We start from the raw sequence: 144,179 nt of genomic DNA on the forward strand, positions 1-144,179 counted from the left end.
AACTGTATGGATATTTCCAAAAAGACTAAAAGTAGAACTTCCATTTTAATCAGCAGTCCCACTACTTTGTGTCTACCCAAAGGAAAATAATTTATTACACAAAGAAAATACCCACACTCACGTTTATTGCAGCACTATTCACAATAACCAATATATGAAATCAATTTAAATTTATCAATCAATAATCGAATAAAGCGTGCTATACGTTTATACCATGGAATGCTACTCAGCCATGAAGAAGAATAACGTCACGTCTTTTGCAACAACATGAATAAAACCAGAGGCCATTATTGTAAGTGAAAAACCTCAGAAACAGAAAATCAAATTCTGTATTTTCTCACTTGTAAGGGTGAACCCAATTATGCATACACTTGGATATAGAGACTGGAAAAATAGACACTGCAGACTCAGAAAGATGGGAGGTTGGCAGAGGGTTTAGGAATGAGAAAATAACTAATTGGGACAATAAACATCATTCAGTGATGTTGTCACACCAAAAGCCCATACTTCATCATTATGCAACATGCTTCTGTGAGGGAGCTGCATTTGTACTATCTAACGTATTAATATAGAGAAAAAAAGGCCTGGAGCAGTGGCTCAAGCTTATAATCCCAGCGCTTTGGGAGGCTGATGCGGGCGGTTCACTTGGTCAGGAGTTCAAGACCAGCCTGGCCAATATAGTGAAACCCCATCTCTACTAAAAATACAAAAATTAGCCTGGCATGGTGGAGCAGAGTAGTCCCAGCTACTCGGGAGGTTGAGGCAGGAGAATCACTTGAACTCAGGAAGTGGAGGTTGTGGTGATCCGAGATTGTGTCACTGCACTCCAGCCAGGGGAACAGAGGGAGACTCTGTCTCAAAAAAAAAAAGAGAGAAGAAAAAACTTTGGCTTTTATCAAGAGGACAAACTGAGTAGACCTCATAATTTTCATAAATAATAAGATTAGGCAAAAAAAGTTTTAATAAAAATAAATAAAAAATATTCTATTTTAAGAATGGTATAGAAAGGCAATTTGACTCATTAGATTGGTTGGTACTTAGCACATACAATATGTTAGGCAAGGTTCTAAGCCCCTTAGACATTTATGGACAGAATATGTAACAGTAAAATAAATAACACAAAGGTTCATCGGCAATGACAAATTGACATATTTTCAATCGTGTTAGATGATAGCAAAACCATTAACAAATTTACTGTTTTGTTTCATAATAAAAAACAAGTTTAAAAAGTTTGACTAATCAGGCATATGGATAAATGGGCAGCATTATGACCAGTAGACAGAGGATATACATTTTCAAAGATCAGACAAAATTATTTATTTATTTTTTGGGGGAGAGAACAGTTTTATTAACTGAGGATACAGTGGAGTCTTCTCCCTGGGAGGTGAGGTCTTCCACTGGTTACCCCCGCCAGGGCTCCAGGGGGTGCCATGCGATTCAGTGTTGGGCTCCGCTGGGGGCCGGGCCTTGGAGAAGGCAAACTGGGCAGGGAAGCAGCAGCTCTGGGGTCCTTACCTCCCGCTCCGCCCAGCTGCACCGGGTCTCCTGGTGTACCTCAGGCTCCTGCCGAGTCTGCGTCTCTGGAGGGCAGCGAACCATCCTGCCCAGAACCTTATTCTGAAAGCCCAGTTTGACGCAGGTCAGCCATTTCTGCTTCCTCCCCTCGGTCTGGACTTTGCACTTGGGTTTCTTCCAATCCTTTTTGCATCAACGTTTATCAAGGATATTGGTCTAAAATTCTTTCTTGGTTGTGTCTCTGCCAGGCTTTGGTATCAGGATGATGCTGGCCTCATAAAATGAGTTAGGGAGGATTCCCTCTGTTACTATTGATTGGAAAAGTTTCAGAAGGAATGGTAAAATTTGGCTGTGAATCCTTCTGGTCCTGGACTTTTTTTGGTTGGTAAGCTATTGATTATTGCCACAATTTTAGAGCCTGTTATTGGTCTATTCAGAGATTCAACTTCCTCCTGGTTTAGTCTTGGGAGGGTGTATGTGTCCAGGAATTTATCCATTTCTTCTAGATTTTCTAGTTTATTTGCATAGAGGTGTTTTTGGTATTCTCTGATGGTAGTTTGTATTTCTGTGGGATCCGTGGTGATATCACCTTTATCATTTTTTATTGCGTCAATTTGATTCTTCTCCCTTTTCTTCTTTATTTGTCTTGCTAGTGGTCTATCAATTTTGTTGATCTTTTCAAAAAAGCAGCTCCTGGATTCATTAATTTTTTGAGGGTTTTTTTGTGTGTCTATTTCCTTCGGTTCTGTTCTGATTTTAGTAATTTCTTGCCTTGTGCTAGCTTTTGAATGTGTTTGCTCTTGCTTCTCTACTTCATTTAATTGTGATGTTAGGGTATCAATTTTGGATCTTTCCTGCTTTCTTTTGTGGGCATTTAGTGCTATAAATTTCCCTCTACACACTGCTTTGAATGTGTACCAGAGATTCTGGTATGTTGTGTCTTTGTTCTCATTGGTTTCAAAGAATATCTTTATTTCTGCCTTCATTTTGTTTTGTACCTAGTAGTCATTCAGGAGCAGGTTGTTCAGTTTCCATGTAGTTGAGCAGTTTTGAGTGAGTTTCTTAATCCTGAGTTCTAATTGGATTACACTGTGGTCTGAGAGACAGTTTGTTATAATTTCTGTTCTTTTACATTTGCTGGAGTGCTTTACTTCCAACTGTGTGGTCAATACAAAAATTAATTCAAGATGGATTAAAGACTTACATGTTAGACCTAAAACCATAAAAACCCTTGAAGAAAACCTAGGCAATACCATTCAGGACATAGGCATGGGCAAGGACTTCATGTCTAAAACACAAAAAGCAATGGCAACAAAAGCCAAAATTAACAAATGAGATCCAGTTAAACTAAAGAGCTTCTGCACAGCAAAATAAACTACCATCAGAGTGAACAGGCAACCTACAAAATGGGAGAAAATTTTCACAACCTACTTATCTGACAAAGGGCTAATACCCAGAATCTACAATGAACTCAAACAAATTTACAAGAAAAAAACAAACAACCCCATCAAAAAGTGGGTGAAGGATATGAACAGACACTTCTCAAAAGAAGACATTTATGCAGCCAAAAAAAACACATGAAAAAATGCTCATCATCACTGACCATCAGGGAAATGAAAATCAAAACCACAATGAGATACCATCTCACACCAGTTAGAACGGCGATCATTAAAAAGTCGGGAAACAACAGGTGCTGGAGAGGATGTGGAGAAATAGGAACACTTTTACACTGTTGGTGGGACTGTAAACTAGTTCAACCATTGTGGAAGTCAGTGTGGCGATTCCTCAGGGATCTAGAACTAGAAATACCATTTGACCCTGCCATCCCATTACTGGGTATATACCCAAAGGATAATAAATCATGCTGCTATAAAGACACATGCACAAGTATGTTTATTGTGGCACTATTCACAATAGCAAAGACTTGGAACCAACCCAAATGTCCAACGACGATAGACTGGATTAAGAAAATGTGGCACATAAACACCGGGGTATACTATGCAGCCACAAAAAAAAGATGAGTTCATGTCCTTTGTAGGGACGTGGATGAAACTGGAAACCATCATTCTCAGCAAAGTTTCACAAGGAGAAAAAACCAAACACTGCATTTTCTCACTCATAGGAGGGAATTGAACACTGAGAACACATGGACATAGGAAGGGGGACATCACACTCCGGGGTCTGTTGTGGGGTGGGGAGAGGGGGAGGGATAGCATTAGGAGATACACCTAATGCTAAATGACGAGTTAATGGGTGCAGCACACCAACATGGCACATGTATACATATGTAACAAACCTGCACATTGTTCACATGTACCCTAAAACTTAAAGTATAATAATAATAAAATTAAAAAAAAATAATTCAGGAAAAAAAAAAACAACACTCTTGGCCACTGTTTCCAGCTCAACTTGAGAACAGCCAGAGCGCTTCTGGCCCCTGGACGTCGACGCTCCTCCCCCGGCCCCAGTGGCTGGCGAGGTACAATCTTTCCCAGGATTCCAGGCCGCGCAGTTTGGGCAGGGCCATCGCAGTCCCCTTGCTCGTTGCCTCAGCCCTGTTAGGCTTCGCGTTACCTGGTGTCCAGGCCGGGGAGGCTGCCTATGGCTGCCTGTGCGTCCCCGTGGCCTGTGGCTCCTCAATCCTCCACTTCGGCCCCGCGCAGCCCCCTTCGAGGCCGCAGCCGTCTTGCGCCCGAACTCGGGGCCCCGGGCCCGTCCCCGCCGCCAGCGCCTTCGCTTTGGCCGCCCTTTCCTCTCCCCGAACCCCAGCGGGCCCCCTGAGAAGGAGGGCGGAGAAGCTGGAACGCGACTGCGGAGCTGCCGGCGGCAGGTGCGGGAACTGGAGAAGCTGGCCTTGCACAGAAAGGCTGCTCAGAGCGACACGGACAACCGCCAGGAGCTCGGCACGCAGCTGGAAGAACTCAGTAACGTACTCCGCTGTGGGAGAAATGGAGATAATAAAAGTGTGATGTAGAAGTACTCACAGAGAACCATGGTCCTTGGTCAATCTCAGATTATTATTATCAGACCTACTCTAATGATGTTAGTCTCCCAAATAAAGTGAGTGACTGAACTGTCAGATCAGCAAGATGAGGATATTGAAACTCCTGCTTTGAATTCTAAAGACCAGTTACAAATAGAAAACGATGCTCACCCTGGTACTGACAGGACAGCAAATGTTAAATGTAGACAAGAGGGTCATTTGCCTCAAATTCACAGGAGCCAGCATCTGCATTAGCCGCACAAGATACGTCCTTAGAAGGTTCGTCATTAGCTGGAAGTTTGAGAGCTGCAGCAGAAGCGGCTTTATCACAGACTGGATTTAGTTATGATGAAAATACTGGACTGTATTTTGACCACAGCACTGGTTTCTATTAAGATTCTGAGAATCAAATCTCAGATTATTATCAGACCTACTCTAATGATGTTAGTCTTCCAAATAAAGTGAGTGACTGAACTGTCAGATCAGCAAGATCATCATATTAAAACTCCTTATCTTATCACATTCACCCTGGCAGTAATAGCTGTGTTGGATGTGAACCAGGGTAGGTTAGAGCTCACTTTTTCCTTGATAAGAAAGGTGAATCATTTGTTGGTCCAACATTAACTAAGAAGGAAACGAGTTGGAAAGAAGACAAGGATTTTTAAAATATACGAGTAAAACATGGTTTACAGAACACAGACTATGAAGATGATAAGATACTAGAGAATGTAAACTATAAGGATAGATCTGGAAAACATAGGAAGCAGATGGGAAGCGAAGGAAATTTCCAAAGAGATGATGCTCCTGCATCTGTTCATTCTGAAATTACTGATAGCGACAAAAGTCAGAAAATGTTGAAAAAGATGTGTTGAAAACAGGAGAAGGCCTGGGGAACGATGGTGGGAGAATAAAAACTCTGATACAGCTTCAGCTTCGGCAAACACATGCAGGATTGGAGACAGGCAAACCATTCTCAATTAAATAGACTCACCTTCTCCAAAACAAGAACAACAACAACAACAAAAACTAGGACAAAGCAAAGGAGAGGTTTGCTGAAAACTTTCCGGAAACTAAGCTTCCAAAAGATTACCTAGGAACCATTCCTTGGGTAAAAGAGACTGAGGAGTGAAGGTTAATCACAGAAGAAAACTCAAGCTTTTTTATAAATAGAGTTTGGAAACTCTTATTGCAGAATGTCTCTCCTCAAAAAAGTCAGTGGCACAAGAAAGCTGTGTCACGGTTTACCCCTTCCTGATTCAGAAATGTGTAATAAAATGTGGTTTGCAGCTTTTAAAAAACACTTTTTAAACTAATTATTAGTGGCTGAATTAATTTATACAGTAAGTGAACTAAAGTTCACAGGGCATAGATAAGTTTATCAAACTTTACTATTTTATCTTGTCATTTACAACATCCATATAAGCAATTAGCCATATAAGCAAAATTCTTATAACCACTTAAATGCTCATTTGTCCTTGTCTCCATATATTCATAGTAGTATGCACAGAAAATACAGCAAAAGAAACATCTAAATTCTCCAAAAATAAATCTGGCAATATACATTCTTGTTTATGCCCTTCAGGACGTAGATAAAAAAATATTGAGACAACATGAATAGTGATGCATACATTTTCTTATATTTGGAATAGTCTAAATCACATTGAAGAACTAATGAACAGGTGACATGTCACAGAAAATTTGTCTTTTATTCTTTTCTTCGGTGAAGAATCTGAATTCGTTGATATATACTATAAATTCAGCATTTGTATTTGGTTTGTTTCATAGCTAATGAAATGTTTATACATGAACAAATGAGTACAGTATTGAAATAGTCCATGTGCTGGCATTCATACTTTTTATAAATACCATTGCAGGCAATGAAGTTGTGCCAGAAAAATCTGATTTTGAGTGCAAAAGGAATACTTAGCCAGGGCCTCAAGCTCAATAATTTATTGAAAATGTCCTAAATTGCCATAAAACTTTATAATGTTAAGTTGTTCATTTCAATAAATTATGAATTAAACAAAAAATACAAATGATGCCTTTTATGGATCAGAGAAGTGCTAATGAGACAGAATGGCCATTGAAGCCAAAATATCTGAATTCAGGTAGATAATTTTACTCATATTAGTTTTATGTTAGAGAAAACAATGCTTCTGAACATATACTATTTATTGCATTGGAGTATTTCAAAAATATCTACATAATATATAATTAATTTTCTAATGGTATAAAAGTAATCATATTCTACAAATTATTACAATATGGCCTATTGATGAGAGGGCTGTTTCAAATGAAAAAACTTGGAATTTCTCATGGTGCTAGATGCCATAGAAAATCTATGTAAAATATTTCACTCATGTATGCAACTATGGATATTTCTGCTTTTCGGAAAAATAATATACTTTAAAAACCTAACGCAGACAATTAAAATCACCAAGAAGTTACAAGAATTCCCAGAATGTGTAATATAGTTGAAAGGAAATTAAGAAAACTTCCCAGGACTGGAAGTAAATAAAGGTAATGATCTAGAGAAGTAATCAACCTAAGAGGCCAGGGCTCCACTCAGATGCATCTGATTACAAGAACGTCAAGTCCATGTGGGTTGTTCCCTTCTGACAAGGCAAATGGAATAAACAAAGAGAGACTGCCTGCAGGCATTGGAATGCGGTGTCTCCCATATGTGAGGATTAAATTATAAATTATGTTGCACACAAGGAGATGAGCTACTGGGGTGAAGCATCAGAAGAAATTATATGGCACATAAATCTCAGATATTGAATTTATATTTAAATGTTTAAGTCAATATAATGAAAAAACAGGAAACCAAAATAATGTGGAAAGAAACTTCGAGCTTGTCAAGCTATCTTTGGAAAAGAGGCAAATGAAAAGTAAAGTATTGAAAGTGTTGTAAAACAATTTAATGTACAACATACAAATTACATATTAAAATAGGCTGAGCCAAAAACAGGACTAGTAAAGTGAAATGCTGATCACAATTAATGTAGTCATATATATTATAGAAGGCAAATTAATAGAAAATATTAATGTATTTGTATATGAAGATTAGATTGAGAAGAAATAAAAAGCATTTAATTGTTTTACCAGACTCTCTAAATAGGAAGGCAGCAGTCAAAGAATCAGTGACTCATAAGTTTCAGAAATTGCCTTTAAAAGTTTAAGGTGTAATATATGAAAAAAAGGTAAATTAAGAAATATTTAGAAGAAATAATGGTTTGGGTTATTGTGAATATTGCTTAATAAACATGAGAATGCAGTTATATTTTTTGACATGCTTATATTTTTCCTTTTGATATAAACCCAGCAATGAGATTGCCGGATCATATGGTAGTTCTATTTATAATATATTGAAAAACCTCCATACAGTTCTCCCTAGAGAAATGGGAAATGATTGTACTAATTAACATTCCTACCAACAGTGTATAAGTGCCCATCTACAGAATAAATAAAGAAAATGTTAAACACACACACACACACACACGCACACACACACAGGAATAATGTTCAGTCATAAAACAGAATGAAGTTCTGTCATTTGTGTCAACATGGATGAGCCTAGAGTACATTATGTTAAGTGGAATAAGCCAGGCACAGAAAGAAAAAGACCATGTGCTCTCACTCACGTGAAATCTGAAGAAGTCGATCTCATAGAAGTAGACAGTAGAATGGTGGTTACCAGAGATTAGTGATGGCAGAAGTATGAGGGAGTGGGGAGAGCTTTGTCACTGGGTTACAAAGTTACAGTTAGGAAGAATAAATCCTGGTGTTCTATTACACAGCACGATGACTATAGCTAATAATAATGTACGTTTATTCTATACTAGCTTGATGCGAGGATTTTGAACTTTATTAGCGCAAGGAAATAAATGTTTAAAGAAGTGTTAAATATGCTAATTACTCTGGTTGTATCACTGTACAGTGTATATGGTACAATGTGATGCAGTGAAACATCATATAATTAACATAATTTTAAATGTTTGTGGAGTACAGTGTGATGCATCACACTGTACCGTGTAGTATGATGCAGTGAAACATCATGTAATTAACACATGATAGTTATATGTGTTTACGGAGTACAGTGTTATGTTTCACCTGCATCTCACTGTACCGTATAGTATGATGCAGTGGAACATCATATAATTAACATATAATAATTATACATGTTTACAGAGTACAATGTGATGTTTCACTGCATCACACTGTACCATGTATTATGATGCAGTGAAACATCACACTGTACCCCATAAATATTACTGGTTCAGCAGGGAACTGTGAGACATAGAGCAGCTCCAGGTTAGCCATGACCAGCAGCTTCACCTGTGTGGGGTACCGAGAGGGGAAGGGCCCTGTGCTCAGCTGAGAGTTGACCCCTGACCACATCCACTTTGACTGCTAGGTGCCAGCAGAGGTCAGGGACACCTAACTTCAGGCAGAGGCAGGAAGCAATGTCATTACCTGTTTTTTTTTTTTTTTTGTTTTTTTGTTTTTTTTTTTTTTTTTGAGAGAGTCTCACTCTATCGCCCAGGCTGGAGTGCAGTGGTGTGATCTCGGCTCACTGCAATGTACATAGAGGTGTACGTCAGAATCACACCTGCAGGAAGGTCCCTTGATGAGATTAACAATCCCACATAAATGCCGGTTCTGGGTATGAGAGTCAAGGCCTCCTGTATGTTGCATCTATGTGCATAAGTCACAATCTCAATGGTGGAATGGATTTTTCCATGAGAGCCTTAATGCCTTTTGAAAATTGAATTATCTTAGTGGAGTCACAGCCTCACAAGTGTTTTGGATCTTGGTCAGGGAGTGGACAACATCCACTTATGAGAGCCAAATTTCCAACTTTTGACTGCCTCTGGGTTTGAGATTCACAACCTCTATTATGGGCTGTGTCCATGTGGGAGAATGACAATTTTTACTGATGGCTGGGCTCAGGCAGGAGCCTTTCATCCTGCAGGCTTTGAGATAAGTGATACATCATAATACCCAAAATATGCTGGGTGCAGGCAAAAGAGGAAAGTCATATTAGCTGGTTCCTAGGTCCAGTTATATGTCACCACCTCCGTTTTTGGCAGGGCTAAGGCAGAAGAGGAGAGTCAGAGCTAAAGAAATGTCACAATGTTCCTGTGGGTAGGGCCTATGCATAAGAATTGCATCACCTAGTCATTGAACCCAGCTATATATTACAATACACAATGTATACAGGGCCCAGGCAAGAAAGGAGAGTATATCACATAGGTACTGGGTCGAGCAATGTGTCACAATACCACCTGAGGGGAGACTCCAGGCAACAGGGTAACATTACCTAAGTGAAGTGCCCAGAGAGATGTTTCAATGCCCCTGGTGGGTAGGATTTTGAAAAAGGAGAAGTTACATAACCTAGGGGCCAGGCCTAGCTGTGTGTCACATTCATCTCCAAGACAGAGCCCAGACATGAGAGAAAAGTCACATCATGTAGGTACTGGGCAAAGTAATATGTCACAATCCTTATGTGAGCAGGCCCTAGGAAGAAGTAGAGAGTCACATAGTCTAGATGATGGGCCCAGAGGTATTTGACAATGACTCCTGTAGGTAGGGACCAGGCAGAAGAATCACTTCACCTGTGTGCTGTGCCCAGTTATAAGTCACACTTCCCTCTGTGGGCATGACCGAGGCAGGGAGAAGAGTCACATCATCCTGGTGCTTCGCCCAAAGATATGTCACAATCTCCCTTGTGGGCAATGTTCAGGTGAGAGAGGAGAGTCACATCAAATAGGTAGTGGACACAGAGGTATGTCACAAGGCCTTCTGTGAACTTGATACAGGCAGAAGATTCACATCAACTTGGTGCTAAGCCCAGCAACCTGTCACAATCCCTTCTGTGTGAAGGGACCAGACAGGAAAAGAGAATCACATTACCTGGCCAGTGAGCACAGAGATCTGTCACAGTGCCCCTTGTAGGCAGGGCCCAGGCAGAGGAGTTACATCACATGGTTAGTGGACCCAGCAATATACCACTGTGTCCCATATGGGCACAAGCCGGAGAGTCACATAACCTGGGCGCCAGGCCAAGCTATATAGAACAACGCTTCCTGTGGGCAGCGCCAAGACAGAAGAGAACACTCACATCACCTGGGTGCAAGGTCTAGCGATATGTCAAAATGCTCACTGTGGGCAGTGCCAAGGAAGGAGAATAGAGTTACACCCTCAAGGTGCTGGATCCAGCAATATGTTAATATCCCATCTGTGGGCTGGGTCCATGCAAGAGCGTCAAGTCACTCAGGTGCTAGGCACTGGGAAATTTCATCATGAAACCTGCAGAATGGTCCTGGAATGAGATTAATAATCCCACAACTGTCACAGTTGTAGGCATGACCTTCAACACCTCTTGTATGTTGGGTCTAAGCCCACGAGTAACCATCTCAACACCAGACTGGATTTGTGCATGACAGCCTCAGTTCCTCTGCAAACTGAAGTCACAGCCTCACAGTTATGCTGAATCTTGGTCTGAGAGTCACCTACTCATGAGTATCCATATATAAGTCAATTTTTCCCACCTTTGACTGACTACAGGTATGAGATTCAGAACCTCAACAGTGACCTGTGTTCCTGTGAGAGGATGAGAATATTTACTGTTGGCTGGGTGTACATATGAGTGCCACAGTCTCACCTGTGTGCTCGGCCCAGTTAGCAATCTCTGTGTACCACCCAATGGTGCTATACAGTATGAATGAGAGTTGCAATCAATTTTGAGACCTTCCTGCTGGTAGGGACCCATGATCATGTCTGTGGCATTAAACCCGGGTATGAGAGTCAACATCATTACAATTAACTATGTCAGGATAGGAGAGTCCTCCTTGTCTATAAGCTGGGCTTAGAAATGAGCAACCATTTCAACTCTGGTTGAATATTTATATGTGAACATGGGCCTAGCACCAAGGTGATGTGAGTCTTTGGCCTAGCAGGAGGCAACGTGACATATCTCTCTGCCTAACAACTATTTGATGCGAACTGCTTTTTCACCTGAGCTTTTCCCATAAAAGAGACGTGACATATGTCTAGACCCAGCACCTAGGTGATGTGGCTCTCCTTTTTTGACTAAGCCCTGTGTATTTTGGGTATTCTGACATATCCCTGGTCCTAACATCTGGAAGATAAGAAGATCCAGTATGGGCCCTGTCTAAAGTTTCTTGTGACATATTTCTATGTTAATCACCTTGGAGATGTGACTCTCCTCTCTTACCTGGGCTTTGCCCATAAGAGAGATTGTTAAGTACCTTTGCAGGAAGCACCTAAATGCCGTGACTCTTCTTTCTTGCCTAGGTCATGCCCACAGATGAAAGGGTGGCTTATTGCTGCATCCAGCACACTGGTTATGTGATTATTCTGCCTGATCTCTGCTCACAGGAGCCATTGTGACATATCTCTGGGCCCAGAAACTATTTAATATGACTCTCCTCTATTACCTTAACTTTGTGCATAGGACAAATTGTGACGTATGTCTGGGTCCAGCACCTAGGTGATGTGACTCCTTTTCTGCATGGACTATGCCCACAGGAAGGAGGCTGATTTATTGCTGTGTTGAGAGCTGATGGGATACCTCGGTCCTTGTCTTCTTAGTTTATAACAATTTAAACAAGAGACACACAGAAAAGAAGTACAGCATAATTTATTGGAAAAGAAAAAAAAATTTTGAAAGTTAAGTGCAGAATACAGTACACTGTGAGAGAGATATTCCAGGGCGGGCTGCTCATAAGAGTGAGACAGCGTGGATTGTCGCTGGAGAAACCCTCTTACGGGAGATTTACATTATTATTAATAAGGAGGGGGGAAGAGGAGCTGCTTGTAAGCCTGTTCTGAGTGGTCTTCTGGGTACACATGTGCAGTAGCTGTACATGCTTACTCATATTTTGCATGTCTCATTAGCATCTTAGACCTCTAGACAGAAGTGTATTTTTGTTTGTTTTCTTGAGACAGAGTCTCACTCTGTTGCCCAGGATGGAGTGTGGTGGTGCAATCTCTGCTCACTGCAACCTCTGCCTCCCGAGTTCAAGCCATTCTCGTGCCTCAGCCTCCTGAGTAGCTGGGATTACAGGCATGCACCACCATAGCTGGCTAATTTTTGTATTTTTAGTTGAGATGGGGTTTCACTATGTTGGCCAGTCTAGTGTTGAGCTTCTGGTTTCAAGCAATCCATTCTTCTCAGCATCCCAAAGTGCTGGGAGTACAGGTGTGAGCCTCTGTGCCCAGCTGAGGTGTGTATTTTTTGCTATTAAAATGAACAAAAGTTAAGTTTGAGGACAGGCAAAATCAAAATGCACATGCTCTCTAGAACAGAAAGTCCTTTATGAAGATAGCTTTGCTTGAATAAGCCCAATTACAATGCGAATGCTAAGGCTCATTGTGTTGACTGTACAGTCACCACAGTTTCAATGAAGGGGTGGCCTACCCCTCCACACCTGTGGGTGTTTCTCATCAGGTGGAATGAGAGACTGAGAAAAGAAAGAGACACAGAGACAAAGTATAGAAAAAGAAAAGTGAGCCCAGGGGACTGGCGCTCAGCATACAGAGGACCCACGCCGGCACTGGTCTCTGAGTTCCCTCAGTATTTATTGATCACTATTTCTACCATCTTGGAGAGGGAGTGTGGCAGGACACTAGGGTAATAGTAGGGAGAGGGTCAGCAGGAAAACATGTGAACAAATGTCTCTGTGTCATAAACAAGGTTAGAAAAGGTGCTGTGCCTGAGGGATGGTCAAGTCTTTACCTTCCCAGGAGGCCATATTTCAGACCATCACATGGGGAGAAACCTTGGACAATACCTGGCTTTCCTAGGCAGAGGTCCCTGTGGCCTTCCACAGTGTATTGTGTTCCTGGATACTTGAGATTAGAGAGTGGTGATGAATTTTAACAAGCATACTGCCTTCAAGCACTTTTTTAACAAAGCACATTCTGCATAGCCCTAAATCCATTAAACCTTGAGTCAACACAGCACAAGTCTCTGTGAGCACAGGGTTGGGGCTAGGGTTACAGATTAACAGCATCTCAAGGCAGAAGAATTTTTCTTAGTACAGAGCAAAATGGAGTCTCTTATGTCTACTTCTTTCTACAGAGACACAGTAACAGTCTGATCTCTCTTTCTTTTCCCCACATTTCTGTAACCCGAGATCATGGAGATGTTGGCAGCCAAATGTTGAAAGTCTTGCAAAACAATCATGCAAACATGGAGTTGCCGTAAGCAAGAGAGCAAGGAATCAGTTAACATTTTAAACAAAATTGGAAGAAAAGTAAAAGCTAAAAGTATAGTAATGACTGTTACTATTAAAGACAGTAAGGCAGGTAATAGACATTGCTTTCATATTCCCATAGAACTTCCTAGAGATTCAATTTTGTCTGCCTGGCTGATGATATTATTAATATTTTCTTGGACTAAACCGGGCTGATTGATCTCAAAAACAGCATTCTTCTTTGAGATATAAACATGTTCCTCTTTGCCCGGCTGGGAGAAGATCCCAGGCTCTTTGCTTTTGTCGATCTACAGTGGCCATGGAGTTCAGACGTTGTTAAAGTCTTTTGAGGCCCTCTGCTTCTTGTTGTGGACCCATTGAGGTTTTCTGAGATAGTTTCTACTGGATTCCCAAAGCTCCACCTTATGGTGACATTTACACTGCAAAAGTATTTTGCATTAAAATGGTGAAAGCAACAAATATTTTAAGTATTTTCTATTTTTTGCTAATAAGCAAAATTTTGTGCAGCTAAGTTGGCAGCAGTCATTCGGTTCATTTATGGATGGTGCAGTTGAATGGTGGTCAAAGTTAGAGCCTGGAAGCCTTCAGTAAATGAGTTGAAGTTGTCTGAGGGCCGTCAGAGTTGTTGCTTATATTGGATTAGATCATTTATTGAGAGTAGAACAAGCACTCTGATGGTCCTCTCTCCATTTGGGACTTTCTTTAAGGGGAGCAATTTCTCTGGCCCTGGATGGTGTGAAGTCCCACTGTGAGTAACTGCAGCTGGACTGGTCTCTATTGTACCTGGCAAAGGCCGATAGAGAGGAGCATAAGGAGGAGGTGAAACAAGCTTAGATTCTACAGAAGACTCTGATAGTGTGGGGATGCTGGGGATTCTAAAGGAGGTGTGGACCCCTGAGGGCCCCTGTCAGGAGCTGGTGTTGTGCTGTGGGATCTGGGGTCCCTTCCCCTTAATAAGAGATGATCTTCCAATTGTTCTGAGGGGCTTTCTGGCTTACTAGGCTTTAGCCCACAGGTGCTGTATAGAGCTGGATTTTGTTGTCAGGCCAGAAGGGCTTGCACATAGGATACTTCAGACCATTTTCCCTGATTACAGAAAAGATCTAGCTGTAGGATGGAGTTAAAGTTCACAGTCTCATTCTCCAGCCATGTTTTGTCAGCTAATCTGTAGGCAGGCCAAATAGTGTTACAAAAGAAGATAAGGTTTTCTTTTTTCTAAGTTTATTTAGCCAAAAGCTGTTCTAATTTTTAGATATACATCCCAGGGGTGTTTCAGTGACAGTAGAGGAAGTGGTTCCCACGGTGCTGAGAGAATCCTGCAACGACAGAACATTTACTGAAGTCCAGGAGGCTGTGGGCATCCCCATGAGCCAAGTGGAACCACCAAGGTGTCCAGAGCATCCCCTCGAAACCCCATTAACTGAAGCTCTAGGAGGTCATAGGCATTTGCCATACACCGTCCTAGCTCCCCCCAGCGGTGGACATCTCCAGCCCTACCGACATGACCCCCACTGCGGGCTGGGGGGCAGATGTCTGTCTGACAAGCCTTGCCCTAATTCACTGGTTTGCCATTTGAGATGCCCAATTATAACACCTGGAATGCTCAGATGCAATCCCTATGACCGGGCATCTGCATGACTGTGCATCTTTTGTTCAGTAAAGAAAGCCTGTTGAAGAACAATTTCAAGGAGCTGGGAAATGCATAAAGCCTCAAGGGACAGGGTTCTCTTAATGTGCCGTTGAAAACAAAACAAAAATTTTTGTAAACAGAAAACCTGACCAGAAAAATACATTACAATGACCACTAGGTGGCAATAGAGTATTGATGAAGGGACAGCAAACAATAAGCTGAGTCCGAACTGTGGCCAGAAAGATGTGAAACTAAGGGGCAAAGCAGCCCAAATATGAAATATTGAGAGCAACCCATGTGGTTAGTGTGTTTAACGATGCCACAGAAGCAGCAGCCAAAAGGAGAGCGGACATATATTCTCTCTCTAAAGAATACAGTTGACTTAAAAACGTTTCCCGCAGAACTTTACTGAAATAGCACTGGAACAAGCAGCGATAGTTAACCAGGGAGTCTGGAACTGCCATAGTATTCACTGCAAAAAAAGGGAAACTGAAATTAATGAAGCAGACAAAACTTTCCCCAGATCATGGTACCAGAAATGTTGATGGCTGATGTAATACCTTGGTTCTTATCTTCTTAGTTTAAAAGAATTTAAATGAGACACACAGCAAAAGAAGTACAGCATAATTTGTTGCAAAAAAAAAGAAAAGAAAATATTTTGAAAATTAAGTGCAGAATAGACGGTACAGTCTGAGAAAGAGATTCCAGGGCAGCCTGCTCATAAAAGTGAGACAGCACTAATTATTGCTGGAGAAACCCTCTTTATGGGAGTTTTGCATGATTATTCATAAGAAGGTGGAAAGAAGTGTTGCAGAAAGCATGTTCTGAGTGGTCTTCTGGGTGCACAGTGCAGTAGCTGTACACATTTGTGCATACATTGCATGTCTCAGTAGCATCTTAAATCTCCACCCAGGAATGTGTTTTTTACTGTTAAAATAAACAGAGTCACGTTGAAGACAGATAAAATAAAAATGCAAATGCTTTTTAGAAGTAAAAGTCCCTACTGATGATAGCGGGTTTCAAATGACCCCAAGTACTCCACATCTTAAAAGTTGCTCCCACAAAGCTGGAACACTATCTGTTCTGAGGTATCAGGTCCCATATGTGGCTCTGAGTCACTAGCAAGCCAGGCCTGACTTGAGATGAGACCATTAATTTCAAGTGTAAAATGCCTAAATAGTCAGCAACTTCAGGTTGCATTTTGGAGCATGTCCACTTAAATGGGTTGATGAAAATGGCTCACAAGACTCACGCCTCGGAGTCTTAGCAGATTTTGTGCAACCCAATAATTAACCTTCTGATGACTAGACTTTCACAGTTGTGAAAAAGGCGACTTTGAGAGTGACATTTCCAGGAAGCTACAGCCCTTGTCACCCCCTGCAGAGCTCTGAAGCTGCTCACAAGCAGTCTAGGTGAAAGATTTCTCTCAAAAATGGTTAAGTTCATTCTCTGGCTAGAGAAAAATGAGGGCTGTGTCACAATGGACAGTGTCTCGGACATCAGGAAAGTTTCCACAGTAGTTTAGGAAAGAAGGCAGCGCCTAGGGCTGCAGAAGATGTAATGCTCTGGAAAGAACGCTGGGTGCAATTGAAAGAGGAACCTGAGAAGGATAGGCTCAATCGGGTGAGGGCAAACCGGTCATTTGGGAAAAGGGAAGGTGTCTTCGTAGGGTAATACCCTCCTCAATGCCCAGCCCAGACCTGCCCTCCAAGTGCACCTCTGTACTCACTCTCCTTGCAAAGAGTCGGCATAGCATAAGAACTCAACAGTGCTTTGGACTCTGGGAAGTCCACACCGCTCTGACCCTCCCTCCAGGGCTATGCACCCTGGATCCTCCTATATGCTGGGAGTATAGTTCTGAAGACTACCGACAAACAGGCTGAGAGTAGTTAACGGACTACAGCTCCCAGCATATTAGGTGGGGCGCATACCACTCTGCCCCTTCTTTCAGGTCTGCGCCTCGCCCTGGAGCCTGGAGCATGCTGGGATTATAGTCCTGTAGCCCTTTGACCAAAGGGTTGAGAGTGTTTATGAGAATACATCTTCCAGCAATCCTAGGGAGGCTCACACAGCCCGGTCTCTTCCTCCAGTGACACGCATTGTCTCTGAGACTAGTGCATGCTAAGATTGAAGTCCTGCAGCTCTTTGAGGAAAGGGCTGGAAGAGTTTATGAGCATATATCTCCCAGCAAACCTAGGGAGACGCACACAGCCCCGCCTCTTTTTCCAGTGACGCACACTGTCCCTGACCCTGGTGAATACTGGGATGGTAGTCTTGTAGCCACGGGACCGGAAAGTCTGGGAGTCTTTATGAAATTACATCTCCCAGCAAGTAGAAGGAGGCACCACTGTCCAGTCTCTTCCACCGGTAATGGGCACTGTCCCCGAGCTGTGTGCGTGCTGGGACTGTAGTCTTGCAGCCCGGTGATGAAAGGGCTGGGAGTGTTTATGAGACTACATCTCCCAGGAAGCCCACCGAGGCGCGAACGGCCCTGCCTCTTCCTCCAGTGACGCGCACTTTCCCTGAGTCCGGTGCATGCTAGGATTGTAGTGCTGCAGCCCTGTGACCAAAGGACTGGGAGCGTTTGTGAGACTGCATCTCCCAGCAAGACTAGCGAGAAGTGGGGAGCCTCGTCCCTTCCTCCAGAGATTAGCGCACTCTCCCTGAGCCTGGTGCATGCTGAGATTGCAGTGCTGCAGCCCTGTGACCAAAGAGCTTTTTTATAGTTATCTGTGAAGTATTCAACAAACTACTTTACTTAATTATTACTGGAAGCCAGAACCTCAGTTGTGATCACTTTTTGGATTTTATATGAGTGAAATTGTGTAATATGTATACTTTTACATCTGCTTTCTTCTATGCAACATTATAGTTATGGTATTAATTCATGATATTGCAGATAGCTATAGTTTGTTTATTTAAAAATTATTTTTTTATTTGTGGTAAAGTGTACATCAAATTAACCATTTCAGCTGTTGTAAATGTGCAGCTCAGAAAAATTAACTACATTCACATTGTTTTGCAACTATCATTCTCATTCATAGGGACCTTCTTTCAACTTGCAGAAACAAAACTCTATACCCATTATATAAGCTCCTTGTTACTCCCCCTCAGGCTCCTAGGAACCACTCTTCTACTTGGATTTCTAGAATTTCTTTACTCTAAGTATCTCATAATTGGAATGATTCAGTATTTGTTCTTTTATGACCGGCTCGTGTCACTTTGCACAATGTCCTTAAGGTTCATGCATAACATACCATGTGTCAGAATTTCCTTATTTTACATAGCTGAATAATATTCCACTGTATGTATAAATCACATTTTATCTATTTATTCATTGATGGTAATTCAAAGAACACTTGAGTAATTCAAACAGGTTTCTGGTGATGTGAGTAATGCTGCTGTGAACCTAGGTGTACGTGTATTATTTTCTGTCTTTGCTTTCCTATCTTTTGCTACATACCCAGATGTGAAATTGCTGGATAGTATGGTGACATTATGTGTAAATTTTTTAGTTACTATGTTGTTATTTTATAGCAGCTGTAGCATTTTACATTTCCACCAGCAGTGTACAAGGGTTCTAATTGCTCCACATCCTCACCAACACTTGTGATTTTGTGTTTTGTTTTCTTTCTTTTGGTAGTAGCTATGCTGATGGGTATTAAGTGATATGTCATTTGGGGTTAGATTTGCATTTCACTAATGATGAGTTTTGTTGAGCATCTTTTCATGTGCTTATTAGCCACTTTACATAATTTTTAGAGAAATGTCTGCTTAAGATTTTGCCAATATTTTAAACCGGTAGTTTGTTTTATTGTTGCTGAATTGTTCTTTGCATATTCTGGATAGATTCCGATTCATCTATTTTTCTTTTGTTTCTTGTGTTTTGGGTGTCCTGTTAAAAAAAAAAAACTGCCAAATCCAGTGTATGACATGTTTCCCCTATATTTTGTTCTAAGAATTTTGTAGTTTTAGCTTACATTTAGGTATATGATCCAGTTAGTTAATTTTTTCTTATGGTATAAGTGAAGGGCCCAGATTCATTATTTTACATGTGAGTACCCAATTTCCCCAGCACCGTTCTGCCTCTGACCATCGGTCCTGTGTGTGTTTACTTGGAGGTGCTTTGCCTTGGAGAAAGGAGGCGGGTGGACGGTGGGGGGGCAATACAGCCCTGATAACACCTTGACTTAAGCCCAGTAAGACACGTGAGCAACACGACCCCTTGCAGAGGGCAAAGTAACGTGGAATCCGAAACCACGCTTCAGTCAGCCTGAGTGTGACTCCTGTGTGGACGGGACTATCCACCTCGCGCTCCTTTGCAGGCTCAACGTGGGACTGTCTCATCTGTGAACCATGTGGATGAAAAATGGACAACCACCCGAGTCTCGGCTCATTGCTCTCTGGACAATTCTCTCATTCCCTGGGAGACGAAATTCGTCTGAATCGCTCCCGGATGAAGTACCCCAGGCTGGTGATCCGGAGGGCCGGTGAGCGCCCCGCAGGCCAACGCAGCTGGGGGCCTAGCACTTAGCCCGCATTGGGCACACAACATTTTTCCGGAGTGCGAGGTCCTGCTGGTCCTGGAGGCAGAAGACCGCATTTCTCTCTGCCTTCCTTTCTCTGTCCCTTGCTCCCTCCCTCCCTCTTTCCCTCCGTCCCTCCCTCAGTTCCTCCCTTCCTCCCTCCCTCCTTCCTTCTCTTCCTCCCTCTATCCCTCCGTCCCTTCCAAGGTCCCTCCGTCCATCCGTTCTTTCCTGCCTCCGTCGCTCCCTCTCTCTCTGTCTCCGTTCCTCTCCTGCTCTCTGCCTGAGTTCCCTCCCGCCTAGAAAGGGCAGCACCCCGTTTTGCGTGGTGTCTTGGGTCTGCATTTAGCTGTCAGGCGCTCCACGGTGATGGCGAGGAAGCTGGCGGGGCATGGGTAGGCGAGTGACGGTGGCGGGGGGAGGCAGAGGTGGCGAGACGGGGAAAGAAGAGCAGGCCTGGCGGCTGCCCGGGCCAGTGTTTCCCGGGATGGAGGTCTCCGCCCACTCTACTGAAGAACGCGGGTGGGTGGGGGGAAAAGGGATGAGAGCTCCGCCTGGGCTAGTTAGAAAACTTAGGCTGCTGCCTGCAAACCCGCGCATGAGCAGTAAACAGTCCACCTCCCTGTACCTGGACGGGCTCTGGGATCCCTGGGATGCTCAGGAAAGAATGACGGCCCTCCACTGTGTGGGGTCTCTCACGGGACCTGGAACTCAGGGATCCTAGGAAAGTCAGTTGGAAGGGAAGACACGCCTCTCCATACGGAGTCAGAGGTTCACCACGAAAGAGAGTCCGCCGCCCCAACCCCGCGTCCTAAAGCTCCTCCAGCAGAGCCCGGTGTTCTTCCTGGCTGAGAAGTGGTTCGAGCGGAGCAGGCTCTTCCACGTCCTTCAGCTCCCCCAAGTGGCGCCGGATCGAGGAAAGGTTGTGCCTTTTGCTGAAACTCTAGTGTTGACAGGAGCTCATCTAATAGGCTAGGGGTGAGTGCATGCGAGCGCCTCGGCTCCTGGAGCGGTTGGGAGGTGCCTGAATTGCTTGCATCTGTGCTTGGCGCGGAGGCTTCCAGGGTCACGAGCTTCGGAGGTGGAGGTGCCCAGTCCTTGGTTTCCCACGCAGCCCTGGCGAGCTAGAGTTCCAGTCCCACTGCAGACTCCGGTGGGACGTGGGTGGCACAAGCACACCTTGGCCCTGTGACTCAGCTTGAGGGGGCCTAAGCTGTCCCACTGAGCACGCTCACAGTAGGCCGCCGTGCTGCCGGTCCTGGTCCTCCTGGCATTTGTTGGGGTGCGGAGGCCACCGAAGAGTCTGAGGGTGGGACAACCCCACTTCTGGAGGAGTCAGGGCAGCGAACACAAAATCCTCGCATGCCGGGGCAGGTTGGGAGATTCCTTCTGCCTGTGCAGCCTGGCTGGGGCACGGCCTGGCTCGTCCAGGGCCAGGCTGGGCCAGGCCTTGCTGCCTGGCTCATGAAAGCCCCGTGTGGGAGAGCCCCAGGCGCGCAGGGTGTGTGGGGTGCAGGAAGCCCTGTTCCTCACGCCCGGGTGTGGGTGAACTCGATTGAGGAGGGAGGAGGGTGTCACCCGCTGGGGGTGTTAATTAGTAACCACAGCGGCCTCAAAGAGCTCAAATGAAAGGAAGAACTGCACGTCTCTTAGTTTAAGTCAAGAGCTAGAAATGATTAAGCTTAGTGAAGAGGTAAAATTTTCATCGCTAGGGAGACGTCAGAGCTTGGCTTCAAAACTTCAAAGGATGGGCTGACTCTCTTTGAGGACCACTGCAATTGGTGACTTTAAGTTACAGCCAATGCTCATTGAGCACTCTGAAAATCTCAAGGCCCTTAAGAATTATGCAAATCTTTTCTTTCTGTGCCCTAGAAATGGAACATCACAGTCTGAGTGAAAACACATCTGTTAAAAGCATGGTTTACTGAATATTTTAATCCCACTATTGAGACCTACTGCTCAGAAGAAACAAACAAACAAACAAAAGATTCCTTTAAAGAGATTGCTGCTTGGCCAGGTGTACTGGCTCACACCTGTAATCCCTGCACTTTGGGAGGCCGAGATGGGTGGATCACGAGGCCAGGAATTTGAGATCAGCCTGGCCAATATGGTGAAACCCCGTCTCTACTAAAAATACAAAAAATTAGCCGGTCATGTTGGTGGTACCTGTAATTTCAGCTACTTGGGAGGCTGAGGCAGAAGAATGGCTTGAACCCTGGAGGCAGAGGTTACAGTGAGCCGAGACCATGCCACTACCCTCCAGCCTGGGCAACAGGAGCGAAACTACATAAAGGAAAAAAAAAAAAAAGGAAAGAAAAGAAAAAAGGAAAAAAGATTGCTGCTTATTGACAGTTCACCTAGCTACCCAAAAGCTTAGATGGAGATGTACTTGGAAATTAATGTTAATTTCATGGCTGCTAATACAATATCTATCCTTCAGCCTGTGGATCAAGGAGTGGTTTTGACTTTCAAGTGTTTTTATTAATTAATAATTGCATTTTGTAAAGGTATAGCTGTCACAGATAGTGATTTTTTTGATGAACCTGGATAAAAAACTGAATTGAAAACCTTTGTAAAGATTCACCATTAATTCTTTCATGATATTTGAACCTCCTCCCGTGAATCACGAATGTCCTTAATAGCAATCCTTAAGTGCCATTAAGGACATTTGTGATTGATGGGAGGAGGTTGAAATATCAACATTAACAGGAGTTTGAAAGAAGTTGATTCCAGGCCTCATGGATGACTTTGAGGGCTTGGGATGTAAGTGGAGGAAGTCCCTACAGATGTGGTAGAAATCGCAATACAACCAGAATTAGAATTAGGGCCTTAAGATGAGATTAAATTGCTTTGAACTCATGATGAAACTTGAACAAATGGGGAGTTGCTTCTTATGGACCAGCAAAGAAAATATTTTCTTGAGGTGGAATCTACTCCAGGTGGAGATGCTATGAACATTGTTGAAATAACAACAAAAGATTTAGAATATTCCATAAACCTAGTTGATAAAGCAGCAGCAGAGTTCGAGAGGGTTTACTCCAATTTTAAAGGAAGTTCTACTGTGGATAAAATGCTATCAAACAGTATCACATGCTACAGGGAAATCTTTTGTGAAAGGAACAAATTTCGTTGTTTTAAGAAACTGACACAGGCATTCCAACCTTCAGAATCCCCCATGCTGATCAGTCAGCAGCCATCAATATAGAGGCAAGATCCTCACCAGCAAAAAGATTATGACTTGGTAAGGCTCAGATATTCATTAGTATCTTTCAGCAATGAGGAATTTTAAGTTAAAGTATGTACATAGGTTTTTAGATGTAATGCGGTTAATAATCAATTTATTAATAATTATTAAATACTCATTAGACTACAACATAGTTTAAGCATAACTTTTATAAGCACTGGGGAACAAAATGTTTATGAGACTAACTTGATTGTAACATTTGCCTTATTGCGGTTGTCTGGAACCAAACCCACGCTATCTCTGAGTATGCTTATAGGTTTTTGTTTGTTGTTTTGAGATGGAGTTTCGCTCCTTTGCCCAGGACAGAGTGCAGTGGCATGATCATAGGTCACTGCAGCCTCAAACTTCTGGGTCAAGTGATTTTTCTACTACAGACTCCTAAGTAGCTGGGATAACAGGCATGCAACACTATTCCTGGTTATTTTTTATTTTTATTTTTTTGAGATGGAGCCTCGCTCTTCCGCCCAGGCCGGAGTGCAATGGCGTGGTCTTGGCTCACTGCAAGCTCCACCTCCTGGGTTCATGCCATTCTTCTGCCTCAGCCTCCCGAGTAGATGGGACTACAGGGGCCCACCAAAAGGCCTGGCTATTTTTTTTTGTATTTTTTAGTAGAGATGGGGTTTCACCATGCCAGGATGGTCTCAATCTCCTGACCCCGTGATCTGCCTGCCTTGGCCTCCCAAAGTGCTGGGATTACAGGTGTTAGCCACCGCGCCCAGCTGGCTATTTTTTTTAATGCTTTTTTTTTTTTTTTTTTTTTTTTTTTTTGCAGAGACAGGGTCTCACTATGTTGCCAAGCTGGTCTTAAACTCCAGGGCTCAAGAAATCCAGCCACTTCAGCCTCCCAAAGTGAAGCCATTACAGGCTTGAGCCACGGCACCCAGCTTGTCTGTAGTTTTCAAAACAAAAACGGCTGGACATGGTGGCTCACGCCTGTAATCCCAGCACTTTGGGAGGCTGAGGCAGGTGGATCACGAGGTCAGGAGTTCTAGAGCAGCCTGGCCAAGATGGTGAACCCTGTCTCTACTAAAATTAAAAAAATTAGCCGGGCGTGGTGGCAGGCACCTCTAGTCCCAGCTACTCGGGAGGCTGAGGCAGGAATCGTTTGAACCCTGGAGGCAGATGTTGCAGTGAGCCGAGATCATGGCACTGCACTCCCGCCTGGCCACAGAGCAGGACTCCGTCAAAAAAAAAAAAAATAATTTAAAAGATTAAAAGTTAAGATAGATTTTTACAAATATATATATCTACCATTATAGTGTCATACAGAATGGTTTTACTGCCGTGAAGATTCTGTGTGCTTTGTGTATCCATCTCTTCCTTCCCCTTGGTCCATGGCAACCACTGATCTTTCTACTGTTCCCATGGTTTCACCATTTCCAGAACGTCATATAATTGGAATCGAACAGTATGTAGACTTTTCGGATTGGCTTCTTCTTTTAGCAATATGCATTTAAGTTTCCTCCATGTATTTTTTTCTGGCTTGTTAGATCATCTCTTGCTAGCGGTGAATAATATCCCATTCACATTATACTTTTTTCAAGACTTACAATGTACAGCGTGAAGAGTAAACGTGAATGTGCCCTCTAAGCTTTGAGTGATAATGAAGGGTCAAGTTAGGTTCCTGGTTGTCACAGGTGTGCTCCTGTGAGGCAGGAAGCTGTAGTGAGGAGGCTGTGTGTGGGGAAAGGGACATATGGGAAGTCTGTACTCTCTGCTCCGTTTAGTTGTGAACCTGCACTTCTCTAAAAAATAAAATTAGTTAAAATTGAAAGCCAAAAATTAGAGAAATTAAAGGATTACAATGTGTCATATAGTTTTCAAATCACAAGATAGAAAAAGACATAATAACAGAAAGTATGGAAAACAAGGATAGGAAGAAAACATCAGTGATAGAAGGCAGAAGACAGAAACTTGCAGCCAAACGTATTATTTAAATGATTATTTATATTCATTTATACTAATTTATATTGATGTAACATCTTAATTTTGACTAAATGGCATTAAAGGAGGTTTGAGTAATTTGTGTGTCACATTCTGGATGAGAGGACTCAATAATATTAACTCTTTAGTTTGCTGTAAATCATTTAAAAATATGCTCAAATTCCAATAAAAATTCCAAGAAAAATATTTTTGAACAGGAAAATGTGATTTTAAATTCGTCTATTGAGCACACACACGAGAGCCAATATTATAAAATTTACTATAAGATATTTAATATTACTATTCAAAGTAAACAAATTTGAAATGGCACAAAAATAAACACATTAATGAAACAGAACTAAAAACACAGAAATTGAGTGTTATTTTATCTAGTAACAGGGTAACATTTTAAATTCACAGAACAACAGCGATTGTTCCATTTATGGTATTAAAATATTGGGTAATGATTTGAGAATATAAAATGATAGAATTGAATAATGGTCCCACACCTTGCATAAAAGTTAATTCCAGTATTAAGTGTTAAAAAAAAAAAAAGAGAGAGAAAAGAAAATTAGATGTATGTGTGTTTTACGTCCTTGAGAATGAATGTCTTCTAAAATCAAAATTTCAAACAGAAACCATATAAAAAAGAATAAACCTAAGGTACTTAAAAGGTAAATTCTTACACATTTCCACACCAGGTAAACAGCACAAAACAAACTGGGAAAATTTTTACAGCAATTATGTTACATGAAAGTTAAAATCCTTATGACATGTACAATGTATAAAACAGTATGATTACTGCTATTATTAATAGCATTATGATTACCTGGTCTTCCCACACACCAGTCGTCTTCTGGTGCCCTGTGGTGAAACGGAACCCTCCCTCTCTGGCCACAGTGAGGGATCCAGCAGGAACCCTGCCTAAACCCACAGAGGGTGTGAGCAAATCCAGGACATCACATTCCCTCCTGCGAAATGACGCAGACACCCACTCACGACAGAAATTTGGTCCCTCTCTGGAAAAGTTGCATAACAATTATTGCAGAAACTTTTTTCTTTTGTTCCCAGACACATGGAGAAAGCTGGTCTGGAAGACTGATGTCCACGTGCTCAGAGAAGCAGTCACTCATAACACACACACTGCGCACACCACACCATGTGCACACGCACACACACCCCACACACAGACACCACACAAACAGCACACATACCATGTGCACATGCACACACACCCCATAGACACCACACACTGCACACACACCATGTGCACATGCACACACACCCCACAGAAACCAAACAGCACACACACCATGTGCACACGCACACACACCCCCACACCCACTGCACACACCCCACACAACACACCCACTGCACACACAGCATGTGCACATGCACACGCCCCATACAGACACCACACAAACTGCACACACCACACCATGTGCACATGCACACACACCTCAGACACCACACACCCCCCACACACAGACATCACACACTGCACACACCACACCATGTGCACACACACGCACCAGACACCACACACTACACACACACCATGTGCACATGTACACACCCCAGAAACCACACACACTGCACACACTACACTATGTGCACATGCACACACACCCCACACACAGAAACCACACAAACAGCACACACACCATATGCACATGCACGAACACAACTCCCTCGCACTGCACACACACCACACACACCACACACTGAACACGCCACACCATGTGCACACGCACACACAACCCACACAGAGACACCACATACACTGCACACACCACACCATATGCACACGCACAAAGACACACCACAAACTGCACACACATCACACACACGAACCTACTACACACACACCACACACATACAGCACCACACACATACAGCACCACACACCAACCACACACATCACACACCCCACACATACTCCCCAAACACTGCACACGTACATATAGCACCACACACAGAGCAAACACACACATCACATACATATGCCACACACACTGTACACACACACACCACACCACACACACCACACACATACACCACACACACATTCTACACACACATCAAACACTACACACACTGCACACACAGCACCATACACACACAAAATGCACACATCACATACACCACACACCGCACACACACGTATCACAAGCACACCGTACCACACATAGTACACATACACACCACACACATACACCACAAACACAGCCCATACACATGATACACCACCCACAGTATTCACACGAAACCCCCAGTACACACCACACACACATATTTGTACCCCATGCACTTAACTACACACACAGACCACACACACACACCATACATATACATCACACACATACATCTGCGCACACCTCACAGAGTACATACAATCCTCACTTTTAGAACTTAATTCAGCTTTTAAGGAGCGTGGATAGTAAAGTATTTTATTGGCGTTTGAATGAGCTAAGAAAATGCATATAAATACACATGCGTAACTATGATTACACAAGAAGCACTTTCGAAATCACTACATTAGATTAAACCGTGTAAGTTTTTTATTGTTTTTGAAAAATCAAGTCTTTATCATTTTACTAGGAACTATTTACAGAATAAACTAATGAGATTCTTCCTGAGGTAAAAATACTTTTTGGAAAAACTTCTCCTTGATGAAATTTCACTTAAAACATCAATTCCATCGTGAAGTATTTCTTTAAGATATTCTTGGTCCCTTCCTTTTATGTGGAATGGTCATTTCAAATTTTAAAGGAGACTTTGAGATGTTTTTCATCTATTATTTTAAAAATGTTTTTTTTTTTTTTTTTTTTTTTTGAGATGGAGTCTCGCTCTGTCGCCCAGGCTGGAGTGCAGTGGCGCGATCTCGGCTCACTGCAAGCTCCGCCTCCCGGGTTCACACCATTCTCCTGCCTCAGCCTCCCGCGTAGCTGGGACTACAGGCGCCCGCCACCACGCCCGGCTAATTTTTTGTATTTTTTAGTGGAGACGGGGTTTCACTGTGTTAGCCAGGATGGTCTCGATCTCCTGACCTCGTGATCCGCCCGCCTCGGCCTCCCAAAGTGCTGGGATTACAGGCGTGAGCCACCGCGCCTGGCCTATTTTAAAAATGTTGAAGGGGTTTTTAATTCTGCCTTCAACAGAGGTGGACACCCCTCTGATTCTATGTAAAACTGAATACGTTACTCTGACAGGCTTTCTCCTCTGCAGCTCAGCTGCCATCATTATTAATAAGGATTGTATGCTTTTACTCCATGCACAATCTGTATTCCCTGCTTTATAAAGAATAGAAATCTAATTCTCACTATGAAGGCAGATAAAAGTAATCCCTTCAAACTACAGATGGCTGAATCATTTACCAAAGCACTCAGACTTTAAATAGCATTTATCCAATGTGTCTATATTTCCACACAGATTCATATGAAGAACATGTAGTTTAAATCATTGCACGATTTATGTTTTTAATGAGTTGTCATGGTCATTAATATTTTTATCACATTTCCCCAAAGGTGGGCTACTTACTATTATTAATTTCAGTTAGAAATATAGATGTATTTTCTATTTTTGATGACTTTGAAACATAATCCTTGGAATATAATATCTGTGTGTAATATCTGTGGAAAGCATGAAAATAATAATTCAAATAGTATGCATTTTTTTCCAGAATCAAAATTTCCTCTACAGTAACACTCATCTTTTTTTTCCTGATGGGCACATAAAAGCCAACATTTGTAACATTGCTGGACATTATTTACATTAAACATGCATCAGCTTCAGGTGTTGCAGAAACTGGGCAAGAGGCCACAAGGTTCACAATACACACACACACAACTTGTATTAATACACTTACCTAAGTGTCTAAAGAGGTGGATAAATATATTAGATTGCTCTAGAGCAATGATGTTTGTGGGGCCTATTGGAAAATATGACTGTAGTTTGAGTGAGATTCCTCTAAGGGATTCAACTTGGCCACTATTTATTGAGTATTCAATTTTAAAAATACTAACAGAAGGCTTATGGGATGAAAATTTCCATCTAAATCTATGAGAAATGTGCTACTAGATGCTGTAGTAAAAAGACTGGTGTGGTAATTGTAAAATATATCTAATATCTAAACCTTTGTTTGTTTGCTTTTTACCTGAAATCCTTATGGGGGTGATTGTGTATATCAATTTGAATCTTCCCATCAACAAGATACATAAATAAATAGCCAGCCTACCTCTATAAGTTAATAATTTAGTTCACCTGCTCTATATTTTGAGGGCAGTGCTTCTCTTCCTTTGACATGCACAAGATTCACCCGCGGATCTTATTAAAATGCAAACTCATAGACCACGCTTTGACTAGCTAAGATAAGGGGTCAGAGCATCGAAATGAGTGTGTAGGTGATTGTGCTAACATTCTCCTGCTCATTTGGGCACTGGGTCACCATACAAACAAAGCTTAGGACCTCTAGTCCTTGCTGGAAAAGAAATACACATACATAGGATGTGACTGTGCATATGGAATATCTGTTGTGTTCTGGACATTGTGTTAGACAACAGAGATAAGAAGTCAAATAATCTCTTGTCTCTATCTGAAAGGAGCTTCATACACAGTGGCTTCTGGATGTCTCTGAAACTGGGTTCACTTTCAGACTTGATTATTATATTTATGATTTGGCATTGGCATTGAACCCCATGATGTGATAAATTTTTCCCGAACCTGCCAGAACAACTGGCTTTGCTCTCAGCATCAGGAAGCCACTGGGGCACATAAATAATTCATTTATGTTTGTATTTCACCAGACAGGAACAACTTGAGCTACTTTTCCAGCCACATTCGTTTAGAGCTTTTTTGTTTGTTTGTTTGTTTGTTTGTTTTTGAGACAGGGTCTCACTCTGTCACCTAGGCTGGAATGCAGTGGCATGATCAGAGCTCACTGCAGCCTCTAGCTTCCGGGCTCAAGCAATCCTCTCACCTCAGCCTCCCGAGAAGCTAGAACCACAGGCTTATACCACCATACCCAGCTAATTAATAAAAATTTTTTTTTTGTAGACACAGGGTTTTTCCATGTTTCCTAGACTTGTCTCCCACTCCTGAGCTCGAGCAATGTGCCTGTCTCAACCTCCTAAAGTGTAGAGCTGTTTTTTAGCTTTGTTTGAGCTGTTTTACAATCCAGTGTTGAATTGATAAGTTTGGATTCACTCTGATATTTGCAGATTTAACATCTTACTTCACAAGATGCTCATAGCCTTGATCCATTACAGCTGCTGCCTCTTCCATCTCTGCTCATATCCTTGATCCAATATAGCAGCCACCTCGTCCATCTCTGCTCATAGCCTAAACTAATAGAAGCCAGAGGGAAGAAAAGGAAGCCAATGTGAGTCCAGAACACACATTTTATAAGGGCATAAGAAATTTAAAAATAGCAAAGTATATAATGAAGTTTGTAATAGATATTCATGGCTGAAATTTATTCTTATATTAATCAATATATTCTATAAGTTGGGAGAAAATACTAAACACATGAAAAGTGAGGAACTTTCATCATTAATATATAATTAATATGACAAGAATGTGGTTCATCTTTTTATCTTTACAAGATTAAGGAAAATTTGGTGGAAGGAGGAAGAATGTATAATCATAGGGAGCGTGTATGATAGTGGAAGGAGCCTTTTGACAAGGGAGAAATGGCATCGTGTGATATGTAGGAACACAGCTACCTATGGTCCCCCCTGTCAAATCCACTGGGCAGTGTTCAATTACCAACACTGAAGTAGAGCTCACTGTCCCAGGTCAGAAGAGAAAATATACACTGCAGTCAGAAGCCACTGAGTAGGAAGCTCCTTTCAGATAGAGGCAAGGGATATTTGACTTTTTATCTCTAGTGTCTAGTACAATGTCCAGAACACAACAGATATTCCATATGCACAGTCACATCTTATGGATCTGTATTTCTTTTCCAGCAGGGACTGGAAGTCCTAAGTTTTGTTGATATGGTGAGCCAGTGCCCACATGAACAGTAGCATCTTAGTACTGTCACCAGGACATCCACTTAAATGCTCTTATCTTAGTTAGTCAAAGGTGGTCTATGAGTTTGCATTTTAATAAGATCCCCGGGTGAATCTTGTGCATGTTACAGAGGAAGCACTGTCCTACATCACATGTGACAGGCTCTCATAGTCAGCATCATCACGGGAATCTTGTGTATGTTACAGGGAAACACTGTCGTACATCATACGTGACAGGCTCTCATAGTCACCATCATCAAGGGAATCTTGCACACGTTACAGGGAAGCGCTGTCCAATATCGTGTGTGACAGGCTCTCATAGAAACCACCATCCTGGGAATCTGCATTTAGAGCATTTAACTATACGGGCTCTGAAATCAGACAACTTAGGTTTTGACTTCCTTCTACTTCTTACTAAGCAGAGAACTCTGGAGTGAAAATTTTACGATGTCGTTTTATCACGTCCAAATTGGAGGCACGGGGAAATTATAACATTTTGCATAGAATATTGTTTTACATATAAAATGAAATAGTACATAGGAAGCTTCTGCCATGCACTAACTGCACAATAAATATTAGTTAATAGTAACTCATTTATTCCTAAGAAGAGGTCTATAAATTTGTACACTATAATTTGTTGTGACTACCCAAATTTTTATAATTAATGTAGATTTAAAGTCAAGGAATGTTTTTACGTGTAGTTGGCAATCAATATGACATGCCAAAATTATATGTAAGTATTTTATTTTTGGTGGGGATATAAGAAATTTGCCATCAAAAGAGGGAAGATAATCTATGTTTGCAGACTCCAGAAAGCTGTCACTCACCTAAGAATTCGCAATTTCTGTCTGGGGGAAAAGAAGAGAAAGCTGACTGTGAAAATAAGCATTACCATAGAGTCTTCTCTATGGCAACATCAAAAATGAAAGCTGATTCTCATCTTCCTAACAATCTGCAAAGACAAGTGAAACACAACCTACTGAGCATCAAGTTAAAGAAGGAGTGAGTATGAGTGGCACAGGAGGAAACCATGTCTTCGCCGCTAGGGAAATAAATATGACCACTGTTCCTCTGCCCTCCTCCGAGGCTAAAGATGGGTTAAATATCAGTGCCTGACCTCAGATAATGGAATGAGCAAAAAAGCTATAAAATGCATGCATTACATAATTAAGAGGGTGGGAAGGGATTTTTTAAAAAGGCAATTCCTAGTTGGGTTCCTTCCTGTTCACGCCATTGGTGAAGAAACTAGTCTTGCCCTAGAATTCTGGGGGTGGCTGCAGACACAACAAACACTGAGCAGACGAAATTCATGGTAATTTATTCATCGCGCATACTCAGCCGAACAGGGGATGACACTGCATCTAGGCAGGTCTACCCGGGGGTTCACTCTGGAGCACAGGGTGCGGGAGGCAGGCTTGGTAGAAATCAGAGCGTGGGGTAACCCCTCATCCCTTGAGGGATGTGCTTGACTAATTCAAAGAGTTTAGCAGTCTATTGGGGGTGTGAAAGCCATTAGGCTGAGGATCTGGTGGGATGCAGCATGAAATTTTAGGTGTCACAGGACAATTGACCCAGATGCTTTAACATCAGATATTTATTTTAATGATGACTAATATTTTGAGAGGCTGAAAGAAGGCTGTTGAGACATTGTAATAAGTGCTTAGGGGCATGAGACATTAGGAAGGCAACAATTATAAGTGATGAAATGCGGAAGCTGATGAGAAGCTACTGCTCCCATTTGTTTAGCAGGAGGCAGGAAAATTGATCTGGGGTCTCTGGCAGCACAAGCGTGTTGGTAAATATTTGGGTGATGTCATGCATTCCCCATACATTGGTTTTCATGTCTCCAGTGAGTTGTTGGGCAAGTCTGATATTACTGATCCACATGCAGCAGGCAGCTTCCTGTATGGAGCTACCTCCACCCCTTGGACAGTTCAGGACTGAAAGGTTGTCAAAAATGTGAACTCCTTGATGTCCAGTAAAGGCAACTGAGGGAACTGTCTAGCATTGGTGTAAAAAGTGCACTTTCCTAAAGAGCATGAACTTAGAGTAATCAAAGCCTGCGGCAACAGTGGAATCCAGCAGGGCATCCACTCGCTTCTTTGTACCTTAAATAGGAATTCTTTGAGGAGCTCAGTGTATCTCTCAACTGAAGCAGCTGCCTGCAGCCTACAGGGGCAGTGGAAGCTCTGTTGGACACCTTCTTCACAAGCCCAGCACTGTGTTTTCTGATGAAATGTTGCTTTGGTGACCATCAGTACTGTCTGGGACTCTGCAGGGGATAAGGAATGTCCCTGTGAGATCCGTACTGTGTCCTTAGTTAAAATAAAGGCATCTGTTACCTTGATTGGTATTCTGAGTATCCATGAGACGAGAAGTTTATTTAATTCAATTGGGAGGGAAGGTGGACAATTGTTAGCAATTTTCAAAAAGTTTGTAAAAATGTACAAATGGGGCTAATTGTTGGCCCAGCATCAGTGCTATGATGACCATCTCAAGTTTGGAGAGTTGTGCTGAGGCTTGGGTGTCATCCTTTATCAGGGACATCCTAACTAAGGGAGGGAAAGCAGCAGCAGCATCCCCCTGAGTTCCATCACGTCCGATCATGGCATCCATTTAGAAGGTGGACGAACTTCACTGCTGGTCACTCAGTCGATCCTAAGGGCCTCGCAGAGGGGTGACATCCAGCACCACAGTCTGAGGATGAAGGAGGCCAGTGTCAGCACTATAGCCTAAGGATGAAGGAGGCCAGTGCTTCCTGCAGATGAGAATTGCAGGGGTACAGATTTGACTCCATTCAGAGGCAAAGAGGTCTCTGCAGCTGTGCCAAAGCTGTGGGGTGCTGCTTCCCAAGGCCTGATGGCCAGATGGGCATGAAGGCTCATGGACATGGATGCAGAGACCTCTGTTTCAAGGGTCCAGTATGTGGCCAGCAATCACTGCCCTGATGCTGTACAGCACAGGGTCAAAAGAGGCAGGTTTGTTTTTTACATCAGAAGCCCATGGACTACTTACGGCCACCACATGCAAACCAGATACTTCAGGAGGCCTGGGAAGAGGTTGCTAAAGCATCTACAGTGTGTTCTCTGATGGAATTCATAGGAGCGCCTGTTAATTTAAATTCGGATGGATTTCAGACTTGTTGGAGGAAGCTTCATTCAAGGTGGGTCAGCTTTCAAGTGACAGCATCAGCGAGATTAAGTAAAACTTCTAAGTAACAAATATGTAGTCACCTGAACCCCAAGGAAAGAATTAAAGGGCTGGGCACAGGGACTCACACCTGTAATCCCAGAACTTTGGGAGTCCGAGGCCAGAGGATCGCTTGAGACCAGGAGTTCGAGACCAGCCTGGATAACATAGCGAGAGCTTTTCTCTACAAAAAAATAAACAAAATTAGCTGAGTCTCGTGGCACACACCTGTAGTCCTAGCTACTTTGAAAGCTGAAATGGGAGAACTGCTTGAGGTCAGGAGGTCGAGGCTGCAGTGAGCTGAGATCATGCCACTTCATACCAGCCTGGGTGACAGAGCAAGACTGTGTCTCCAAAACAGAAAACAGAAATTAAAGAATGTTGGGCTTGTATTAACATTGTGGATGCTGAGAGGATGAATAACTATGTCTTGAAAGTGTCAGGAATAGAGCAGCCCAAGTTTACCAAGGAATTTTCAGGAATTGAAGCAAAGTGGCAGAGCCTTGCACTACTGTGTTGGGGAAAGGTCCATTCCCTTTGTATAAGGCTCTTTGTGTCTGTGTGTCCTTAGTGTGTAAAATGAATTTTCTCTGAGAATGATGTCACCAGTACAATGTCACACCTGTACTCCTGTAGAAAGGTGGTTGCAGTGAGATATTGTCTGTGAAGATTGCATGCAATGACAAGGCTGCCGAGGCACTCCGTGGGTTACCTGGTCCCTTCAGAGATGAAGGCAGGCTATGACTGAGACTCTGTTAAAATAGGCCCAAAAAGAACATGCTAGCCAAATCTACAACAACAAAATATTTACCAGCTGCATTAATATATATAGGTTTATTATGAGCAATTGGCTCATGTGGTTATGGAGGCTAACAAGTCCCAGGACCTGCAGTCAGCAAGCTGGAGACCAAGGACTGCCAATGGTGGAGTTACAGTCCAAGCCTAAAGTCCTGAGAACCAGGAAAGCTGATGGCATAAGTTACAGTCCACGTCTGACTTCAAAGGCGAGAGAAGATCTACGTCTCAGCTCTGAAAGCATCAAAGAGAGTGAATTCTCTCTTCCTCTACCCTTGTGTTTTATTTGGGCTTTAATGGATTGGATGAGGCCCACTCACACTGGGGAGGGCAACTACTTTACTAAGTTTACATATTCAAATGTTCATCTCATCAAGGAACACCCTCACAGACACATCCAGGGTGTTTAACCAAATATCTAGGCAACCCAACTTGGCAAATAAAATTAACCATCATAAGGTGAAAGATGTATACGATCTGAAGAGAAACCAGGGATGCAGGACTGTTAAACATCTGCAAGTCAATAAATGTGATATGCCATATAAAGAGAATTAAAAACAAAAATCACATGATCATCTCAATACATGCAGAAAAAGGATTTGACAAAATCCAGTATCCCTTTATGCCTAAAACCCTCAGCAAAATCGACATATAAAAAGCATTTGACAAAATCCAGAATCCCTTTATGATTAAAACGCTCAGCAAAATCAACATCGAAGGGACATACCTTAAGGTAATAAAAGCTATATATGACAAACACACAGCCAACATTACACTGAATGGGGAAAAGGGGAAAGCATTCCCCCTGAGAACTGGAACAAGACAATGATGCCCACTTTCACCACTTCTATTCAACACAGTACTAGAAGTCCTTGCCAGAACAATCAGATAAGAGAAATAAAGGACATCCAAATCGGTAAAGAGGAACTCGAACTGTCACTCTTTGCTGATGACATGATCGTATACCTAGAAAACCCTAAAGACTCATCCCAAAAGCTACTAGAACTGGTAAATGAATTCAGCAAAGTTTCAGGATACAAAATTAATGTACACAAGTCAGTGGCTATGCTATACTGTAACAGTGAACAAGCTGAGAATCAAATCAAAAACTCACCACCTTTTACAATAGCTGCAATAAAAACCTGAGGAATATTATGATTCCTATAATTATAATGGTATATTCCTATAATTGTCAATTGCATGCAATCTTTGCAGACAAAATCTTAATTATATTCAGGAGACTTAACCAAAGAGACAAAAGACCTCTACAAAGAAAACTACAAAACACTGCTGATAGAAATCATAGATACAAACAAGTGGAAACATATCCCATGCTCACGGATGGGTAAAATCAATATTGTGAAAATACTATACTGCCAAAAGCTATCTACAAACTCAATGCAATCCCCGTTAAAGTACCAACATCAGTCTTCATAGAACTAGAAAATTTCACATGGAACTAAAAAAGACATAGATGGGACATAGCTTAAGGTAATAAAAGCCCAGAACCAAAAAAGAGTCTGTATAGCCAAAACAAGACTAAGCAAAAAGAACAAATCTAGAAGCCGACTTCAAACTATACTAGAAGGCCATAGTCACCAAAACAGCATAGTACTGGTATAAAAATAGCCATATAGATCAATGGAACATAAGAGAGAACCCAGAAATAAAACCAAAGACTTACAGTCATGTAATCTTCAACAACGCAAACAAAAACATAAAGCAGAGAAAGAATACCCTATTCAACAAATGGTGCTGGGATAAATGGCAAGCCACACATAGAAGAATGAAAGTGGATGCTCATTTCTCACCCTATTCAAAAATCAACTCAAGATGGATCAAGGACTTAAATATAATACCTGAAACTATAAAAATTCTAGAAGACGACACTGGAAAAACCCTTCTAGGCATTGGCTTAGGCAAAGACTTCATGACCAATAACCCAAAAAGCAAATGCAACTAAAACAAAGATAAATAGATGAGACTTAATTAAACTAAAAGGCTTCTGAACAGCAAAAGAAATAATCAGCAGAGTAAACAGATAACCTAAAGAGTGGGAGAAAATCTTTGCAATCTGTACTTCTGATTAAATAACTAATAGCCAGAATCTGCAAGGAACTCAAACAAACCAGCAAGAAAAAAAAAATCCCATCAAAAAGTGGGCTAAGGACGTGAACAGATAATTCTCAAAAGAAGATATACAACTGGCCAACAAACACATGAAAAAATTCTCAACATATCTAATTATCAGGGAAATGCAAATCAAAACCACAATACAATACAATAACCCCTTCACTCCTGCAAGAATGGTCATAATCAAAAAATCAAAAACTAATAGATGTTGGCATGGATGTGGTAAAAAGGGAACACTTTTACACTTTTTGGAGGGAATGTAAGCTAGTACAACAGCAATGGAAAACAATGAGGAGATTTCCAAAGAACTAAAAGCAGATCTATCATTTGATCCAGTAATTACACTCCTGGGTATCTACTCATAGGAAAATAAGTCATTATATGAAAAAGATACTTGCACACGGATGTTTATAGCAGCACAATATGCATTTGCAAGAATTTGAAACCAGCCTAAATGCCCATCAATCAGTAAGTGGATAAAGAAAATGTGATATAAATATTTACCACGGAAAACTACTCAGCCATAAGATGGAATGAAGTAATGCATCACAGCAACCTGGGTGAAACTGGACACCATTATTCTAAGTGAAGTAACTTTGGAATGGAAAACCAAACATTGTATGTTCTCATTCATAAATGGGAGCTAAGCTATGAGGATGCAAAGGCATAAGAATGAAACAATGGTCTTCGGGGACCCAGGGAAAGGCTGGGAGTGGTGGGTGGGTGCGGTGAGGGATAAAACACTACACATCGGGTATAGTGTACTCTGCTTGGGTGATGGGTGCACCACAAATCTCAGAAATCGCCACTAAATAACTTATTCATGTAACCAAACACCACCTGTTCCCCAAAAACCTATTGAAATAAAAAAAAACCCAACATATTCCCCCAAAACCTATTGAAATAAAAAAAAAATTAACCACAATAATATTTGGCATTGGGTACGAGGGCCTTAATGGATGGGAGAACTGCAGTCACATTACAGCAATCCACTGTGAAACACCATTTATTCTTTGCAGGTTTAAGAACAGGCCAAATTCTACTGCTAAACATTGAAGCAATGAGGATAATCACCACTTCACTAATTAATTAGGTCTTATATAATAAGTTTTATTTATTTGAAGTCATGTTGTAATTTCTGTTGGACCATATTTGCTAATTGATCAAGATGGGGAGGCTAGGCACCATGGCTTACACCTGTAATCCCAGCACTTTGGGAGGCCGAGACAGAAGGATTGCTTGAGGCCAGAAGTTAGAGACCAGCCTAGGCAACGTAGCAAGACTCCACTTCTATAAATTTTTTTAATTGGCTGTGTTGGTGCATGCCTGTAATCCCAGCAACTTGGAAGGCTAAAATGGGAGGATTGCTTGAGCCCAGGAGTTCAAGGCAGCAGTGAGCTATGATTGTGCCACCACACTTCATTCAGCCTGGGTAATGGAGCAAAACCCCATCTCTAAAAAAATGAAAAATTAAAAATAAATCAAATTAAAAAAAAAACAGGAGAGGGAGTTCTGTAAGGTTACACTTGGTGAAGTCAATGTGTAAGTTCAAATGATTTAATATCAATTTGTTACTCATTAGGTCAGAGAATCCAGGTCCCCTATGGACAAAGGCTTCTATGACTACGGGAAATTTAGTCAAGGTAACAAATGTGAGGCATAACTATGTGTCCTCTATTCTATATGCAGTTACTCCGCTAGGATTAGGGGGTGCAATGCTTAAATTTAGTGAAGTCTCAGGTATAACTAAGTTTGAACTCCAGTATTGATTAAGTTTGTGAAGGTATGCCAATTGGTAGATTTCAGCAGATGTTAAAATTGATTCAGAATATATGCTAGAGAGTTAGAAACACCAATCAGCACCCTTTCATCTTTGGACTGTATAAATTGTTTTAGAAGATAGTACATTTCCAGTTAGGTCGGATGATAGACTTCCGTTTTAATTTAAATTTTGTTTTTGTGCATACCCAAGTTCCTTCCCTTCCTTTCTTCCTTTCTTCCTTCTTTCCCTCTTTCCTTCCTTCCTTCCCTTTCCTTCCTTCCTTTTTTCTTCCCTCCTTCCTTCCCTCTCTCCTTCCTTCCCTCTTTCCTTCCCTCTCTCCTTCCTTCCTTCCCTCCCTCACTCCTTCCCTCTCCTTCCTTCCTCCTTTCCTTCCTTCATTCCTTCCTACCCTCCTTCCCTCTCTCCTTCCTTCATTCCTCCTTTCCCTCTCTCCTTCCTTCCTTCCATTCCTCCCTCCCTACTTCCTTCCTTCCTTCCCTCCCTCCTTCCTTCCCTCTCCCTCATATTTTTGCCACTGGATATGGGGAAGGTTGTTCTCTTTCCCACTCATATTTATAATATTTCAATTTGAAACAGCCCCAAATCAGTATCTTCAGAGTTAAGGTCCTCCTTGTGAGCAGATTGTGTGGTTTAAGAACCCTAGACTTAAGTCAGGTGTGGATTTCTCCTTTCTCTGCCTCAGGGGTACCGCAGGTGTCTTTTCCTATGACTCTGGGAATTAGATCTTTGTCGCGGCAGAACCATAAGTCACAGAGCGATGCAGCACAACCAGCCCACAATTCAGGGGTCAGTGGATTGAAATCGTCTTTTGCTACGGCTCCATCTGGTTCTTCCAGGACTTCCCTCCCTCCTCTTTTTCCCTTTTAGCGTTTTGAAACTTTAGTGGTATATACATTGCCTCATAATCAGTCAAAACTCCCCTTATCCCACAACGTGGATTAAAGAGAACATTGCCAGGAGCCCTTCACTCTTCTAGAAGGACTTTGATAGGTCCTTTTTCCATGGTTTAGAATAAAAGAGGTAATAACTAGAAATGTCTCCCTCATAATAGGCTCTACAGCAAATTCTACTTTAAAGGCTGTTGTTCGTGTCTTCAACTGTGGCTGCCCTTAATGTTTTTGTCATCCACAGACAGTTGTTGTCTCATTTTGGTCCTCTTTAAATGATGGTTTTATAATCAGCTATAAAATTTAACAGATGCCCTTAAATGCAGAATTCTGACTGATAACGTTGGAGATTGTGACATTAGAATAGAGGGAAAACTTTCAAATAGAAGAGTGAATGGTGTTTCGTCTATTTTGGACCGTATTTTTATAAATATGTTATTAGTATGTATTGCAAAATTATTGGAAACTTCTATAGAAATGTAATCCCCAGTGTTGGAAATGGGGCCTTCTGGAAGGTGGCTGGTCCATGGGAGCAGCCTCCAGTGGTTCCCACTGTCGGAGATGGGGCCTGCTGGGAGGTGGCTTGTCCATGTAAGCAGTTTCTAATGGTTAAGCATCATCACCCTAGCACTGCTCTTGTGATAGAGTTCTCATGAGATCTTGTTGCTAAAATGTGTAGGACCTTAGCCCTCTCTCTCTTCCTCCTGCTCTTGCTTTACCTTCCACCATGATTGTTAAGTTTCCTGAGGCCTCCCCAGAAGCTGAGCAGATGTCAGCATCATGCTTGCTGTACAGGCTGTGGAAGTGTGAGCCAATTTTCAGTACTCTTCTGTTTTTATTTATTTTATTTTATTTTATTTATTTTATTTTATTTTATTTTATTATTTTTTTAAATTTTATTTTAAGTTCCAGGATACATGTGCAGGACATGCAGGTTCGTTACATGCATAAACGTGCACTATGATGATTTGCTGTACCTATCAACCCACCGCCTAGGTATTAAGCCCCACATGCGTTAGCTATTTACCTTGATGCTCTCTCTCCCTGTCCCCACCAACAGGCCCCAGTGTGTGTTGTTCCCCTCCCTGTGTCTGTGTGTTCTCATTATTCAGCTCCCTCTCATGAGTGGGAACATGTGGTGTTTGGTCTTCTGTTCCTGTATTAGTTTGCTGAAGATGATGGCTTCCAGATTCATTCATGTCCCTGCAAAAGACATGATCTCATTCCTTTTTATTTCTGCATAGTATTCCATGGTGTGTATGTATCACATTTTCTTTATCCAGTCTATCATTGACTGGCATTTGGATTGAGTCCATGTTTTTGCTATTATGAATAGTGCTGCTATAAACATACGCATGCATATATCTTTATAATAGAATGATTTATAGTCCTTTGGATATATACTCAGTAATGGGTTTTGTGGGTCAAATGGTATTTCTGGTTCTAGATCCTTGCAGAATCGCCAAACTGTCTTCCACAATGATGGAACTAATTCACATTCCGGCCAACAGTGTAAAAGTGTTTATTTCTCCACAGCTTTGCCAGCATCTGTTGTTTCTTGACTTTTTTTTTTTTATTATAAGTTTTAGGGTACGTGGGCACAACCTGCAGGTTTATTACATATGTATACATGTGCAATGTTGGTGTGCTGCACCCATTAACTCGTCATTTAGCATTAGCTATATCTCCTAATGCTATCCCTCTCATGTCCCCCCATCCAACAACAGTCCCCAGTGTGTGATGTTCCCCTTCCTGTGTCCAAGTGTTCTCATTGTTCAATTCCCACCTCTGAGGGAGAACATGCGGTGTTTGGTTTTTTATTCTTGCGATAGTTTGCTGAGAATGATGGTTTCCAGCTTCATCCAGGTCCCTACAAAGGACATGAACTCCTCATTTTTAATGGATGCATAGTATTCCATGGTGTATATGTGTCACATTTTCTTAATCCAGTCTCTCATTGTTGGATATTTGGGTTGGTTCCAAGACTTCACTATTGTAAATAGTGCTGCAATAAACATACGTGTGCATGTGTCTTTATCGCAGCATGATTTATAATCCTTTGGGTATATACCCAGTAATGGGATGGCTGGGTCAAATGGTATTTCTAGTTCTAGATCCCTGAGGAATCACCACACAGACTTCCACAATGCTTGAACTAGTTTACAGTCCCACCAGCAGTGTAAAAGTGTTCCTATTTTTCCACATCCTCTCCAGCACCTGTTGTTTCCTGACTTTTTAATGATCACCATTCTAACTGGTGTGAGATGGTATCTCACCGTGGTTTTTATTTGTATTTCTCTGATGGCCAGTGATGATGAGCATCATGTGTTTTTTGGCTGCATAAATGTTTTCTTTTGAGAAGTGTCTGTTCACATCCTTCACCCACTTTTTGATGGGGTTGTTTTTTTTCTTGTAAATTTGTTTGAGTTCATTGTAGATTCTGGATATTAGCCCTTTGTCAGATGAGTAGGTTGCGAAAATTTTCTCCCATTTTGTACATTGCTTGTTCACTCTGATGGTAGTTTCTTTTGCTGTGCAGAAGCTCTTTAGTTTAATTAGATCCCATTTGTCAATTTTGACTTTTGTTGCCGTTACTTTTGGTGTTTTAGACATGAAGTAGTTGCCCATGCCTATTCCTGAATGGTAATGCCTAGGTTTTCTTCTAGGGTTTTTATGGTTTTAGGTGAAATGTTTAAGTCTTTAATCCATCTTGAATTAATTTTTGTATAAGGTGTAAGGAAGGGATCCAGTTTCAGCTTTCTACATATGGTTAACCAGTTTTCCCAGCACCATTTATTAAATAGGGAATCCTTTCCCCACTTCTTGTTTTTGTCAGGTTTGTCAAAGATCAGATAGTTGTAGATATGTGGCATTATTTTTGAGGGCTCTGTTCTGTTCCATTGACCTATGTCTCTGTTTTGGTACCAGTACCATGCTGTTTTAGTTATTGTAGCCTTGTAATATAGTTTGAAGTCAGGTAGCGTGATGCCTCCAGCTTTGTTCTTTTGGCTTAGGATTGACTTGGCAATGCGGGCTCTCTTTTGGTTCTAAATGAACTTTAAACTAGTTTTTCCAATTCTGTGAGGAAAGTCATTTGTAGCTTGATGGGGATGGCATTGAATAAATAAATTACATTGGGCAGTATGGGTATTTTCACAATATTGATTCTTCCTACCCATGAGCATGGAGTGTTCTTCCATTTATTTGTATCCTCTTTTATTTCATTGAGCAGTGGTTTGTAGTTCTTGAAGAGGTCCTTCACGTCCTTTTTAAGTTGGATTCCTAGTTATTTTATTCTCTTTGAAGCAATTGTGAATGGGAGTTCACTCATGATTTGGCTCTCTGTCTATTATTGGTGTATAAGAATGCTTGTGATCTTTGTACATTGATTTTGTATCCTGAGACTTTGCTGAAGTTGCTTATCAGCTTAAGGAGATTTTGGCTGAGCCCATGGGGTTTTCTAGATATACAATCATGTCATCTGCAAACACGGACAATTTGACTTCCTCTTTTCCTAATTGAATACCCTTTATTTCCTTCTCCTGCCTGATTCACCTGGCCAGAACTTCCAACACTATGTTGAATAGGAGTGGTGAGAGAGGGCATCACTGTCTTGTGCCAGTTTTCAAAGGGAATGCTTCCAGTTTTTGCCCATTCAGTATGATATTGGCTGTGGGTTTGTCATAGATCATTCTTATTATTTTGAGATACATCCCATCAATACCTAATTTATTGAGAGTTTTTAGCATGAAAGTTGTTGAATTTTGTCAAAGGCCTTTTCTGCATCTATTGAGATAATCATGTGATTTTTGTCTTTGGTTCTGTTTCTATGCTGGATTACATTTATTGATTTGCATATACTGAACCAGCCTTGCATCCCAGGGATGAAGCCCACTTGATCATGGTGGATAAGCTTTCTGATGTGCTGCTGGATTCCGTTTGCCAGTATTTTATTGAGGACTTTTGCATCAATGTTCATCAAGGATATTGGTCTAAAATTCTCTTTTTTGTGTGTGTCTCTGCCAGGCTTTGGTATCAAGATGATGCTGGCCTCATAAAAGGAGTTAGGGAGGATTTCCTCTTTTTCTATTGATTGGAATTGTTTCAGAATGAATGGTACCAGTTCCTCCTTGTACCTCTGGTAGAATTCGGCTGTGAATCCATCTGGTCCTGGACTCTTTTTGGTTGGTAAGCTATTGATTATTGCCACAATTTCAGAGCCTGTTATTGGTCTATTCCGAGATTCAACTTCTTCCTGGGTTAGTCTTCGGAGACTGTATGTGTCGAGGAATTTATTCACTTCTTCTAGATTTTCTAATTTATTTGCATAGAGGTGTTTGTAGTATTCTCTGATGGTAGTTTGTATTGCTATGGGATTGGTGGTGATGTCCCCTTTATCATTTTTTATTGTGTCTATTTGATTCTTCTCTCTTTTCTTCTTTATTAGTCTTGCTAGCGGTGTATCCATTTTGTTGATCCTTTCAAAAAACCAGCTCCTGGATTCATTAATTTTTTGAGGGGCTTTTTGTGTCTCTATTTTCTTCAGTTCTGCTCTGATTTTAGTTATTTCTTGCCTTCTGCTAGCTTTTGAATGTGCTTGCTCTTTCTTTTCTAGTTCTTTTAATTGTGATGTTAGGGTGTCAATTTTGGATCTTTCCTGCTTTCTTCTGTGGGCATTTAGTGCTACAAATTTCCCTCTACACACTGCTTTGAATGTGTCCCAGAGATTCTGGTATGTTGTGTCTTTGTTCTCGTTTGTTTCAAAGAACATCTTTATTTCTGCCTTCATTTTGTTATGTACCCCGTAGTCATTCAGGAGCAGGTTGTTCAGTTTCCATGTAGTTGAGCAATTCTTAGTGAGTTTCTTAATCCTGAGTTCTAGTTTGATTACATTGTGGTCTGAGAGACAGTTTGTTATAATTTCTGTTTTTTTTTTACATTTGCTGAGGAGTGCTTTACTTCCAACTATGTGGTCAATTTTGGAATAGGTGTGGTGTGGTGCTGAAAAAATGTATATTCTCTTGATTTGTGGTGGAGAGTTCTGTAGCTGTCTATTAGGTCCACTTGGTTCAGAGCTGAGTTCAATTCTTGGGTTCCCTTGTTAACTTTCTGTCTTGTTGATCTGTCTGATGTTGACAGTGGGGTGTTAAGTCTCCCCTTATTATTGTGTGGGTATCTAAGTCTCTTTGTAGGTCACTCAGGACTTGCTGTATGAATCTGGGTGCTCCTGTATTGGGTCTATATATATTTAGGATACTTAGCTCTTCTTATTGAATTGATCCCTTTACCATTATGTAATGGCCTTCTTTGTGTCTTTTGATCTTTGTTGGTTTAAAGTCTTTTTTATCAGAGTCTAAGATTGCAACCCCTGCCTTTTTTTGTTTTCCATTTGCTTGGTAGATCTTCCTCCATCTCTTTATTTTGAGCCTATGTGTGTCTCTGCACATGAGATAGGTTTCCTGAATACAGCACACTGATGGGTCTTGACTCTTTATCCAATTTGTCATTCTGTGTCTTTTAATTGGAGAATTTAGTCTATCTATATTCAAAGTTAATATAGTTATGTGTGAATTTGGTCCTGTCATTATGATGTTAGCTGATTATTTGCTCGTTAGTTGATGCAGTTTCTTCCTAGACTTGACAGACTTTACAATTTGGGATGATCTTGCAGTGGCTGGTACCGGTTGTTCCTTTCCAGTTTAGTGCTTCCTTCAGGAGCTCTTTTAGGGCAGGCTTGGTAATAAAATCTCTCAGCATTTGCTTGTCGGTAAAGTATTTTATTTCTCCTTCACTTATGAAGCTTAGTTTGGCTGGGAATGGACTTCTGGGTTGAAAATTCTTTTCTTTAAGAACGTTGAATACTGGCCTCCACTCTTTTCTGGCTTGTAGAGTTTCTGCCGAGAGATCCGCTATTAGTCTGATGGGCTTCCATTTGTGGGTAACCTGACCTTTCTCTCTGTCCACCCTGAACATTTTTTCCTTCATTTCAACTTTGGTGATTCTGACAATTATGTGTCTTGTAGCTACTCTTCTCAAGGTGTTCTTTGTGGCATTCTTTGTGGCATTCTCTGTATTTCCTGAATCTGAATGTTGGCCTGCCTTGCTAGATTGGGGAAGTTCTCCTGGATAATATCCTGCAGAATGTTTTCCAACTTGGTTCCATTCTCCCCTTCACTTTCAGGTGCACCAATCAGACGTAGATTTGTTCTTTTCACATAGTCCCATATTTCTTATAGGCTTTTTTCATTAATTTTTCTTCTTTTTTCTCTAAACTTCCCTTCTTACTTCATTTCATTCATTTCATCTTCCATCACTGATACCCTTTCTTCCAGTTGATCGCATTAGCTCCTGAGTCTTCTGCATTCTTCACATAGTTCTCAAGCCTTGGCTTTCAGCTCCATCAACTCCTTTAAGCACTTTCCTATATTGATTATTCTAGTTATACATTCATCTAAATTTTTTTCAAAGTTTTTGATTTTTTTGCCTTCAGTTTGAATTTCCTCCTGTAGCTCAGAATAGTTTGATCGTCTGAAGCCTTCTTCTCTCAACTCGTCAAAGTCATTCTCGGTCCAGCTTTGTTCCACTGCTGGTGAGGAACTGCATTCCTTTGGAAGGAGTGGCACTTTGCTTTTTAGAGTTTCCAGTTTTTCTGCTGTTTTTTCCGCATCTTTGTGGTTTTATCTACTTTTGGTCTTTGATGATGGTGATGTACAGATGGGTTTTTGGTGTGGATGTCCTTTTTGTTAGTTTTCCTTCTAACTGACAGGACCCTCAGCTGCAGGTCTGTTGGAGTTTGCTGGCGGTCCACTTCAGACCCTGTTTGCCTGGGTATCAGCAGTGGAGGCTGCAGAACAGCAGATATTGGTGTACTGCAAATGCTGCTGCCTGATCATTCCTCAGGAAATTTTGTCTCAGAGGAGTACCCAGACGTGTGAGGTGTCAGTCCGCCCTTACTGGGGGGTGCCTTCCAGTTAGGCTATTCAGGAGCCAGGGACCCACTTGAGGATGCAGTCTGCCCATTCTCAGACATCAAGCTGCGTGCTGGAAGAACCACTGCTCTCTTCAAATCTGTGGGACAGCGACATTTAAGTCTGCAGGGGTTATTGCTGTCTTTTGTTTGTCTGTGCCCGGCTCCCCAGAGGTGGAGCCTACAGAGGCAGGCAGGCCTCCTTGAGCTGTGGTGGGCTCCTCCCAGTTTGAGCTTTCCAGACACTTTGTTTACCTACTCAAGCCTGAGCAATGGTGGGCGCCCCTCCCCCAGCCTCATTGCCACCTTGAAGTTTGAACTCAGACTGATGTGCTAGCAATGAGCGAGGATCCTTGGGCATAGGACCCTCCCGGCCATGTGCAGGATATAATCTCCTGGTGTGCCGTTTGTGAAGCCCATTGGAAAAGCGCAGTATTAGGGTGGGAGTGACCTGATTTTCCAGGTGCCGTCTGTCACCCTTTTCTTTGACTAGGAAAGGGAATTCTCTGACCCCATGCACTTCCCAGGTGAGAAGATGCCTTGCCCTGCTTCAGCTCATGCACACAGCACTGCACCCACTGTTCTGCACCCACTGTCCAGCACTCCCCAGTGAGATGAACCTGGTACCTCAGTTGGAAATGCAGAAATCACCCATCTTCTGCGTTGCTCATGCTGGGAGCTGTAGACCGCAGCTGTTCCTATTCAGCCATCTTGGCTCCACCTAGTCTTCTGTTTTCTAGATTTTTCAGTACACTTCTGTTTTCTAGATTAAGACATGCCTATAGAAAATTTTTCTCTCATTCTTTTTTTTTTTTTTAGCACATAAGACATCCTTAAAAAATCCTGTTTTTTTTTTAAGATTTTCTACTTATCTTTGGTTTTTTAGTGATAAGTGGTTTGAAAATGAACTGCATTCATATAGTTTTCTTCACATTTCTTGTGCTTGAGGTTATTTGAGATTCTTAAAACTGTGGGTTTATTGTTTTCATCAATTTTGTATTTTTTCCTACTATTATTTCTTCAATTTTCTGGGGCTTTTTTAGCTCTGGTTTTGTTTTGTTTTGTTTATTCTCCTTTGGGTAATCCAATAACATGTAAGTTATGCTACTAAAAGTTGTTCTACAGCTCACTGATCTTTTTTTTTAATGTGTACTTTCTTTGTGTGATTTATGCTGGTTGGTTTCTACTGTGTTTGCAGGGTTGGCATGGTGTGACTCTGTGGCATTCTTGAGACATTTGAATAGTACCGAATTTTATTTAAAATTTTTAACCAACACACTATGTTTACTCATGTTGAAGGAAAGCTCTTGGCTGTTCCTCTTTTTTCTGCCTCACTCTTACCAATGTAGATGACAGAGCCTTGCAGACTCATCTAAGCCTTGTAAGACTCCATAACACGTTCAAAAAAAATCATAACTGCTTTTTTGGTTACATATTATAGAGTCATTATTTAATTCTGAATCTAGCTTTAAATTTTTAAAGTAGGAAATATTTTTTGTTCCCACTTAATGCTATTGAGTATGTATATTTGTGTTGATGCTTACTTGAGGACTAATAATTATAGTTTGCCATGAAGCAAAAATCACATATTTCTAAATTACCCTTTCAAAAGATTCATTAAGTTTTCTGTAAATCACAATGTAGACCAAAGTATTTTTGCAGTACTTTAGAGACTCTCAATAACGACAACTATCCAGGTTTCTCTCTAGTAGAAAAGAACAGTTGAGTACCAAATAGTTTGCATTTTATTTCAAAAATGAAATTTTAAGCATGAGAATTACACTCAGAGCAGTGAGATGTTCATACTCTGAGAAGCATTTAGGATATGAAAGTGAGAAAACAAGATTTTGAGAATGTAGTCTTGGGATTACTCACTGTGTGTCTTTCAGCCACTTCCCCTCTCCCTTTCCTTTCATCGCTTTCTTCTCCTTGATTTTGAGTTGATTTTTGTATATTTATAATGACATTTCCCAGTGTCATATTGTCTCAACAGCACATTATGAAACAAGTACTTTAAAATTTACATTCAAACACAGAGAAGTAGAGGTTCTTCTTTGAAAGTAGGGGTTCTTCTTTGAATGAACCCTACATTGCCTTTGGGGGGTGGTCATTATGTATAATTTTTAAAAAATGCTAACATCTGAAGATAAAATTCATTTTTTTGTATTAAGTCTAATACATATTTTAACTTAAGTGTAGTTTTTTTTTAAAATGCTCCGTAATGGTTTTATTTATATGATTTTTGTCACTGCAATTTGATTGCTTCATTCATTGCTTTCTTTGTAATACCATTTCTTCCAAATATCATGCTTTCATTGATTTCATGAACAGATTTATACTTTAGAGTGTGAGCAAGGATGTTCTGTTAAATAAATGGGAAAATTAATCCTCCCAAATTTATATTGTCATGTGGAAGTGAAGAGTATGTTTAATTTTGTAGCATTTCATCCAGCTTTGTCTCCATCCTTTGATACATGAACAAATTACATGAGTGAAGAACGCTACTGTGTTTTCTTAAATAACTAACTTTTCAACTTCAGTAAGTCATGCAAGGATCAAATGTGAGAGAAATAGAGAACCTCAGGAGCAACTCAAGTATTTGGAAAAAGTACTGAAAAATGAGGTGGGGTAGTCTCCAAACTGACCTGCTCAGCATCGAAAGGATCTTGTTTCTTAAGGAAGCCATGGAGTTTTATCAGCTTAAAAGTGAGTGGTTTGTAAAATGAATTTTTTTCTTTTAAACTTACTTTTGAAACTTCCATTCTTGTTCGTGGATTGTGGTTTGTTAGAATAGTAATTATTTAGTTTTTATGAGATGTTTCTAGTATCTTTATTTATTTTTTTTAAGGCAGAGTCTTGCTCTGTCACCCAGGCTGGAGTACAGTGGCTCAATCTCAGTTCACTGCAACCGCCACCTCCCAGGTTCAAGCGATTCTCCTGACTCAGCCTCCTGAGTAGTTGGCATTACAGGTGCCTCCCACCACACCCAGCTAATTTTTGTATTTTTAGTAGAGATGAGGTTTCACCATGTTGGCCAGGCTTGTCTCAAACTCCTGACCTCAAGTGATAAACCTGCCTCAGCCTCCCAAAATGTTGGGATTACAGGTGTGAGCCACCGTGCCCGGCCCGTTTCTTGTATTTGATGATGAAAATCTGTTATTGACAGGCACCGGGCTTGTTTCTATTATTTTATCATGAAAATCTATTATTGACAGTAACAGGATGGGGGTTCAGGTTAGCAACAGGGTGTTAGAAAAGCAGCAGTAAAATTTTGGTTCTCAAAACATTTGATGCCTTATTCCTTTTTTTGAATATGGGTTTTGCTAAAAAAGACCAGTCATTTTGAAACTTGATTTTATTTTCATGTTCTCATTTTGAAATTCATCTTATTGTTTGTACGAATTGGCAGCCGTATGTGGGAAATTTCGGTTTTGCATATTTTCAGATTATTTTCATTTTTACATCAGAGATTTTGAACAGATGCTATACAAAAATATTCATTTATTTATTCAACAAAATTTAGTGCTGGTTATATTGCAAGCACTTAGTGAACATCATGCTGTATGTGCCTCAGATACTTTTGTGAATGTAATGGCAACATCAAAAACTTTGACCTTATGCACCTTATAAACCTTTAATTTCAAGGCATGTTGATGAGTGAGCATCTGCTGTAACATACTTTCATGGTCATTTAATTCACCATTATTTGGGTATACATTATGTTAAAGCTGATTACTAAAAACTGGAAAATATTTAACACATCTTTATCTTGCCTTTTTCCTTAACATATGTAGATCAAGGGAGTCACTGAGAATCAATTTTAGGGATAGTTATAAAAATCTTAAGTTTGAAACTATAATTTTTCCTCGATGTAATAACTGGAACAAAGAATTTACATTTCAAAGGCTTTAATCTTTAAACTTTTTTGAAAAGGAGCCTTCCCCGAGATTCTTTAAAACTTCTTGCTCTGTCCTACAGTAGAGCCTTATAGACTCATGGATATGGTCCTCTAATGGATCTGTACCACCTCAGTTCTCTGATTGTCGCCCTCCTGTGGTGAAAATTAAGGCTTATTTTCATTTCATGTCTAGGATGTATGTAGTATGTTCTTGCTGGGAAAAAATGATGATGGTGAGAAATAAGTGCCTTAAGTATCACTGTGTGTCACTTAATAAATATGACTAATATCTACTTTTACCAGTTGCTGCAATTTGATTCTTAAACAGCCATTTTTAAATTATACTTTTTCTTTGGTTAAATAAATTATAACAGACATAAATTATTTTTATATAATTTTCTTATGTGGACTGCCGTTCTTAGAACTAAAACTTTCAGATGTTTATGTTACAAGTGCAATTATTATTAATGTCATCTCTTTTTTTCTGTAGCCAAATGTAATCAACTCTCTTTTACTTCCTTTTTTGAATCAAAATGTTACACTTATACAAGCAAGAGCAACAGTTCTATAATCTGGATCACTGCAGTGCGCAGAAGACACAAAAGCACAATTTATGAATCCAAATTTCCAGGAAGTCTCTGCACACACCTCTAGTACAAAAGATGCTTCAAAGACTAGAGGGTCAGAGGGCAAAAAGAGGAAATATTCAACTCTCAGCTCAGGTCAAAAGGGAAGAAAGCCTGGTGTTGAAAGAAATCCAAGAATGACTGTGTCTGCAACTCACTCCTTTCTGTAAAGTATTCATGGCATTTTAGTTAAAATATTTTCTCTTATGATGGTCAATAATATTAATAGTTATGCTTTGTAAATGAATTTATTCTTTACTTATAATTAATGGATCATTCTAAATTATTATATGTTTAGTTGCTATAGTAAGATGATGTCAAAGATTTGTTGCCTGTTAAATGTTTCTGGAATCTTTGCTTTATTTTTATATTATGATCTGTGCTTCTAAGGTTGAGCTGTAATTTTATTGTTTATACGAATGTAGAATAAAGCTTAATTTTGGGGAGAAAAATAAAAGCTAGAGTTTTCCTTTCAGCTCTATAGAAGTCATTCATTTCTGTAAATATTCTTTATGTAGCTTTCCTAGTTCCACATTTAAAAACATAAATATGGGGATCTACACAGGTCTCAGAAAATAATAGTTCTTGATTAATATTGCATTTATTATAAAACTTGAAGTGTAAAATAGAATTTTGCTCAGCCTACATATCTTTTATGGTCAGGCTGCTATAATTATGTAATACCCAGTTAAGTTTCAATTTCAGATAAACAAGGAATAATTTTTTAGTATAAGCGTGTCCCAAATATTGCATGGGATATACTTACACTGAAAAAAGTATTTGTTTATCTGAAATGTGAAATTAACTGAGCATGCTGTATTTTCTGTGGCAACCTGCTTTATAGAGAACAGAGTAAGTCAGCTAAATTTTAGAATACTTAACCCTAACCTGGTGTTCTAGGTCTTTCATTTTTGTAATTATTATTATTATTTGGAGTCAGGGTCGTGCTCCATCACCCAGGCTGGAGTGCAGTGGCACAATCACAGTGCCCTGCAGCCTTGAGCTTCTGGGCTCAAGTGACTCTGGCACCTCTGCCTTTGCCTCCCAAGTAGCTAGTATCACAGGTACGTGGGCCCAGCTAATTTTTTTTTTTTTTTTTTTTGTAGAGACAGGGTCTCAGGCTGGTCTGGAACTCCTGGGCTCAAGCAATCCTCCCACCTCTGCCTTCAATTCCCAAATAGCTGAGGCCACAGGCACACACCACCACCATACTCAGCTTATTTTTTATCAGGTTGGTGCAATAGTATTTGCTGGTTTTGCCATTGAAAGTAATGGCAAAACCCGCAATTACTTTTTGCACTACCCTAATAACTTTTTGTGGAGACAGGGTCTTGCCCTGTTGTCTAGGCTGGTTTCCAACTCCTGGGCTCGAGTGACCCTCCAGCCTTGGCCTCCAAAAGTGCTGGGATTACAGATGGGAGCCACTGAACCAAGCTACTTTGTATAATTTTTAACATAAACACAAATATTTTGAGAAATAGAAATGTTAAAACCCTTGGAGGAAAATGTATTGTAAAGTATACAACAGAAAAAAAAAATAAAAAATAATACAACATATACAACAAAAAATTACCAAAATTTTCAGAGGAACAAAACAAAATCTAGTTTTACAATCTTCAGAATTCAATCCCATTATATCAAACATATAAAGAAACATATTCAAAGAAAAAGGCATTCAATAGAGACTGACCTCGAGATGACCCAGATGTTGGAATTATTAGTGTGGATTTTCAAAATCGTTAATTCTCACTAAAATCAAAACCTCAAAAACCCTTAAAATAAATGGATAGGAAATCACAGCAGAGAAGAAGAAACTACAATAATAACAAAGGCTCAAATGGAAATTCTAGAAGTGAAAAAGTTTTCAAAATTAAAAAATAATAATTAGTTGTGTTCAGGAGCAGCTTGGAGGTACTAAAGAGTCAATGAACCTTAAAATACAATTGAAATGATTCAACTTGAAAAATGTGAGCAGTCATAGGTTGAGGTGAGGGAGCTTTTCCTTTGGTTAGTGCTTTTAGGTAATCTTGGTTTTGATAAGATTACTAGACTGATCCGTCAGGGGCATGCTAAGCCAGAGTTTATCTTGGTTTCAGTAGTGCTTTAAACAAAACTCATGATATCCTTGAGTACAAGATGGAAGAAGAGTGGACCAGATGACAATATTTAGATGCAGTCATTCTTAACCTCTGTTGCTCTCCCAGTGGTCTAGCTGGGGTTTGTATAAAGTGGAATGGGAGGAATAGGGAAGGAGCCCCCACCTACCCTCTCCCCTTGTCCACTTGTCCTCCTTCACTAGTGGATAAAGTCCACGGGAACAGGCAAGTTATTTTAAATCTGTATCTTCTGTTGTCAAGATCTGTAATCAGTTCTGCTCGCTGGACTGGGGACAGGAACCAAGGGAACGTGACGGTGAATGGGTTGACATGGAGTCCAGGAACACACTGTGCCTACATGCAGAATGTTTGTGCCAGGAAAGCCAGTCAGCAGGCATATGGTCTCAGATACCAAGCTAGTGTTGGGAAGCAAGATTCAGTCTCTTGAAGGAGGTGTTCCTCATTCTGTGGTTTGTATCACTTGTTTCAGAATGACCTGGAGTACTGTTAAAATGCAAATTTTGAGCCACTCCTAGACCTCCTCAGCCTGCATCTCTACAGATGGGTCTCAGTAGTCGATATTGGAAACGTGCAAGTCCCTAGGAGATGCTTATGCATATAGATTTGAACTGTTGTGTTTAAGGGTTAAGGAGCTGGCAAAACCAAGGAATAGACCAAGCCCTTGTGTGGGAAGGCTCCATAACCTTGGCACTGTTAGCATTCTGGGCGGAACAGGATTCTGCCACATGCTTCGCAGCATCCCTAGCCTCTACTCTCTAACACCGTATTCCAGTTGTGAAAACCAAAAATGTCCCCTGGGAGGCAAAATAGTCACCAGTTGGGAACAGGAACCACGGCTTTGTGGGATCACAGTGGTTACTTTGTTCCCAATCCAAGGATCAGAACACACGATGAGAGAAAGTCCAGCTACTGGAACTGGAGTGCCAAGTTGAAGCTAGACCTACAACAAAAGCTCCAAAGGCTCCTTTATAGGGCTGATCCCATGCCTCAGCTACTTAGCTTATACAGATGTCATGTAACTCCAGATTTGGTGACAGAAGGAATTTAAAGGCTAGAACTAGATAGGGTCTTTCAGGTTAGGCCAGGACACAACGTGGACTTTTGATATCATCCAGATGCTTGAACCAACCACAGTCCTGAGGCAGAATTTCCCATGGCATCTGATACACAGCCTGGACTTGGAGCACTCACTGGGATTAGATGCCCCGGGAATATTCTGTTTAGGAACCCTGAAAGAGACATGCTTCAACAAAGCAGACCGAAGCAACACATATCTTCTGAACTTCATCAGCTTCCATTCGAGCCCATGAGGACAAAAATATCACATACATATCCACTGTGGCAAACCTGTCCTCAGTAGGGAGTTTCCCCAGTACTACTGTCCCCTCTGTTCTGAGCCTACTTGCTCCTTTGTAATGTTTCCACTTTCTGTCCCACTCCCTAATAGATGATTTGTCCTCTCTGCCCAGCCCCCTAGTTCTGATATTCAGATTGTCTGTGATCTGGGTAGTACTTAGAAGGTAGAATCAAAGCCTTGTTGATTGGATTGGGAGTCTCTAACTTCCTATTAAAGGCACTGATTAAGCAACTATTGTATAAAATCTGGCACTTAATTGATTTATATTTTACACTCACAGCTAAACATCTCTACCTGTTTTTCTATGTTGTAAATCTAGGACGTTCCTTATCTACATAGGAAGAGTAATAAATATTAATAATGTGCTATAATAAACATCCTGCACTCTTCCAAATCTTACAATAAAACTGCTTCAATTTCACTTGTTTAGCTTTTATTCTTAGTTTTTTAGTTGATCTATGCTTATTTTAAGGAACCTGAACCACTCTAATAGAATCCACATAATTTTTATATTAGTCAAACTGCTTCTTTCTAAATCTGGTTCTAATAGTTATAAAAAGATAATGATAAATTTATGAAGTAGATATAGTCAAACCTGAATTTCTTAAAGTATATACTTAGAATCGGTTATAATTTTTAGATAGTCTTTCTTGACAGTCTTTTCCCAAACTCATGATGTCCTCTCTAGGTTATATTGCCACACTCATAAATCAGAAATAAAGACAAAAATGTGAAAACTACAGTAATTTAAGAGAATATAGGTTTTCTACATGACATTTCTATTGGCTACTGAAAATAGTGGAAATAAGTAAATAAATAGCTACTGTCCAGAAGGGTTTCATGCAAAAATCCATCTTTATGAGCCTTTTTAAGAATTTTACTGTCTTCTTTACTTATTTTAAGTTTGTATTCTTGGAAGCTCTGAAATTTCTTTCTGCAAAGAAAATGTCTTCATTAAAAAATAACTCAAACTCTGATTATACATATTTACTGTTAAATGTATAAATATTGTTAATTTCTTTTTCACTTATTAAAAAAGTCTAATTGTAGGCCAGGTGCAGTGGCTCATGCCTGCAATCCCAGCACTTTGGGAGGCCAAGGGAGGTGGATCACTCAAGGTCAGGAGTTCGAGAAGAGCCTGGCCAACATGGTGAAACCCCGTCTCTACTGAAAATACAAAAATTAGCCGAGCGTAGTGGCGTGTGCCTGTAATCCCAGCTACTCGGGAGGCTGAGGCAGGAGAATCACATGAACCTGGGAGGCAGAGGTTGCGATGAGCCGAGATCATGGCACTGCACTCCAGTCTGGGGGACAGAGTGAGACTCTGTCTTGGGGGAGAAAAAAAAGTGTAATTGTAATTTTTTTTAATAAGCTGGAGCTTTTGAACAACAAAGATGACCTTCCTGACCTCTCAAGAGGAGGGCCACTCATTGACTGGGTAGCACAAGGCCCCATTTCTGTTAGGGCATGCTGGCTGGAGTCCCCTGTGTCCTGGCCATACCACAGCCTTTGACTGGCATCACTCCCATTGTATGAATGAATAGAGAGATTGACTAACCCGACTGACTAGTTTTGGGAGCTGGTAGGATGATTAGGAAAACTGAACCCTCAAGAAAAGAAAAGCATTTAGCTCAATGCTCTGTCCCAGAGGCTACATTGTGTGGCCTCTTCTTGTCCATCAGTTTTCATTTTTTCAGACGGGGTCCTGCTCTGTCACCCAGGCTGGAATGCAGTGGTGATCAGAGCTCACTGCAGCCTTGAACTCCTGGGCTCAAACAATCCTCCTGTCTCAGCCTCCCGAGTAGCTGGGCCTACATGCATGCACCACCATCCCCAGCTAATTAGGTAATTTATTTTGAAAGCACTTTGAGAAGCACTTCACTGTCAAATCTGTAGGTCTAAAAGGAAAAGCATACATACACATAATTGATTTCACATTATTTTAGATTGCCTTTGCCTTCTTGTGGAATGTCATCTTTTTTATTCGTTTCTCTTTCAGCACAGGATCTAATCTAGCTATTGGAAAAGAGAATCCAATGGGTTATATGTTTATCTTCCACCTTCCCCACTTTACGTATCACATAAGAACATTTGAGATGATTTCTTATGCAGAAGAAAAAATTAACTGAGCAACTATATTCAGAAAAAGACAGGTTCTGGCTATGTGTTTTTACTTCATATATATAATCTATATGAGTAAGTGCTATCACATGCTTCCTCCGCAGCCCTTGTGTCAGAAATGCTACAGACAAAATTATCTCAGGAACATTTTACTCATCAGATCCTGCTAGGCAATAAAGCAATCATTAACTAATTTAATTTTGTCCTCCAAGTGAAAACACTAGGATCAAATTATCCCTAGTAGACAAGTGTTCATTTGATCAGATTGAAAGCTTAATAGTTATTTTACATTGCACAGACTATTACCAAAGTGTTAAAACTTTTAACATTATACAACTCATTTTTAATTAATTGAAACACACCTCTTTTACTAGCTTTTTATATACTCCTAAGTTTGGATAGATGTTTACTGTCACATGTCGTAAGTTAATTGATCTGCATTCAACAATTAGGATTGCCCACACAAGAGGCAATTGGCAATGGTAAGGACTCATGTCTCCTAAGGGATCGCTGTGGCCAGAGTCCAGTTCCAGGGCTGCTTAGAAAGTGATGACAAATAACGTGTTTGTGCCAATGATATATTTGTGACAGTTTTGATTAGAGGGGTCCCAGACCTGAAAACATTCCCTGCTAGGGCGTGTAACACAATGCTAGCTTTAGTAAGAGAGATCTGTGTTCTGGTAGATAAGGCAAGGTCCTAAAGGTGAAGGGCTGACAGACATTAGGAGAGCCTACAATTAAATGGTATGACAAGAGTCCTAAATAATCTCTGTTCAGAGCTTCCAAGTACTTGACTAATCAGAGACCCCGAAAACTTTGCATTTCATCAAAAATTGCTTTAAATAGTGAAAAACAAAGATAACTTGTGTAAGTATCTTTGTATCATTGTATAAGTGCAAAGCACTGCATATATGATATCCAGATGAAAAATAATTTAAACATGATACAATAAAATACAAATAAATAAAATTAAATGTAAGTCACAATCCCATCTGCATTTCCCCAATGACCTGTTTCCTGACAAGCAATGTTCTATAAAATACTGAGAGTGCCCTCTGGAGTCAGCTGGGCCTGGATACACATCCTGTCTTACCACACCTTGAAATCACTGTGATTTCCATGAACTGACTGACAAAAACCACGAGGATGTAAGGAGGGTCAGAGGCTGTCTTCCTGTCTGTAAGGCTGAGCTCACATCCACCTCACAGGAGCATTATGGAAATTCAAGACTACAGCTCATGTGCCGGATGCATGCAACAAAAAAATATAACATTTCACTTCTCTAACTGTAAGAAAATACCCACATTTTAGATCGAAATTGTTTGAGCTTTAGATTTGAAATTATCTGAAATCAAGACTATTATAAAAAGAAAATCAAACATATGACCGGAAATCTAACATGAAACATGTACACAGATTTGATAGATGCTTTTAAATTACACTGGTAGTAGAGAAAAATGCAACATAAATTTTTATGCTTTAGTTATAAGAACAAAGGGCATTTTAGAAATGGCATTTGCCTGGGAGGAGCCAAGATGGCCGAATAGGAACAGCTCCGGTCTACAGTTCCCAGCGTGAGCGACGCAGAAGACCGGTGATTTCTGCATTTCCATCTGAGGTACTGGGTTCATCTCACTAGGGAGTGCCAGACAGTGGGCGCAGGCCAGTGGGTGCGCGCACCGTGCGCGAGCCGAAGCAGGGCGAGGCATTGCCTCACTTGGGAAGCGCAAGGGGTCAGGGAGTTCCCTTTCTGAGTCAAAGAAAGGGGTGACGGACGCACCTGGAAAATCGGGTCACTCCCACCCGAATATTGCGCTTTTCAGACCGGCTTAAAAAACGGCGCACCACGAGACTATATCCCACACCTGGCTCGGAGGGTCCTACGCCCATGGAGTCTCGCTGATTGCTAGCACAGCAGTCTGAGATCAAACTGCAAGGTGGCAGCCAGGCTGGGGGAGGGGCGCCCGCCATTGCCCAGGCTTGATTAGGTAAACAAAGCAGCCAGAAAGCTCGAACTGGGTGGAGCCCACCACAGCTCAAGGAGGCTTGCCTGCCTCTATAGGCTCCACCTCTGGGGGCAGGGCACAGACAAACAAAAAGACAGCAGTAACCTCTGCAGACTTAAATGTCCCTGTCTGACAGCTTTGAAGAGAGCAGTGGTTCTCCCAGCACGCAGCTGGAGATCTGAGAACGAACGGGCAGACTGCCTCCTCAAGTGGGTCCCTGACCCCTGACCCCCGAGCAGCCTAACTCGGAGGCACCACCCAGCAGGGACACACTGACACCTCACACGGCAGGGTATTCCAACAGACCTGCAGCTGAGGGTCCTGTCTGTTAGAAGGAAAACTAACAAACAGAAAGGACATCCACACCGAAAACCCATCTGTACATCACCATCATCAAAGACCAAAAGTAGATAAAACCACAAAGATGGGGAAAAAACAGAACAGAAAAACTGGAAACTCTAAAACGCAGAGCACCTCTCCTCCTCCAAAGGAACGCAGTTCCTCACCAGCAACGGAACAAAGCTGGATGGAGAATGATTTTGACGAGCTGAGAGAAGAAGGCTTCAGACGATCAAATTACTCTGAGCTACGGGAGGACATTCAAACCAAAGGCAAAGAAGTTGAAAACTTTGAAAAAAATTTAGAAAAATGTATAACTAGAATAACCAATACAGAGAAGTGCTTAAAGGAGCTGATGGAGCTGAAAACCAAGGCTCGAGAACTATGTGAAGAATGCAGAAGCCTCAGGAGCCGATGCGATCAACTGGAAGAAAGGGTATCAGCAATGGAAGATGAAATGAATGAAATGAAGCGAGAAGGGAAGTCTAGAGAAAAAAGAATAAAAAGAAATGAGCAAAGCCTCCAAGAAATATGGGACTATGTGAAAAGACCAAATCTACGTCTCATTGGTGTACCTGAAAGTGATGCGGAGAATGGAACCAAGTTGGAAAACACTCTGCAGCATATTATCCAGGGGAACTTCCCCAATCTAGCAAGGCAGGCCAACATTCAGATTCAGGAAATACAGAGAATGCCACAAAGATACTCCTCGAGAAGAGCAACTCCAAGACACATAATTGTCAGATTTACCAAAGTTGAAATGAAGGAAAAAATGTTAAGGGCAGCCAGAGAGAAAGGTCGGGTTACCCTCAAAGGGAAGCCCATCAGACTAACAGCGGATTTCTCGGCAGAAACCCTACAAGCCAGAAGAGAGTGGGGGCCAATATTCAACATTCTTAAAGAAAAGAATTTTCAACCCAGAATTTCATATCCAGCCAAACTAAGCTTCATAAGTGAAGGAGGAATAAAATACTTTACAGACAAGCAAATGCTGAGAGATTTTGTCACCACCAGGCCTGCCCTAAAAGAGCTCCTGAAGGAAGCACTAAACATGGAAAGGAACAACCGGTACCAGCCGCTGCAAAATCATGCCAAAATGTAAAGACCATCGAGACTAGGAAGAAACTGCATCAACTAATGAGCAAAATCACCAGCTAACACCATAATGACAGGATCAAATTCACACATAACAATATTGACTTTAAATGTAAATGGACTAAATTCTCCAATTAAAAGACACAGACTGGCAAGTTGGATAAAGAGTCAAGACCCATCAGTGTGCTGTATTCAGGAAACCCATCTCACGTGCAGAGACACACATAGGCTCAAAATAAAAGGATGGAGGAAGATCTACCAAGCAAATGGAAAACAAAAAAAGGCAGGGGTTGCAATCCTAGTCTCTGATAAACAGACTTTAAACCAACAAAGATCAAAAGAGACAAAGAAGGCCATTACATAATGGTAAAGGGATCAATTCAACAAGAGGAGCTAACTGTCCTAAATATATATGCACCCAATACAGGAGCACCCAGATTCATAAAGCAAGTCCTGAGTGACCTACAAAGAGACTTAGACTCCCACACATTAATAATGGGAGACTTTAACACCCCACTGTCAACATTAGACAGATCAATGAGACAGAAAGTCAACAAGGATACCCAGGAATTGAACTCAGCTCTGCACCAAGCGGACCTAATAGACATCTACAGAACTCTCCACCCCAAATCAACAGAATATACATTTTTTTCAGCACCACACCACACCTATTCCAAAATTGACCACATAGTTGGAAGTAAAGCTCTCCTCAGCAAATGTAAAAGAACAGAAATTATAACAAACTATCTCTCAGACCACAGTGCAATCAAACTAGAACTCAGGATTAAAAATCTCACTCAAAGCCGCTCAACTACATGGAAACTGAACAACCTGCTCCTGAATGACTACTGGGTACATAACGAAATGAAGGCAGAAATAAAGATGTTCTTTGAAACCAACGAGAACAAAGACACAACATACCAGAATCTCTGGGATGCATTCAAAGCAGTGTGTAGAGGGAAATTTATAGCACTAAATGCCCACAAGAGAAAGCAGGAAAGATCCAAAATGGACACCCTAACATCACAATTAAAAGAACTAGAAAAGCAAGAGCAAACACATTCAAAAGCTAGCAGAAGGCAAGAAATAACTAAAATCAGAGCAGAACTGAAGGAAATAGAGACACAAAAAAACCCTTCAAAAAATCAATGAACCCAGGAGCTGGTTTTTTGAAAGGATCAACAAAATTGATAGACCGCTAGCAAGACTAATAAAGAAAAAAAGAGAGAAGAATCAAATAGACACAATAAAAAATGATAAAGGGGATATCACCACCGATCCCACAGAAATACAAACTACCATCAGAGAATACTACAAACACCTCTACGCAAATAAACTAGAAAATCTAGAAGAAATGGATACATTCCTCGACACATACACTCTCCCAAGACTAAACCAGGAAGAAGTTGAATCTCTGAATAGACCAATAACAGGAGCTGAAATTGTGGCAATAATCAATAGCTTACCAACCAAAAAGAGTCCAGGACCAGATGGATTCACAGCCGAATTCTACCAGAGGTACAAGGAGGAACTGGTACCATTGCTTCTGAAACAATTCCAATCAATAGAAAAAGAGGGAATCCTCCCTAACTCATTTTATGAGGCCAGCATCATTCTGATACCAAAGCTGGGCAGAGACACAACCAAAAAAGAGAATTTTAGACCAATATCCTTGATGAACATTGATGCAAAAATCCTCAATAAAATACTGGCAAACCGAATCCAGCAGCACATCAAAAAGCTTATCCACCATGATCAAGTGGGCTTCATCCCTGGGATGCAAGGCTGGTTCAATATACGCAAATCAATAAATGTAATCCAGCATATAAACAGAGCCAAAGACAAAAACCACATGATTATCTCAATAGATGCAGAAAAAGCCTTTGACAAAATTCAACAACCCTTCATGCTAAAAACTCTCAATAAATTAGGTATTGATGGGATGTATTTCAAAATAATAAGAGCTATCTATGACAAACCCACAGCCAATATCATACTGAATGGGCAAAAACTGGAAGCATTCCCTTTGAAAACTGGCACAAGACAGGGATGCCCTCTCTCACCGCTCCTATTCAACATAGTGTTGGAAGTTCTGGCCAGGGCAATCAGGCAGGAGAAGGAAATAAAGGGTATTCAATCAGGAAAAGAGGAAGTCAAATTGTCCCTGTTTGCAGACGACATGATTGTTTATCTAGAAAACCCCATTGTCTCAGCCCAAAATCTCCTTAAGCTGATAAGCAACTTCAGCAAAGTCTCAGGATACAAAATCAATGTACAAAAATCACAAGCATTCTTATACACGAACAACAGACAAACAGAGAGCCAAATCATGAGTGAACTCCCATTCACAATTGCTTCAAAGAGAATAAAATACCTAGGAATCCAACTTACAAGGGATGTGAAGGACCTCTTCAAGGAGAACTACAAACCACTGCTCAAGGAAATGAAAGAGGATACAAACAAATGGAAGAACATTCCATGCTCATGGGTAGGAAGAATCAATATCGTGAAAATGGCCATACTGCCCAAGGTCATTTACAGATTCAATGCCATCCCCATCAAGCTACCAATGACTTTCTTCACAGAATTGGAAAAAACTACTTTAAAGTTCATATGGAACCAAAAAAGAGCCCGCATAGCCAAGTCAATCCTAAGCCAAAAGAACAAAGCTGGAGGCATCACACTACCTGACTTCAAACTATACTACAAGGCTACAGTAACAAAAACAGCATGGTACTGGTACCAAAACAGAGATATAGATCAATGGAACAGAACAGAACCCTCAGAAATAACGCCGCATACCTACAGCTATCTGATCTTTGACAAACCTGAGAAAAACAAGCAACGGGGAAAGGATTCCCTATTTAATAAATGGTGCTGGGAAAACTGGCTAGCCATATGTAGAAAGCTGAAACTGGATCCCTTCCTTACACCTTATACAAAAATCAATTCAAGATGGATTAAAGATTTAAACGTTAGACCTAAAACCATAAAAACCCTAGAAGAAAACCGAGGCATTACCATTCAGGACATAGGCGTGGGCAAGGACTTCATGTCCAAAACACCAAAAGCAATGGCAACAAAAGACAAAATTGACAAATGGGATCTACTTAAACTGAAGAGCTTCTGCACAGCAAAAGAAACTACCATCAGAGTGAACAGGCACTTACAACATGGGAGAAAATTTTCGCAACCTACTCATCTGACAAAGAGCTAATATCCAGAATCTACAATGAACTCAAACAAATTTACAAGAAAAAAAAAACAACCCCATCAAAAAGTGGGCAAAGGATATGAACAGACACTTCTCAAAAGAAGACATTTATGCAGCCAAAACACACATGAAAAAATGCTCATCATCACTGGTCATCAGGGAAATGCAAATCAAAACCACTATGAGATATCATCTCACACCAGTTAGAATGGCAATCATTAAAAAGTCAGGAAACAACAGGTGCTGGAAAGGATGTGCAGAAATAGGAACACTTTTACACTGTTGGTGGGACTGTAAACTAGTTCAACCATTGTGGAAGTCAGTGTGGTGATTCCTCAGGGATCTAGAACTAGAAATACCATTTGACCCAGCCATCCCATTACTGGGTATATACCCAAAGGACTATAAATCATGCTGCTATAAAGACACATGCACACATATGTTTATTGCGGCATTATTCACAATAGCAAAGACTTGGAACCAACCCAAATGTCCAACATTGATAGACTGGATTAAGAAAATGTGGCACATATACACCATGGAATACTATGCAGCCATAAAAAATGATGAGTTCATGTCCTTTGTAGGGACATGGATGAAACTGGAAACCATCCTTCTCAGTAAACTATCGCAAGAACAAAAAGCCAAACACCGCATATTCTCACTCATAGGTGGGAATTGAACAATGAGATCACATGGACACAGGAAGGGGAATATCACACTCTGGGGACTGTTGTGGGGTGGGGGGAGGGGGGAGGGATAGCATTGGGAGATATACCTAATGCTAGATGACGAGTTAGTGGGTGCAGCGCACCAGCATGGCACATGTATACATACGTAACTAACCTGCACAATGTGCACATGTACCCTAAAACTTAAAGTATAATTAAAAAAAAAAAAAAAAAGAAATGGCATTTGCCCCCTCTCTTAGAGCCTTCCATTCCGGCCCCCACAATGCCTTACAGAGCAAATCTGGGTCAGACTGGATGCAACCTGTGATTCCCAACAGAGACAAACAAAGCAAGGTTCAGGATGCTCAGTAGTGCGATGGGATGCCAAGACACAGAAAAACAATGTGTCAAGAAGGCGGGAGTTATTCTTTAGACACATCCTGGTATATGTTTAGCATTAAAGATCAGTGGCTTTTGTGAGTCTAAAAAATTAAGCCTTAAATGTTTTCATCAAATTCCAGTTAACTACCTGATTTATCTAGGTTATATTAACAGTATTATTTAGAATTTCACCTTGATATGAAGATGTCTGTGTAACTTTTACAATGATGTAAAACAAAGAGTAAGATTAGGGAGAGCACAGGCCACTGGTACAATGGATAACGCGTCTGACTATGGATGAGGGAACTTAACCTGGAATAAGGAACTTTTATTTCCAGCTTAGTGATGCACATGAATTTTAAAAATAAAATAAAAATCATGTTTTATGTGATTCATGTTCCTCCTAATGCAAAGAAGACGGGTACTATTACTAAAAATATTTTTAAAATGTTAGGGCTAAGGCCCCAGAAGTTCTGCTATGATTTTTTATGTTTCATAGAGTGATTATCATCACAGAAGCTCAAGCATTACATAAATACAAACACGTATACCCCGACCTGGTAATTCTCCTTCTGGAAATTTATCTTCAAGTCCACCCGAACATCTACAATTTGATGCACATTCAATATTATGTACTGCAGCACTGTTTATAAGAGCAAAAGACTGGAAACAGCCTAAATTTCCATCTACAAAAGACTAAATAAAGGTACATCCCTAAAATGGAATATTATGTGGCTGTTACAAAAGAGAGAGAGAGAAAGAGAGGAAAAGCAAGAGAAAGAGAGGAAAAGCAAGAAAAAGAGAAAACTTTCTACATTCAAACTAACAGTAGAAAACTCTCCAAGATACAATTTTAAGGAAAAAAAAATCAAAGTCGAGGAAGACTATAGAGGAGGTTGCCTTTCATGTAAAACAGTCAAAAATTATAAATATATTCATATGTTTATAAAGAAATTTTAGGAGGCTATAAAAAAACAAAAAGGGAAAGAGGAACAGCAGCTGGGACACAGGTGAGTAAGATGCATGGCAGGCATATGTCTTCATCTTCATATGCTTTTATTTTAAAATGTTGGACCACGTGTACATGTTATCTATTTTAAAAATTAGATTTTAAAATACAAACAAGAAAACAAGAAAATGAAAGCTTAAAAAGAGCATGTGGAACTACCAGAAAAAGATACTAATCCATGGAGATAATGGCAAGGTAGCTCCTAGATGCACTCATTTCTCTACCACATTGTAGAAACAAGCCATCGACTATGGGATTTATAATTAAAAATGAGTCTATTTGAAACACCACATTATAAAAACTGTTAACTAAATCTTTAAAGTGACAGTAAATGATGACTTAACATTTTAAAGAGATACAGTCACATCGCATGTGTGAATGTAGCATCTGTATAAAATGTCATCATTACCTTGATCATTTCTTCTTCTCCTGCTGTTTTACTTTTTGCTTCTCTGTCCCCTGCTTCACTGCATCTAATAAAGCAGCTATTTGAGGCCAACAAAGCCATTTTCCCCTAAGTGAAACAAAATAACAAAATAGCCATGAGGATACTTCTTTTAGAAGAAACATTAGGTGTGCAGACTGAATTAATTTTTCCTCCCTGATTTAAAAATCACAGAAAAGAACTTAGAGAAAAACCTGAAAAATATAATACAAGAACATATAGAAAAGGAAACCAAAATCACCTTTCATTTTACTATTCAAAGATTACCACAATAAACATTTGTAGTGTATTGTATCTTCCTAGTATGACTAAATTCTAATTAGATGAGGTAGGATTGCTTCGTTTCTAAAAGATCTACTGAAGATAAAACTGATTTAGTTCTGTTTGAAAAATTAACTTTAAAGACAAGAACATAATTATGAATGCATACTTTATTCAAATATTAGCATTTTAAGTAAAATTTATTTTCTTCACAATTAGAAAACATGAAAAGGTATATACAATGCCTTCGGTGTTTTGAATTTAAGAATCAATGTCTGAGGGACTTTTTCGTGTGAAAATAAATATTCATATACATTTTTAGTTGTTTAATGTTTAATGTTGATGTATTACACTGCTTTCTATTAAACAAAACTTTAAAAACTGATTTTCTTGTGTATCTAAATCTGGGTTGTAAATTTGGTTAGCTTAACTCCCATAACAAATATAATATTTATTTATAACTTGTATTTGGTTGATTCTTTTGGAAAACTTGGAATACCATAACATTTAGACAAAATATTTATAAATACAATGATTACAAAATATGTTAACCTTATATCACATCCAGTTAAAAACGTGCTGATAACATGGATTTCTTAGTCAAGTCACAAGGGCTGGGTGGTCTCTCATCTGGATGGCTCCTGGTGAGCCCTGGAACATGGCGGTGTGGTCCAAGGTGATTTAAACCTGTGCCACAGATTATTCAGCTGAGTGAATAGAGTTTTTTTTTTTTTCTTTGCAATAGAGTTTTAAGACCCTCTTTCATTTAAATTTAAATTTTTGAAACTTAGTGTCCTTCCTAAAAATGAAATGAACTTTCCTAAAGTGTTGTATTATTAGTACTATCTAAGTCATCATCCTGGCCTTACGAAATATTGGCATTTTCTACTGGTGTAACTTTTATTAGAAGCATCTCATAACTAGTAGGATCATCTCAAAGGGGTTGCAAGACATTAGCAGGTAATGAAATCAATGTAGTGTTTCCTAAACGGTATTGGGTTGGTGGAGGGGGGAAAGGAATACACACAGAGGAAGGGGTAAAAGAGAATAAGAAATATCAAGGTGCATAACACATGGATAAGTTAAGTATTAAGTACAACTCCTGCTTCAGTTACACATATGTGTGTGCTGGGCTGCAATGTAAAAATGCATTTCTCAATGGATTGGGTCAAAATAGTTTTCAAGTCACTGACTTAAGATTTTAACCTAGGGGATGAGGAAATTAGTCTAAGTGATTACCTCTTTCTGGTGGGATGTTTGTTTAATCTGTCATCTTAGAAAACACTGCTGAGTTCCTATTTTCAGTTCATTATTTTATACTACCAAAGCTGCTACTCAAAGGCTGAGCTTATCTTCTATTTGCTTGTTCTGCGTGGTGCCCACTGGTCCTTACTGGTTTTGATATAGTTATCTACTTTTTAAAGACAGTTTAGCACTCACATAGTTTTGTTCAATCTTTACTTCTCACACAAACAGAAAAAGGAAATTATGTATTCTGTATCAACAAAGATTTAACAAAATATCCATATACTACAACTGTCTACTTAACTAAAATCAAGAATTAGTATATTATCTTTTTTCTTCTTATATTAAAACTATCTTTTCATACACTATTTTTAGCTTATGAACTGAAAGTCTTTTAGAGATAATTTACTTCAATGAACTATTATTATTTATATTTTATATGCAAATTGTCACAACTTGGTCTTAGCTAGCTCCACTGTTTGCTTACAGTCTGTAATGTTTCTGAAAGCATCCATGATTTCTGCTACAAAGAAGATACTTAGGAACTATTCTGTTTTCCTACTCTGTGACCTAAAATTGACTGGTTCTTCAATGGAAATGAGATCCGTATCTAGGCACTAAGGGTATAGAGAAATAATTGTGGGCAAAAGTACTAATGCTATTTTTGTTGCACTATATTTTGAGATCTCTTTAAGGTTCTATGTTCTTACTGATTTTTTCCAATTTAATGTGTTATACTATTGCATCCTACTTTTTAAATATATTATGATTGACTGTTACAGACTTTTTGTTAAACTGACAGGAAGTTTTTATAAACAATAACAGCACTTACATTTTGAAAGACTGGTTCCCATTGTTCTCTTGGTCCAATTGCATCTGAACGCCCATAAACAAGTTCATCTGAATTTATACCAAGATATTTTCCATAGCCAGATTTCAGGGCGATTCTATATATTAATAAGATAGATAAAAGTTAAAAACTGAGAGAAAATTAATTATAGGACATCAAAACAGGACATGTGTATATGTGTGGGTGTGTACATATCTAAAATTTCAGACTGGACATATTCCAAGTGTTCAAAAGATGCATGTGGCTGAGTGGTGACTCACTCCTGTAATCTCTGTGCTTTGGGAAGGCAATGGGAGAACTGGTTGAGGCAAGAAGTTCAAGATCAGCCTTGACAACATAGTGAGACCCCATCTCTACAAAACATTTAAAAAGTTAGCTGGGCATGGTGGTGTGCACATGTAATACCGGCTACTTGGGGAGGCTGATGCAGGAGAATTGCCTGAGCCCACAAATTTGAGGTTATAGTGAGCTATGATCACACCACTGCCCCCCAGCCTGGGTGACAGAGTGAGACTCTGTGATTTCAAAAAAAAAAAAAAAAAGCTACATGTGACTAGTTGTTGCCATATTGGACAGTGCAGTTTTAAATTTAGTTTTATATTTTGCTTTTTTAATATAAACATTGTACCTTATATATTACATAACAAATATTTTCAAAATTCATCATTCTTCGATTATACCTCTTCAGATATAAACTTCAATAATAAATTACTAAAACTTTGTGTCATCAAACTGTTTTCCAGAAAATGCTGCTTCCATTTACATTCTTACCTCAAATTAACAGAGTATGTTTTGTATCATGGATTTTTTTTTAAACATTATGACTCTAAAAAAATACTTGAAAACCTGATGTGGAAAAAAACAGTATCCTATTCATTTGCATTTTAGTAGTTAACTAGAATAACAATTGTTTCTCTTTTCCTTTCCTTTCTAGTTTTTAGATTATCTGGTAATGTCCCTTGTCCATTTTTCTATTCAGATCTGATTGTTTGCAATTTTTCTACTGGGATCTTCAGTGCTACGAATTCTATACAAGATACATATGAAGAGTAAGAACTCACTGCCTATTAAGATTGTCGCAAATATTTTCCTCATTTGTCAGTTAATTTTCTTTATAATCCTTTTTTCTTTATAATTGTACAGCAGTTTAAAACTATTGAATTTTTTCTTCCTCTGCTTTTATTCTTTGTCTTTCACCCTACTTATCAGACTTCCAAGGAAAGTATAGATATAATCATCTTAATGTGATTTTTTAAAATTATGATTTCTTTTACCTTACCAAGAATCTCCTCGGATGCCAGAATTGACTTTTAGTCCTTTATACGTTAATGATTATATAACAGAAATCATTATCATGTCGATGTAACCAATTACTAAAATATGTAAATTCACTTTCAGTATCTTTTACCCAAAGAATCATTCCATACTTCTGCACAAGGTGAGAATAAAAAAGACTACTTTATAAAATGACTGTAAAAATACTGAGTAAAAATATTCTTTTGGTCGTTATGATGCTGTAACTTTCTCTGCTGTTTCAACAATATTCCTTTTTTAGTCTTCCTGTTTGCCTTTAGACTTCCAAACAGTGAGTTTAAATATCATAGCAACAGTGAACCAGGTTTTGTACTATTTGATTTATTTTTTAATCTATCTTATTTGGTGTGTGAAATTATTAGTCTTCATTTTTTAACTTACACATCTTTTTACCAGCCTAGCATTATATATTGATAGGAAATCCACTAAAAGTAGATCACAAAATCTACTTTTCAAGAAAGCTATTTCATTTTTTATATCAAAATTACCGTGGGCTTAAGATAGATACTAAAATTTTTAATGAATACAATTAAATTTTTTAAATAACTGGTTACTAATTGTATTACAACATAAGCTCACCTGGAATCAGATAATTTGACAGCCATAAACTGCTCTGTTGGACTAGGGCCCTCATCAACTATTGGAGAAAAAATATTTGAAAATAAATTTGACATTTGCTATAAAGGTAAAGACATTATTTTGCTTTAAAAAATGTGGTTATTTTCTTCTGCAATTAAATGTAAGAATATTCAGATATACTGATGTCACTGTAATACTGTTCTTTGGAATCAAGATCTATTTTACCTTCTTTTAACTACAGTGCTAATTTTATACACTGAGTAAGACAGGGTGATATAATGCTTATTTAATAACTTTCGAGATAGCTTCTCTTTATGTTTTAAAATACAGTCATAAATAAGCACTTATTTAAAAAAGCTAAATGCTTTCATTTATTCAATGGATGGCCTTGCTGACCAAATGATACTGCTTTTTATCTTCTAACGACTTTGTATCTCATTAGTGCTTATTCTAATGGGCTAAGAAAATGACGAAGCTTCAAATTGTTAAATGCACCCAGGTTAGTTTTGGTAATAGGTCTGAATAAAAAAGAACTTCAAGCATATTTGACTCAAATAGGTTTTCTTTTTTCTTTCCACTTACTATTTTAATTATTCATATTGTTTTGATTTCCAAAGATACTCTTCTGGAACTATAAGGAATGTTTTCAAATGCTTATATTAGAAAGAGGGACTTGCCAAGGGCTGGTCAATATTAAGGAATTAAAAAAAATGGAAGAGTCAAATGCAATGGTTCCATTCCTTTGGAAAACGTTTGAGACTAGTTAGAGTTTGGCCTAAGTGAATGAATGTCCTAAAATCTACACTTGTGGCAGGAGCTTCCAGACACAAACCTTCACTGTGTGGAGCTCCCAGGGTAAAAAGACCATTGTCGAGTGCATGTATATAGGTTCCCTCATCCATTTCAATGGCTATGGTTCCTGAAATTTCACCAAAGTTTGTTACTTTCCACCAGATTCCTAAAAAATAAAATTGATATTTCAACTTCATATTTTAGTTTTGACAGAGAGTTCTTTGTTATTATAACTTAGTTTAAAAACTTTTTATTTTGCAGTCATAAGAAACAATACGAAGATCTCATATACCCTTTACTCACTTTGTCTCAGTGATGATATCTGTCATAAGTATCATACATTGTTAGAATCACGAAACTGACATTGATATAATCCATGAAGCTTATTCAGATTTCACCAGTTTTACATATACTTGTTTGCATGTATGTGCACAGATTCATGCGACTACCAGCACAGTCAGGATTAGGTTTTTAAAATACAAAATAAGCAACATACAGCCAGGCATGGGGGTGCATGCCTGTAATCCCAGCTACTCGGGGAGCTGTGAAAGAGGATCACTTGAGCTCAGGAGTTCAAGGTTATAGTGAGCTATGATCACACCACTGCACTCTAGCCTGAGTGACAGAGCAAGGTCCTGTCTCAAAAAAAGACCAAAACAAAACAAAAGGCAACATGTGAAGGTACAAAGTGATATATGGAGAACGGCCTCTCTCATGATAGACCCCAGCCATCTACTCATGCCTGCTTTCCAGAGGCAATGCCTATCATAATGCTTCTTAAAAATGCCTCTACAGGAAGACTTTCTAGCATAGTAATTTTTTTTTTTTTTTGAGACGGAGTCTCGCTCTGTCGCCCAGGCTGGAGTGCAGTGACGCCATCTTGGCTCACTGCGACCTCCGCCTCCTGGGTTCAGACAATTCTCTGCCTCAGCTTCCCGAGTAGCTGGGGTGACAAGAGCCTACCACCATGCCTGAATAATATCTTTTTTTTTTTTTTGTATTTTTAGTAGAAACGGGGTTTCACCACATTGGCCAGGCTGGCCTTGAACTCCTGACCTCGTGATCCACCCGCCTCTGCCTCCCAAAGTGTTGGGATTACAGGTGTGAACCACTGCGCCCAGCCAGTAATCTTAACTGTGATTTTAGATAGAAAGCAAAATGAGCAGAATCTATGTCTTTGTATACTAATTTCCAATTTGCCAACAGAAATGTCAGACTCTAGCAACAATTATTTTAGCAGTTTTTATAAAAATTTATATCTTAATGTTAAAAAATATCCTCAAACCTCCTCCTAAATTGTACTTTAACTAGAGTAGAAACGAGTCAATCATTAACTGGATATGACATATTAAGGAATTCTTGTTAATTTTACAAGGTCTGATAATGACACAGTATAATGTATAAAAGTAAAGAACAAAACACGTGATGAGAGAAAGACATACCACGTTAAGAAATGTATATTTATATACTTATGGGTAAAATGATGTAATATCTGTGATTTTACTTAAAATTTTCTAGGAAAAAATGCATGTGGGGGTGTGTATGTAAATGAAACGAGATTGGCAAAATACTGATAATTAATGCTGGGGCCTGGGCACATGGGGGACTCATTATATTCTTTTATGTATGGATTAGTTTGGATATTTCCATAATAAAAAGGTTTTCAGGATTCAGTTAATTCTACTGCACAAAATTTTCTATTCAACTAAACAGTTCATCCTTTTCATAATCAATTTTAAAATACATAAAATTTTAGCTAAAATGAAGTTGGACCCCTATATAACACCAAATACAAAAAGTAACTTAAAATACACCAAAGACCTGAATGTAAGAGCTAAAGTTAGAAAACGTTTAGAAGAAAATGGGAAAAGCTTCACGACAATGAATTTGGCAATGATTTCTTATACAGAACATCAAAGGCACAGACAACAAAAGAAAACACGGACAAATTGGACTTCATCAGAATTAAAAACTTTTGTGCATCAAGAACCACTGTCAACAGAGTAAAAGGCAACCCAGAGAATGGAGAAAATATTTGTAAACTACATACATGATAAGGAATTCATACCCAGACCATATAGAGAACTCCAAAAAGATAAATACCACAATTCAAAACTGGGCAAAGGTTATACGCGGACACTGCTCCAAAGATGATATACAAATGGCCAATAAGCACTGGAAAAGATGCTCAACATCACTAGTCACTAGGGAAATATAAATCTAAACCATAATGCAATACCACTTCACACCCATTAGAATGCTATTATCAAAAAAAAAAAAAAAAAAACAGAAACCAAGAAAACCAGAAAAACAAATGTTGGGCAGGATGTGAAGAAATGGAAACCCTGTGCAATGCTCGTGGGATGGTAAAATGGTGCATGTATTTAAATGCCACTGAAGTGTACACGTAAAAATAGAAAAACTGGCAAATTCTATATTCTGTATCTTTTACCTCCACACACACACAAAACCAATGGAGAAAAAGAAAATTAATCAAAATTAAAATTTCAGCTAAAGACGATTAGAAAGCAATAAAACTAATGACAATTTAGATGATTGAGTTATAGCTACAATTGTTTTCAGTAAAAGAAATAATGCTTTATTCAAAATCATTATGAAGTGTTATGATTAGCAAGTCTTTCTTAGAAATGTAATAGTTAATAATTTTAAATTAGTTTTATTTTGTATGTTCTATGCCACGTTCACTAAGTACACTTAATATTAAATAAAATCATTTAAATATAATATCTCATTAATGTTTTGCAAATGAAGAAATTTCTGGCAGACAAGCTCCTCAAAATTTTCACACTCTATCCAAGTAGGGAAATGATACAATAACATTCCTTATAATATTGTCAACTGAAAAAGGAATTACTTTGAGCAGATGCCAGTATTTTTTCTCAATGAGATTTCAAAGAATAAGAAAGCTAAACATAGTATCATCAAGAATTAAATGTGAGCATTCTGCCTACTTTCTGCAAGTGGCCTACATTCGACCTTTGGAGGTATGCTTATATGTTTAATGAATAAAGTAACGTAACATAATACTTAATGTCACTCGGGGGTTTTAGCTGTGAAAAAGCAGTGGATCTGTCTCTATGTCAGGTGACAGCTCAAGCTGTGTATATGCTGCAGACACCCAAGCTGAATTTAAGAGAATCCACTCTAAAACATTATTTGCTATTTAGACACATGCTTAAAGTTATTTCCTTTTAAACCTTAGGCAGATGGTGAAATATTCCTGCTGTGTTGTCTCACAATGCATAACAAAGCTTTTCACATATTTATTTTCACATAGTTGAGAATGTTTCCATATGTCTGGCATGCTTGTAATCCAGCACTTTGAGAGGTGGAAGCAGGAGAATCACTTAAGCCCAGGAATTCAAAATCAGCCTAGGCAAAAAAAGAAGACCCCATCTCTACAAAAAAATTAAGAAATTAGCTGGGTATGGTGGTACAAACCTGTGGTCCCAGCTACTCGGGAGTCCAAGGTGAGAGGATTGCTTGAGCCTACGAGGTTGAGGGTGCACTGAGCCATGATCATGTCACTGCACTCCAGCCTGAGCAACAAAGCAAGAGACTGTCTCAAAAAAAAAAAAAAAAAAAAAAAAACTGGCCCGATGCACCCTTGTCACGGCTGATAAGATACTCCCAGGGCACCCTCATTCTAGCATCAAGGCTATGTGAGAGCTCACCTCACCTTCTGACTAACCCAGTGCTTCTGTGCTAAGGGCCACCTTAAACCTCTACCTTCATTATGTGCTTGGCACAAAGGAATGATATATCTTAGATTTGGAAATGGAATTTTCTTCCCCAATCTTACTGTAGTCTAAGTACCCTTCACCGACCTTTTATTAACCCATAGCTGACTTAGCTTCAGTTCCTGGGTAAATCAAATCTGTGTTTTGCAAAGTACTATGTTGTAAGTTCAACTGCTTCTGAATCTAGCAGATCTCAGTGAAACTCTTTGCTTACAGACAGGCTCATTTTTATTAATGTCACACACGGTATTCTCCATGTGAAAGACATAATTTCCTTCATCCTATTTACCAATCCCTTCAGATCCTTGTGAGGAACCAACAGAACAGCTTTAAAAAATTAAAAGGGTTTTTTCTTTCCCTTCACAAATAGGCACATGCTTACGTTTACGGCAAGTTTAGAAAACCCACAATGCAAAAGAAGGTGGCAGGACAAAGAGAAAAAGATGCAGAAGGACTTCTTCTTCCAGCCAAGATGGACGTGCCCTCCCACCATGACCAACGAGAAAAATTAAGTGAATAGAATATTTGAGAAAACTGTTTTTGGGGATTGGAACACAGGCAGAAGAGGACTGTGACATTTGAGAACAGGAAAACACATGAGGCAAATCTCACACACACTTCTGTTTTCTGCCCAATGGCAGTTTCTTGACCACACAGAGAGAGGTAGAGACCTCCAAAAATGAGGCAATGTCACTGTCACTAAGCTGAGAGTCTTGCAGTGCTAACATGTTTGGAGTTTATAGAATAAGGTACTGGAGAAGAGGGAACTACATACAGGTGAGGCCTCAAAAGAGAATGCAAAAGTTCTCTGCAGGTCTGGGGCCAAGGGCTGGGGGGAGTGCATACAGCAGGCAGGCTCCACAAGGCCTCAACAGAGTGTCTGGCACTTCTGAGGGCTGACTGGAAATGCCAGAGATCACACAAATTTGGGACATAGCAGAGTGGAGAGAACTCACCAAGTATACCTAGAACATGTGGCTGAGGCCCATGAGGATGAACCTTTCCTAGAGTAAGAGTCACTGTCTAAGTCTACAGGCAAAAACCTAATAAATAAGCACAAACTAACAAAGGCCCAGGCTTGACAGGAGCAAAAGGGTGGTCAAATAATTTAACTAGGCATCAAGACATTTAACAGAAATAAAGGTTAAAATGTTATGAAAATGCAAGACTGAATTTATAAGGAAGACTTAACAATCCTAAATGTGTACACATGACAGCTTCAAAATACTTTAAGCAAAAACTGCTCAAGTAGACACATCTAGAATTACAGCTGGAGATTTTAACATAATTCTCAATACATTGTAGGATGAGTAAAAATTCAATAAGGACACAGAAGATCTGCATAGTCACAAGCTCCACCAGTTGATCTAACTGACATCTGAAGAACATCTGAAGAACCACAGGGCGCCACAGCTCACGCCCGTAATCCCAGCACTTTGGGAGGCCCAGGTGGGTGGATGGCCTGAGGTCAGGAGTTTGAGACCAGCTTGGTGTGGTGAAACCCCGCCGCTATTAAAAATATATAAAAAAAATAGCCAGGCGTGGTAGCAGGTGCCTGTAATTCCAGCTCCTCCGGAGGCTGAGGCAGGAGAATCACTTGAACCTGGGAGGCGGAGGCTGCAGTGAGCTGAGATCGCGCCACTGCACTCCAGCCTGCTGGGCAACAGAGTGAGACTTCATCTCCAAAAAAAAAAAAAACAAAAAACAAAAAACTCTGAACCAACATCTGCAGAATACACATTCTTTTCAAGTGTACATGGAAATTCACTAAGAAAGTATGTTCTCCAACCATACTATAAATGAATTAGAAATCAGCAACAATAACATACCTATAATATCTCTATGTAGTAGAAATTAAAAACAATACACTTTTAAATAACTCTAGTGTCCATGAAAAGAAAAATCACAAGGAAAACTAGATGATATTTTGAACGGAATGAAAATGAAAACAAAATGTGTTGACTATAACTAAAACTAACATGGAATGAAGAGATCCAACTCCCTTTTTTAAGAAGCAATAAAACAAGAGCAAAGTAAACTGAAAATAAGTTAAAGGGAGGAAAAAAAAAGACTGAAAATAAATGAAATAAAAAATGAAAAAAAGAGAAAATAAGTAATATTGAAACAGGCTTGTCCAACCTGAGGGCTGCATGTGGCCCATGCCAGCTTTGAATGCAGCCCAACACAAATTCATAAACTTTCTTGAAACATTATGAGATTTTTTGCTTTTTTTTTTTTTTTTGGCTCATCAGCTTATCATTAGTGTATTCTATGTGTGGCACAAGACAATTCTCCTTCCATTGTGGCCCAAGGAATCTAAAAGATTGAATAACCCTGTACTAAAAGATCATTAATGATCTAAAATAAATGACCTTATAAAGAATTGATAAACCTCCAGCTAGACTGACTGAGCCAGGAAGAAATGGAAAAAACACAAATTACCAATATGAAGAGACTGCAATACACAATAGATTCTACAGACATTAAAAGGATATTAAAGGAATATTCTGAACAATTTTATGCCAATAAAATTGCCAACAACTTGGATGAAATGAAATTTTCCTAAAAGACACTAATTACCAAAACCGACAACTGAAAAATCTGAAAATATCTCTTAAAAAATCTTAATTCTCCCACAAAAAACTAAAACCAAACCAAACAAAACCCTCTAGGTTCAGATGACTTCACTGGTAAATCCTATCAAACATGGAAAGAAGAAATCATACCCATCTTACACAGATATTTCCAAAAACAGGGAAGGAGACAGCACTTCCCATGTAATTTTATGACACCCAATATCACCTTGACACCAAAATCAAATAAAGCCATTACAAGAAAAGGATACAAAAGTCCAATATCTCCCATCAACACCAATATAGAAATCTTAAAAAAAGAAAAACAAACACCTAGAAATCAACTCTAGCAATATTCCAAAGGACAACGCACCACAACCAAGTGGGGTTTATCCCAGGGATGTAAAGTTAGTTTAAAAGTTGAAAATGAAACCAATGTAATTCATTGGCAGAATGAAGAATGTTGTGTAATCATCTCAACAGATAGAGAAAGAGGCACTTGACAGCATTAAACATCGTTATGATAAAAACTCCCAAGAAACAAAGTTTAAAAGGAATGTCCTCATTTTGATAAAGGTTTTCTCTGCAGATCCTACAGACATCATACCATATGGTGGACTACTGAAAGCTTTCTGCCTAAGCTTGGAAACAATGCAATTATGCCCATTCTCATGACTTCTGTTCAACACTATGGAAGTCCTGAACAGTATAATAAACCAATAAAAAGCAAGACAAGACATAAGGATTAGAAAGAAAGAAGTAAAACGATAGTCACAGGAAACATAATTGCAAATTTCTTAGTTTTCTATATAAACAAACCACTAGAAGTAATAAGTGAAACAGACGTATCAGACTATAAAGTCACTATACAAAAATCAATTGTATATCTGCATACTGACAGCAAACAACTGGAAAATCAAATTCAAAATTTCTACTGACAGTAGTGTCAAATTATAAAATACTTAAGAATAAATTTTTAAATAGGCATGCAAGACTGCTACATTGAAAATTATGAAATATTGAGGCCCAATATTAAGATGTTGATTCTGCCCCAAATGATCTGGACTCAATACAATTCTCCGAGAAAAGCCAACAGGCTTCACTGTAGAAATTAATAAACTAATAGTTAGTAAGTACAAAGTTGGAGGACACACACTACCTGATCTCAAGACTTCATGAAATTATAGAAATCAAGAGAAATATACCAACAGAAAAACAGACAATCGATAGAACAGAGTGCAGAAACAGACCAATACATAGAAAGTTAATTGATTTTTTTATGAAGATACAAAACTGGATTAATGCAAAAAGGAAACACCAGTGGTGCTGGCAGAAATGGCTATCAAGATGTTAAAAAAAAAAAAAAAAAAAGTAAATCTTGAAACCAAACTCACACCATGCCAAAAATTAATTTGAGATTAATGACAGATTTAATGTAAAAACTAAAACTATGATGCCTCTAAAAGACAATGTAGAATATTTTCCTGACTTTGGGTTAAGCAAAGATCTCTTAGATCAAAGAGATAAGGCAGTAACCATAAAATTAAAAAAAATAAACTAAGCTTTATAAAAATTAAAAGCTTCTGACCATCCTGGCTAACATGGTGAAACCCTGTCACTACTAAAAACACAAAAAATTAGCTGAGTGTGCTGGCAGGTGCCTGTAGTCCCAGCTACTTGGAAGGCTGAGGCAGGAGAATGGCATGAACCTGGGAGGTGGAGCTTGCAGTGAACCGAGATTGCACCACTGCCCTCCAGCCTGGGCGACAGAGCGAGACTCCATCTCAAAAAAAAAAAAAAAAAAAAAGCTGTCCATCCAAAAACCACCATTAAGAAACTGAAAAGGTAAAACTCAGACTGGGAGAAAAGACTGATAACGCCATCAACTCTTGGTAAGGATGTAACTGGAGAACTAATTCATTCTTAGTGGGAGGGTAAAATAGCACAACCACTTTAGAAAATTTTTGGCAGTTTCTTATATAGTTAAACATTCACCTATCCTTTGACACAGCAATTCCACATCTACATATCTACCCTAGATATTTACCCTAATTTTAGAATTGTTGAATTGCCATTTCAAAAGCAATGATTCTTCCAGAACATTAGCTTTATGCCATTCCATATTTTATATATTTTTTAAGCTACCACAATTTATGAAGATTCAAAATGCAACTTGCCAAGTTTTAAAAGAGAAAAAAAAAGTATGGAAACAGCTAAACGGAAAACAGGCTGGTTAAGTGTGTTTGGGCCAGTTTATTTCTAGTATCATTTACAGGCTGCCCTGACACTGTATTTAAAATTTTCATTCATTTCAGAGTTCACAAAATAATGATTTTTCCTGTGGAGATACTTCGTTTAAGAGACAACTGACTTCTACAACTAAAATGTATACATGTTCAAAGAAAATAACTTGTAAAATATATTTGGTTGAATAACATTTACATCAAGCCTTTAATATTATGTATCAGAATCTCCAGCTATTAAGCAGTCTAATGGTGCCTACTAAATCAGACAGTTTTAATTTTTCTCTCCTGTGCTCTGTTCTGATAATGGAGTAAAGACATCAGTAGCATCTACTGTACTAAAGAATAAATCGAATTTACAACTGTAGGTAATATTTAAGCACTTTAAGACAAATATGAATACATCATACATTTCTAACTAGGAAAATATTTTCAATGAGATCTCAAGAAATGTTAACTTTTTTCAGAATAAAGCACTGAAAACTGACTCACCAACATATCAAGCTGGGTTTCTTCATCTTCTTCTCTTTTTCTCTTATCTTTGCTCTTTTTCTTCTTACTACAGGACATAATTTATATAGATAAGTTTAGGTATATTGATTTGTGTGATAAATAAATATCGTAAGATTGAAACTTGGAAGTCTTTTAAGCTGTTTCATTTATAACTTATTGATTTAGGAAGACTTACATTGCTATGCCCTCTTAAATACAGTACTGAGAATTTGCTTCAGGCTTTGTCCATATTATGTTAAAGTTCAAAGCAGATTGTAGGGCCACACTGCCAGATTTTAAATCCTGATTCTGCCACTTCTTAGCTCTGCAATTTTTGGAAAAGGTACTGAATCTCTCTGTGAGTCAGTTTCCCCACTTAAAAAATTAGGATAATAACTTAACTCTTAAGGCTATTGTGAGGATTAAGAGGTAATATGTAGCTTCACACATTGCTGGTGGAAATGTAAAATACTGCAGCATCTACAGGAAACAGTTTGCGGTTCCTCAAAACGTTAAAGAGTTACCATATGACCCAGCAATTTTACTCCTAAGTATGTATACCCAAGGGAAATGAAAACATACACCCACAAAAATACTTACATAAGAATATTCACACTAGCATTAGCCACAATAGTCAAAAAGGGGAAACAACCTAAATGTTCATCAACTGATGAATGGATGAACAAAATGTTACATCCATACAATGGAATACTATGCAGCCATAAAAACAACAAGTGCTACAAAAATGATGGACCTCAAGAATGTTATTAGTGAAAGAAGTCAGATACAAAAGGCCATATGTTGCATGATTTCTTAGAAAATATTCAGAGTAGGCAATTTCACATAGATAGCAGACTAGTGGTTGCCAAGGACTAGGAGAGGGGTAGGATGGGATGTGACTGCTTTAATGGGTAGGAAGAGATTTCCTTCTGAGATGACGAAAATGCTGAGCAACTAGACAGTGGTGAACCTCTTGAATATATACTAAAAACCACTGACTATACAAAAGGGTGAATTTTATAATTATGAATTACATCGCAATAAAAAAATAAAAAACCAAGAGCGATTTGAAAAAAGTTAATGTGCAAAGTGCATACAACAATTTCTTGGCGCATTGAAAGTGCTATATAAGCATTAATCATGATATTACGATAATCTTAAGACACTCTTGTCCGCATTTTCATCATAAAGTTTTCAGAAGATAACTCACCACTCCTCACAGGAAATTCACAGAGTAAAAATCTCTCATTCATCCAGGATATACCTGCCATTTATTTTGGCATCTTCATGAGGCCAGACTCCTCGAGAGGGTTCTCAAGGGCAGTGGCTTCAGCTCACTCCTTGATACTTTCTTTCCATCTCGCCTAACAATATCAAAACCTCTGTTTATCACGGAGACCAGGAGGAAATGCTCAATATTTGTATGTACAGTCAACCTCAGGCAAATCTGCCAGTTAAAAAAGAAGCGGGGATATGAATGCACAGGTATTTTTCTCCTAAAGAGCTAATAAATCACCACTACGACCTCCTCCTCACATTTGGCTCAATTTATTTACTGCATATATGTTCTCTCATTTAATCCTCACAGTCTTCTAAAAGTATAAAAAAAGGTCTGAAAGTATAAATGTGTAAACGGAGGTTCAAAGATGTTTGATATCTTAATGAGTAAATGGAAGTTCAGACATATTAACCAATTTGCCACAAATTACAAAATTAGTAAATGACAGAGTGCAGGTTCCAGCCCATATCCCTATCAAAGCCCATATACACCTCAACCACTGTGTAATTCATCCTGGTTTCACTCTACATATTAGCTTAGAAAAAGTTATTCAATAATTTTTTCAGGAAGAGACGATGGAGAAAAGAATAATCCCTAACAAAGGAAGTTATTTTCATGAACTACGAGATGAGACTAACGCAGACCCACAAGGCAGAGGCCTGGAGAGATGCCTCAGGGGAACCAAACTCGTGGGTACGGGGCCACGGGTCACCCGCCCCTCTATCCTGTTTCCAGGGTCGTCCGTGCGGGAGACTACCCCTCTCTGCACAGGCGCCAGGAACCGCTGTCCGGCTTCCTTCCAGCCCGGCCAGGGCGAAGCCTGGGAGGTCACAAAGCCGGCTCTCCGAGCCAGGCTTCCACTGGATTCGCGGGGGTGGAGTGCATCCGAAAAGAACTGAGGAGGCTCCCGCTGGAGCTGCAGGACCCAGCTCTTCACCTCGGTTGCCTTGAGCACAAGCTTGGTAGACTTCACATAAGAGTACTAGGCCATGGCTCCGGGAGACTTCTGCGCGGAGAGGCTGAAGCCGGCTCAGGACGAGTATGTGACCCGGAGCAGCACCACGGCGGGGAGGAACAGAAGTGGAGGCGAAGTAAACACCCCCTGACAGCGTACGTATGTCCAGAACCCGCCTTCGTCTTCACCCAAACGCTGAATGCCTGAGATGTCCACTTCCGAGTTCTTCTGGGTTTCTGCCGGGGGGGGGAGGGGGCGGGGGGGAGCTACGGCAGCCGCAGAGGGCCAAAAGGTGTCCGTACGCAGCTGCTCCCTGGCGCCCTCTCGAGGAGCCCCTGAGGATTCGTGCCTCCCAGAGATGGGGAAAGCCCGCCCGAGGCGCCGGTGCTGACGGTGGCGGGGCTGCCTGGCGCGCTGTGGAACCGCCTGCCGCTAGAGCTGTGGGCTGGGGACGGTCTCCGCGGGGGCGGGAAGCGGCTCAGGCTTCCCTCGCCGGCCTGCGGCGGCGCGTCTGGAAGCGCGGGCCACTCGTGCGCGGGTAACTCAGGGCTGTGCCTCGCGCGACTGTGTGTGCAGGAAACAAGCAGGAAATACCCTACAACAGAATGAAGCGCCATGTTGAGGGCCGCGGACATCTCGAGTGCTGTGGGAATGTGGGCTGCGGTGGAGAGTTACAGGCGCGTGTTACAGGCTCAGGGGTCAGGAAGAAGCCTAATCGTGGAGGCGGCATCTAAGGAGGGTCTTGAACGCTGGGCAGGCTTTTGCCCTATACAGATGGAGGAAGCTAGTCCTGTCTGCTGGAGGAAACAGGGCAGAGGCGTGGAGGGAGCCGTGCAGCGCTGGTGTGAGAAGCCGCGAACAGGCCAGGCTTGTAAAGCAGAGTGATGGGAACCAGGATAGAGAAGGCAAGTCGGGGTCCCATGATCCCTGAAGAATTTGAAGGAAATCAGTAAACAGGTGAGAGGGATCCATCGCAAGAGCATGGGATGAAACGAGGAGTTGTCCACGGTGATTCCTCTGCAGCGGTGGGTATTGTTCATCGCGTATGTGACACCAAAACGGTGGGTATTATTGATAGCGTATGTGACACCAAAACCACCCCACTAAAGCTGTGGCTCTTTCCCTAAAGTAGAAAACAGAGACCAGTTGGGTTCCAAGCATCCACGAAGCTATTAAATTCGTGATCCCTGGCGGCACCATGGAGTCAGGATTGGCACATCTGAAACCTGACTCAGAAACAAAACCATCTCAATGTGCATAGATGAGCGTCCTTACCCGTTATCATAAAATATTTTCTGGTGTTTTCACAGTGCTGCGCTTCCTAACCCCATTCCACCGCAATCCACATGCCATGATGCCCAGAGGCATTAACAAAGGAGACACACAGGGGCTCCTCACGTTGGCTTTCCATGGTTTTGATGAAAATCTCAGTTTCCTCATCTCATACAATGTGGTTAGTAACAGTATCATTTAGGGTTGAAGAATTAAATGGTACAAATTATATAGGGTGCTTATTATAACCTACATGGAAAATGCCTAGGTTATGTTAGCTATGCTCATCACCAACATCGTTATATGATGGTAATAATCAGATAGTCAGGAAGGCCGACACCAAAAAAATGGATACATGCTCTGAGGGAATGAATGTGGAGAGATCAGAAGGTCAAGAACAAAGCCGTACAACATGTCTGCAGTGAAGGGATAGAGAAAATCAAGGCTATAAAAGAAGGAATAAAACAGAGTTAGAGTAAAATTATAAAATCAAAGCTAAGGAGAATTTCCAGAAAGGGTAATATCATTTAATATCATAGAAGTTTAGGAGCACAAGATGGAAAAAAGGCCTCTGGGTAACTGACATTGAGGCAGTCTTTAGGGAAGTTCCATTTCCGATAGAGAAGTAGAAAGAAATTCAGCTTGAAGCAGGGACTAGGTGAAGAAGCTGTTGGCTGGTCGCATGGGGAAATAAATAAGGGATGGCATATGCCATATTTCTGGATTTCTTTCTTTCTTGCCCAGCCTCTATATATGCCTAGAGTTTGGCGAAAACTTACAAAAAATAAAAAAAAATTTCCTTTGTAGACTCAAATACAATGGTTTGTGTTAGAATCAAGATAAATCCATGCCTCTCCCTTCTATTGTCATGGTCAGTTTTGAAGTTAAACATCAGCTTTTCTTCTTCATTAAAATCATTTTCAACTCCTTCCAGGTGTTGGTGGTTTGGGGGAGTTACATAAGCAGTCAGGTCTTGATGAGTAGAGGAGGAGGGAACAAACACTTTCAGCAAAGGCAGAATTCTGAAATTCTGCTCGTATTTTTCTCCAGTGACTTTCCTACGTTGGTGAGGTTATTCAGTCATAAAGATCCTAGTGAAATTTTTTTCAAGCTTTACTAATCGTAATCACTGTGGACGTTTGTTTAAAATGTGTATTCCCAGGCCTCTCATCTGCTGATTCTGATTCAGGAGATCACGGATGGGACTCAGAATACATGTGTTTGACAAGTACCACAAGTGGTTCTAATGGTCAGGCAAATTTGGGAATCTAACCAGGAATTTATGTTTTTATGACTGGCAGCTAGAAAAGATTCCTAGAGTCTTTGCTTTTTGAAAATAAAATATTTCTTTTTTAAAAGGAAAATTGTATGAGTAGATACATTTATACATGTGACACATGTACTATACTGTGTGCTTTTCTCATATTTACAGTTAAAGATGTGTAAGAACACTCTGAGAAAAAATTATATATTAAATGCAAAGAAGGGTAAGTCAGGCAGGGTGGGGGAGAAATGGGAAGGGTGTGCTTATTGTTGCTAAAAGGTAGAAAAGCCAGAATGATAGCCATCTAAGGTTGCAAATAGCACATTGTAAGTTGAGGGAGCTTCATAATCATGTCTGAAAGCTTCTTTGATATACTGAGTTGTAAACAGTGGCTTTGGACAAGATTTGAGGGAGAAACCAACTGTGCTTTAAAGTGTTCATTTAAAAGGCTTTAATTAAAAGAAAGTCTTTGTATTTACTTGAGCTAATTTAACTTCAGGACTTTAACAAATTAGTAGCCCTTAACCTCTTAAAAATTGTCTTTCATTTCAAATGAAAGTTTAAGGTGGCCTTTATGTTCGATTGGTATACTTGTGCGAAGACTTAACAGCAAGGTACTGTACATTTCTAAATGTTTATTTCTTAATTTTGCTGGAAGAAATATACCACTCAATTGATTATTTTTAAAGCAAAGTAAAACAATTTATTTTGACAGGCGACACTATTTTGCCAGTTTTCTGGTGGCAAAGATTAGGCTTAACATCACTAATCATGAGAGAAATGCAAATCAAAACCAAAACGAGATACTATACTACACCAGTCAGAATAGCTACTATTAAAAAATCGAAAAACAACAGATCTTGGGAGGCTGTGGGGAAAAGAGAACATTTACACATAATTGGTGTGAATGTAAATTAGTTCAGCCACTGTTGAAAGCAGTTTGGAAATTTCTCAAAGAATTTAAAATAGAATTACCTTTCAAGCCAATAATTCCATTACTGGTATATGACCCAAAGAAAGTCAGTTATTCTACCAAAAAGACATATTCACTTGCATGTTCATCGCAGCACTATTTGCAATAGCAAAGACATGGAGTCAGCCTAGGTGCCCATCAACAGTGGATTGGATCAATAAAATGTGGTACATCCACACAGTATTATTAGGCCATTCTTGCATTGCTATGAAGAAATACCTGAGACTGGGTAATTTATAAGGAAAAGAGATTTAATTGGCTCATAGCTCTGCAGGCTGTACAGGAAACATGGTGATGGCATCTGCATGGGGCCTGTGGAGTCTCCAAGGAGCTTTTACTCATGATGGAAGGCGAAGAGGGAGTAGGCTCATCACATGGCCAGAGCAGGAGCAAGAGAGAATGGGAGCAGGGATAAGTACCACACACTCTTACACAACCAGATCTTGAAAGAATTCACTATCACAAGGACGGCATCAGGCCGTGAGAGATCCACCCCTGTGACACAAACACCTCCTACCAGGCCCCACCTCCAACACTGAGGATTACGTTTCACCATGAGATTTATGGGGGCCACCTTCCAAACCATTTCACACACCATGGAATACTATGCAGCCATAAAAATAACAAACTCATGTCCTTTGAAGCAACATGGATGCAGCTGAAAGCCATTATCCTAAGTAAATTAATGCAGGAATACAAAACGAAATACCACATGATCTCACTTATAAGTGGGAGCTAAACACTAGGTACTCATGGACATAAAGATGGAAAGAATAAACACCTGGACTACTAGAGGGGAGAAGGAGGAAGGCAAGGTTTGACAAACTAACCATTGGGTACTATGCTCATGTATTAATCTGTTCTCAAACTGTTGTATAGAACTACCCGAGACTGGGTAATTTATAAAGAAAAGAGGTTTAACTGACAGTTCCACAGGCTGTACAGGAATCATGGCTGGGAGGCTTCAGGAAACTTATAATCATGGCAGAAGGTGAAGGGATAAGCCAGGCACGTTCTACCATGGTGGCAGGAGAGCAAGTGAGCCAGGGGGGATGTGTCATATGTTTAAACCATCATATCTCATGAGAACTCACTTACCATCTAAGAAGAGCAAGGGGGAAATCTGCCCTCTTGAGCTAATTACCTCCCACCAGGTCATTCCCCCAACATTGGGAATTACAATTCAACATGAGATTTGGATGGGGACACAGTGTCAAACCATACCAAATTAGCATCTGGATGATAGGATCATTCATACCCCAAAACTCAGCATTATGAGATATACCCATGTAACAACTGGCAAATGTACCCCTGAATGTAAAATACAAGTTAAAATTATTTTCAAAATAAATAAATTAATGAATAAATTAATATGATTGAATGAATTTAAAATTTTGAATTAAAAAAATTTGAGAGTGATTTCAGTTTGACAGTTATGTAAGTTATGTAAATGGAAACAGTGAGTTATGTAGGGTTCGGATCAATTGCACTATCTGTACTAAGTTTATGTCCAGTTGTTTGGATGAAAAGAAGAGAAACATATAGATCTAACAGGAAAAAAAATGGACAAGTTTTTATGATAGCAAAAAGAAGAATGGAGGAAATAGGACTGAGGTTATAGTGATTGATAGATATTAACAGACGACTAAGTCAAAAGCCACTGGTTGCAGAAAATATTGATTTTGTTTTATTCCAGCCAGACAACAAAATCCTATAACTGACTCTAGAGAAAACCCTTTTAGCCCTGTAATTATCTTTATTCCAAGCACCATTCAATTCATTAAGTAGTGTATAGGGTGATTAATAAGTGAATTATTCACAGAATTAAGACAGAATTTTTGAGTATTTCAAGATATTAATAGTATAGTCAATGAACTAAAATAAAATTTGACTAGAGGTGTGATCACCATGAATGTCATGTTGGTATCTTGTTAGATTTGGCAACCTAAAGTTGACAAATTTCTTAATATAATAAACATTCCTTGATGATTAATTTACATTTAGTACACATGCTCTTTCTTTTTCCTTCCCTTTCTTATTCATTCACTCATTCATTCCTACAGAGCAGTGACTTTCATTCTAAGATTCCTAGGATCCTAAGGAATTCTTGAATGTCATCATAGGGAGCCAGGTGTGAGGATTCCCAAAAGTTGTATTTAATACTTGAAAAATCTTGAGAAGTTATATATTTACACTAGAAAAAGCTATACAGGTTTTAAGTTTTATATATATATATATATATATATATATATATATATATATATATAGTTGAATACTTTTTATTTCTATCCAGAACTAAGTCATTAGAGTTATAATGTTGATTATTTCACACTGACCTAATGGGTAGCCTTTATATATCATTGATTACTTATTAGTAAAATAAGAACCCCCCAAAATTACAAAAGAAATATATTTTGTGGTTTTTCTTAAGGCTTTTGAAACATAAAATCAGAGGAGAGGATTAAAGTAATCCTTGATTGTTAAAAAGGCAGGTAACTACTAACAGAAAATTGTATGAAAACAGCAAGATATATACATGGCTCTCAGACCAGCTGCCTGTTTTAATAAAGTTATATTGGAGCACATCCATGGATCTATGGTGCTTTCCTGCTACAATGGTAGAGATGAATGGTTGTTATAGAGACCGTATGGTTTGCAAAGCCTAAAATATTTATCATCTGGTCCTTTATAGCAAAAGTGAACCCAGTTTTAGAACATTCACTTTACAAATTAAGATACAGTGGATGCTGACTTAACTGACCTCCACTTAACTGATTTGCAATCAGCACTTTCTGGTACCCCTGTACAACTTATTGACTGATGTCCACTGCAAACTGAAAGTCTTTGAGCTACTTTTAAAGCCTGTACATTTCTCCTTCCATCACAGAAATTGTATAGTTTCTAAGAGGAAGCTGTGTTCATTCCTAAATATGTTTATGCCATTTGTTCTTGTTCTTGTAGTTAGGCAATTTAATTAAATATTATGTTGAGAGGCTGAGATGGGCGGATCACTAGGTCAGGAGATCGAGACCATTCTGGCTAACACGGTGAAACCCTGTCTCTACTGAAAATACAAAAAAATTAGCTGTGCGTGGTGGCGGGAGCCTGTACTCCCAGCTACTGGGGAGGCTGAGGCAGGAGAATGGCATGAACCCGGGAGGCAGAGCTTGCAGTGAGCAAAGATTGCACCACTGCACTCCAGCCTGGGTGACAGAGAGAGACTCCTTCTCTAAATAAATAAATAAATAAATAAATATGTAAACTGAGAAAATGAGTATAACAAGAGTAGTATTGTTGTTTCTCTGAGAAATAAACTAAATGTGTTGGAAAAATGAGAAACTCAAACAGTCGCTGTCAGCTTAACTGTTGGCAAGACAACTAGAAGCAAATAGGAAAAATTGTGTAATCTAGGATTTCAGATTGCTTTACCCCAGTTGTCTTCACAGAAAGTGAACAAGAAATCCATGACAACATATCATTGTCATAGTTTCCACAAGAAACCACTCTGAATCCGTGCAAGGCTTTGACCTTGTCATCAAAATTCTGGCAAATTTATTTACACATGTCTTTTAAATTAAAGTTAAGTTTTAAGGACTTACATCTAATACTTCTTATGATTCCTCCATCTAACTTAAATTTGTGATTAATCTGTTTATTACTGGTCCCAATCTGATTGAATAAGGGGGTTTCTACCGTTTTTGCTAACCAAAAGTTTACTTTGATGAAGATGGAATTATAAATACAATGATTCAAGTTTAAAGAATTAGGATGGTAATGGTTAATACAATTTAGTATGCCTAAAAATCACTTGAAAAGCTTACTAACAATGTAAATTCTTGAGCCTTAGGCTTGAGATTTTGATTCAGTAGGTCTAGCATGGGGCATAGGAATCTGTATTTTTAGGAATGATAAAGGAAAATTGCTTAAAATAGGGTAAATTATGACTTACAAATATAAAATGAACACTTGTCTAAGATTTTGGTTTAACTCCTTTATTTGATGAGGGAGCCAGTAAGATGTTATACTGAGTTTTATGGAAAATTAAAAGAGCCACACGTATCTAGGCACTAAGGAACACTGAAATAAATTTGTTTGATAGGCTTAAAACTGACTTCTTGATGGAAGGTGGAAAAAAGAAAATTAATTATACTTCCGCCAAAATCAATCATCTGCCTGTCTATAGACAAGAATATTTGCATTACTATGAGTAATCTACAACTAACAGAATTGCAAATAACAAAGAAAACAAAGGGCACAGAGACCCCATAGAAACAGATAACCGAGGTTATTCTAGGCAAGGCTGAGATTTCCATTAAAGACACTAAGTGGTAATTTCGTTGGTCCATCTTAAGATCTTTCCATTTTTTCCGGAAACAAATTGCTCAAGCAATTCAAATACAATGAATGTGGTCAGTGGGTCACACCTGGAGAAATCATTTTCTAACCTATAATCAAGACTGTTGAATAACTCCCTTCACTGGAAAGAATAAAATAGTACCATAAAAATTCGTATTATGATAATGGCCCACTATGAATGCTTTGGTGTTCTTAAGATTTATTAATATTTCTGAAGTAACTACTAAATGCCAAGCAATATATTTTCTAATTTAATCTTTCATTGACTTTTACTTTCACTTCAATTGAGCTACTCACTTTCATGGCTATAAACTTGAATTTTCAATAACTTAAAAATTGATTTCTAATGTTATAAACTTCAGGGTTCCACTCTGTGACCTGCTCTTTCAGACTCTCTCTTCCTTACTGCCAATTCACCTTCTCTTCTATCTCTTCCTGTGCCCCAATATCTTGACTCCTCCATTTTCTTTTTCTTTTCTTTTATTAAGTGGATACATGATAATTTCACATGTTGATGGGGTACAATGTGGTATTTTGATACATGACACATTGTTAAAACCTCTCCTCCCTATCTTTGCCAGTCTGGTAACCACTCTTCTACTCTCTATTAGATCATTGTTTTTAGGTTTCACATATGAATGAGATCATGTGATGTTTGTCTTACCGTGGTTAGCTTATTTCACTTACCACAATGTCCTCTATGCTCATTCATGTTGTCACAAGTGACACGATTTTACCCTTTTATATGGCCAAATGTGCATATGATATAGTTTGGATATTTGTCCTGACCCATATCTCATGTTATATTGTAATACCCACTGTTAGAGATGGGGCCTGGTAGGGGGTGTTTGGGTCATGGAGGTGGATCCCTCATGGCTTGGTGCTATCCTCATGATAGTGAATGAGTTCTCAAGCTTCCCTGACTAGTCAAGCAGATGTTGGCACTATGCTCCCTGTACAGCCCATGGAACCAGGAGCCAATTATGTCTCTTTTGTTATAAATTATCCAATCTCAGGTATTTCTTTATAGCAATACAAGAATGGCCAAATACAGCATATATGCCACATTTTCTTTATTCATTCATTCATTGATGGACACTTAGGTTGATTCTAGGCTATTGTGAATAGTGCTGTAATAAACATGAGAGTCCAGAAATCTCTTTGACATACTGATTTAATATTCTTTGAATATATACCCAGTAGCGGGATTGCTGGATTATGTGATAAGTCTATTTTTAATGTTTTTGGAAGTTATATTGTTTTCCATAAAAATTGCTATAATTTTCATTTCCACCAACAGTGTATGAACATTCTTCTTTCTTCACATCCTTGACAGCATTTGTTATTTTTTGACTTTTTCACAAAAAGCATTCTAAGCAGGGTAAGATCATATCTCACTGTGGATTTGACTTTCATTTCTCTGATTATTAGTGATGGTGAGCATTTTTTTCATATATCTGTTGGTGATTTTTTTGTCTTATGTGCAGAAATGTCTATTCAGCTCTCTTGACTATTTTGTAATCCAATTATTTGTATTTTTGCTATTGAGCTGTTTGAGTTTTCTATAAATTTGGTATATTAACTCCTTATCAAGTGAATAGTTTGCAGATATTTTCTCCCATTTTGTAGGTTGTCTCTTCACTCTTGTGATTGTTTCCTATGCAGTGCAGAAGTTTTTATTTGGTGTAATCCCATTTGTTTATTTTTGCTTTTGTTGTGCATGTCTTTTGATGTCTTTTCTAAAAAGTCCTTGCCCAGACCAATGACATACAACATTTCACCTATGTTTTCTTCTACTAGTTTCATAGTTTGGGGTCTTACATTTAGATATTTAATTTATTTTGAGTTGATTTTTGTATATGATGAGAGATAGGGGTCTACTGTCATTCTTTTGTATGTGGATATGCACTTTTCCCAACACCATTTGTTGAAAAGACTGTCTTTTCCCCATCGAATGTTTGCACCTTTGTCAAAAATAAGTTGCATGTAAATGTGTGGATTTATGCCTGGGCTCTCTATTTTTGTTCAACTGGTCTACGTGCCTGTTTCTATGCCAATACTATGCTGTTTTAGTTAGGATAGCTTTGTAATATATTTTGAAATTAGATAGTGTAATACCTCTAGCATTGCTCTTTTTGCTTAAGATTTATTTGGCTATTTGGGGTGTTTTGTAGTTTCACATGGATTTTAAGATATTTTTTCATATCTGCGAAGAATGAAATTGGAAATTTGATAGAGATTATGTTGAATTTATAGATTGATTTGAGTAGAATGGTCATTTCAACAATATTAATTCTTCTAGTCCATGAAAATGGGATATCTTTCTATTTATTTTAATCTTTTTAATTGTTTTTGTCAATGTTTAATAATTTTCATCTTTCTGTGGCTTAATTTACTTGTAGGTATTTTGTTTTTCTAATAACTATTTTATATGGGATTACTTTCTTGATTCCTTTTTCAGATAGTCTGCTATTGGTGTGTAGAGATGTTACTGATTTTTTATCTTGCTTTTGTATCCTGAAACCTTATTGTATTCATTTATTATTTCTGATTCTCAGTGGTGTATTTAGGGCTTTTTACATATATGATCATGTCATCTGCAAAGAGGGACAATTTGACTTTTTTTTCCCAATTTGGATGGCTTTTTTATTTCTTTCTCTTACCTAATTGTTCTGAACAGGACTTCCAGTACTATGTTGAAAAAAGTGATTAAAGTGAACATCCTTGTCTTGTTCCAGATCCCAGAGGCAAAGCTTTCAAGTTTTCACCATTCAGTATAATGTTGCCTGTTGGTTATCACATATGGTCTTTAGTTTATTATGTCCTTTTATAACTAATTTGTTAAAAGGTTTGATCATAAAAGTATGTCTAATTTTGTCAAATGCTTTTTCTGTATCTGTTGAAATAATTATATGTTTTTTATCCTTCATTGTTTAATGTGATGTATCACATTTTATTGATTTACATGTATTAGACTATCTTTACCTCCCCGAGTAAATACCACTTGATTGTGGTGAATAATCTTTTTAATGTGCTTTCGAATTATCATTGCTAGAACTGCTAGTTTTGAATGTTTGCATCAATGTTTATCAATGATATTGGCCTGGAGTATTCTTTTATTTGTTGTTCTTGTCTCATTTTGGAATCAGGAAATGCTGTCTTCGTAGAATGAGTTTGGAAGAGTTCCCTCCTTTTCATTTTTTTGAAATAGTTTGTAAATAATTTGTATAAGTTTTTAAAATGTTTTGTAGAATTTGTCAGCGAAAACCACCAAGTCGTGAACTTTTCTTTCTTCCTCTATTTTTTTAGAGACAGGGTCTCACTCTATCACTGAGGCTGGCATACAGTGGTGCAGTCGTAGCTTACTGCAGCGTCAAACTCCAGGTCTTAAGTGGTCCTCCGGCCTCAGAATTTCTGGTTAAAAGTACACACCACTATACCTGGGGAATTTTTATTTTTATTTTTAGAGATGGAGTCTCGTTGTGTTGCCCGGGCTAATCTTGAACTCCTGGCCTCTAGTGATTCTCCTGCCTTGGGCTCCTAAACTCTGAGATTACAGGTGTGAGCTACCGTGTGAAGTCTTTTGGATTTTCCTTGACTGAGAGCCTAAATCGCTCCTTCAATCTCATTATTTGTCATTGGTGTGTTCACATTTTCTATTTCTTCTTTCTTCAATTTTGATAGGTTATATGTGTCCAGAGGATACGTATTTCTTCTAAGATTTTCAATTTATTGGCATATAATTGTTTGTAGTACTTACTCATGATTCCTTATATTTCTCTAGAGTCTGTCATAGTATATCCTTTTTCATCTCTGATTTTATATGAATTTTCTCTTTTTTCTTAGTCTGACAAAACATTTTTCAATTTTACCTTTTCAAAAAAGATTCCTTCATTTAATTAGTCTTTTGTATTTTTTTTCACTTTGTATATTTGTGCTCTGATCTTTATATTCTTTTGCTAATTTGGGTCTTAGTTTGTTCTGAATTTTATAGTTCCTTGAAATACATTGTTAGATGGTTTATTCATTATCTTTCTTCTTTATTAATGTAGAAATGTATTGCTATAAACTTCCCTCTAAGGACTGTTTTGCTGTATTTCATAAGTTTTCATATGTTCTGACTTCATTTTTATTTGTCTTAAGACATTTTTAAAATTAAATTTTTTTCATTGACACATTGGTTTTTTAGGGATATGTTGTTTAATTTGTATGTATTTGCACAATTTCTGAAGTTCCTCCTGTTGTTTATTTCTAGCTTTATTCCATATGGTCAAAAAAACACGTGATATGATTTGATTTTTTGATTAGCTAAGACTCGTTTTGTGGTCTAACATATCTATCATGGAAAATATTCCATATGCTGGTGAAAAGACAGTGAATTATGCAATTGTTGGATGAAATGTTATGTAAATAACTGTTAAATTATTTTGATCTAGAGTGCAGTTTAAATATTTCTTTGTTGAGATTCTCTGTCAATGATCTGTTCATTGCTGAAAATGGGATGTCGAGGTTTCTTACTATTATTGTAGTTTTTTTGTCTCTCCTCTTAGATCTATTAATGTTTGCTTTATATATTTAGGTTCTCCAATGTTGAGTGCATTATATATTTACAATTATTGTATTCTCTTGTTGTACTGACCCCTTTATTACATAATGGTCTTGTTTGTCTGTGTTTACAGGTTTTTTTAAAAATTGAAGTATATTTTATTTGATATAAATATACTTACCTCTGCATTTTCTTGATTTCCATTGTCATAAAATATATTTTTCCATCTGATCACTTTCCATTTATGTGTGTATTTACAGGTGATGGGAGTCTCTTGTAGAAAGAATATAGTTATGTCTTGTTTTTAGTCCATTTACGCATTCTCTGTCTTCTTACTGTATAATTTAATCTATTTACATTCAAGGTAATTATTGATAGATAAGGACTTGTACTGCCATATACTGTTTTCTTGTTGCTTTTTAGAATTGTTGTACCTTTTTGTCCCTTTATTGTCTTTCTTTGTAGTAAAGTGATTTTCTCTGTGTGTTTTTGGTTCTTGTTCTTTTATTTTTAGTGTATCTAATAAAAATTTTTGCCTTTTGGTTACTATGAGGCATGCGAAGAATATTATATAGTTTCAATAGGTAATTTTGAATGGATAACAACTTAATTTTGATAAGAAATGGGGAAAAGCAATCACTCTGCTCTTTAACTCAATCACTCCCCTATATTTTGCATTTTTGATGTCTTAATTTACATCTTTTATATCACTTATCCCTTAACAAGTTATTGTAGTTGTTATTATTTTTGTTTGTATTTTAACCTTCTTACTAAAAACATGTAAATGGTTTACATTCCATTATTGCTATATTAGAGCATTCTGAATTTGTCTGAATATTTATTTTTACCTGTGGATTTATAACTTCCAATTTCTTGTATTACATATTAGTGCCCTTTTCTATGAGTTTGAAGACTGTTCTTTAACATTTCTTTTAAGGCAGGTATGGTTACAATGAATTCCTTCATCTTTCATTTGTCTTAGAATGTTTTAACCTCTACTTCATTTCTTAATGAGAACTGTACTGGATACTGTATTCATGGTTGACAGATTTTTTTCTTCAGTACTTGATTCTATTATCCTACTCTCTCCTGGCCCATATTGTTTCTGCTGAGAAGTCTGCTGCCAGGCACATTGGAATTCTCTTATGTGTTATATGCTTCATTTTTCTTAGTGCTTTCAGGACCTACTCTTTGTTTTTGACGTTTGAAAGTTTAATTATAATATGTCTTGTGGTTTTCTTATTCAGATTAAACCAGATTAGTGAGCTTTGGTCATCCTAACCATCTTAATCCTTCTCCAAGTTTAAAAAGTTGTCTGTTATTTCTCTGAATAAGCTTCTAACTCTTTTTCATTCTTAGTTCCACTTTAACACTGTAAATTTGTTTTTTTGATGGTGTCCCATGGATCTCATAAGTTTTCTTTTTTCTTCTTATTTTTTTCTCTTTTCTACTCTGACAGTGTATTTTCAAAAAGCCTGTCCTTGAGCTCACTGTTTTTTTTCTTCTACTTGATCAGTTCTCCTCTTGATGCCCTCTAGTGCATTTTTCAGTTTGTTTACTGAACTTTCCACCTCCAGGATTTCCGTTTGATTTTTTCCCATTATTTTAAATTCTTTGTTGAATTTCTCATAAATTTCCATATTGTTTCTCTGTACTTTGTTGAAGTTCACAGATTTTTTTTTAATAAAACAGCTATTTGAATTTTTTGTCTGCCACATCATTCATTTGCATGTCTTTCGGTTCAGTTGCTGACACCTTGTTTTCTCCATTTGGTGAGGTAGTTTTCCCTAGGCTATTCTTATTTTTCGTAGATGTACATCTCTGTCTACACATTGATGAATTAAATATTTATTTCAATCTTCTCAGTCTGGGTTTGTTTTTGACTGTTTCTCAGTGGGCTTGTTTAGCAATTCTGTGTGGATTTCCATTATATTCCATTTTAGCATTAGGAGGTGCCCAAAGCAAAGGTTAGACATAAATCTTCCAATGGGGCTTCACCACTGATTCAAAGTAACTGGATGGGCCCATGGGTGATGCACAGAATGGCTGCTGTCTGTCAGGGGAGAACAAGTCAGGCCATCAAATCTAGACATTCTGTGTATCATGTTTCCCACAGTGTGGTGCCCATAAACAACCTGTCTGGTATAATGTTTCCTCTGGTAGGAATGGCTAGCCACTGCTAAGTTTCATACAGTAAGTATTGCTAACCTAATCCCTTCTCTATGTCCCTAGCATGCCTCTGGTTGTTCAGCTCTGTTGACACTCATGGTGCTGCTTGTGGGCTGATGCAGGAGTGAGTCTACTGTGAAGGCACTCAGTATGGTGGAAAAAAATATTCAACTTCTGCTAACTTTATTCAGTGTAAGAACTGTGAGTTCAGGAGGACTTTCTCCATATAATACCATAATGGTCTGGGGGAGGAGTATCACAGTCACAAAGTACTGGTTCCCTTACTGTCCAAGCATGGTTTTACTCCTCTTTGCAGTCCATAGGGGTTTCATAGACTCACTCATGTATTCAGCGTTCATTAGCTCTTGTAAAGTTAATTTCATATGTGGATATTTGTTCATATAGATGTGTCTGTAAAGGTATGACTACTGGAGAGATCTACTCCACTACCTTGCTCTGCCCAAATCCTTCCCCTTTCCAACTAGAGTTTGCCACCTTCTAGTTTTCTTTTTTCTTAAGCAAACTAAGTTTAGCCTTTAAATCCTTCACTCTCCTCCACTTCTAATGCCATTGCTTCTTTGTATGCTTATTGTATTTTCCATGCTACGTGACTTTCAGCTGGTTATTTACAGTATGTAAGTTTTAATATCCTGTAAAAGGGGGATAATAATAGCATCCATTTGATAGGGATGTTAAAGATATCAAATGACACTGTCCATGTTAAATAACTTTTGAGATACGTTGAGATGTTTCTGTACTTACTTGTTCTGGCCTTCTTGTTGAACCAGAGGAATCTATTGCCATGAAAAGCAATGAAACTGTGATAGTAGAAATTAAAATTGAGTAGGAACTTATTTAAAAATCATCATTCTCCTTTTCAATGCAAAAATAAGAACTAGAAACTTCTTTTAATAAGGCAATAGTTTGAAGAAATAACTTATGGAAGAGAACATGGGTTTTTTAATCCTAAAGGGTTCTTTTATATATTCAAGGGTCGAGATTGGCTGCCTTGAATCCTACTAAAATTTCAATGTAAGTTTTAGAGAGGGAGGAAAGAGTCAAAGAAAAAATTGCACTGGAAAAAGTTAAATAAGTAAGGAAGATACTATTCAAGCTATTGCAATAGGGGAGAGAGGCCAGACCTAGTCTGAACTCAGCTCCCCTGCTACAAAGGGCAGTGGAATTTTTGAAAGTGAGGGTAAGGGGGCGATCATAGGCCACCTGTCCTAGCTGTCTTTTCTCAAAGGAAAAATAAGCTTTCTTTTATCTTTATGATATAAGGTAATTTTTACCACTTGGAGCAAGATTAGGCTCTTACTCTCTCATGGAGACTGGGAAATAAGGTGTATTTCTGTAGGATTACATTTGAAAGGGATGGCTCCCAGATCCTTGAAAAAGGACATTTTCTGCTTACAAGTTACACATGCCACTTCTACCTGCATTTTACTGGGCAAACAGGTCACATGCCTAAATCTGACCCTTCTTTCAATAGGACAGAAATGTATAATCTTCTAGGAGATAGGGCCACTGCAGTAGGAAGTCCAGATAATGGGAGAATGGTAATATAATCTACCACAATGACCGCCGTGAAAACATTAGTAATCCTCAGTGTTAAACCAAGTTTTCTTGGACACTTAGGTTGATTCTAGGCTATTGTGAATAGTGGAATAATAAAAAATAAAGATAATAGCCCCTTTATTTTTTGCAGAGAAGCTAGACAATTCACAGTAACTTATGGCCTAGACAATTTTATTTGTTGATCAACACAACTCTTTATAGATGACTGTGGTCCAAAAATGAGGATTCCTAATCGTCCCCAAAAAGAAGGGATCCTATGCAAGGCAACCTGGGAGGGAGTTTAGGATTGTTCTGAGGCAGTGAAAGCCATTGAGATTCACATGTAAGAAGGTAGAGAAAGAGAATCCATATGTTTTGATCCCTCCATGTGCTGGATATAACTTGGTCTTCATTACATCGTACCACCTTTGGTGTCAGAGAGAACTGGATTTGAATCCCAGTTCCATCACTCAGTATGATTTTATAGTGAATGTGTTTTTTACTCGTCTGAGCCTCAGTTTGCTCATCTATAAAAGATGGGATTGTTATGAGACTTGCAAATAAGGTAAGTGTGTAAAAATCTGGGAATAATGCCTGTAATTTAAAAGACGGGGTCGTGATGAGGCTTCAATAAGGTAAGTGTGTAAAAATCTGGACACAATGTTACTAATTTTGTAGGTTTTCAATATATAAAGAAGGAGGATTATTTTTCTCTCATTTAATATTTAGAACAAGTTTATAAAATTGATATTCATATTTTTGAGATAATCAAAGGATCAGTAAGTTTAAATAAATCACCATAGTCACAAAGCAGTTCACAATATATTGACTGGATAATTGCTAGTGAAAAGTAGCAATGATGATCACATTGAAAATCTTGTGTTAGATGGTGGTTTTCTCTTGCATAAGCCTCTTCATTTTTGAAACCATAGATTCTAAGTTTGCTCTATCAAAGTGATCATTAGAAAAATATAATGTACTTAGTGTATAAATTTTAGAAAATTTCCTTTTTAGTCCTGTTAATTTGATTGAATATGTGCATTTTGAATTATGAATATAAATATGAATATGTATGACATATGAAATATGACTTGACATCACAGAGTAACCTTAGGTAGTGGCAATGTTTTTTTCTGAAAACACCTGCAGAAATGTATCTTCTTTCTAGTTTCTAAAATCTCAGAGGCCATGGGGGAAGAGAGGCTTTGGCTGTCAGATAGTGCATGAGGTACATTAGGATACAGTAATTTCATCATAATTCATATTCATAATTCACAGTGAGGAAACCTGAAAGTTGCTACCAGCTACCAATAAATGAAAGGTGGCGCGGGGTCGCTGGGGGTCGCGGCTTTGTGAGCCAGTGCCTGGATTCCCACCTCACAAATGGAAGGGCAGCGCGTGGAGGGAACTCAAGGCCTGATTGGTTCTTCCTAAGCAGGACACGATCTGGTTGGCAGGGCAACCGGCCTTCAGTTGGTGGCCTTCAGTTGGTGGCATTTGGTTGCCTTTCCTGGGGAGGGGCGGCAGGTGCTCAGCTCTGCAGACGTGGGGGCAAGTGAAGACCCAAGCAGCCTCGAGAAGAGCAGAGGTGCCCCATGGGGACCAAGATGACCGGTCGCATGTGCACCAAACCAGCCCCCGGCAGGGCCAGCGGAGGGGTTCTGTGGGGCCGTCCTGTGGCTCTGACATCTATGAGTGGGCGTCCAGCAAAGGCACAGACACCAGCAGAGAGGAGCAGAGACGCCCAGAACATGCTGTCCCCCAATGCCAGCCCCAAGTGGGGCCAGCTTAGGGTGCGTTGGCAAGAGCCATCCTGCAGCTCTGAGATCCACGAGGTGGAGGTGCGAGTAGCACCAGGCTCCACTGCGTTGGAGCTCGCGCAATTTGAGCCCAATTATATTCCGGAGCCATGACCTGCAACACATTGGCGACCAGAAGACGCCCAAAGGTAGGGAGGCGACAGACATCGCTTGGCCTCAGGAGCTCCTCTGGCCATTGCTGAACCAAGGTTCCCCGAGAGACATCCACAGCCTGGGGCTCCTCCTTTCTTCACTTAGTTCCTTTCCTAGGCCCAGGCCCCAAGCATGAGGACTGCCTCTGCCTGCCGTCTCCATCCCTTCATCTTTCCCTGTTGCATCCAGCCAGTTTCTTTTGCCCTCCCTACCCATATGCCCAGTTCTGGGACCTCTTCTTCTTCCTAGAGGCTGTCCAAAAACTAAGTTTTCAAAGTACAAAATGGATGCTACAGATTTTGTTGCTGTAGAGGAAATGTCTGACAGCACTTGTATTTAAACTTAAGTAGCTACACTGGGACTCACAATTTCATATCTTGAGTTCTAGACCAGAGCTCTGTACCCTAAAGCAACGGCAAGGGGTTAGAGGTACTCTTCTTGATTCTAATGATAAAAAATGATTAATTTTTTGTAGGGACAAGGTCTCACTGTGTTGCCCAAGCTGGTCTCAAACCCCTGGTCTCAAGTGATTCACGCACCTTGGCCTCCCACACTGCTGGGATGAGAGGCAAGAGACTCCACACCTGGTCATTGGAGGTGCTCTTGCTTTGTGTGTTTCGGCTGGTCTTCAGGCGCAGCTGTCAGTAAGATGCTCCTGCAGTGTAGTTCTAAGTCTTTCTGCACAGATTCAGTGGATCTTGTGATTTTTTAACATGGAATATCCCCTTTATTTTTTGCAGAGAAGGTAGACAATTCACAGTAACTTATGGCCTATACAATTTTATTTCTTGATCAACACAACTCTTTATAGATGCTTGTGGTCCAAAAATGCAGATTCCTAATCATCCCCACAAATAAGGGGGCCATTGCAAGGCAACGTGGGAGGGAGTTTAGGATTGCTCTGAGGCAGTGAAAGCTATTGAAATTCCCACATGAGGGGGCAGAAAAGGGAAGCCACATGTTTTGATCCCTCCATGTTCTGGCTGTAACTTGGTCCTCGTTAAATTGCACCATTTTTGGCATCAGAGAGAACCTTATTTGAATCCCAGTTCCATCCCTTATTATGATTGGATGATGAATGTGTTTTTAACTCGTCTGAGCCTCAGTTTGCTGATCTATAAAAGATGTGATTGTTATGAGGCTTCCATAATGTACATGTGTAAAAATCATGGCAAAATGCTTGTAATTTAAAAGAGAGGGTTGTTAGGAGACTTCTATCAGGTAAGTATGTAAAAACCTGGACACAGTGCCTATAATTTTGTAAGTGTTCAATATATGGAGAAGGAGGATTATTTTTCTTTCATTTAATTTTTAGAGCAACTTTATAAAATTAGTGATACTCATATATTTGAGATAATCAAACCAAAGATCAGAAAGACTAAATAAATCACCATAGTCACAAAGCAGTTCACAATACATTTACTGGATAATTTCTAGTTAAAAGCAGCAATGATGATCACATTGAAAATCTTGTATTACCTGGTGGTTTTCTCTTACATAAGCTTCTTGGAATTAGTAAGATAAGTTGCAGCTCAAAAAGTATATCCGTAGAATATTTTATTCCAGAGATTGTAGTGGGGGCCAAAATATTGCATGAGTTTAGGGTAGGCTGAGAATCTAAGCAAACTTCAGTTGGTGGCTTTCATTTGGTAGGCAGTGGCAGAAGGAGGAGGAGCTCCGTCTGTGCTCTCTCTTCCCCCAGTCACAGCTCTCAGGCTTGTTGCATCCAGGCCCTTCTAAGTTAAACCAGACAGGTTGACTGGTTTATTTAGCATTTAGCAGACAAGTCAGCTCAGAGTAGGTGGGTGAAGTGGGGTGTGGGCTGCTAGTACAGTGCCGCCCTTTGACCCAGGGCTACCCATGCCCATGGGGCTATTCCGTATATTATATATTATATATTATGTACATATAATATTTTATGTATGTATATAAGCCTATTGGTTTGTTAAAACCATGGATTTTAAGTTGCTCTATCAACGTGATCATTAGAAAAATGTGATGTACTTAGTGTGTAAATTTTAGAACATTTCTTATTAGTCTTGTTAATACTCAATTCTTTTCTAAAACACCTAGCCCAAATCTCCATAGGTTTTAATCGAATTATATTATAATTTGGATTTTCTGGTCTGCCTATCTTCCAAATAATAAAGTCCTTAAAATTAATTTTCTATTGCTGCCATAACAAATTACCACAACTTTGTGGTTTAAATCAAAGACTTACGGCCCTATAGTTCTGTAGGGCAAACCACTGATCGCGGTCTTACTGGGCTTAAGTCAAGGTGTTGTCAGGGCTGTATTGCTTTCTGGAGGCTCTAGAGAAAATCCATTTCCTTTTCCAACTTTTAGATGCTGTCTCTATTCCTTGGATCATGGGACCATCTCTCCATCTTCAAAGCCAGTAATGTGGGATATCTGTGACCATTGTTCTGTAGTCATATCACCTTCTGACTGTAGCTAGGAAAGATTCTCTGATTTTATAGACACATGCAATTAGATTGGCCTCCAAGATAACCAAGGATAATCCTCCTTACTCAAGGGTTAATCACATCTCCAAACAGGGACTAGAACATCTTTATGGGATCACTATTTTGACTCTCACAAAGGCAAAGTCTTGGACTTATGCATATCTAGATTTTCTTTGCTTAATTTCAGAGCCTAGAACACATTAAACTCTAAATAAATGTGAATGAGTGATAAATGTTATATTTACAGATTGCTGCCACATTGCAATTCTGTCCTCCTACTGGTGGTGGAATCCTATGTACTTTTTACTATCTCCATTTTGCATTCAGACTGAACATGGCTATGTTATTCCTTTCACCTGGGTGATTTGAAACCATCTCTCTATTTCTATTTGTAAAGATCCTATCTATCAAGCCCTTCTCAAATGCCACTTCATAAAACTTTTTCTAATCCCCAATCGTCTTAGTCAATTTATGCTCTTACAACAAAATAACACAGACTAGGCAATTTATGAAAACCAGACGTTTATCTGTCACAGTTCTGGAGACTAGGAAGTCCAAGATCAAGGCGTTGGCAGATCTGATGTCTGGTAAGGGCTGTTCTCTCCATTCAAGATGGTGTCATGATGCTGCATCTTCCAGAGACAAGGAACACTGTGTCCTCACAAGGTGGAAGGCGGGAGGGCAAGAGGGATGAACTCCCTCCATGGAGCACTTTCATGAGGGCTCCTAAACCCATTCCTGAGGTAGGAGTCCTGATGGCCTAATCACTTCCTGTAGGCTCCACCTCAACACTATCACATTGTCAACACATTGAGTCTCGGAGGAGGCACAATGAAACCACAGCACCAATCAAGTATGGTCTTTCTCTCCTCAGAAGCCCCCTCATATGTTTAGACCTCCCATACACTTTTATACATTTTGTCTCATGGTTTCTTCCTGTACAAATAAGGTGCTATGAATGGATAGCTATAGTTTTGGGTTTCATTTCAACAAAACACCCTTCCTAGTTTTTTGAACCCCAAGGGAAATATGAGGACAGGCCCCACCTTCCATTACAAAAGCTGAAATGGAGTGCATGATCCTTTTTCCAGTTTCTTGTCCACTCACGTGTGGGCACATATCTATGCCCAGCCAACTGATGTATCTTTATTAGAGCTTGGAACCTGATTAAAGGATGCAAAAGACCTGAAAGAATGAGAGATGATTTTGAGAAATTGAGCGGAGATGCAGGTCCAGTAATGTTGCAGCAAGTGCCTAGGTTCAGCAGAGCCCAGCTACATGGTGACAAGTGTCAAATGGCAACATCCTAGTGGTGGCATCCCAAGAGCTGCTTCCTTCGAATGAACTTGGCTGTGCTGTTTCCCTCAGTTCTTACCTTGCTTCTCCAGCATCTTCAATGATTTTGTGAACTATTCAATATCCTTTCACTGAATTTCTATTTTGCTTAAGTTGTCTAGAATTTATTTTCAGTGAAAAATATAAACCAATTATCCCCTCACATTAAAACACACTCCACTTAGGCATCTCCTGTGATCTCACTGGAGAAAAGTATGGACGTTATTTGTAATTTGACTCAGACTGATAGAATTAGTTTGGTACTAGTAACAGTGGTCATAAGTAACTAACTTTTTATGAAACTTCTTCCTGGGGTGAAACAAAATCTATTGTGGAAGCTCTTTCCAATAATCTCTGGAAATTTATTAAGTGACCTAATATATAATGATAATTTACCATGATATTTGATAAAATAGTTTTGTGTGTTCAGAATAATTTCTTTTTTCTTTACCTTTGAAAATAATGCATCGATAGTTAATTTTCTCTTAAATTGTTTGTTTTTATTTCCATAAAAGGTATTTATTGAATGTCTCCTTTCTTTTAATATAACCAGGCATTGTGTGCTCAAAGTAAAATAAATATGTTCTTGTTTCTGGAATTACTAAAGCTTTGAAAATGGACTTATGGACCTCAAACCAATGGGACATATTCCCATGTGGCCTGCTCACCCGTTAGGGTTCCCCCGGTAAGTGGTGATTCCTTTTCTGTCTTTTTAAAGATTTTAGAAATGCAGTTTCTGCTGTGGGCCACTAGGCGGAGTACTTCAGAGCAGGGTTTGTGGGAGTACAAAGCTAACTTCTGCTGCTTTTTCTGGATGCTTCTGCAGCTTCCTTGACTACTGTGGATGATAAGTAACCATTTTCTTCCTCTTCTTTCTTTTTTCTCCTCACTCTTTGGAGTGAACTTGAAACATTTAGGAAGTTTGTTGATCAACATATACCGTGTTTATGAAAATCCAGCTAAGATAATATGGTAGGACTCCTTTGGTTATAAATAATAGAATTCAAACTCAAACTGGTCTAAGCCAAAAAATATATATATATATTAATTTGTGGACTCGTATAATGGAAAAATACAGGGTGTAGCTTCAGAATGGCTGAACGTAGGGACTCAGGACTTGGCTTCTCTCAGCTTCCTTTCTTTTTTCTTCCCCATTGATTTTATTCACAGACAAGTTTTCCCTTTGTGCTGCAATGTGGCCATCATCACTCCCCCAGTTTACATTTCCTTAGTTCCACAGCCCCAGAATAGAGCAAAAACAGAAACACTTCTAATAGTTTCAATAAGAGACTAGAGATTGACTTTGGGTGTGAAGCTTGGATTTCGTGTCCATCTCTAGTTTCATCTGTGCCACAATTAGAAGTATATTCATTGGCCAGGCCTGTGTCACGAGCTTATACAGGGTTTCCAATGTCCACATAGTGCCTTTGCTAGTATTAGAAAATGGCTCCCTTTTCTCCAGTTAGATGCAGCCCTGTATCGGGGCATGTGGCTTGGAGAAGAGCATGCAGGCTGGATTTCAGTCCCGCTTTCTCCCTTAGATGGGTTTCTTCCTTGAGTGAACAACGCACTTGTTAGTAGCTGTCCTGTACTTATTCCTGAAACTGGGGGTGAAATCAGCCCCCACGCCTAAACTGAAGGACAGAAGGTGGCTTCATCTAGGGTATCAGATAATGGCTAATAACAAAGGGAGGGGACATTGAGTGCTGTGTGGGCAAAAGGAGCAAAAAGTAATCCTAACCTGTCTAGACTTCATCTCAGAAGCCATATGCAACCTTCTTCAATGGAAAAATTTAACACTTCAGGAGTGCCAAGAAGGCTATAAGGAGCATATCTCTTAAGGACCTAACTTAGGGCATTCTAGAATGTATGCTTTATAGATTTACCTTATAAATATATAACATTGACTAATACACACAGAAAATATATTGCAGAGTAACATAGATGACAGAACTTGAAATACATGACATTCTACCACAGTCTATCATTATTTTCTAACTTATCAAAAGACTCAGAGAATCTTTCTTTCGTATTGACAAATTCCTAACCAGAGTCCTATTTACTCATGTCTTGAAAAACAGAGTATTTGTAAATATGTCTGAAGAGGGAAGATAAAGAAAATGATTCCAAAAATGCTGATAACATTAAGACAGCTTTTTATAGAAGATGTAAGTTTGCAACCACAAATTGAAAACTTATAGGAGATACACAAAATGTGAAGAAAAATAAATGAAACCAAACCACTACAAGAAATAACCAAACTAAGAAGACAGCAAGAGAGGAAAAAAAAAGAACTGCAAAACATATGAAAAACAATTAACAAAACTCAAGTTACTGCTTACCTATCAACAATGACTTTAAATGTGAAAGGATTAAACTATCTAATTAAAAGACATAGAGTGGCACTATACATAAAATATACTCATCAGTATATATTTATAAGGGAGTCACTTTAGATATAAAGATACATAGAGGCTCAAAGTGAAGGGATGGGAAAAGATACTCTACACAAATGGTAACCAAAAAAGAGCAAGGGTATCTATACTTGGATCAGAAAAAATAGACATGAAATCAAAAACTGTCACTAGAGACTAAGAAGGTCATTATATAATGATAAAAGTTCACTTAAATGGGAAGATTGTAAATATATATCCACCCAACATTAGAACACCTAAGTATATAAAGTTAATACCAACAAAGCTAAGGGGAGAAATCAGTAACAATAAAATAGTAGTAGCCAACTTCAGTACCCCAAATTCAATAATGGATAGAACATCTAGGCAGTAATAAAAAAAGAGGAAACAGCTGACTTGAACAACACAGTAGATTAAACACTGGCATGTACAGAACTTTCCATCAAACAGCAGCAGAATATACATTCTTCTCAAGTGCACACAGAATATTCTCTGAGATAGATCAAATCTTAGGTCACAAGGCATCCTACAAATTTAAGAAGTTTGATATAATGCCAAGTATCTTCTCAGACCACAATGGAATAAAATTAGAAGTCAATAGCAAAGAAAACAGAAACATTTACAAAAATGCAGAAACTAAACAACACACTCTTGAACAACCATTGGGTAAAAGAAGAAATCAAAAAGTAATTTTAAAAATATCTTCAGGCAAACAAAAATGAACATACAACTCAACAAAACTTACAGGATGCAGCAAAAGAAGTACTAAGAGGAAAATATTACAGTGATAAATACCTACATTAAAAAATAAGAAAGATCTCACTCGAACAACCTAACTTTACAAATAAACAATTAGAAAAAGAAAAACTAACTAAACCCAAAGTTAGCATAATGAAGTAAATAATAAAGATTAGAATATAAATAAAATAACTATAAAATAAAAAACAATAGAAAAATCAAAAAAGCTAGAGTTGAATTTTTGGAAATACAAACAAAAATAACAAACCCTTAGCTACACTAAAAAAAAAAAAAGAGAGAGAAACTCAAGTAAATATAATCAGAAATGACAATGGAGACATTATAACAAATGTATAGGAATACAAATGATTATAGAGGACAATTAAGCAATTATATACCAATAAATTGGATAACCTAGAAATGGACAAATTCTTAGAAAGATGCAATCTACCAAGATGAGACAAAAAAGAACAGACCAAAAGCAATCAAAGAGATTTAATCAGTAATCAAAAATTTCCCAACAAAGAAAAGCCCAGGTGCAGATGCTTTCATGGGCAACTTCTACCAAACATTCAAAGAAGAGCTAACACCAAAACTTCTTAAACTCTTCAGAAAAAATAGAAGAGAGAATACTCCCAAACTCATTTCATGAGGCCGATGTTACCATGACTTAAAAGCTAGACGAAGACAACACAAGAAAAAATAATTACAGACCAGTATCCTTAATGAATATAGATGCAAAAATTCTCAATAAAATACTAACTAGCAAACTGAATTCAAAAGCATATTGAAAAGTTCATACACCATGACCAATTGGAATTTATCTATGGGATACAAGGATGGTTCAATGTGTAAAACTTAATAATGTGATATACCACATTAACAGAATGAAAGACAAAAATAACATTCCAATAGATGCAGAAAACACATTTGACAAAATTCAATATACTTTCATGATAAACTCTCAACAAAATAAGTATACAAGAAACTTACCTCAACACTATAAAGGCTGTATATGAAAAACCTATATCTAATATAATCAATGGAGAAAAACTGAAAGCTTTTTCTTTAATATCTGGAACAAGACAAGGATGTCTACTCTCATCACTCCTGTTCAACATAGTACTGGAAGTCCTAGCCAGAACAATCAGGGAAGAGAAATAAAAGGCATCAAAATTGAAAGGAAATATGTAGTTACCTCTGTTAACAGAAGACATGATTATTATACATTGAAAACTCTAAAGACTCCACAGAAAATAGTTAGAAATAATACAGTCAGTCTTTCATATCTGCTGGAGATTTGTTTCAGGACCCCTCAGATAACAAAATCTGTGATGATCAACTCCCTCCCATAAAATCGTGTACAGTTGGCCCTATGTATCCATGGGTCCACATCTGTGGATTCAGACCACCACAGATGGAAAATATGTACAAGTTAGTTTCATGGTTGATTGAGTTCATGGTTGGAGAAGCCATGGATATGAAGGACTGACTATATAATTAATTTACTAAAGTTGTAGGATACACAATTGACATGCAAAAATCATTGCTATTTCTAAACACTAACAATGAATTGGCTGAAAGGCAAATTTAAAAAACAGTATCAAATAAACTACTTTGGAACTAACTAATCAAAGAAATGAAAGACTTAAACACTACAAATTACAGAAGACTGATGACAGAAATTTAAACCAAAGTAAATTGAAAGACAACCCATGGATTGCAAGAGTTAGTACTGTATTATTAAAGTGTCCATATTACTCAAAGCAATCTGCACATTTAATGTAATCCATATCAAAATGCCAATGGTATCTCCACAGAAATAGAAAAAAAATCTTAAAATTCATATAGAATAACAAAAATCACTGAGCGGTAGAAGCAATTTTGAGCAAGAACAAAGCTACAGGTATCACACTTCCTGACTTCAAATTAAATTACAAAGCTGTAGAAAGAAAAACACTCGGGTACTGGCATAAAAACAGACACGTAAACCAGTGAAACAAAATAGAGAACCTAGGCATAACCCACACATTTGAAGCAATTGATCACCCTGGAAGGTGACAAGGAGACACTATAGGGAGAGGATATGCTTTTGACCAAATGGTGTTAGGAAAGCTGGATGTCTAAATGTAAAAGAATGAAATCGGATCCCTAGCTCAAGCTTTATGTAAAAATTAACTCAAAATGGATTAAACATTTAAATGTAATAACTGAAACCATAAAACTCCTGGAAGAAGACAGGAGAAAACATCCTTGACATTAGTCTTGGCAATAATTTGTTTAGACATGGTGCCAAAAGCACAGGCAACAAAGGCAAAATAGATAAATGAATTACATCGAACTTAAATGCTTCTGCACAGCAAACAAAACAACTAATGAAATGATAGGGCAATCTACAAAATGGGGAAAATGTTTGTAAACCATATCTCTTATAAGGAGTTCAAAAAATGAGAAGGACACATACACATCAATTCCAAAGTTATAAATAACCTTATTTTACTTTAAGGCAAAGAACCTAAATAAATACATCTCAAAAGAAGGAATTCAAATGGCTAACAGGTATATGAAAATGTGCTCAACATCTCTAAACTTCAGAGAAATGTGAATCAAAACCACAATGAGATATAACGTCACACCTGTTAAAATGGCTATTATCAAAAAGAGAAAAGATAAGTGTTGGTAAGAATGTGGAGAAAAGGAAACCATTATGATACACTATTGATCGGAATGCAAATTAGTAAAACACAGAAAACAGTATTGACGTTCCTCCAAATAAAATTGAAAATAGCACTGGCCTGGTGTGGTGGCTCACACCTGTAATCCCAGGATTTGGGGAAGCCAAGGCAGTAGGCCAGGAGCTCCAGACCAGCCTGGGTAACATAGCAAGACCCATCTATGAAAAAAAATTGAAATTAGCCAGACATGGTGTTGTACGCCTGTAGTCCAAGCTACTCAGGAGGCTGAGGTAGTAGGATAGCTGGAGCCCAGGAGTTCAAGGCTGCAGTGAGCTATGATCTTACCACTGGACTTTACCCTAGATGACAGAGTGAGACCCGGTTTCAAAAATAAAAAAAAGAACTACCACATAATCCAATAATTTCACTTCTGGATATATGTCCAGTGAAATTGACATAAGAGTCTTAGAGAGGTGTCTGTCATCCCCTGTTCATTGCAGCATGACACACAATGACCAAAATATGAAAATAACATAAATGTCCTTTGACAGAGGAACAGATGAATGGGTGAAGAAAACGTAGCGTGTATACATAAAATGAAATATTATACAACCTTGAAAAAAGAAGGAAATCCTTCTATTTGTGAAAACATGGAGGGAGCTGGAAGATATTGCACCAAGCAAAAATGCAAGACAGAGACAAATACTTCATGATCTCACTTACATGTGGAATCTACAACAGTCAAATTCATAAAAACAGAGAATAGGACAGTGTTTGCCAGGGGCTCAGGGAGGGGAAATGGGGTGATGTTAATTAAATTGTGCAATGTTCAAGTTATAATAATTTCTGGAGATATAATGTGCAGCGTGGAACAACACTGTATCATATTCTTGCGTTCTGATAAAGGACTAGATCATAAATTAATTACTGTCAACACACAATGTTCAATATGTAGAGATAATATGCTAATTTGCTTGATTGTGGTGATCATTTGAAAAAGTATAGAAATATCAAAACATTAAGTTACCTTAGATTTATACAATTTGTATATGTCATGTTATCATCATAAAGCTGTAAGAAAGATTTAGTAAATCATGTGTACAACCTGGGAACTTTCTCTTGACAGGGAGGGCTGCAGTAGGAAAATGGAATTTTGCAACAAGAATAGGGTGAGGGACATGGGAAATGATCGATCAAGTATTTAAGAAATGACCTGGGTGGAAGCTACATCAAAGGGTATGAGTTTAGAGTGTCAGTCCTCAAACTTTTTGGTTTCAGGAACACTTTTCATTTTTAAAAGTTATTGAGGACCCCAAAGAGCTTTTATTTATTTGGATTATATCTATCTATATTTATCATATTAAACATTAAAACTGAGAAATTAAAAAAATAAAATAATATACTTACATGTTTACATAAATCACATTTTTATTTAAAGTTATAATTTTTAAGCAGTAAAGTTGGTGAGAACATTGACAATGTTTTATATTTTTAGGTATGTCTTTAATGTCTGGTTTAACAGAAGAAAACTTGGTTCTCCTTTCTGCTTCTATGTTTAATTTCTTGTGACATCCCATGTCAGGTAGCCTCTGGGAAACTCCAAATATACTTGTGAGAGAATGAAAGTGGAAAAGGTAAACAAAACCTGTGTATTTTTATGAAAAGACTTTTGACCTTGCAGAGCCCCTGGAAGGGACTCAGGGTCTTCTCAGGGTTCTCTGGCTCATGTGTTCACAGAGTAGAGGGTAAGTCCGCAAGAGAAAGCAGTGATTGGCTGTGGCAGGTCTGCTGAGTGGTGGTAGAGAAGAGGTTGAAAGTGTAGAAAGTATGGTCGTTGTTTTCTTTCTTTTCCCTTTCCTTTGGCCTCTTGTTGCTGGGATTTCCTCTTTAGATGATCGTATCATAAATTAGAAACGGCATTATGAACATTCTTGATACTGCCTAATGAAACTTTTTGTTTTGTCTTCCTGAGTCTTGATACATTTCAAGAAGTCTTCTATCTCCTTTATTTTTCCCACCCCAATTTGGAATTTAGGAAGAGTCGATATAGCTATATTAAGATGATTTATCTCCCTGAAGACATTTTGGGATCATTTATAAACCTCTATAAACAATGCTCTGATGTCTCTTTATTTTGTTTAGAGACTGGGTCTTGCCGTGTTGTCTGGAGTGGAGTGGCTCAATCATAGCTCACAATACACAATACAATCAAACTCCTGGGCTCAAAGTGATCCTTCCACTCAGCCTCCACAGTAGCTAGGTCTGCAGGTGTGTGCCAGCACACCTAGCTTTTGATTACTATTATTATTTTTGTAGAAATGGGGGTTTCATTATGCTGCCCAGGCTGGTCTTCCAAATCCTGGCCTCAAGGGATCCTCCTGCCTTCCACCATCTGAGGAGCTGAGATTACATGTGTAAGCCACCATGCTGGTCCTGATGTCATTTAAATACAAACATGATACTATATTCCTTATAGAAACTGCTACATAAATATAATTTTTTTGAAATATGGTCTTGCTCCGTCACCCAGGCTGGAATGCAGTGGTATGATCACACCCACTGCAGCCTTGACCTCCTGGGCTTAAGCGATCCTCCCACCTCAACCTTCCAAGTAGCTGGGACCTGAGGTATGAGCCACCAAGCCCAGCGAATTTTGCAAATTTCCGGTAAAGATCGGCGTGTCACTGTGTTGCCCAGGCTGGTGTTGAACTCTTGGGCTCAAGTTACCCTCCTCCCAGGTCTCCCAAAGTGCTGGGATTACAGACCTGAACCACTGCACCGAGTCCTAAAAATTCATTCACTTTCTTTGTTTGTCCACAAGGTGCTGCTGTTTCCCTTCTAATAACATGAGACAGCTCACTCAAGAACATCAAGAACACGACATTCTCTAAAAAAAATCACAGTAGTTCCTTTTCCATAACTATTAAGTTTTCAAGGTGTTATAGGTTTATCTCATAGAAAGAATGTGTAAAATTTTTCATGTAGAGACATAAGCTTTTAGCAATGAGTTAGTTAAAAAATTTGGCATTGTCAGAATGAAGATTTCCTTTTCCCTATAATTTTATTATAATTATATTTTTAATGATATCAATTGCTTTATAAAAACTCATTACATTATATACCCAATGACTGTGAAATCGTCTGCTTTGAAGCACAGTGAAATCATCAATCAGCATGCTGGGTCTAACATGGTTCCTTCCATTTTAAGAAAGCTATTTACACTCCAATTTGCAAGTTGGACTTTACAAAAATTAAAACATTTAGAAAATATACTAACTATGATTGTTTTAAAAAGTAATGGCTTTTTATGGTAAGGAAATAAATTGAAGCTCTGTGTTGGAAAGTGCAGAAAACAAATCAGCATTCTTTATAAATAGATTTTACTGCTGGTTTAGAAATTACCTTATGTGCTTTATAGATGATGGAAAATGAAATCAGCTGCAGTTAGCAGTGTTCATGCATCGTATTTGCTTTGTCACTTTCAGAAAGATTATGGAATATTGGCAGGTCAGGATTCTCAAAATGATAAGTTCTAAGAAGAGCCTAAATGAAAAAGAATTTTAAAAGCAAGCCTAGTTGTTTAATATATACATGGACGAGTTATGGGGAAATCCTGGACTGGGAGCTAGCAGATCTATGTTCTGACTTTTACTAAGTCATTGGCTGCTACAGCCGGCCAAGCAGACATAACTTCCAAGGCTGCCTGGGAGTTGGGTTGATTGGCAATTGGCACAGGGAGAGAGGGCAATTGCCAGAGTAATGGCCAAATATTCAGGGTTTCATGTTCAGTGAAGCAGGACGTGCCTTTGTATCCCAAGGGCAAAACTGACGCTAGAATCTGGGCCTCCTGGCTGAATGTGAGTCTACAGTCTGATGAGTACGATGAAGTAGTCTCAGAAATCCAAGCCAGCCAGAACCGATGAGGTGTTCTCTGCAGATATTGGCTGGTGAGCTGTATTAAGATGTTTTATTCCATTGAGCAAACATTCCTTGATTCGTTAAGTTAGCATCCCACAAGAGCAGAGACAAATTCTTCAGAATTTGTCCATGAGGCTATAGTCCCAGAGCTTATATTTCAAGGGAGGAGGGAGGAAACAGCATCTCATGATGGTAGGTGATTACAGCTAAACCGAATTCTGAAAATAAAAGGAACCCTATGTCTTTGTCTGCTCAGGCTGCTGCTACAAACAACTGTAGACTGAGTGGCTTAAACAGCACATACTTATTTCTCACAGTTGTGGAAATTCAAAGATTAAAATCTGGGACAGCAGGGCCAGTGTCTGATGAGGGCCCTCTTACTGGTTTGCAGGTGTTCTTGTTGTATCTTCACATGGCTGAGAGAAGAGGGCTCTAGTCTGCTACTCTTCTTATTAGGATGCTAACCCGATTGTGGAACTCCATCCTCATCAAAACCAAATTACTTCCCAAAGGTCCTCCTTCTACTGCCATTCTATTGTAAGAGTTTCAACATGTGCATTTGTTGATGCAAACATGCAGTGCACAGCATCTTATCTAATCAAATCAGTGGTCCCTTGAATAAAATTCTAGCTCCTATAACAAGACTTAAAATTATCACTTGGTTGTTGCCAAAACTGTCTATCTGGATGTGCTGAAAATCAAACGTACTTGAATATTTCCTCTAAAGATTTTCTCATTCCTTCCTTATTGTGTATATTTACAGAATTCTTAAATAATTACATACACAAGGCTTCTATTAGTTCTGATGAGAGCTTCTATTAGCTTTGACTATTGCAAGCAGCTTTATAACAGTGTAGGTAAAAGCATGTGCTTTGAAATCTTACAATAAATTTATTAAATGCTAAGAACTTTATATTCACTAATTTTATCATCTTAATCACCTTCATTATTACCTCCATTAAACCCTATTTGTTGGCTACTTATATTATTCTGATTTTGCAGATCTAAATTTAAGAGGCTTTCCCAATGTCACATAAGTTAATAAGAGGCATAGCTGGGGTTTGAATTAAAGTCTACCTGATTCCAAGATCTATTTACCATTGTTCTACAATATGTACTTTTTAGGTCGCTGAGAATGCTAACAGCCTTTCTTTTGAAATCTGCCTTCTTTCCGGATAGCAGCTTTATTAATATGTGATTAGGGCACCATATTTCAGGCAACAAATTCTTTGAAATCTTTCATTTCCATAGTGAGATAAGGATCAGTTCTGTGGCATTGTCAGCCAGAAAACATCATTTGGAGACTATCTTGTACAAGAAGTAGAAGACACAGCTGGGGGCCTGTGGAGGACAGAAAGCTCACAGCTTCTGTCCATACCCCTTTCACTTCCTCCTCAAGGAGATGGACCTCTGTGGTTGGTCAATCTTAGGGATCTTTTATGGGCCACAGCTAATGGTGACATCTTCCTAACTCTAGGTGAACATTAATGGGCAAGTTGGAGAGTTAAGTTAGCTTGTGCCTGCTCCTTTTAGAAGAAAGTCTGATCATTGCTCTCTTATTTGTGGAACCCCTCTGTTCCCCCAAATGCCTGGTAAGACATGCCTGAAGACCAATCCTGTGTCAGTAGACTTCATATCTACTCTCTTCTACCAATCACACAACTACAGACAAATAAGAAAAATAAAACAAAGCTCAGACACACTCCCCTGGCACGGAGGCCACTCTGCAGCTGGCTGCTTTTCTCTACCCTGGCGCCTCCTGGGCATTTGGCTCCTTCTTAGATCAAACCGAGACATGGGTGTGGGATTAAAGAGAAGGAGGTGAAAGGGGTCTCTGGCGTGTTTTGGCATTAGACCAAGTAAATAACAGAGTTCTGGCTTAAGCTCAGCTCTGTGGAGCTTTCTCTGTGTTTGGGGAAAATCTCCGATAGTAATGAAGTGGTATTTTACTGTGGTTCATTTTCTGTACATATATCTCTTTCTTAGGTATGTTGTGAGGAGATTCGTTCCCAGGACAAATACCATCTTATTCACCTTCATTATTACTAACTTTATTTTATTTGCAGAATTAAAATTTAAATAGACATTCAGGAAACAATTCTGGTGAGAGAATTATGTTATGAGGTTAATCTTTCAGCATCTGCCATAGGGACATTGATTATTTTACCCCTTTTTTTTCACCAAGCTCCAGGCTTGCAAAAGAATTGTGATGTGGTCTGAGGAAAACTTACTGATTGGCTAGTGGTAAGTTAAACCATAACCTGTAGGACCGCTGGGAACCATTGCTTGTCACCAGCCAGAAATCCACTGTTTGGAGATGTGCTCTGGGAAGGCTATTCATACTTATTGATACATGCTTTGTTCTTGGCACTATGTTAAGTACTGGACACATGCAACAATTTGGAATATTGTTACATTCAACCCTCACAATAGTCTGATGTATTAGTCCCGTATTAGAGATGAATAAACAAGATTAGAGGAAGAGAAGCACACAGCTGGAACCACACAGGTGGCACTGGGATTGGAAGCAGTTCTGTCTCACCCTGGACCACCTTTTCTATGCTCTGTCTCCACTAGAGGATCCTTTCTTTGGTTCTTCTAAGTCATTAGTCACCAATAATTTATCTCCAAACTGTAGGTTTCACAGGAGGAGATGCCACTTGAAGCTTCGTGGCTTAAAATGGAGATGGAATGTGGAACATGGTGGGAAGCACCGGGAGGAGTTTATTGATAAATTTCCAGTACTTTGTGGGGCTCTGAAAGGCTGTCTTCAAATTCTTTGTCCTACTACCTCTTTCATATTAGTTCAAATGTCATATGGGTATATCTTTTGGGCTAAATTAAGGAAAATCCCCATGAAAAGTAAAAAACAAACAAAAGAACCCCAAAAGAATGGAAACAGATACTATGAAAAATCAACTCAGATTTCTCAGAGTTTTATTAACTCAAAGAAGCCTTGGTCCTGTTGGAAGAAGACAGAATTGATTTTGACAATCTCTAGCAAACCCTTTAGCATTCAATGCACTCTAGACCATGAGTATAAAGAAGTTCACTTAATAGGTTCACCAAATTAGTTTGCGTAGTTCAAAAGGAAACAGACACACAGGACTGTGAGGTTTTGACAGGAGCGGAAGGCAAGTCTAGGTCCAGTGAGCTCAGGCAGGCCATGAAGGGGCAGGGCAGGAAAAGGACAGTACTGGGAGGCTAGGGAACTGGCCACCTCTGTGCTGGCTGAAGATCACAAAAATCAACACAGCTTTCTCCAAACGCTGCCCGTGCCTGATGGAATTAAACAGAGCTCTGAGAAAGACAGCACTGGGGCCAAGGATGGGTCCTGAGCTGCCCACAGTCATCAACATCTTGGCTAGTGGCTATGCATTCAGGGGCAATTTGGTTAGGTTTCTTGATCCACACCGGAAAACTTGCTTTTGAAGTGGTTTGGAAAGCTCCAAAAGGGACGTACTTCATGCTATTGGTATTGCTGCCAAAAAGAAAAGATTCTGCTTTTCATCAGCTGTTGATTTTTGCTCTCTGTATTTCTCTAGCATCTGTTGCTGGTGACCCTTGTTATGCTAACAAGTAGATAGTGTAGCTGCATAAGCAGAACAGAAAAGATTCTTAGTTCCGGGCTGGCCTGAGAACAGGCTTAGGGATGTTTCAATGCTTGAATGCAGGTGAGCTGGAGATCTGTGGCAATTCTTTTGACATGAGGCTGGACATTCTTTATAGCTTCCCCAGACACAGGAATTGGCAGGGCTTGAAAAAGAATCACTGGCAGGAAGTTCATTTTCTTTATTGCTACCTCCCCAGCCATAAAACTAAAAGCTTTTTACCTAAATCAGGTTAGCCATCTTGTGGAAGTAGGAGATCATTTCTTTCAGTCTTTCCAGATTGCAGTCTAGTCCTAGGATGGTTTGAACGGTCCATTTGAATTTGAAGAGCTTTCTAATTGATGCTTCTCGTCCCCTCTCCAACCAGTCTTATTTGGTGTCATCTGCCTTTCCCCTTCCTCCCTACCAAACCTCAGAGTCTTGAAACAAAAATCTTTGTATTGTAAACTTCATCATGCTAATTTCATCACTTCAAACGAACATTCTCTTGTTTGAGTTTCCTCCAACTGTGTGACTTAGGGCTGTTGAACTCTTTCAAATACACAGGAGAATGGAAACCTCTTTTGGTGTCTAGTGATTGTATAATAAAACATTTTCAGATGCTAGTCACATGCTTTGTGCTTTGTTAATGAATGAAAATCTAAGGATATTCTTATTTGAAAGGTTTAAAAATATAATAACTGTCATTATATCTAATTCTGTCTACATTTCTGGTGTGAAATGAGAAGTCAGGAGCCCTGCCATCTACACAGTGCATGGTTCTACCAGCTATTTCTGTGTCACTTCAAGCAAATCACTTCTTTTCTGCCTTTTCTTTCTTTTTATGTAAAATGTGGATAACTATCTGTCTCACTGAATTCACAGAGTGACTGTATTATGTACAACAAAATTTATTGAAAAGCATAAAGCTCTATGATTAGGTAGAATGTTTCCTGTTATTTATAAGCTTTTTAAATCCTGGGGCAGTGGAGGAAGTATTCCTCTTACTGTAAAAGGACATCCCTCTAACAATCTCCCCTCTTTTCGTGACTTTTCAGGGATTCTGTTCATTGCTTTTCCATTTGTCATCTGCGTCTTCAATCTCTCTCCTTCTTGATGCATTGTCAGCATTTAAATATAAATTTTTCCTTTAAAAAATCTTCTATCTTGGAGGAATCTTAACTTTGATGCTGTGTGTCTTTTTAGCTATCAAGACATCTCCTCCTTTCTTGGCAAATTTTTCTCAAGGATTTTCCACACTTACTATCTCCTTTTGCTCATTTTCCTTTCACTCTTTATTCAGATCAGTTTGGCTTTCACTTTCACCAAGCCTATGAAACTGCTTGTGCTAAGGTCACCATATAAGAGTGCTAGGGGCTTCCATCACAAGCTGCCACAGATTGAGTGGTGTATCTTCTCACAGCTCTGAAGACTGGAAATCCAGGATGGAATGGCAGCAGGTTTGCCTTCTTCTGAGAACTGCTGCCTTGCAGATGCCTCCCTTCCTGCTGTGTCCTCAGGCTGTGTTGACTGTGTCTCAATCTCTTTTTAGATGGACACCTGCCATATTGGTTTAGGGTCCACCCATGTGGCTTCTTTTGACCTCACTTACCTCTTTGAATGCCTTCTCTAAATCAGCACCCTCTGAGGCAGTGGGGATCAGCTCTTCAACATAGGAATCTGGGGGGACACAATTCAGCATCCCCAGAATGGGTGATTCCTAAACATCATGAACACTATTCCTCTTTCTCTCTCTCTTTTTCTTTCTTTCTTTCTTTCTTTCTTTCTTTCTTTCTTTCTTTCTTTCTTTCTTTCTTTCTTTCTTGCTTTCTTTCTTTCTTTCTTCCTTTCTTCCTTTCTTCCTTTCTTCCTTTCTTTCTCTTTCTTTCTTCTCTCTCTTTCCTCTTTCTTTTTTCTCCCTTCCTTCCTTCCCTCCCTTTCCTTTGCTTTCCTCGCTCTCCCTTCCTTCTTTCCTTCCCTTCCATTTCCTTTCATTTCCCTTCCCTTCCCTTCCTTTCCTCGCTCTCCTTTCCTTCTTTCCTTTCCTTCCTTTCCTCGCTCTTCCTTCCTTCCTTCCTTCTCTCTCCTTCTCCCTTCCTTCTATTTATTTACTGTTGTTTATATAAAATTTACGGGATACATGCATAATTTTGTTCCATGCATAGTGGTCAGTTCAAAGCTATTAGGCTATCCATCACCCAAGTAACATATGTTGTACATATTATGTAATATATAAGTCCAATGGGGTCTCAGGAACATTCGGTAGAGTAGACCCCTAACCTCTTCCTCTAGCTTGAACTATTTTCTTATCAGCTTCTCCCTCTTTGCCCAAACTTGAAATGTGGAAGTTCCTAAATCCTGGGTCCTCTTCTGTTCTTATTCCATATGAAGCTTGTCCAACCCATGGCCTGTGGGCCACGTGTGACCCAGGACAGCTTTGAATGCAGCCCCACACAAATTTGTAAACATTCTTCAAGCTTTATAAGATATTTTATGATATTTTTTAGCTCATCAGATATTGTTAATGTTAGTATATTTTATGTGTGGCCCAAGACAATTCCTCTTCTTCGAATGCAGTCAGGGAAGCCAAAAGATTGGACACCCCTGCCTACACAGACTCTAGACAAGTTTTTATTAATTTCTATGGCTTTAGATACCATTTATATGCATATGGCTCCTACAGTCCTCTCCTCCCAAGCTCCAAAACATTATGTACACCTGCCATCTTGAAATATCCACTGGGATTTTCACAAGCATTCCTAAAATCAGAATTCAAAACTCTTTAGTTCTGCCTCCACATCTATGCCACTTCCTCAATCATTTCCCTTTTGTTAGTTTATTTCTTCTTCAACCTTACCATTCTTCATAAAAATTATCTCCATTTACCCATTTGCTTCTTCCAAAAAGCATCATCATCCTTGATGCTTTCTTCTTCCTGCAACCCCCCAGCATCACAACTTGCAACCAAATACTGTTATTTCACCTTCAAAATATGTGCTAAAATTATCCGCTTCTGTCATCCACATCTTTCACCTGGTCTGCAAACATATACTCCTCTTTCCAACTTTTTGCCTCTCCAATACCTTCTCTATGGCACATCCAGAGTTTCTTCAAAAATTTCAATTAGATCATGTCTCTCCTTCATTTAAAAATCTTTAATGATTTTCTATCCACGAAATAATTCTGCTAGACTGCAAGCTGTAAAGATACAAGGACTAGGTTTGCCTTATTTGTTTCTGTTTATGCAGAGCCTAGCCTTGCATTTAGTAGGAACTTAACACATTGACCTAGATCTTGTCCACCTTCTCAGCCTCATCTCTCATGGAAGCACTCATAGACCTCAGTACAGTTACTCTTTTCTCAGATCCCTGAGCTGGCCTGGTCCAGGGTTGCCTTGGCCGTGATGCGTTCACTCCTGCTTTGTTGGCTGGTATCTGCTTATATTCTTGCTACTGTAACTGATGTCCAAGGCAGTCACATAGGCATCCCTGGGAGCTTGCTAGAGCTCAGGCACCACCCTAGATTCAATGAATCAGAATCTGCATGTTGACAAGATCCCCAGGTGTTTCATATGCACATTCAAGTTTATGGTGCTTTGCTGTAGATCCCAGGGTGAGTGTTATATCTTTAAAGAGACCTTTCCCAACTGGCCAAATCGTATTAGGTCATGTGATGGATTCACCCACACCATCTGTGATACAGAAGGGAAAAGGAGTTGAGGCCTATTGATCAGAAGCTGCTCACTTTAGAGTTTTACCTAAGGGTGATCCTATCAAAAGTTCTGGATTTTGTAGAGAAGCATACAAAGGATGTGAATAGTTTGACTTAAGCAAATTGAAAATTGCCAGTTTTGTTTGCTTTAACCAATATGTTTGCTTTCCCTCTGAAAATCCCTTGTTACAGGTCCTTAGTTTTAGTTTGCCACATTATGACACAATGGGAATAATGCATGGCAGTGATCCTCAGTTGGATCCTCAGTGATCCTCAATTTTCAATACATAATTGATCCATGGTTGTGGCATGCATTGTAGAATGTCCAGCTAGAACACCTATTCTTTCAATTACTTTCATTACTTTCAATGGCAAAACCACAATTACTTTTGCACTAATCTGATAGCTTTGCTACAAGTCAGTTGTTCAATTTTTTTCTTGTTGTTGTTTGTTTTTATTTTTGCAAACACTTTAGATACTGCATAGTGGATGGATTAGTTTGTGGTTCCTGGGATCTTCTGTGTATTCTGTTGAAGCTCAATAATCACATTACTGCGGACCTCCAAAATTTTACAAAGGACTGCATAGTGAGTATTCAGCCGATAAACTAAACCACAGCTTATTACTGTGAGATGAAAGAAAGCATGCCAATCAAAAGTAAACACTGTTTAAACTTATCTCAATGCATTTCTAAAGTGTCATACATTTATTATATTCTCTACTTGTAAAATATTTTGTTGCGTGAATTGCCAAGTATTTCAGGATTTTATGGGTATAATGTATTCTATTAATTTAACTGGAGACCTTGTAGTTATTTAACAAGCAAACTAAAAGTGTTGGCAGAGATGTAATTTTAAAGCACGATCCCACTCATTCCTTCAGTATTACAGCTGTTCCTTGTTTGTTTAATAATAGAACTGATGAGTAGTTAATTTGAGAGGAAAGCTGGTGCAGATGTAGTGCTATTTAGATGTCATAGAGGACACATGTGACATCTGCAGCTAGCTATATGGTAAAAGCAAAACAGAAGTTAAAATCAGCCCTGTGTCAAATCTGCATAGTTTTAGTCTTCAGGGAGTTTCTCTGTATGTTGAGGCAGAAAGTTTAGTAGAATTCCAAGGGAATAAAAGAGGAACCAACATTTGTAGATTTTGCCTTCTATGGGGGAACTCATTCAATCATCAGGAGAACACTTCAACAGGTTTTATTTGCTCCGGTTTACCTAGATGAAAAATTGAGACCCAGAATCCATGCTTTTCTTTCCTGGTTACAGATCAGAATCACCAATGTGGCATTAAAACACACACACACACACACACTGCACACCCATTATGATGGCTACTATCAAAAATAAAAAACAAAAAAATCAGGGGCCAGGCACGCTGGTTCACACCTGTAATCCCAGCCCTTTGGGGTCACCTGAGGTTGGGAGTTTGACAGCAGCCTGGTCAACATGGTGAAACCTCATCTGTAAAAAAAATAAATAAATAAACAAAACAAAAAACAACACACACACACACATAATTAGTCGGGCATGGTGGCACACATGTCTAATCTCAGCTAATTGAGAGACTGAGGCACGAGAAATCGCTTGAACCTGGGAGGTGGAGGTTGCAGTGAGCCGAGATCAGGCCACTGCACTCCAGCCTGGAGACAGAAGGAGACTCGGCCACAAAACAAAACAAAAACACCCAGAAAATAACAAGTGCTGACAAAGATGTGGAAAAAATGTAACTCTTGTGCATTGAAGTTGGGTATGAAAAATAGTACATCAGCTGTGGAAAACATACAGTTCCTCAAATATTTACACATAGAATTACCATATGATTCAGTAATCCCACTCACATCTATAAATCTTTATATGTGTATCTTTATCTACCTATATCTATCTTCAAAAGAATGGAAAGCAGTTACTCAAATAGATACTCGTACACCTGTGTTCTCTCCCCACCCCCCCTTTTTTTTTCCTTTTAATAAATGGGGTCTCACTCTGTTTCCCAGGCCGGAGTGCAGGGGCTGTTAATAGGCACAACCGCCTGCTGAGGGGCTGTTTATAGGCATGATCCCCTTGCTGCGGAGCTGTCCAGAGGGATGGAGCCCTGCTGCGGGGCTGTCCACAGGCACGACCTCCCTACTGCGGGTTGTTCACAGACACGACCCCCTGCTGAGGGGCTGTCCACAGCCATGACCCCCAGCTGCGGGGCTGTTTACAGGCATGATCCCCCTGCTGCAGGGCTGTCCACAGGCACGATCTGCCTGCTGCGGGGCTGTCCACAGGCATGACCCCATGCTGGTCAAACTGGGAGTTGTGCCCTGCTTTATCTCCAACCCAGGCCGGTTCGCCCCTCTTTATGCAACCTGGTAGTCCCTTATCCCAGGAGGTCACTGTACTAATGTCTAATTTCTTGCAGACATCTGATCAACACAGCACACTGCAGCCCAGGACTCCTGGGCTCAAGCAATCTTCCTGCCTCAGATGTCTGAGTAGCAGGAACTACAGTCGCATGCCACCACAACTGCCTGCTACACCTGTGTTCATTGCAGCATCACAGCAGCCTTATTTACAGGAACCACAAGGTGGAAACAACGTAAAAAGTCTATTGAGGGATAGATGGATAAACAAAATGTGGTATAGACATAAAATGGAATAATAGTGATCTTTGAAGACGAAGGGAATTCTGATACTTGCTACCATATAGACAAAACTTAAAAACATGCTAAGTGAGACGTCAAACACAGACTACGTGATTCCATCTATATGAAGAACCTGGAACAGGCAAATTAATAGAGACACAAAGTAGAATAGAGGTTTTCAGGACTGGCAGGAGGTGGAAATGGGCGGGGTTAGTGTCTAATGGGCACAGAGTTCCTGTCTAGGATGATAGAATGTTTCGGAAATGGATAGTGGTGATGATTGCACAGCATTGTGAATGTAGCTAATGACATTGAATTATTTACCAGAAAACAAAAACAAAAACAGAAACACATTGCTTAAGCTTCCCAGTCAGACAGGTGACGTGCTTGGTGTGAGCTGGGGCCTGAGCCCAGGCTGCCCTCGCCAGAGCTGCTTTGAGACCCCTCTTGGTTGTACTTAGGCCTGATTGCTCTGGAGAGCCCCATACATGAAAGCCATCTCTGGTTCTATCTCTTCTCACTCCAGTCCTCTCTGCCCCCATGATCCCCCAGCTGGGCATGATGAGAAAAGCAAGATGACTATGAGTTTTCTGATTATTTATATGACCAAATAATCTCAAGGACTATTGCTAACTAACCCACGGAACTCCCACTACCTTCATGAGGTTTGGACGAGGTGAAGGGTCCCTAAAATCCTGCCACCTAGTTAGGAACTCTGTTGTCAATAATTTCTTTATTTGTGATACAAGCAGGGGTGGGGAAAGAGAAACGAACAGACTTGGAAGCTTCTCCGAGGCCCTAGAGAAAACCTCTGGGCTCCGAACACCAGACTCCAGGAGCAAGGAGGGTAATTGATGATTCCCCACTCTTTCTCCATACACTGCTCCTCTGTTTCTCCCCTTCACCCGCTGCAACTTCCTCAGGTCCTAGGTCCCACGCCATCATATCTTCGAATTACCTCCCTTCTATCCCTGTTAATAAAGGAGCATCACCTAAGTGAACATGGTGATTTGCATTCACTTACATTGATTCAGAAATTGTGTTTAATTCCACACAAGAAAAAGAATGTGGATCTTTTACACTGGGGAAAAAAAAGTCGCTATGTATCATCTTAATCATGTTTTCCTGGATATAATCTATATATGACGCCTATTTAAGCCTTCATTGCCTCTGTGCACGTGGTTTGCTTCCTCTCATGTGAAATAGTGTTGGACCACATGGGTTTGGGCCACAGCCCAGGAACACACAATCCTGAACATCACAATCCCAATTGTTGAAGTCCCAAAAGATCTAAATCTATACAGTCTAAAATCCTGAAAATTACAATCGTAAAAAAACAAAATTCTGAAAATAAAATTCTGGAAAAAAGTTATTAACACATTCTTTAAAAAGCCTTTAATGGGCAGCGCGTGGTGGCTCATGCCTTTAATCCCAGCACTTTTGGAGGCCGAGGCGGGTGGATCACAAAGTCAGGAGATGGAGACCATCCTGGTTAACACGGTGAAACCCCATCGTTATTAAAAATACAAAAAATTAGCCAGACATCGTGATGGGTGCCTGTAGTCCCACTTACTCAGGAGGCTGAGGCAGGAGAATCGCTTGAACCCAGGAGGTGGAGGTTACAGTGAGCCGTGATCGCACCACTGCACTCCAGCCTGGGTGACAGAGTGAGACTCTGTCTGAAAACAACAACAAAAAAGCATTTATTTATATTTTTAAGTTGGAATTCATTTGAGAAACGTATAAAAACACAACAGAACACTTCCTAGGCCACTTTATACAATCAATAGGCAATAATAACGTACATATATTTGCAAGCATAAAACTCACGTATGCTAACGATAGTCTCAAGGGTATAATGGTGATGAGCAGATGAGTTGTATTTGTAAAGAAATGGGTCAAAAAGCATAATTTATCAAAGCATGGTTGGTAACTGGGTGCACTCAGCTTTATAACTTAGGTCATCTGGAATACTGTGACAGACAACATAAGTCTTTTGACCGGATTCATCAAAAGCTGGGATGGGTCACCATCTAATATGCAGTCAAAGAGCTGAGATCCTGAGGAATTTTCTCTTTCCCAAATGCAAATGTGCAAAAAGGATATCTTCTCATTTATTGAGGAAACTTTAATGTTTTTATGTACATGTACAATGCTTACACACAAAGTCAGTGTTGTGATAATGCACTCTTGTGGAGTCAAATTTGCAAAAAAATGCATAAAACAAATTAGAACTCTCTAAAAGTCTTTGCAAAATTTATACCTCCAGTATTGGAAATGATACTAAGATGAAATACATAGCATAGCAAGTTGTAAAAAGTAATGCTGACAATTTAAAATAGTGGAAAAAATGGAAAAAGAAACAACTAAAAAGAAAATTTACATATAAAAAGTATATTACATGGGTAGATTATGGGCAATTGCAGAGTTCATCATAGCTGGCTGACTTTCATGATCATAAACTGTATTTTGAAGTCTTGCATCACGACGAATAGTTGCCTTTTTTGTTTTTAGGATTTGACTCTCCTCATAAAATACATTCACATTCATTTTCTAAGTGGCACTGCTCTTTTTGAAATTCTTCTATAATTTGTTACACACTGACATGAGCATTTCCTATTACATTTTCCAATCTTCTATGCCATTCTTGTCTATTGTTTTGAGTATGTGGAAATCTATTTTGCAGGCCGTCATATAAAGGCCACTCATTTGGCAGAAACAATACTCTTGATTGAACAACAACACCGTTGCCTAAATGACTTCTTATCCTACCTTGCACATCATTATTTTCAAACCAGTATGTAATATTTCTGGCTTCTTCAGGAAATTGTGGTTTTAATTTATCAAAAGCTCCTGGAATTTTATCAGGTGGAAGGAATGCCAATACAGACAAATGACACATTTTTAAACTAAATTTTCATCATTGCCATATGTCCTGGCCAATCCACTCACCTGAATTTTCTGGCAAATGAGCTGGGCTGAATGGAAGATATAAGCTTTACTGGTAACAACTTGCAATTCACTTTTAGAAACCTTGATCACACCTAATTAAAAACTTGTCATTATAATTTGGGGATCCAATTGAAATCTATTTTCTTCTGTAAAGCCCTCCAAATCTTCAAATAAGCTTTTATAAAGTACTTCACTTTTTCCAGTTGTTAAACCATAAACATGCAGATTAAATTACAGAATTTTGTAATCCAATAGGGGCATAAAATGTATAAAGTTGATTAAAAAACCCACTGGGGACAGTTTTGAAAGTGCCGTTCGTCAGCCAAAGTGAAACATGCACCAGTTTTGTTATGTTAAACTTAATGGAGAATAAATATGTTTATATTTTTGACAGTCAAATCCGTAATCAAGAATAGTTCATGATTTAATATGTCTTGTAGCACTGGAGGAAGCTCTGTGCCAGGAAGTGTCTGGCTCAGAAGGCCACTGAATTTGTTGAACTATTTTTATTATCTGACAAAAGGCATTTTGTGAAGGCAAACATGGTGCTACGTGTAGAAGTGCTTGGTACATGATTACATAATTTGGCAGACAAGATTTTGTGCATTTTTTACTTTCATTTTCACTTCTTCTGTGATATTCAAGACATTTAAAACAGTGACAGTAGATCTTCCCTACCTAGTCCGCTCAGACCCACACACTGATCTCTTCTGAGAAAACCATCACAGACATACCCAAAATAATGCTTCCCCAGCTTTCCAGGGATTCCTTAATCCAGTCAAGTTGACACCTGAAATTAAGTCTGCAAGTTCGCCTGTTGTAGATTTGGCACCCATATGGACTTCCTTAAACCATACATAATTTCCAAATAAGAAGAAAACAAAGCAACAGTTGTACCTAACACGATGCAACTAACGTGGTACAACTCTCCTGTGATTGTGATTTTCTGGATTTTAGATGTTAAGAATTTAGACTTTAGGACTGAGCATGGTGGCTCATGCCTGTATTCCCAGCACTTTGGGAGGCCAAGTCAGGAGGATCACTTGGGTCCAGGAGTTTGAAATCAGCCCGGGCAATAAAGTGAGACCCCATAATATGGTTTGGCTGTGTCTCCAACCAAATCTCATCTTGAATTGTAGTTCCCATAATCCTCACATATCATGATGGGGACCCAGTGGGAGGTAATTGAATCATGGAGGCAGTTACCCCCATGCTGTTCTCATGATAGTGAGTGAGTTCTCACAGGATCTGATGGTTTTATAAGGAGCTTTTCCCCCTTTGCTTGCGCTTCTCCTTCCTGCCACCTCGTGAAGAAGGTGACTTGCTTCCCCTTCGCATTCTACCATGCTTGTAAGTTTCCTGAGGCCTCCCCAGCTATGATGAACTGTAAGTCAATTAAACATCTTTCCTTTATAAATTACCCAAGCTTGGTTATGTCTTTATTGGCAGCATGAGGATGGACTGATACAGTAAATTGGTACTGAGGTAGTGGGGCATTGCTATAAGGATACCTGAAAATGTGGAAGTGAATTTGGAACTGGATAACAGGCAGAGGTTGAACAGTTTGCAGTGTTCGGAAGAAGACAGAAAAATGTGAGGAAGTTTGGAACTTCCTAGACATTTGTAAAATGGTTTTGAGGAAAATGCTGATAGTGACATGCACAGTGAAGTCCGGGCTGAGATGGTCTCATATGGCAATGAAGAACTTGTTGGGAACTGGAGTAAATGTGACTCTTGCTATGCAAAGAGACTGATGGCATTTTGCCCCTAAGCTAGAAATCTGTGGAACTTTAAACTTGAGAGACATGGTTTACGGTATCTGGCAGAAGAAATTCCTAAGTAGCATAGTGTTCAAGAGGAAGCAAAGCATAAAAGTTTTAAAAATTTTGCAGCTTGATGATGAGATAGAAAAGGAAAACCCATTTTCTGGAGAGAAATTCAAACCAGCTGCAGAAATTTGCATAAGTAACGAGGAGCTGAATATTAATCACCAAGACAATGGGAAAATGTCTTCAGGACATGTCAGAGACCTTCAAGGTGACTCAAACCATCACAGGTCAGGATGCCTAGGAGGAAAAAAATGGTTTCATGGGCCCAGTGCAGGGACTTGCTGCTCCGTGCAGTCTCAGGACTTGGTGCCCTGTGTCCCAATCATGGCTAAAGGGCCAATGTAGAGCTCAGGCCATGGCTTCAGAAGGTACAAGCCCCAAGCCTTGGCAGCTTACATGAGGCGTTGGGCCTGTGGGTGCACAGAAGTCAAGAATTGAGGTTTGGGAATCTACGTCTAAATTTCAGAGGATGCATGGAAAAGCCTGAGTGTTCAGGCACAAATTTGTGACAGGGACGGAGCCCTCATGGTGAACCTCTGCTAGGGCAGTGAGTGCAGAAGGGAAATGTGGGGTCAGAGCCCCCACACAGTCCCCACTGGGGCACTGCCTAGTAGAGCTGAGAGAAGAAAGCCACCATCCTCCAGACTCTAGAATGGTAGAAACACTGAGAGCTTGCACTGTGTTGCCTGGAAAAGCCACAGACACTCAGCATCAGCCTGTGAAAGCAGTCAGGAGGAGGGCTGTACCCTGCAAATCAACAGGGGTGGAGCTGCCCAAGGCCATGAGAGCCCACCTCTTGCTTCAGCATTACCTGGATGTGAGACATGAAGTCAAAGGCAATAATTTCAGAGCTTCAAGATTTGACTGACCCATTGAATTTAGGACTTGCATGGGGCCTGCAGTCCCTTCATTTTGGCCAATTTCTCCCATGTGGAACAGGTGTATTTATCCAATGCCTATACCCTCATTGTATCTATGAAGTAACTAACTTGATTTTGATTTTACAGGTTCATAGGCAGAAGGGCCTTGCCTTTTCTAAGATAAGACTTTGGACTTGGACATTTGGGTTAATGCTGGAATGAGCTAAGTGTTTGGGGGACTGTTAGAAAGGCATGGTCATGTTTTAAAATGAAAGGACATGAGATTTGGAAGGAGCTGGGGGCAGAACGATATGGTTTGGCTGTGTCCCCACCAAAATCTCACCTTGAATTGTAGTTTCCATAATCCCTACATGTTGGGGGAGGAACCCAGTTGGAGGTAATTGAATTATGGGGGTGGTTACCCCCGTGCTGGTTTTCATGACAGTGAGCAACATCTGAAGGTTTTATAAGGGGCTTTTCCCCTTTTGCTCAGCACCTCCTGCTGCCTTGTGAAGAAGGTGTCTTGCTTCTTGTTTGCATTCACCATGATTGTAAGTTTTCTGCAGCCTTCCCAGCCATGCTGAACTGTGAGTCAATTAAACCTCTTTCTTTTATAAATTACCCAGGCTCGCGTATGTCTTTATTGGGAGCATGAGAATGAACCAATTCACTCTGTCTCTATTTAAAAGAAAGAATTTAGACCTTAGGAATTTTGATCTTTCAGGATTTCAACATTCAGGGTTATGGTGTTTGTGACTGAGTCTTCTGGGATTATGATCCTCACCTGGACTAAACATCCTCGCAGCTCTCTTCAAACTATGATTCTATTCTCCCACTGCCTCCTGAGTTCAGCCTCTTTCTTCAACTTGGCTAAGCCTGCCTTTCCTTTCCTATCTGTCTGCTTTCTTCCCTCTGATTAATCCAAAGTAAAATTTGACTTTTTTTTTTATTCCAACAACTCCATCTTCTATCACATATCTCCTTTCATGAAGTTGGCCTCTGATAATGTTTCTGTTGACAACAGTATAATATAGACAAGATTGCATATAGTTAAAGTACATATTTTATTTATTTGGTGGCAGCATTCTGATAAGAAGTTAAAACTATTTCTTTTAAAATCATAATTTAATCACCAGGCAGAGCAAGTAAAGAGAAATAAGTTCCAGAATCTCACATCTGTCAAAAGTAAATTCTGATTTTTATTGAGGACTTCCTTATTTCTGTCACCAGTTGACACTCATACAGCTCGTTCCCGACAGAATCTAGTGTGAAATTGACAAATGGGGTGTCATACATGCAGTGCTCTAATGGAGCTGATAATTAAGTATCCAGAAATTTTATAAAGTGTTTGTCAAACCATCAGTAGAAATATTTACACAACGGAAATCAGCAAATGCTACAAATCTGGGCTTCTCCCCACCCAACCAATAGGTTTACTAGCATACAACTTTTATTCAACTTGTAAACGTTCAGAATTTCTATAAATATTTATAGACTCTCCTATACTCAGTGTCTCAGAATAACTCCAAATTCTTACAATAGCCAGTGAGGCTGAGTGTGAGTTGACCCACCCCAGTCCCTCTCTCTGACCTGTCTTCTGTTAGCCTTCTGACTCCCAGTGTTCTCTACTTCATGCACATGGGCTAGACACCCTGCTGTTTGCCTGCGTTTTCTTCCTCGAGTGCTCTTCCCCAGATATCTGCATAGTTGGTGCCCTCACCTCCTTGGAATCTTTGTCCAAATGTTATCTTCTCAGTGAGACCTTATCTATATAAGTTTTCTATGACTGCTGGAATAAGTTAGCACACCGCTAGTAGCCTAAGAGAACACACACTCTAGGGGAGAGAGAACACTTTCTTACCTTCTCCAGCTTTGAAAGGATGCCTGCATCCCTTGGCCCCTGGACCCCTTCCAGGCAGCAACCACATCATTCTGACCCTAGCTGTCACGCTTCTTGCCTCAGACTCTCCTGCCTCCCTCTTTTGCTTTTAAGTACTCTTGTGATGATATTAGGCCAACCTGGGTATCCAGTATAATCTCCTTATCTCATGATCCATAACTTCATCACATTCACAAGTCCTTTTTGCCATATAGGGATATGAACATGTAGAAAGGCCATTATGCCTATTATTCTCTCCTTGCTCATTCTAACTACCTTCACACCTACCTGCTCCCAGCATTCCTGAGCTCCCTTCCACACTTAATTTTTCTCTGTGCCACTTATTACCTTCTGGCATATTATATATTTTACATATTTATTTTATTAATGATCTGTCTTTCCTCACTGGAATGTAATTTGCATGAAGGTAAACATTTTTGTTTTATATCATTGCCATATTTTCATTATGTTGAACAGTGCCTTGCTCTTAGTAAGGATTCAAGAAATATATATGTTTTAGCTGAATAAATTAGGTTGAGAAGTTTGGGGGAAAATCCTGGCATTATACAGAAGATGGTTCCCAGTGATCGGAAAGGGCCATGTGGTGGGGCCTCTGCAGGAACCTGGGATGCTCCAGAGGTCCCCCAGGGCAGAGCTGCTTTGCTCACGTTGAACTCTTTGCCCAAGCTCTGATTTCTAATGTTTTCTTTCATATTTGTTTTTGCCCTGCCTTTTTTTAAATTAATTTTTTTATAGAGCTGAGGTTTTACTATATTTCTCAGGCTGGTATCAAACTCATGAGCTCAAGCAATCTTCCCACCTCGGCCTCCCAAAATGTTATTACCACAGGTGCAAGCCACCACACCCGGCCTGCTTTTGCTGTTTCTTTGAAATATACTCGAAATGTTTATATTGGTTTTTAACTATAGATCATGAACTCCTGAAGCAAAGTAACCACTTTGTTCTTCATTATTTATTTCACTCTTCTACTCTGCGTGGTGCTAGATATTGGATATGTAGGTGCCAAACATTTGCTTTTCTGATTTCTTACATTTTATTTCGTAAAAGTCAGCCTAACCATGTTGTAGAGAGGGATGATTTCCTTCCCTTGTTTTGAAAATTTGTGCATGTCCAATGCTTATATTGTGAGGTTCAATGTTGCTTCAGCTTTTTTTTTTTTTTCTATTTTTGCCAGACTTTTGAAACTCTTAAAACTTGCTTGTGGTCAGCACAGCAAGGAACATGCTTTAGCTTTGAAAAAATCTTTAACATGAAAAAATGCATTGACGTTGTTTTTAATGTAACATAGGCTAGAATTTGCCTATGTTTGCACATACTGAGAATTGTCCCACCCAGCTGATATGTTCATCTCTTCAGCTTGGATCCTGTTGTGGATTTATTTACAAACATCAATTGCCTTCAAGCCATCCTTTCTGCTGTATGTTTTGCAGCCTTCTATAGTAGATACACAACAGATAATGTGGAGAGAAAAGACATAAAAGGAGGAAGGTAATGAGAGACTTTGTCAAGGTTGTAACCTTCTTGGTTTCTTTGAAGAATTTGTTGCCTTTCTACTAAGACAGCAAAGCAGCATTTTGTTGCTAACCGCTCAAAACCACTTAATCTCAGGTGGATTCATCACTTGCCAAGCTGTTGGAATGCTATTTGTGTTTTGTTGCACAATTTTTTGGTTGTTTATTTGGTTGGCTTTTTGGAAGGCAAATTTGGAAAGGGGACCTACACAGAAGTGCCAACCCACCCACATTCCCTTATTATCATTACAGACAAGAAGAAACTAGCAGAGCTAAGAATAGATTGAAGAAAGGCAGTGCGATAAGCACCAGCAAAGAGTTGAGGGCTCTTTCTCTCTAAATTATTATTTGATTATTTTAAAAGTATGGAAGTTTTCTAGTCACTGAAGAAAGGAAGGGAAAGTACACTTATTTTTATATGGAGGCACTTAACTACCTCCTAAACACATACGTGGAAATTATTTTGCTGGTGCAAAGTATTTTAATTAGCAAGAATTCATCTATTGAGATTATAATTAGAGAGCTCAATTTATATATTTGCTATCCTGCTGAAGCCTGACATGGCAAAAAAAAAAAAAAAAGAAGAAAACCAAGTTCACTCCAAAATATATAGCTTCAAAATAAAAAATACTGGAAAGTTTGCTGTGATAACTATTTTTTACTTTTGTACAAAAATCCTAAAGAACAAATTACCTAAAGAAGAATTTGCTAAACATGAGAAATCGCTCCCTTTGTGTATATACAGGTAAGATAGGAAGAGTGTTCAGACCAGTAAATTATAGTTTATATTGAACATAATATTCAGTTGGCTCATAACAAGTAACCAGCATTCATGATAATATTTCAGCATTTCCAAGGTGCCAAATGTACTGATTTTTAAAAATATATTTTAGAAGGAATTTGGAACTGGTGTTTTTAATGAAAACCAGTATCTCTGATGTTACAACATGTATGTGAAATGGTTGTTACATCTATCCTGCCCTTTAACCCCACTGTTAACAAAGTGGCTGAAAATAACAGTAAGAAAAAATCAGTCTAAGGGAGAAAACCACTAATGCTCTTAATTCTCTCTTTCTCTCTTTCTCTCTCTCTCTCTCTCTCTCTCTCTCTCTCTCTCTCTCTCTCTCTGTGTGTGTGTGTGTGTGTGTGTGTTAAGGGGGATGGCGGGAGGTGGTCTTAACTCTTGAAAGAAAACTTCTTTGTATAGGAAGCGTATTTCTGTTTAGGTACAATGATCAGTTTAATTTTATAATCCATAAGACCAGATACCTTCAGGAATGATTATTCCTGTGGGATTTCTATGACTGGTATTCTGACTAGTGTGAAATGACAGGTTTGGATGTCTATATCTACACCCATCAAAACCTCAGAGTTTCATGCACTGCTATAACTTTTCTGTTAACTCTGGGTAAATTAGGAGGCTGGTAGAAGGAATAATTTTAACTTCAGATTTCACAGTTTGTTTAAGTTAAGGGCAGAAAGATCTACTTTTCAATTATCTGTATTTTAAGATGTTGACTTTTCCTGGTGCTATTTTTTGATTATAGAGAAAATAGAATTCTTATTAGAAATCTCAACTCCGAATTGAGAATAGCTGTTTTGATACTTGTCCTGCTGTGGCCTGAGACTTGGAATCATGAATTAAAAGATAGCTTGCTGTTTATCTACAGATTAGAACACACAAATAAACATCAGCATAACATACTCATTAGCATTCTGGTAGTTACATTTACTTATTCCAGAGAAAAATTAATATATCATAAGAAGTGGAATATTTTCTGTTGATATCTAGGGTATTATGACAACAACCTTCCTTAGAAAAGAAACAGTGTATTATGAGGGCAGTGGATGCTACAATATTATTTGCCTTCAAGACATTGCAAACAACTGGAATCAATTGAATAACCTTCTCAAGCACAAGCCAACAGTGAAATGAAAGTCATTTATCTGAAACAGCACGCAAGGGCTTCATTGGTACACTTGGAAGGTGGCTCACTAAACCTGCCGAAGTTTTGCTCCATCTGATCAGGGCATAAATGTTTCATTGGCCCAATAACCAAGGTCTTTGGGTTTCACAGTTTTTTCTCTCCAATAGCTAATACAGGGAGCATTGCTGACATTCTGCCTATGGTTACCAAGGCTGAAATCAAACGTGCTTTGAATAATGCTATAAAAACTTTGAAATGAATCTTTGCCGTAGGAACCAATGTTCTACTGTGGGCTCTATACAAAGCCGCTTAAGGTAGGAGGGAGCAAACTTTTCAAGTTGGTTTTAGGTAACAGAAACAGACGTCTTTATTGGATTTGTTTGGGAAAAAGGTAAGGAAAATCCCAACATTATCTGTTCTGGTCAAGAAGTATAAAGCTCAGTCCTGTTTTATTTTTCTCCTTCTCCTTTGGATCCTTTTTCTTTATTCTTGACTCTATACATGGAGAAAAAGTTCGAGTGCATCTAAAGCAGTAATTCTGGGAACTTTCCAACTTATTCCCATGATGCTACTGTTGCTTATAAAGCATTTTGAGGATTCTTGTATTCAGAGCTAGTGATAAGCCGCAAGAGGAAGTCAGTCTTGCTGGTGTATAGCTGCATTTTGGGCTCATGTATGGAAGAGCTAACATGGATTTCAGAGTCTTCCAGGTGTTTGAAATCCAGGCTCTGCTCTCAGGACCTGTGAGGTCTTAGATAAGTTGCTCAATCTCTTTGAGCCTTAGTTTTCTGAGTACAATGGCACATACCTTACAGGACTGTGGTGTGGATGAATTGTGATGATTTGTATTAATCCAGCTCAGGGTCTTCTTTCCTTCCTTCTTTCTTCCCTGCCTCTGAATTTCCACCAAGCTGTATTTCTGATGTCTGACTCCTGAGAGGCTAGACACACAGCGAAGCTTGATGCTTGCTAGAAACTGAGGGGTTAGACTTGAGTGTTAGGGAACCTGGGAATGACATCTGTCATCCATGAGGGAAGGCCGAGGAGGAAAGCGAGGCAGGACAGCAGAGCGGGAAGTGGTTCCCATGGAGTCCAATTTTGGGCTGGAGCCTGCTCAAGGCACTTTAGTGTTGAGTCATTTGCAGCCCAAGGTAGGGGCAGATAGAAGAGAAGGAGGGCAGTTATCGCCTAGTCACAGGGGCAGATAGAAGAGAAGGAAGGCAGTTATCACCTAGTCAGGAGTTTAACAATCTCTATTTCCTTTCAAACCTGTTTCATCCTTTCCATCCCAGTCAAATTCACAGTCAATTAAACTTCCTCCCGCATCTCAGAGCAGGCCTCTTCATCATCATTTCTCCTCTGCAAGTGTATCTTCTTCGGGCACCTGGGAAGGTCTTAGTGCACCTGCAGTATTTAAGGACTTGATCCTCTTTCCTCTTTATTGTCAAAGTGGTGGCTTGCCGAGGTCAGGACAGAGTCTGGTTATGACATGTTAGCAATCGTCACCTCTCATTTTTAAGTAAATATACTTTTATGCAGTTTGAGCTCCCATTCATGTCATTTATTAATTTGTTCATTCGTTAACACATTCATTTGTGGAGCATTTGGCCTATAGAAGAGAAGAAGCCCTTCCTTAGCATTAAGGGAGGAGAGAAAACAAAATGCACATAGACACATGCTTGGTTTTGTATAACTTCGACAGTTTCTAGAGTAAAAAAAGGTCTAACTTGGAAAACCAAAACCTATCACTGACATATTTTCATAATCTAAAAAGTCAGTTTCAAAAGAACTTCCAAAATGTCTTAAAAATGACTATCGTTTAGAAAAATGATGTAGCATTCCAAGGTTGTAGTGTTCAACCAGCATTTATTATCACCTGCTTGGTGCCTGAGGCAGGGCATTTGTAATGAGAGCCACAAACTTGAATTGAAAAACCGCTGCCTATAGGTTCACAGTTACTGTCAAAGCATAGAGCCCTTTGTAGATAGAGCCCCCTGTGTAAGATGCCCTGTGTTCTGGGCAATAGGATACACTAGGTGTGCAGGTATATCTTGTGGGCAGAATAGGAAAGGTGTCACTGAGGAGGTGCTATTTGAGTTAGTTGTGAAAAATGAGTACGGGTTTATGAGGCAGATATGAGAGGCACTTTGTTGGAGTTACAACTCCTATCAGGCACTCGTTTGAATTTTCTGTTTCATTTGCTCTTTGGAGGATGCTTGTTGGTACACTTACATCTTCTATGCCAGTCTTAAAAGAGAGGAGTGAGTGTGTGTATGTGTGTGTGTATCTGTGTTTAGTATTTTTTGCAGAGTTTCTTTGTGTTTCCAAGCTTACTTTAGAGCTGAAGCTTGTCAGAGTTCTCATAACAAATGCGTGATTGAACTAAACTCCAACCTGCCGTCTCTGGCATTGGAGTCTTACAGCACCTCAGTGCATTCATGGGGTGTGCTCTACCCTCTACCTTCGTGATTTATTTAAAGACCAAATCACAATGAATAACAATTATTAGGCTTAAACCTATAGCAGGGGTAGGAAATAGTTCAAACCTTCAGACCTACATGAACAAATGCAATCTTTAAACACTACTCTTTTCTAATCTGCATGAATGTACTGAACTCGTTGCCGCCTTCATTTAGATGTGATGTATCAAAAATGTTTTGTAAACTGTTAAATTCCAATGTTATAGATTGGAATTTATATAAAATTCCATTGTTATAGATATACTTTATTAAATACTAGATGATGATTTCATAAAGTACAGGGTTTTTAACTGTGAAATTATTCTAAAATATGTAGAAAAAATTTGGAATATTCTTCCCATTTTGAACACAATGATTGGTTTTAAAATTCCCTTGATTTATATGTTTGTATACTGTGGATTCTCAAATAAGTTAATTAGTGTCTTTGCAATATAGTAAGATTTTGGTACAGTTTTTAATCTATCAGGGAAAAGGCTAGATAAGTAAGATCTCATTTGTTTCATAGCCCATTATTTGAAGGATAATTTAAGACCATAGGAAATACTGACTCACCTTTTCTAAAAAGACAGCCGATTTTCTTATGCTTTTAAGTTCAAATTTAACTTGTCTCCTTTTGATTAATTAAAACAACAGGTTATGAAAAACCTTAACAGAAAATATTATTTATTGAATCAGAAGAGAAACAGGAAATACTGTGCTTTCTTGGGCCTGTTTCCTATACACCAATATCATAAGAATTGTTGTTGCTTCTATAATGCTCAGCTTCAAATTATTTTGCTTGATAAATCCAAATGAATTACCTGAATTTTCTCCTCTTGTTCAAAATGGAACCACATTCATCCACCTACCCCCAGCCCTAGGACTGTTTCTTTTATTCCGATAGTTTGTGATATCCTTGACTTCACAGCAGAAAGCTGTGAGCCTCCCAAACCCCTTCACTCAGATCCCGTGGGGCCTGCCCTTTAAAGTCTCTTCAGTCTTCTTTCTTTGAATGTTCATGGCCACCTTATCGTTTAGACTCTTATCGCTGACTGAAAGAGAGCCCTCGGGTCTTCCTGCCTGTGGCCATGCCTAATTTATACCCTTCCTAAAATGCGATGTGATGATGTCACTGCCTTGTTTAGAAGCCCTGCACTGGCTTCCAACACGTGCAGAATCAAGTGCTTGCTGTTTAACATGGTCTACCCAGTCCTCCAGATTCTGGCTTCCAGTTATTTTCTCAGCCTCAAAAAAGCACCTCACTCTCCAAACATATCAAATAGCTTGTGCCCTCCTGCCTCCTGTTCACACCTCCATTCCTTCCCCTCTACCTGGATGCTCCTTCCTTTATCCGACCCCCCGCTGTAAGTTCCCATGGATTGACTGGTGCTTGAGTATTTTATTGCACTTTGGACCTCCCATCTCTCACTGCTGGCTTATGTCTGTCTACCTGTCCTGACCGGCCACTTGCACTGCCTCTGGCTTATCTGCCTCATTCTGGTCGACAGTGTTATTTGCTAGCTTCATATCTACTGGTTCTCTTAATTATTTCTCAGCCTCCCTACACCAGGATCCTTGCCCCGTATTTATAAGCTGCTATTGGCTTGAGTGTGACTGTGCCTTTGTAATAAAAGTATTTTATAGACTGATAGTTACAAGGGTATAGTAGGAAAGAAAAGAATCTACCTTTGAGTGTATTTCAACATATCTATCGATCCATGAATATTTCGTATTATTATTATCATTATTGTTATTTTTAAATAGACGATCAGGGAAGGCAGAGTCTAGGCCATCGACGTGAACTTAGGCTTTCATCTTTATTAAGATATTGGGGATGGCTGCAAGTATTCTGAATTTTAAATGACATTCAATGATTTGATAAAATAGGAATTTTGTTTTACTCTGAACTAGGTAGTGTTTCAGCAACTGGCTACTGTGTCATTATTTCTATAAATTCAAAATGTAGAAGGAACATTTACTTTTTAACAAGGGAGTATCCCGGGTCTCAGTTCTCAACCGTTTTTCTAGGTGCACTCATGCCTCTGTGATCTCATGAAGCCCAATGGCATTAAATTCCATGTATATGTGCATGGTCCATGAACACATATTTCTAGCTCCTACCTCTCCTCTAAAATTTAGACTCATATCTAATTATCTGCCAATTATCACCACTTGGAAGACTAATAGACAACTCAACTATCACAAATCCATAAGGGAATTCTTGATCCTCCACCTTCAACCCCTGGGCCCAACACTCCTCAGTCGTCTCCGTCTCAGTAAATAGCACCTCCAGCGTACCAGCCTTTAGGCCAGAAAACTTGCCTTGATCCCTCTTTGTTTCTTGCACCTCATATCAGCATACACTGCTGAATTGTATTAAGAATCTGAGCTTCCCTTGCCACACCCATTGTGTACACTCTGCTTCACTTTACATCATTGCTTTCATGGATTATCAAAATAGCCTCCTAACTCCTCTCCCACTTTCTCTTTCTCCCTGTACTTTGTTCTTCACTCAGCAACCAGAGTAAGTCTTTTTTTTTTTTTTTTTTTTTTTTTTTTTTGAGACAGAGTCTCCTCTGTCTCCCAGGCTGGAGTGCAATGGTGCAATCTGGGTTCACTAGAACTTCTACCTCCTGGTTTAAAGTGATTCTCCTGCCTCAGACTCCCAAGTAGCTGGGACTACAGGCATGCACCACAAAGCCTGGCTAATTTTTGTGTTTTTAATAGAGATGGGGTTTTGCCATGTTGGCCAGGCAGGTCTCGAACTCTTCACATCAGGTGATACAGAGTAAGTCTTTTTAAAGCATAAGGAAAATAATGTTTTCATCTGCTTAAAACCTTCCATGGCTAGGAATGTTTTAAACTGTCTTGTCCCCTGACACTTATCTGATGTTTAATCCAATCAGTCTCCCCTCTATTATTGCAATCTTCAAAGACAACAGGCAGATGTACTTCTGCCTGAGGCCTTTGCATGTGTGTCCCCTTTGCCTGGAATGCTTTCTCATCAGGAATCAGCATGGCTTACGTCCTCTCTTTTTTTAATTTTTATTTTATTATTATTATTATACTTTAAGTTTTGGGGTACATGTGCACATCATGAAGGCTTGTTACACATGTATACATGTGACATGTTGGTGTGCTGCACCCATTAACTCGTCATTTAGCATTAGCTATATATCCTAATGCTATCCCTACCCCCTTCCCCCAACCCACAACAGTCCCTGGTGTGTGATGTTCCCCTTCCTCTGTCCATGTGTTCTCATCGTTCAATTCCCACCTATGAGTGAGAACATGCAGTGTTTGGTTTTTTGTCCTTGTGATAGTTTGCTGAGAATGATGGTTTCCAGTTTTATCCATGTCCCTACAAAGGACATGAACTCATCATTTTTTATGGCTGCATAGTATTCCATGGTGTATATATGCCACATTTTCTTAATCCACTCTATCGTTGTTGGACATTTGGGTTGGTTCCAAGTCTGCTATTGTGAATAGTGCCACAATAAACATATGTGTGTTTGTGTCTTTATAATAGCATGATTTATAATCCTTTGGGTATATACCCAGTAATGGGATGGCTGGGACAAATGGTATTTCTAGTTCTAGATCCCTGAGGAATTGCCACAGTGACTTCCACAATGGTTGAACTAGTTTACAGTCCCACCAACAGTGTAAAAGTGTTCCTATTTCTCCACATCCTCTCCAGCACCTGTTGTTTCCTGACTTTTTAATGATCACCGTTCAAACTGGTGTGAGATGGTGTCTCATTGTGGTTTTGATTTCCATTTCTCTGATGTCCAGTGATGATGAACATCTTTTCATGTGTTTTTAGCTGCATAAATATCTTCTTTTGAGAAGTGTCTGTTCATATACTTTGCCCACTTTTTGATGGGATTTTTTTTTCTTGTAAATTTGTTTGAGTTCATTGTAGATTTTGGATATTAGCCCTTTGTCAGATAAGTAGGTTGCAAAAAATTTCACCCATTTTATAGGTTGCCTGTTCACTCTGATGGTAGTTTCTTTTGCTGTGCAGAAGTTCTTTAGTTTAATTAGATCCCATTTGTCAATTTTGGCTTCTGTTGCCATTGCTTTTGTTGTTTTAGACATGAAGTCCTTTCCCATGCCTATGTGCTGAATGGTATTGCATAGGTTTTCTTCTAGGGTTTAGGCTCAAAATAAAGGGATGGAGGAAGATCTTCCAAGCAAATGGAAAACGAAAAAAGGGAGAGCTTGCAATCCTAGTCTCTGATAAAACAGACTTTAAACCAACAAAGATCAAAAGAGACAAGGAAGGCCATTACATAATGGTACAGGAATCGATTCAACAAGAAGAGCTAACTATCCTAAGTATGTATGCACCCAATACAGGAGCACCAAGGTTCATAAAGCAAGTCCTGAGTGACCTACAAAGAGACTTAGACTCCCACAGAATACTAATGAGAGACACTAACACCCCACTGTCAACATTGGACAGATCAACGAGACAGAAAATTAACAGGGATACCCAGGAATTGAACTCGGCTCTGCACCAAGTGGACCTAATAGACATCTGCAGAACTCTCCACCCCAAATCAACAGAATATACATTTTTTTCAGCACCACATTACACCTATTCCAAAATTGACCACATAGTTGGAAGTAAAGCACTCCTCAGCAAGTGTAAAAGAACAGAAATTATAACAAACTGTCTCTCAGGCCACAGTGAAATCAAACTAAAGCTCAGGATTAAGAAACTCACTCAAAACCGCTAAACTACGTGGAAATTGAAAAACCTGCTACTGAATGACTACTGGGTACATAACGAAATGAAGACAGAAATAAAGATGTTCTTTGAAACCAGTGAGAACAAAGACACAACATACGAGAATCTCTGGGAAATATTCAAAGCAGTGTGTAGGGGAAATTTATAGCAGTAAATGCCCACAAGAGAAAGCAGGAAAAATCCGAAACTGACACCCTAACATCACAATTAAAAGAACTAGAAAGCAAGAGCAAGCACATTCAAAAGCTAGGAGAAGGCAAGAAATAACTAAAATCAGAGCAGAACTGAAGGAAATAGAGACAAAAAGTTTGTCCCCCTTAGGGAGGGACAAACTTTCAAACAACAGCGAGAATGTTCTGAAATCCTCTGTTATGGACAAACATTCAGACCTTCGTCCCTGTTTTCTGGAAATCTACATGAGGGAGAAACACTCAGAACCCAGCAGCAGTGTCCTGGAATCTTATGTTACGGACATACATGCAGACCCCAGCAGCAGTTTTGGGATCCTATGTGAGGGACAAACATTCGGACAGTCATAGCAGTGTTCTGGAATCCTACGTGAGGGACAAACATTCAGACCCCAGCAGCAGCGTTCTGGAATCCTATGTGAGGGAGGAACACTGAGAACATAGCAGGAGTGTTTTGGAATCCCACGAGAGGGAAAAACATTTAGACCCTTGTAGCAGTGTTCTGGAATCACATGTGAGGTACAAACATTAGGCCCACCGCAGGAGTGTTCTGCAATCCTGCGTGAGGGACAAACTTTCTGATCCAAGCAGCAGTGTTGTGGAATCCTATGTGAGGGACAAACATTCAAACGGCTGCAGGAGTGTTCTGGAATCCCATGTTAGGGACAAACATTAAGACCCTTGTCGCAGTGTTCTGGAATTCTATGTGAGTGACAAACACTCAGAACCCAGCAACAGTGTTCTGGAATCCTATGTGACGGAAATACATGTAGACCCCTGAAGCAGTGTTCTGGAATCTTATGTGAGGAGCAAACATTCAGACCGCAGCAGCAGTGTTCTGGAATCCTATGTGAGGGACAAACATTCAGACCCTCGTAGCAGTGTTCTGGAATCCTATGTGAGGGAAAAGCTTTCAGACAATCGTAGCAGTGTTCTTTAATCCCATTTGAGGGACAAACATTCAGACCCTCGTTGCATTGTTCTGGACTCCTATGTGAGTGACAAACATTCAGACAATCGTAGCAGTGTTCTGGAATACTATGTGTGGAACAACCATTCAGACACCAGCAGCAGTGTCTGGAATCCTATATGAAGGACAAACATTCAGACCCTGGAATCAGTGTTCTGGAATCCCGTGTGAGGGACAAACTTTCAGACCACAGCAGCCCTGTTATGGAATCCACTATGAGGAACAAACATTCAGGACCCCGTAGCAGTGTAGTGGAGTCAGATGTGACTAACAAATATTTAGATCCCAGCAGCAGTGTTCTGGAGTCCTGTGTGAGGGACAAACATTCAGAACCTCTTAGCAGTGTTCTGGAATCCTAAGTGAGAGACAAACACTCAGAAAACAGCAGCAGTGTTCTGGTACCATATGTGAGGGACAAACATTCAGATCACAGCAGGATTGTTCTGGAATCGTATGTGACGGACAAACACTCAGAACACAGCTGGAGTGTTTTGCAATCTTACGTGAGGTACAAACATTCAGACCCTCATAGCATTGTTTTCAAATCCTATGTGACAGACATACTTTCAGACAATCTTAGCAGTGTTCTGGAATCCTAAGTGAGGGACAAACATTCAGACCCTCGTGGCTGTGTTCTAGAAACCTATCAGAGGAAAAAACATTCAGACAATCATAGCAGTGTTCTGGAATCCTATGTGAGGGACAAACATTCAGACAATCTTAGCAGTGTGCTGGAATCCTATGTGAGGGACAAACAATCAGAACCTCGTAGGAGAGTTCAGGCATACTTTGTGAGGAAC

At 39.3% G+C, this 144,179-nt stretch overlaps 1 protein-coding gene and 1 pseudogene across 14 annotated transcripts; one reads left to right on the forward strand and one right to left on the reverse strand.

Annotated features, from left to right (window-relative positions):
• Positions 1 to 4,116: 4,116 nt before the first annotated feature.
• On the forward strand, positions 4,117 to 4,971 carry LOC129530185 (angiogenic factor with G patch and FHA domains 1-like; annotated as a pseudogene).
• Positions 4,972 to 14,277: 9,306 nt separating this feature from the next.
• LOC129530429 (protein FRG1-like) lies at positions 14,278 to 82,723 on the reverse strand. Of its 14 annotated transcripts, none has more exons than XR_008675817.2 (8): positions 81,431 to 81,575; positions 80,221 to 80,287; positions 71,192 to 71,317; positions 70,360 to 70,417; positions 68,449 to 68,563; positions 66,075 to 66,179; positions 30,300 to 30,406; positions 14,278 to 14,526 (listed from the first exon to the last, which is right to left on the reverse strand). XR_008675817.2 is itself a non-coding variant. In XM_063703383.1 (8 exons), the coding sequence occupies exons 3-8, from the start codon at positions 71,259 to 71,261 to the stop codon at positions 30,400 to 30,402; spliced, it is 453 nt and encodes a 150-aa protein (XP_063559453.1). In that variant the 5' UTR covers positions 71,262 to 71,317; positions 80,221 to 80,287; positions 82,437 to 82,695; the 3' UTR covers positions 27,495 to 30,399. The 14 variants fall into 14 exon arrangements, 12 of the variants coding, with proteins under 12 accessions (XP_063559453.1, XP_063559458.1, XP_055233232.1 ...); XM_063703383.1 differs by lacking the exons at positions 14,278 to 14,526; positions 81,431 to 81,575 and adding exons at positions 34,358 to 34,450; positions 82,437 to 82,695 and having other exon boundaries at positions 27,495 to 30,411; XM_063703388.1 differs by lacking the exon at positions 14,278 to 14,526 and adding an exon at positions 82,437 to 82,687 and having other exon boundaries at positions 27,495 to 30,411; positions 81,485 to 81,667.
• Positions 82,724 to 144,179: the final 61,456 nt, after the last annotated feature.

Source organism: Gorilla gorilla, chromosome Y, assembly GCF_029281585.2.
Source record: "Gorilla gorilla gorilla isolate KB3781 chromosome Y, NHGRI_mGorGor1-v2.1_pri, whole genome shotgun sequence".
NCBI classification, from domain to species: Eukaryota; Metazoa; Chordata; class Mammalia; order Primates; family Hominidae; genus Gorilla; species Gorilla gorilla.

Coding starts and splice junctions, on each gene's coding strand:
- LOC129530429 (XM_055377263.2), bottom strand. CDS start 71,261: ATGGATGAGGGAACCTATATACATGCACTCGACAATGGTCTTTTTACC. Junction 68,564..70,359: donor GTCAAATTATCTGATTCCAG/GTGAGCTTATGT, acceptor ATTAATATATAG/AATCGCCCTGAAATCTGGCT. Junction 66,180..68,448: donor GGGAACCAGTCTTTCAAAAT/GTAAGTGCTGTT, acceptor TGTTTCACTTAG/GGGAAAATGGCTTTGTTGGC.